A 126,019-nucleotide genomic window follows, 5' to 3' on the forward strand; every position below is an offset into this window, starting at 1 on the left:
TCCCTGCTGCTGTACCCTGTCACACACATCTCTGTCTCTGTTCATGCCCCAGGAGTCCCTCTCCTCTCAGTGACAGACCACCAGCCTTGTCTGCACGTGTGTGTACCAACAGAAACACTCACGTGGTGTCAGTCATGCCTCAATCCTCTGAGATCTCTCCCTGCCTTTCTCAAACATGACAAACGTGGAAGTGGCAAAACCACCTCCAGCTTCCCATGCCGCTTCCCTGCAGAAAATCCCCGCTCGGGCAAGAAGGAAAACCTGTGTGGTAAAACTCTTTCCAGCTCATTGGTGATCTTCTGCAGGACAGGAAAAACTTCTCCACCAGCTGAAGGAGTAAAAGCTATCGAGCAAAGTGGATGCAGAAACGATCTCTTATCTGGGGAGGTGCGGACCATGGTTGCAGGCAGGTGTAGCAGCTGTATTGTGTTGGGTAAAAAGCACACAGAGCTGTAAAAAAGTACACCTTGATTTACCTCCAACCATAGCCAGCAGCAGATGCCCGGGGAAAAGTAGCAGGACAAAACTTGGATATAGTGATAACTCAACTCTTCCACTGCTCTGCAATGCGCAGAGTTCACAGGTCAAAGTTGGTATCTTTGACTTTAACAGACCTTGAGGGGCTTTTCTCCTACGAATATGGCTCAAACATTGCTTAAGTAAAGGAAACTTCCAGCCATCGCTGTGCCCTGGGGTGAGGAGCACCACGGTTAAACCCATGATGTGTGATGAAGCAACATTTTTTTTTTCGTGGCTATTTGTTGCTGCTGTTTCTCTCTGCCACCAATAATTTCACAGGCTGCCCCTCAGCTTTTGCAATATGTGGGGTAGTGAGTAAAACCTACTCATTCACCTCCCTTGGGTCATTCATGAGCTTCAGTTCCTCCCTTTTCTTCTTTTAGGGGGTTAACAGGGCTGTGTCTTTGTCTCCTGGTACTGAGCAGCTTCTGTACTCCCAAACCTGTTGGTCACCCTCTTCTGTGCCATATCTGGTTCACTGTCATCTTGCCGAGATGGTGAAAGACACACAAATATATATTCAAGGTGGAGGCCTGTCATAGTCTTATGTAGCTGTCTAGCAAGGATTTCTGGCTTATTCTCTATTCCTGATCAAACATTTCTCAGTTCTCCTTGCCAGGGGTTTTCTGACAGCTACCAGCCTTGGCACCGATGTTTCTATCGCGCTGTCTGCTGCAGTTGCCTGTTTCCTTTTGTTGTGTCTCTTACACATTAGTTTAACGCTTTATCTTTGCAGCAGAGCTTTTCTGCCACAGTCAGTTCCCTGAAATCAGCTGCTGAGTGGTAGCTCCTAGCTGGAGTAGGCAACTGGATCAGTTTAGGTGATGTGCCCATCTCCAAACATCATTGGCAAAGAATCTAGGAGATGCATGGCCAAAGTCTCAGTAGTGTCAACGTGAAGTCCCTAGAGCAATGGGTTAACTGCCTGAAAAGCCAACTGCATGGACAATCCAAAGGCTTTGCAGAAAATTAGTTGAAGATGTAGACAAATGGACAATACCGTAACTAATAGGAGGTTATGTTGGCTCCTGTAGAACTAACTGAAAATGTTGCCAGCTGGATACAAGAAAGGAAAAGTAATACTGAATAATTTATTTTTAAATAAAACACACATATGTTGCAAAGTGACTGGATTAAAGCTTTTGGGACTTGGGGAATTTTGTGGAATGCGTGTGAAATTCAAAATGTGTAGTGTGCTGAGTTGAAGATTAGGCTGTTTCCAACTTTGATATTTCCTAGCTCCCCCTCACCTGCCTTCCAATGGCCCTGGGCAGTTTAAGCTGTTTTATCAGATGTGCGCTGGACATGTCTGATGAATGCCAAGATCTCACAGTTTGAGCAGACAGCTACTGCTCTGATCTGAATCGCTGCAGACTTTGAACAGGCTGTGTTTAAGCTGAAAGTGGGTGGTCCGAGTTGTCTGCAGACAGTCTAACTTGAGAGGGATCTTATTCCTGGAGCATATCTAACGCCATATATCAAAAGTTACTTTGATTCTTATCAATATTCTGGAGGCAAAACTTCAAAATATGCCATTAAAACAAAGAGGCATGACTGATCTTTGTAAGAACTCTTGGGAATTTATTGTTCTCCTAAAGTCAAACAACCTAGGAACAGAAAATATATTTTCTGAGTAGATACCTAGGTTAAAGCAACTTCCTCTGTAAAAAAACTCCTTCGGAAAGTCTATTTCTTCAGACCTTCCTGACGTTGCTCTAGTTGCACTAAGCAGCCACCTTAAAGCAGATCTCACAGTGCAGTTGAAAATGACCTCCAGCAAGAGACAACTTCTTCAGTAAAGAGCCAGCAAACACCCTATTAAAGAAAGTATCCTCATTCCTTAAATGACACGCAAGCTAAAATAATGGGCTTGTGCCGTCTCTGTTTCTTGATGATGTACATTCTATGCCCAAGGGGATTTTCCAGAAAGAAGGGAGGGCATGGATGGTCAGAGGGCAGATATGCAGCTATGTAAATCCACAAAGATTGCTGTTATTTTATGCTCATTTATATTAGCTGAAGATAATATAACTTCCTGCCCCACCTACCTCAGAGATTCATGTTGTGTTTGTTGCTTGAAAATCTCTGTGAAAAAGAATAGTTTTATCGTACAAGAAAGGGCAAGGAAAGGGAAAACTTTGCTGGGAGTTCTGTGCTCTCCGTAACTCTTACTTCTTTTGTTCAGGTGAAATTAATACATTATTTAAAGTTGGAAATCTCTTGGTGAAAATTCAACAGCCAGTAGGTTAAAGGCACTAATATCTAAACTTTTTGTTTGTTTGTTTCATTGGAAGGAGAGGTATAACCGATGGTGGTAGAGAAAATCACTAAAAGCTCTTCCAAAACTCACCACTTGTGTTTCAAAAACCCAGGGCACAGACTGGGCATTCCCATCCCTTTCTGAGTCAGTCTTAAAATATTGGTGGGCCAAAGTCTCCACAACTGCTTTGGAAAGCAACCAAAAACTCCCTGATTTCAGCTGTATCATTTGGTATTTACATGTGCATGGCAGAGGGCAAAATGTGATTTAGTTCGCTTTTCAACCCTTTGTATGCTTTTAAGATATAATGCTTAAATGATTTTAAGCAGTCTTGTGCTGGAGAAAGGCTTCTTAAAAAAATGACTTTCCTCATGTAATTACTCATAACAAAGCATAATGTAATTTTGCAAACAGCAAGCACTTTGGTTTTTTCCAATTTCACATTAATTCTATTGGCCCAAAATCCAGGGCTGTGTTTTTGTATTTGGGCTTTTACCAGAAGTAGAATATCTCCTCTAAAAATGTTCTTAACTTGCTGGCATTATAAGCGTTTCTTCCTCCATAGTTTTGCTGTGGAAGAGCTGGTAGATTTATATGAGCCGAACACACTTTCCTAGCAATATGGTTTTTCTGGTGATAGCATTTCGTAGAGGGAAGCTTGTCTCTTTGGTTTACACTGTTTTCTGCCAGTGGGGAAAAGCATATACATCTGTGTCGGTCAACTTATACAAAGAACAGCTGTTTTAGCCCCTGTAGAGATATTTTCCCCTTAAAGAGGAATGTTTGGTCTTGTCTTTACTGCTAAATTTTTAAAATCTTTTTTTCAACCCCAAGGGAACAGTGCTCATCCAATATCCTGAGGTAAAAACACAAACGAGGCAGTAAAACTAAAGCACCCTGTGAGATAAATTTGCAGAGGTCAACTTCAAGCGGGAACACAGCATTGACCTCGGTGAGTTCACCCACAGTAAAACTCAAGTCCTCTGTCTCAGCTGTGTTGTTTACCTCAAGAGAGCTGCTGGCCATTAGTTACCTTCCAGTAAAAAGAAATATAACTGTTTTTCAGTAGTGAAGACAAGTCTTTGGAGATCTGACAAAACCTCAACGTTTGGATATATTGTCAGAATTTAAAATAAAGTGGAGATTCTGCTGCCTTTGACTCCTCAGAGCAGCTTCAGCAGAAATGTATTTGGGAAAGCATGTGCTGGCTGAGCAAGCCCTCCCTGGCCAAATCTGCTGCTTCCCTGCCCTGCTTTGCCACTCTGCCTTGGGCAAGGGTGGACCTGAACCAGGAGCTGGAGGTCTTTAAGTCCACTGCCAGACTATTGAATCCTCATGCATTCAGAAGGACATATCTGCTAAAATGAGTCAGTCTGGAAGGTGTTATTTTGGTAGTAGGATGGGGGTTATAGAGGAGCTAGATACTGCATTTAGGGATGCAACGGTGACGGTCTTTTGGGCTTGGGAAAAGAGCTGCAAGACTTAGCCAGGTTTCACTCGGGTCAAACTTAGACCAGTTCTTCTGCAAACAAAGCGGAGAATAGCTGCATTCATTTTTTTTTTCTGGCCCTGGAGTTGGTAAAAGTGGCACTGCCGATGGTTTTGCATTATTCGAAGCAGCTTCATTTTAAAGCACGTGTGCATGGCGTTTTGCTGCTTTCCTTTGAATTCAGTGGGGCGGGACAGGGTCGGTGGGACCGGCACCGAGGCGCTGACGGGGCCGTTAGCACGTCTGCGGGTGCTGGCTGCGGTGCTCGGAGGGAGGATGGAAAGCAAGTGCCGATGGAGATTACTTTAAACAAAAAGCAGAATGGAAACAGGCCAGAAACCACACTGCAAATGTCCTTGGGGAGCAGTAATAATTCCTCTTACTGGCCAAAGGCTACTTCCTGCTGGTCTGTGCAAACAACCCCCTCTGCATTAACGGGGTCCTCCGGCATCTGAGGAGAAGTGGGATTTGGCACTGGTCATGCTGGGCTCGCGAGCGGGTCTAGAAAGGAGACCTGTCCTCTGCAAACGGGGGTTTACACAAGCCCTGGCTGCTTTTTTTTTGCAAATCCCCAGTGGGGCTGCAGCTCTCGGCACCACACCCAGGACTTAGAAACTGGGCTGAACCCCAAGGTATTTGTCTCTGACATTAAGCATGATAGGAAGACAGGCTCTTAGCCACGGAAGAGCTCTCTCCTTCCCAGCTGGTTGCCCCGCCAGTGTAAAAATCAAGAAGTGCTCAGCTGTTGTGGTTTGCAATGCTAATATTTCAAGCCTGAGGAAAAGTTTGTTCCTGAAAAAAATGAACTTTTCAAAAATGAGCTTTTGAAAGAATGAACTTTTTCAAATTATATCAGTTGCTTCCTATAAATCTAGCCTGGAAAGAGTAACTGTTCCCCAAGGGAGCTGAGTATTTGAGACAGTCCTGACCTCTCCCCATGTGTAACGTGCGTGTGAGAAGGGCTTTCACCAGGTGTTGTTTGTTTAAATAGATTTCTGGTGACGGCACGGTTACATATGACCTTTGGGGACAGGGTTGATAAGGAAGGAGCAATTAAAACAAAACCCTGAAAGCAGATATGGAGACCCATCAGGAAGCCAGGGATGCAGATGAAAGATCATTGGCCCCACAGCTCTGAAAAAACCTGGGGGAGAGAGTCCTGTGGGCTGCAAGATGGCTGGAAGAGGCTGGTACTTCTGGGCAAAGAGATGTGTGACTCAGTCCTGGGATTACAACTACATGTTTTTGGTAAAAGTATGATTGTATCAATATCCCTACCTGCATTTGCCAGTTTTGTTCTCAACTGAAACAACCCAAAGACCTCGAACATGATCAGATCAGAAAGGGCTGTAGTGATTTACCGATGATTTTGAGGTGGGGAGATTCCACAGATGGGAAGTTGGCAGAAGGCAGGCAACGTGCACAAAGCCACCTAGGAAATATGTGGCAGAGAGTCTGCTCACGGATGTCTTAAACTCCAAGCGAATGTCCTAATTGCTGGAATATCCTTTTGCTCTGACAAGAGGCCTCGAGTCCCCATTCCTTCTGTACTAGGGCTGCTGCAGGAGCCAAACAGTTCAGCTTCATCCATTCCTTATTACATTTTACTTATTTATTTTAGATGGTTTGCTATCTCATTATGGGGTGAACCATCATTCTCTCTAAGTGCTGTCCCCTGGGATTTCGATTCAGACCTTTCCCCTCCCAGGCACCATTCCTCACCTAGTCACAAGCCCAGGGTACTAACCCCCTTGTGTTACCCCTGCTGTGAACTTGGTGGGTTTTGAGCTTGTGAAAGGGTTTTGCATTGAAGCCTAGGGCATCAACTGATGAAAAGTGACTCAGAAACCACTATGGCTCATAATTCTTCTACCCTGCGTGTCCTGGCTAGGTGGGAGATAAGGGCGAGCTAATCTGCCAGCCAGCCAGGGGCTAATGGGAACAGATAGAGAAGTTCCTCCTCTCTTTCCCTCTTCAGAGGTGCTTGGTTAGGTTTCCCTCCTTTTTGTGCGGGTGATGAATTTTTCTTTGTCTGTTCAGCGAGAAACAAATCAGTAGGAGCGTTATCTTGGAGGCATCTACCCCTGTTTTGAATGTGGTTAAAATTGGCAAGCTGATTCAAAAGTTTGAGGGTAGAGAGGAACCAACAGGCTGTATCCTCACATAAACCTTGCTTCCTGAGGTAAAAATGGGTCCTACACCTTCTACACAAACTTAACCTTCTCTTGCTGTGTATCAGGCAGCTAATTGCTTTCAGCGAGTAACGAACTCATCTGTTCACGGCCTGCCTTAACTATGTCGCAGGGAATCCTCCTTCGCTCTCCATCTCTTTTCGCCACCACTCTCACCACCGCCCACCCAAACCTGCCCTGCCTTTCCACCATCTTGGAGGTTTGAGGTCTCCTTTGATCCAAGGCTTAGCTCTGGGAAGAATAACTCGCTCCACCTGGGATGTGTCCAGCCATTGTTATCTTCATGCCTTTGAAGCTGCCTATCTGCAGTGCACTGCTCTGTACCGTTTTTTTCGCTCCTCCAAGTCCTTTTAACAGCCCCTTCACAGCTGCCTTTGCCTTCACCCCAGGCATTTGGCAGCGCAAAACCAAACAGGGAAGCGGAGTCACCCATAATGTTAATCAAATATTCCCCCTCCATCCCATGGGCTGGAGATGCTGGCTCCGGGAGGAGGACTTGCTGGCTGTGACGAGGGCTGCTTTCGTTTGCCCAGCGTCCCACCGGCTCTTTCCCACGAGGCGAATTGCAGCAGTCTGCCATGACCCCAGGGCTAAGAGAAGCACGGTGGTACAAAACCAGTACAGCTATCATGCTGATTGGAAATGAGCCCAAGTGAAAATCCCTGCTTCAAATAGCTCTGAGCTTTGGAGAGAAATTTGAACTCCAGACCAAGAAGTGATTAGTAAGAGGGTTTTTTTTCCTGAACGCATTTATCCTCTGCTCATTGCTAGAGTACCTGGGCCTCTAGCAGTGATAAAAAAAGCAATACCTGCCAAACATTGAGGTATTCAAAAGCTGATCAGGATGATGTGAACGTTGAACCTGACTATTTCATTATCCACGCAACAACAGTACCAGACGGTCTTTGCGGAAGGACAATCATTATAGAGGATTACAGTTCATTTTAAGGGCTAGGTGAAATCTCAAAGTGAGTGGTGTTTAGCTGGGAATAAGTACATGAATTCTTCATTCAATTTGGCCTTTGCTCAGGACAAGTGGTTGAATCTCCCCTCCCTGACCTCACTTATTGAAAACGTATCTTTGTTTAAAGCCATAGGGAGTTCATTAGAGTTGTCCGTCTCTGGGTGACTAAAGATTAAGGTGTGCATACATTAGCCAAAGAAAAATACATCAAGCCAAGGAGAGAAAATAAAACGGGCTGTATTCACTACAGCTGAGTACAATTGTGTGCTGCCACACACCAGTGAATATGGCCCTGGATCTCTCGCATCTGATTCTGCACAGAAATAATTCAGGAATGAATATGGGATCTATTTGTATGTCAGCCTGTGGGACTCTAAGCGTGACTCCCGGCGGAGGTTACTTGGAACGGAGCCCACGAAGCCCCACTGAGATTCCCATTGAGATACATATAGACCATTGTGTATTGCACATTAATGCAGAGTAATTATGTCGTACTGGAAACGTTTCAAGTCAGCATTCATCATTCAGAAATCGTCTTAAACCAGTTTGTGCTGCTCTTGTGCTTGAAAGTGAATTGTGCGAAATTGGCAGCCATAACCACCACTGCAACAGAGCGTATAAAAGCCCTTTCATTGTGGATTTAGTGGTTTTACTGTAACTTCCCTGTCTCATCAATAAGCACCATAATTCACTGCAAAAATCTATAAATCCTGGAACATCCTGAGCCTTTGGCTTGCTGAGCGTGAGTGACTCCAGCCTGAGCTGTGGTGGGATCATTGCTCCACGTCCCAAGCGTACCATCAGCAGGCAGACAGCAAGCCTGGACGGAGAGTTCCATGCAAGTTGGTCCAGATTGCTCTTTCCAGGTGGTATGGCTGCGCTTGCTGGATGGGAGTGGGGCGGTAGGAGGAACGTCATCCTCAGCAGCAGTTCTCTAGTTGAGCTAATATAGAGGCAAGCAGGCATTTGCAAATATCATGCTGGGCAAATTCTCCAGGGCCTCTGTCACAGCTGCAACATGAGAGAGATGATAATGAATATCTCGTCTGTTCTGTGGCCTTTCGGGCTGTTCCTGAGTTTGTGGCAGGATTACAATATGCAAAGAGCAAGCCTCCAGCCTCGTGCACCAAATTAGGTGGTAAAAATAATTGTGAAGCAATTTGTGGCTCGGTTTCATTATGTTGTTTTTTCTTTCTTTAGGAGCTGCAGTGTGCTGCAGACACATGAGAATAGCATCAAGACTCCTTTGGAAAAAGGGTAGAAATAAAGAACTTTGAAGATTTTGGTTGGTGAAGATCTTCCAGCTCAATCAGGTTTGAAATCCAATTCTGTATTATTTCCATGTCCAGCACACCAATGAAGAAATATCCATCCAGGTTGCTAGTGGTGGGAAGGAGTGAAACGAAGGTAAAACCCTTTGAAAATTACAGAGAAAACACCATCCCCACTAAATTCAGTGCTAAAACCTTTACAGATCTCATTACAGCCAGATTTTCACCAGGCTCCGATTTTAGTGGAGCTGCTCACATGCTTACAGCATCATAATAAGCTTTTGCAAACTTAGAGCCTTAACTCATGGTCCCAGCTGCTGGAGGTGGGAAAGATATATTAGTCCATCTTTTTGCCATGTGGAAGACTGCTCTCTACATGGCATTAATTGCTCTCTGCCTAGCTTAATAAGAGTCTGCTTTCAGCAGCCGAATATAACCATGTAATTGGAAGAATTTCTGTTTATTGTTAAAATGTTTTCATGCCTAGAAAATGAGGACTTCTGGAATGTGTCTGATGGCAACACGACATGAGCGTTAGGGGCGAGCGCAAACGTCTGGAGTGCTGAGCTGTGATTTGCTCCGCAGCTACCCCATGCCCTGCTCTGCGATCAGCTGTAGCCGATGTAGAATTTAATTTCAGATTAAGGAGCCTAAGGCAGCAAGGGCTTTCATTATAAGCGAGGAGATAGCGTGCCAGTTATGCTGCTTGCTTGCATGTGCTTTGTGTGTGTGAGCACACAAGCATAACCAGCGATCCACCACGATCGGAAATGATGAGCAGCTGGGACGTGTCCTGAGCACATGCACGACTCCCGGAGTGAGGGTGAGCTGTCAGATGTGTTACTGCTTTCTCACAGCAAGGATGGCATGGAAACAGCATCGGTAAAGCCATTCTTCCCAGGATAATCCCATGCCAGCTGTCCACACCACCCCCGCAGCTACTGCCACGGCATGCTGTGCAAGGAAGGAGGTGCCTTTGGGGTGCCAGCTTGCACTTTAGGATGCTGTCACTTTTGGCCATGTCTCTGACAATCAGCATCCCCTCTGGTCCTCTCCACCCCAGGAGGCTGTCCCATGTGTTTTGCATGGGGAGAGGGCTTCAGGGCAGGGGGATGTCATGCTTCTAGAGAGGGATTTTCTCCAGGAACCATCTCTCAGGTGCCCTCACCTCTTGTAGGAACTGTGCTGGAGAAAGCTGGGCTCAACAAAAGACACCCTCCCTCAAAAAAAAAAAAATCAAACTACTGCTGATGGTTTTTAATTGGGCAGCACCTTCTCAGCTAAATTAACTGGTGCTCAGCTGGTTCATCCTGCCCGAACACTCCCCCACCCCAAACCCCAGACTAGGGTCCACCGGGTCTCACCTGGATCTAATTAGTGCTGGAAGAAAATGAAGAAAATACATTTCAGAAGCTGTGTCAGAAACAGGCTTTTTTCAAAGGCTTTTTTGCTTATGGGCGTTCAATGAAGAAAGCCGCCACGCTGGAAGAGCAGGCTGTGTGTCAGGGGGCACATCTGCAGCGTGTCCCCGCTCTAAGCATCGCAGCAAGTGGTTCCTATAGCACTCAGCGGTTTAGCTGCGGCGGTGGCAGGGACATGCGTGCTGCGGGCATCCCATATGCCGACCAGCCTTGGCTTTACCTATTTATTTTTCACTAAGTGCATCTGAGCCAGGAAAGTTACTGTTTTGGCTGCTTCTCCCTTCACCCGTGAGTGGTTTTTTCATCTCCAGGTAGTCACCTGTGTGCAGGGCACAAGGGACTCAGTAAGGAGTGAAAAGCACTGATTTCTTTTTCCATTGCATCCTGCACGTTTCCAAGGGGAGACCTCTCCCCTCTGCCAAGGTTCAATGCAGCTCTTATGCACTGGATCCACAAAAAAGCAGTAAATACAGCACAGAAGCATGCTTTGTGTGCTCTCCTGCCCAAGAAAAGTGTTGTAGAGCAACTAGAGTTTCAAAGCTTCCTCCGATAGGACGTTTCATTCCCCGCGGGATTTTGGGCACCGTGAAGCCTAGCTAACTCAGCAAATGTATTTACTTTTGTGAACCGGAGAGCCACAAGGCAGGAATTCACAGCAACCCCAACTTCTTAGCACAGAACCAATAACATTATGAGCACCTCAGGGCAGCTGTGAACAAGGGTTTCTTTTATAGGTGGGAAAGTGTAATACAAAGTGATTCTCGGCCACAGGAAAAGGGAAAATCGCCCAGGTAAATGTGCAGTGGGAACTGCAAACTGGATTCTTTCTGAAAAGTTTAATAATTCTGTGTTATTCCATGAAAGCTTTCCGGTATTATGAGTAATAACCCCCTCCCCCGTCCCTACATGTTAAAGTAATTAGATTGCAAAATGCAATGGCTGTAGAATGTATCTATGGCTTTTGTTATGTAGTGGGGTTTTTTGGGTTTGTTTCTCTACCCCCGTGATGAGTCTAATTGAAATCCGAATGAAATCAGAGGATAAAATAAATGGTGACAAGCTGGGTGCTCCCTCAGGGTCTGCAGCTCCACTGACACACACATTTGGTTCAAAAACTTCTAGGAAATGTAAAGCCAAATTAGAAAAGTCTTAATATGCCAAGATGCTGCAGGAGATGTTTGGCTGTTCCTCAGGAACTGGTTCTCCAGATCGGTTCTTTAAGTGTGAGGATTTTCCCTTCCAGCCAGGCTAGCACAGTGGGGTTGCTAAATGAAATTACACAGGGATCACCAGCACAGGGAAAAGAAAAAGAAAATCTCCCATTCCCCAAATAAAGGGCTGTAGCGTGTCGCCTTGTCAGACTGGAAGGAAATTCCAGCTTATCAGGGAAATAGCACCGTTAGGCTATTTTCTGAAGACTAAGCCACACCAGTGCTACCTTGAATTTAATTAAAGATACGTGTAATTGCTTTATATTTTTTCTAGCTGTTTGACCAGAGAGGAGTTTGGATGTAAAGTCAGGTGCTTCCTAGAGAGCTGAAAGACACCGGCAAAAGTCCTGGCACTGCTTCCATCCCCGCAGAGAGGGTAAAAGCGGAGGTCACGTCCCGCAGGGCCGGTGCTGAGCTGTCAGGAGGGGGAGCTCTGACCACGCAACCCGGCTGCAAGCCTTCTCCGCATGCTCCCAGATTTCTGCCCACATCTTCAGTTCCCCCCGGTCTGAATTGGCTTGTGCATTAGCATCCATCCCCATCTCACTCTGCTCTATATATACCTGCAGTAAAGATCTCTGCCTCACTACCGTCCGGTCAGGGAAATGAGATCCCCCCCCACGGCACTTTCGGTGTTCCCCATGAGACAGCGCAGAGGGTGGGTTTGGTGCCTGGTAGGGAGTCCCTTTCCCTGTCACAGCACAAACCGTCAGTCCCTGTGGCCCCTTCTGTGTTTATGGGGTACCGGGGAAGCATTTCATAAGCAGTTTTTCTTGATGGAAGTTTTTAGCACTTGTATTGTAACGCTGAACAAGATGTGTCTTGCAGAATGCTTTTGACTAAATAAATTAAATCCAGTTGTTTAAATTAATGTAAGAAGACTGCAATGCATATAAGAGTATTTTAAAAATGCATGTCATAAAGGGATACTACAGAAAAAGCAGATACTGAGGACTAGCTATCAGCTGCTGGGATCCAGCTGATCAATATATATCAGTCTTCATGACAGACCAGAACAGGGCAGAAAACGATGAATAGGGATTTTTACCATCAAACTAATTCTGTAGTACCTGACAGCTTCCCAGTCTCCCAATTAATTTAGCCTCATGACCTCCTGAGGTGCCAGGTGCTCTGAAGGGGACCAAAGGCACAGCCCGACATGCCACTTTGGTCTTAAGCGTGAAGCTTCTTCCTTGGCTTAGATCCATTTAAATCTGACCCCCAGTGTTTGGAGGAGGACACTGTAGCTCTGAGACATTGTTTGTCTCTGTCTGCATCTGTGTTAGAGGAAAATGAGGCACTTTGGAGATTTTGTTGACATTCATTTGCAGCAGGAGATTTGAGAAACCTCAACAGCCCAACATGTGTAGGTGACTGTGCTTCATTTCTTCAGCCAGCGCTTCTTGTGTTCAGGGCCACGCTGGTTTGGCACTTTCTTGATGGAAAAACCGTACCAAAATTTGCCCCAACCTGAAACAGTGACACTTTCCCAAAGCAGGCTCCTCTAGGATCTGTCTGTGCTGCTGTACAAATACCTGCCTGAGAAAATGAATATATAAGGGAATTGTGCCAGGATTAGTTTGAGCCCGTCCTCCTTAATAATATACACATATATCTCAGAGTGTATATATTATAAAGAGAAAATGTCACAAGGTTCAAACCTTCGAGGGCCGGGTTGCAGGGAGGATGCCAAGGGAGGATGGATCCAGCCCTGTCCCGGACCGTCCTGGTCCCGTCCAAGACCACCGTGCCCAGATGTGCTTCATCCCTTCTGCAAGCTGACGTGTGAATTAAATGGAGAGGGATGAGATGGATTCATCTCATAAAACTGCTGGGCTCTGAAATGAAGCCCAGCAGGTGAGGTGATTGTGAAAAGGAGTTCAAAATATGTTGCCTGTCCCTGCTCTAAAATATACTTTCAGTTGCGAAGTGTTTAGTTTCCTCAACCCCTTTCTAGGCCACAACCTGGCTCACGTTTCCCTGCGCTGGGTTTTTCCTTTCCAAGTGATTCGGTCATTGTTTCCACTCCAGAAGTTTCTCTGATGGGGAGAACTTTCCCTTTCTGAAGCATTTTTGCTCTCTGCCGATTAAGCGCAGTCCCAGCCCCTTGTAAATTAGAGGTCTGCCTGTTGAACAATGAACACCCCTAACCAAGATTTAATAAAAACTAAAAGAGTTCACAGTGGAAGCAAAAGCAGCTGGAACCAGAAGGCTTTCTTGCATCTCTTAAGGCTCTCTTAATGCTGAGAAGTGTTGCAAAAGATCATGCTTTTTTGGAAACAAACACCGGCATTTCTCTACTTCCGGTTGCTGTCAAGAACATCCCCGTAAGCACAGGAGCGAGGCCAGTCCCAGCCCTTAGTTGCTGCTGGAAGTGCTGGGCTCGGTGCAAGCACCTACAGCCGGTGCTGGGGCTTACCTGGCCATCCAGCAGCAATGACGGCTGTTCTCAGAATTCCAACTTGCCCCTGGAAGCTTTTAAAAATCCAGTGTAAAATATTGTCAAAATACAAAGCAAAGCAGCTTATTTAGCATGGAGCATCGATTTCTCTCCCCGCAGCTGGCTTTGTGTGGTAGTCTGAAATATTACTTGTAATATTATGAGATCCAAAGTGATCTTCAAATTGATGATGCCCCTTTAAAATGACTTTCAAAAATCCTTTTAAAGTAGATGGCAGAATTTTAATACCGCCCGCAGAGTTCAGCATGTATCAGTGTCACTCTTCCCACACAGCTGTAAAAAACCCTCTCCATCTGGACTTTAAAAGATTTGACTTTAAAAAGGCAAACCCCCGATCATTAACCAGCAACCATTTGCAATAGAGATCTATGAAATTAAAAAGCGCTCATGTTAAATTACTGCCATCCAATATGTACGACACATTAGATTTGTTACACTTTGGGAAATCGTGATATTACTTCTGCCATTACTAGGCAGAAATATAAAAATTCCTAATAAAAGAACACACAGACGAGAAAGATCAGCTTCTTGTGGCATTTCTCTTTGAAGTTGCTCTGGCTCCGTGCCAGTGAGCGGTCGCAGACCGATCTGCAGCCGCTGTACACGCTCGCCGCGATGCTGGACCCCGTTTGCTAAGAGGGACGGCTGGACTTGATGCCAAAATTTAAAGCAGTGTCCTCCTCTGTCGTGCTACTATGATCGGTATGGCATTTTGCAGGCCCAAAAGGATTCTCTTTCTTTTTTTTTTTTTAATTCTATTTCTTGCTTTTCGGAAAATGCAAATTGTTGCTGTCTTAAGTTCAACAGGTGACTGCATTGAGAGAGCTGCAGTTCAGCACCAAGGGATATTGTGTGTCTGTGAGGGGAAAGTCACCTTCTAGCATCTTCTCCAGCAGCAGTCCTACATCTCATCCTCAGAGCCTGCTCTCTCTAGCAAATAGTTTGTCCTGGTTTTGATAGCCATCCGCCTCTTGTTTTGTGCAGGTTATCCAAGGATACGAAGCAGAAGGACTTATCCTAAGTGCTGGTAGCATCAAAGACGCAAGGGTTATCTGAGGCATGAGTTGTGAGCATGAGAAGCGGTTGATTTAAATCAGACGTGCAAAACTGTTGAGAAACATGGTAAGCCCCTGTGAAGCCTTGCCTCCTCCTTGTCCTCCCACATCCCAGTGCGTGCGGGCCTTGCCTCTGTGGGAAAACTGTACAAATAGCCAGGAACCCAGCTGGTGTGAGGGAGGGGAGAGGGTGAGTCTGCAAGAACATGAAGAAGAAAATGTGGAGGAGTTGATTTTTCTTCACGTCTTCTTGACCTTCATCTTCATCTTCTACGGAGAGATGATCTTATTTATCAGCCCCTTGCAAATTCCTTGTGAGATGTATGCAGAGAGCATGCCCGAGACTCCGATGGATGGATGGAGGGAGGGATGGATGGATGGATGGATGGACAGACGGACACAAGTAGACACACAACATATCCTCTCCTCTCTATTCTCCCGCTTCTCCGATTTTTCTATACAAATATGCATGCCCCATCATTTATCACTTCCTTCAATCCTGACAGCTGATGAGAAAGCGTTGTTTAGGACTCAAGGTCTTTATTGAGTTTTCTAATCAAATAATTTTAATGTATGAGTTGACACAATAGACGAAGAGCCATAAGTCCCACTGCATTCTATTATGTGTGATTCTCTTTTGAGCAAATATATAATCACAGCCCTAAGTTATAATAATTATGTAATATTTCTTCATAGGAGCAATTGGAATCTATTGTGTAGGGAAGTAATTACAGCCTACTTTAGTTCCTTTGTTTCTGAGTGGGTGGCATTTATGGGCAAAAAATTATGCATGCTCAAAAATCTTTATAAAATGTTGGGTTCTCAGAAAGTCTTGGACCTCCTCAGATGTATGGAATTTTTAAGGGATAATAACTTCTCTTTATTTTCTCCAATGCAAAAATGTTTATTCAATTAACCAAGAAACATTTAGTTCTAAGGATGATAGAACATCAAGGCAAATGTTTTTCTTACAAAAAAAGGAGGGTTTATAAATTTACACGTTCAAATAGGCTTGATGGGTGTGTGCACGTTTCCCCTCACACACACAGAAGATAGAAGCTGCTTTTAAGCTGACACCTTAAATATTGATTTTTATCCTGTAGCAATTTCATGTTGGAGGGTTCATTTTTGTAATTAAATTGTTCAGAAAACCTTCACAGTAGTGACAGTGCAAAAATTGGCTTAAAGGAATAAATTAACAGTAATAGCACAAAAGAAGGAATGTTAAACAGACTGCTACAACACCGTCTAATTTGCTTTTCCGATCGCATCAGTGAAGGTCTGGAAATAACCAGACACATTAACATTTATCTAGAAATGATAAAAGTTATCATCTTGTCAGATATTCAATTGATTTATTAATTACCAGCAGAAACTTGAGATGGGATGTGTGTTGGTTCAACTACTTAACTGCTCACCGGAGAATGTTTTTAAAGGGATTTCCTGCAGAGGAATAAGAGATGTTTGGGAAATATTTTTGAAGCTTGAAAACAAAAACGTTAAGTTTCAGTTCCTGCCATGATCTTTATAAGTCTTTCATCAAGTGTTTAGGGGACTGGTGAAGGATGCAGGAAGTGGGCTGAAGAGGAGAAAAGATCATAAAAGCACAAATATTTATGTTGGAGGCATGCGGTGGCATTTTATACGTAGCAAGCTAAGGGGCTCCTCTTGTAGCATGGTGTACTCAATCAATCCTGCACCCGTTACAGTCATCCTGGGTGCCAAAATCAGTGTTGAGGAAGCTGGAACTGGTGTTTTCCATGTCAGAGGGGGCACTTGCGTCATCTTCAGCCCTGGCAGTGTCTTTTCTCACTAAAACCTAATGTTGACTCTGGAGATTAAATGAAACATCTCCCAGCCCAGGGCATATTTGGTGACAGAGATTTCTTCGGTTCTGTGCTTTCTGCTTGGATTTCATTTGCTGAAATAAAACAGCCCATCTTCAGCGTTTTCCTAAATGTTACCTTGCTTCTTTTTCTGTGATATTACCCTTCTAAAGGATGCTTTTCCCCAGATCTACCCCAGTATACCCTTCTGAAGCAAATTGCCTTTCTTGGGGTTCGGGGCATGCAAGAAGATGTATTTGGGGTACCACCGTGGCAGCTCCTCCATCTCTGAGCCCATTGTTGGGGTCAGAGCGAGAAGGGGCTGGTGGGACACCAGCGGCCAGCGCCTCGTGTCCCTCTCTCTGCCATCCTGTGGTCTGAACCAAGGGCAGTCTTGCCGAAAACATTTTCCAGAGGCTTGTGGGGGCATCGCCTCAGAAAAGGGATTATCTTCAATTCCTACCCTCAATTGCACTGACAGCAAAGCACAAGAACCTAGCTGGGAGTCTCTGTTGTCACCAATATTTAATCACCAGCACCAGCTGAGAAACTGGCCCACAGCTTCATTTCCTCCTGGCTGACACAGAGGGTTAAAAACATCAGCTGCAGAGACACCTTCAGAGCCATCACTGGGCTGATAGCGCTAAGTATTTCTTCCGCTTAGATCTGCATATTTCATCTGTCTGCTTCCCATGGGAAGCTTTGCAAGTGGCTTCCTAAGATAAAAAAAAGTGTTATTTTCCTCCCATTGCATGTAGATCCAGATACTTTTGTTCCTTTTGACCTGATTCCCTGCCTCCTGATCAATAGACCAACATTTTAGCCAGTGACTCTTTTCAAAATGTTCTCCCAGCCACTAGAGATTCTCTAATTTACTCTAACAATTGCCCTGGTAAGAGCAGAAATAGGCAGCGTGGTCCCAGCCCTATGCAGTGCAGATGCACGGGCTATAACTTTATGCTTACATCTGGGTAAAGCTTTGCTGGGTATAGACCTATGTGCAGTTCCCCAAAGTGGAAGCCTTTCCTCTGTGGCTGAGTTGCACTTTAGATTTTTTCACGTCTAAATTTTATTCTGGATGCCTGCTGCTTAAAAAAGCGATGGCACGATAGCAAAGCCCACCCTCTTCCACATATTTTGACTAATTGCCTCAAAACATCCTGTGTTAGATTCAGGCTGTGCTTTACACCCACGCCATCACCATTTTCTTGTACATTTTATTTCACTGGATTTCTGAAGCAAGGCTGTGAGCTGCCAAACTCCTTGGAGATGAATTAGAGGTCAGAGTCTGCGTTGCTGCTCCAGGGTGGCATGGACAAGGAGAAAGCCTCAACTGTTCCCCATCCTACGGGACAGCTCATGCGTAGCTGTGAAAAACTTCATTTGCCAAGAGGGTAAAGAAACTTCAAACTGAATTTGATGGGAAACGTAATTAATTGGTGTGGGAGGTGGTTGAAAATCCCCCTTAAACCTTTTCGTACGGGGTTTGGAGAGGCGGATCGCTGTTGGGGGCTGTTTTGCACATCCCTGGCCATGAAGCCTGTTTTTATCCCAGGCCTGAGTCTCACCTGAAGGGAGACTTTCAGGAACAGACACTTCAGGGATGTGCCAACTACATAGCTGCTGCTTACCTTATTGATGCTTCGTATTGAGATTCAAATTCTTTTTGAAAGATTGCAATTTAAGCATCAGTTTTATTGTAGCTGCGGAGATTTCTTAATAACTTCCTGTCAAGTACAAAATGCAAGTTAATTTCTGATCCTAAAGAAGTTCTGTGACAAAGGCAGTTTTAATGACAATGTTTGGTACAGCCAAGCCCCAAACCGGTCAGTGTGTACAGCTCATGCTCCCGTAACTGCTGCCCTGATGTCCCTCACCCCCTAAAAGTAGCACTGTAATTCCCACTCGATTGGAAAAAGTCAAGGCAAGTTAAGAAAGAATTTGTTTTCACTTGAATCTTAGAGTGATAGGTTTGGCCTATTGGTTTCAGAAAGTGAAAATGTGATCCCGCCCCAGGTGACAGCTTTTAGGAATACGCCTGAGAGCTCCACGGCGTGACTTGCTTCAGCAACCCGCGTTTCTCCACGTGCACGCTTGTCTCTGCCTGCTGCGGTATTAATAAATAACACCTTCGTTTTCACGGCGCGTACGCCAAGATGGCAAGACGTTGTCCCAGAAGCCAAACATCTCTTATGATTCATAAAAGAGTTAACAGGCAATCCTGCGCCTCGCAGGGAGACCTTTGCTACACATTTTTAATGGCCTGGGCTCTTGGTAGGTGAAAGGAAAGTTCCAAGCAATAATTCAGCTTTAAAATACTGTCTCGGTGCCAAGTAATCAAACTGGTTTTAAGTGAAGCAATTAGCAAGCATTAGAAAGGCAGTTATTTCCTGCTTGAAGGTGGTAAACTCTGTGTCTCTTAGTATGATTTCTCTGGGGATGTGAGTAATGGGCTATGGGGTTTTTTGGGGGGAGGTGGGGTTTTTTTTTGCATATGTGGAAATACTGGCAACGTCCTAACTCCTTGCCAATTTACTAGATATGAATGACGATGAGGGTGGAACAATGTCCTTACTCTTTTCTGGTGGCTTAAGCGCTATGTGTGCCAAAGTCAAAGAGGTGGTTTTCTCGTTAGTTGCTCAAATACAGGTTTTTCATTGTCGGTTCAGGCTCACTGTCTCACCACATCACCATCGTTGGGACCAGGCTAGCGCTGGTGGCTGGAATGAGCAGATTGGACAAAACCTGGTCATTCTGCTGCATTTGTTAGATTTTATTGGGAGGTTGATGAAATGCAGAGGGGAACCACATCTCCATGAAGGAGAAGATTATCTTTGAAACCAGCTTGATTTTCTGTACAGAGGAGCTCTCAGAGCCTGCATTTCCAAGGTCTGCAAGAGTGGGGTGGCTCCCGGTGGGTGCAGCTACATCAGCAGTTTGTTTTAACCTAAGTTGGTGCTTTTGGAGCCAATCTGCCACTTGTCCTAATTTCCTGAACTTTAGTTTGTACCAGAGAGCTGCCCCAGAGATCCGGACCATGTCTCTCCCCCATCTCCCTTAGTGCCTCTCTCCTCCACCACAGCTTTATAAACTGGCATCCACACCTAAGGCTCCTCGGGTTAATGAGAAATGCCTCTGTTGGCTCTCCTGGGCTTTGAAAAAGGCCTTGGGGGCTCCAACTGCTTCTCACCTTTATTTGGCTGCACGTGCAGCCAAATAAAGGTGAGAAGCGAGGCTGACACCTTGCAAAAATGCCTGAAGTGCAGGAACATGTCCCCAAAGGCTCAGCATCGCGTGGGGGCAAACCACTGCCCCGAAGGGAAACCTCTGCGGGAAACGTGAGGTCCGGAAACAGACACTCTGTGATTGTTTCATTGCAATTTATTCTTCTTGTTTTGGTTTTGGGGAAAACCCCCACTTTTTCTAAGTGAAAAGTGTCAGTCTTAGGAAATATAAAAAGTAGTTTGCTTTCTACGGTTTATGATCCTTCCCCACCAAATTCGGGCAGGATGGCAACAGGCTAGAAGGCCTGAAAACCAAATTCTTCAACAGCATTTCAGATTTATGCAAGCACGTGCCCTTATCTAGTACTGAGCCTGATGAGACTAGTTTTATTTTAACAAACCTGGATCATAAATTTGATCAGATGGCAGTTCGTCCTAGCACCAGCTGAAACCTGTACTGGTAGAAATATTGCTACGTATAAGCAAAAAAAGAAAAGCGCACACAAAAAAAGCTGGAATCTTACCTCAGCTTGAAGAAACAATGGGAATTTTGGCAGAAAATGTGGAATTATGTCCTTTTTTAAAAGTCTTGGATTTTAGGGACCACAGGAAGCAGAAGGGGAAGGTCCCCCCTCCCATCCCCTGGATTTTCAATCAATTTGTTCTTTATTCTTTCTCTGAACATACAGGACAACTCAGGCTTTTCTGACAGGCTGTCTAGATACTGAAGATAACCACAACTGTGCTTAAACTAACAGATTTTCTGGCTGAGTGCTGGGATAAAGAGCAGAGAAGAGGAAGAAACAGTGTCTCCAACACGTAGGACCTCAACCCAGATAGGTATTGGCAAAAGAAACTCCTGTTTTGGAAAGGAGGGAAGCTAACTATCTCCTTTCCAGCTGAAAAGTCATCTGATGAGGTTATTGGCTCATTGAAAAGCCTCTTGCCTGCTCTTTATTTATTATTATCATGGCATCTGTGTAAAATTTGGTGGCTTTCACCTTTGATTTTCACACTTATGTTTTTCTGGTGGAGGCATGAAGGCCTTTACAGCAATCTAAGCACCTTCCTAGTAGGCTTGAATTCATAGAGAAACACGCCACAGGCTGAAAACTATTAGACTGCAGCTGGTAGCTAGATGTGATATTTTCCATCAGAAGACCCAGCATTCATTTTTTTAGAGCTTTTCCAGCCCAGTCTGCTTCAGATGGGAATTTTGCTGTGTGTCTCTGGTCAGGTCAGACTGCTCAGAGATGGGCAATAATTATGTGCTGCTGGTCGCATTGGTCCCCAGCTTGTGACCCCCTTCTGCCAGACACAAGGGTGAAGCTCTCATGATTGCAGATGCAGCCAAAGGGGACCTGTACTGTGACCAAGTAAAGTGCTATGGAAATAAGTACTCTGAAAAATCAAGCCTTGTGCTTTCTCAAATTAGCAGATGCTTTTAACAGTGTTGACCTTCCTATCTCTGCAATTCCGTTCCCCGTCTCCAAAAATGGGGATAATAGTATCATTTTGTGGCACAGGGCTCTGCTGAAGATACACCCATTAGTGCTGGTGAGGTTTTCAGTCTCAAAGAGAGAGCACTTCATAGGAAAGCTCATTTGAAAGATATGCAAGTGAATGAGGACAAGAGGCTGTGTAATGAACAGGGAGAGAAATTCGCAACAGCCGCCTCGTTTGGGGATGTGGATCATTATGTACAGAGCAAAGCAGGGTCTGATGGAGGGCAGAGGAATAGGTCTATGATCATGTCTTTCTAGACCAGATTATAACATACGCAGAGGAGACTAAATCAAAGCGGATGGCACTGTGTGCCTGTGTGCGTGCGCTTGCACACATATACACGTACAGGATCTAATCTTAAATTAACAGCTAGGGTGAGGCAGTCATTTTTAACGGTAAGATTCACAGGAACGAGTGTGAAGTTGAGGGTGACTGTGAAATGTATATTTATCAAAAAAGAAATTTTAAAAAAAAAAAAAAAAAAAGGGAATTTTCTAATCCTGCTATGGAAAGATCCTCTGCTGCCATGAAAGCCATCAGAACAGCAAAAAAAACCCCCATGGTAGCAATGAAATCTTAGGGCATCACATTGTGGCGCAGGGCAGACTCCCAGGCATTTCAGGATGACAATAACCAGAGCTGCTAAGGCAGACCTCAAAGGCTCAGGACTTCACCAGGCACCAAGATCCTTCCAGGGTGTCCACCTCCTTGTCTGGACGAGGAGACCCTCCTCTGCTGGCTGTGTACCGCTGTCTGCCTCTGCCTGGGGTCTCCACCGCTTCCTGCTGGCATCTGCCCCCGCCTGATCAACAGCCGCCCGGCCGCCCTTTAGCTGGGACCAGCTCAATGTTAAGGTGGTATTTGTTGTTTCTGCAGCTAGATCTCTTCAGGGCTGGGATTTGAAAGGCAAAGAAATGGCTGTGCTGCGCAGCTGGTGGGGTGGTAACCTCTGGCCGGCTGGGGGGGGCAGCTGGGGCTGATAGAGGGTTATAAAGCTTTGATCCGGAGGAATGGTCAGGGCAGGAGTTGGGATGTGTAATGTGGCTGCTCTTGCAATATCTAATTGCTTCTGCATCAGACTTTGGAGGCAGAACAGCAAGATTTGCTTCTCACAGCTTACGTCTTGCTAGCAACACTCTCCTCGCTACCCCCTCCCCCCCCAAATACAAATGTCTCTTTATACGTATTTTGTTTCCAATCGGAACATCTAAACTTCTTTGAATATCCTGCTCAAGTTTCCTCGTTTGAAGATTGAATCCGCTATATCCTCTCTTTACTCCATTTTCTTTCAGGCAGGCCTGATCGCTGCTTGAAATATTCCCATTACATCCAAGTGATCAAGGTTTCTCGCAGCGGAGCACAGCACGTTCGCCCGGAGTGTATCCACCTGACTTCAGCAGTGCTGCATTGGTAGCTTGGGAAGCTATGACCTTGAAGGCTTTATATTTAATTTATTTCAACATTCCAGCCATAGAGATGTTTGCTCTGATTAGACCCAGTAAATTACCCTCCACAGATGAATTATCAGGGGATTTTCTTCTATTTTTTTCTGCCCATTCTCAAACTACTCAGAATGAGCCCGGGTACATAGCTCTGTGTATCTGGCTAGCTTAAATGACTCCTTTTCCATAGCACAGATCTCTAAACAGTTTACCGTGAGTTTTCCTGAATGACTGCTCATCATGTATGTGCCATTTATGGTGTCACCCAGCGGCTAATTGGATTATCAAAACTTTTCAATAATTAAATAAATCACAAATTATTTGCAGTTTTGGCCAGTGATTAGCAAATAGGTAGCAGATCCATGGGGATATCCATATCTGCACCCCCAATAAGGCATAAGCAGCCATTCTCTTGGCATTCTGGGAAGGAGAGGATCTTTCTTAACGATTTAGGAAAGGAGACATACAAATAATGAAAGAACAACGGAAGGTCTGAATGAAAGTCCACAAATGCTGGCTTTCTAGAATTAAATATCTTGATTCATACAGTCTGCTGTTGCAGTGATGGTGCCTTCTCCAGATGAGTAACATTGTTTGCAAAAAAGTTCTGTATTTTGGTAATAGAAAAATGGGAATTTGGTCTTGGTGTGTGAACTTCAGACACACTGACCAGCCAGGAGGAGAGCTGAACCGAATCTTTAACATTTTCTGGTTCCACATCAGCAAGAGGTGTGCTTTTTCTGCAATATTTTTCCACCAGAGATATAGCAAGTACTTGCAAGCAATTGAGTTACAGGAGCTTAATTCTTTATCACTTTTGCCCCAGCAAGAAGCCTTGTGCAACTCTGAGCCAAATGCAAATGTAAAGTAAAGCATATTAGCTCCAGTCACCCTGCAGGGACCTTTTGTTTTGCATTTGCAGGAAGCTAAAAGTCTGCAAATGGGTAGTCACCATAGCTTACTTTGTTAGCAGTAACTTTCGCTGAGCTTTCCTAATTTGGTCACCTGCAGCTACATGAATATATCCCCAGGGAAGAGATGGTTATATCACCATTTAGAAAAGGGCTTTTTCCAGAATGACTCATCTTAAAGACTAAATATAAGGGTAGATGCATGCTTCTGAAGGTGTTTTTTTCTCCTTGGGGGACATCTTTTCGTTGAGCAGGAGCTGTAGCATGTGCAGAGGCCAGGTTTATGCCAGTGTGCTCATGATTCCCAGCAGAGCAGTCAAAAAACCTGTTAGGACAAGCGTTCACCCTGCAAGATCCAGGGCCATGCTACCTTACCTATCACCCGCCGAGCTACCGGCAGGCTCCTCAGCTTCACCTCGCATCTGGAACAGTGATGAACATTGCCTGCTCCCCTGCACCTCTGTCCTGGCGTGCTTCCAGCACTGGGCTTGGGGGCTCCACCAGGAGCTTAGTGCATTCGCAAAACAAGCCATCACGATAAAAAGCACTATTTGTTAATATCTCTGCAGTTCCATGAGAAGGTTTTCCCCCACAAACTCATTTTCTCAGTTTGGATGAGGCTGGAAATGGTGGGAGCTGACATTTGTTTCCTTGCAGTGATTCGGATAATGCTTCCCAACTCTGGGGGAAGGAGGGCTGGATTTTTTTGGTTTTATACTGAGGACTGGAAATTGTGATTTAATCCTTGAACTGTGTAAATAAAATCCTAAATGCGGAATTACTGGAAAAGCACAGGGGCTACTTCAGCCAGGAAATAGCTTCATCAAATGTTTTTTGGATCAAAACTGCTCAAAGTGTATTTTACACTTTTCATATAAAAAAAAAAAAAGTGTTGCAATAAATGAGGATACATGGTTATTTGAACTCTAGCATAAAATGCTAACATAACATTCTCTTGCACCATTAGCTCTGTTTCTTTGGGGTATGTATAGCTACAGGCAATTCAGAGCTTTGGCAGGTCAGGGTAACATTTGCTTAAAACATGTTTAAGCCTGGGCTCCAGTGACCTCATTAACCAAATAGATGAAGCTAAAAATAAATGTGAGATGTTGTAGACACACAGGAGCCCCTCTTCCCCCAACTGTTTGCAAAAGGAAGAGACTGATTCTCCGGGTTTCAGTTTGTCATTGGAGATAAGAGCTCACATCAGACAGTTTGGGTGGGGGGTCCTTTGGTCTCATTTTTTCAGACAGCAAATACTGCATAGAGATCCTCCAGAAATCCCTCCTGCTCTCTGCATCTCCACTCCCCAAATACTTCAGGCCCTTACATTTTTATGGCTAGATAACGAGGCCAGACCAAATCTGTCATCTGATCTCTCTGCTAATGTAAGACACAGTTTTCCAATCCCAGCTGAAGCAGATTTTACTTAACTGTGACCTCTGCAGCTGATGAGAGGTGAAAGAAAACTTCTTCAGTTCAGGTTCTAGGTTTTGGACAATGTGTGACTGCTACTTTCTACAAGTCCATTTGAAAATCCATATAACTAGCAAGTCAAGATGCTGAGTTCAGGGTAAGAATAAATTATCTTAACCAAATAATTGGCCTCGAACGCAGAAGTGGAATTTCACATTCACAAACGGTTTGAGAAGCAAGTGGAGCTGGTACAGAAGATTACAATAGACAACAGACATTGTCAGTTTTCCCATGTAATGTGGACACAAAATGGTTTCAACAAAGGTTTGGATGTGTTGTGCTGTGGGATATGAAGATGGTCCTCCATGAGTCTGGATAAATCTGATTCTTCTGAAGCTACAGGAAGCAGAAGCGGGTGATGGTGGCTGGTGGCGAAGGTGAGAAACCTTCCTGTTGCCATGGCTGTGATTGCCAGAGTTGACTCCTTTTGAGTTCACCCCAAGGTGAGACTGTGAGGCACGTTTCTGTAGGCAAGTGGAGACTTTACACCAGCTGGTGCAGGCAGACCCAGGCCACCCACAGCACCAAAGGTGCAACTGGGACACCTAAACAGACTGAATTTCCCCTAAGAAAGCCTCATATGCAACCGGCCACATCGCAACAGTTAACATTGGCATGGGTGTCCACGGACGTGGTGATCTCTGCAATGTGCCGTGTTGCGGGAATAGGACGTACCCGTTGTTCCTTCCCCTCTTAATTAGACATGGCCTTCTAATAACGAGGCCGTCAGAGGCAAAGGGATCTGGATCCCATGGGCTGGGCAGGGAGATTGGCCATCCCCACCGCAGCGCCCTTCCCCAGGCTGAGGTGATTTCCTCCTTTTTGTATTTGGAAGGGGGGGTAGGGAGGGGGCAGAGTTCTTTAGGGATATTTTAAATGATTTTTCCTGCTGGCAGAAGGGGAGGAAAGGCTGCCAGAATGAGACCTGACCTTTTGTGTGCTGCGGCACTGGCTCCCAGCGAGGCCTGTCGAATTCCTCCCTAATGAGGAAGAACTTTGTTTTTACGCCGCAGCTGAGTTCACCGAGAATAGTCCCGTTTTCCTGCCGATCAGCTGAAAAACTTCCTCTCTCGGGGCTCACGTGGGCTCCTCTGGCCGACGGCTCATCCCATCCCCCTGAGCGCGGGGAGCCCACCGCACGCCAGCCTATGGGACTTTCTGCCCAGGGGCGGTTTCATCTATTCAGAAATTTCTTCCCCGGGTGACCCCAAGGTCCTCTGCAGCTGGCAGTCAATTCGGGGAGGTCCAGGAGCTCTGACTAAACCCCAGAGCCCCTGGGTAAATCTGATCTGCCTCTAATATTTCTTAAAAGAATCTCACAGCCCCAGCTAGTCCCCGTGGAGGAGAGTTTGGGATGTGCAGACAGCTTTTTTCCTCCAGGAAAGACAGAGCTGTCTCCTCCACTGCTTGTTCCCTGCCCTGTGCCCCAACCCCCCCTTTATACAGTCAATTCCCTTTGCTCTCCACTGTACCCAACCTCCCCTCATCCCTCCGTCCCTCTTTCCTTGCCCTGGTAGCTGTTGAGGAAGATGAAGGAAAATTGCACGTTGCAGCAGAAGGGATAAACACGGTTTTCCTTCCTTGCTCCACGCTGAAATGCAACTTTGCTCATTTTCACCCTCTGCTCTCCTATGATCATCTCCAATGAACTTTACAGGCTAACCCCAGCGGCAGCTCAGCTCTGTGCAAATTTGTAATACAGATATGTAAAGAAAACCCTTTTTGTAAAAAAAAAGAAAAAAGACTAGTAGGAATGTGTCAACTGCAACAAGGGGAAGGGGAAGCAGTCGGAGCTGGGGTGTGAAAGATGAAAAGAGTTTCCAGCAGCGATACTCTGGGATGCAGGGAAGGTGGAAAGGGAGAGGAAAGGGCTGCAGACACTTGACAAAAGGGAGACGGGAGAGGGGGTTCAGTCTGCCATTTGCTCCTTGCTGGTGGGGCTGGGCAAGGAGCCGCTGGATTTTGAGATTTGCACTTAAAACTTTGCTTCCTTGGCCTCGAGTCCCATTTCTGCTTTTGGCCAAATCACTGAGCCTGGCTGCATCTCATCTGCAGGAAAGTATTCACTGCATGGATTGTACACAAATAAATGCGTTCACAGCCCTGAAGGGCTTGAGCACAGCAGCACCAGGGACTGTGTGCACAGCTGAGATCCACCATGCGCCCTTTTCTTTGCCCCGCTCGTGAATAACAAGGGTGAACCGTGTTTGCTATATCGCAGCACCTCCGAGGGGGCTGACACGTTTCACCAAGCAGGTACAAATAATTGCTTTACACTGCACAAAGGCAGCCGAAGGCCAGAGACTGGCTGTTAAAATGTTTGCGGTGACACTGTGCCAGGCTCTGTGACGGGAATTCACCTTCGTGTAATTAATTCTGAGGCTCTGTCACTGAATCTAGTTCTCCTCAGATAAAGCTGGTGTTAAATAGGCTCAAAAACTTGCCGTGTCAGTCCGCTTTGTACTTGAGAGAAGACATGTACCTCGGGGTAGGGGGAAGGGAGGGAAGGCAAATACGCTGATGACTGAGAGACACTAAGATATGCTGGTAATGGGGCCAGCCAAGAGCCAGAGAGAGAATAAATAAACATAATTTGGTAATGACAGTCTGTCTGGCATCGTACTGCGGTCTGCTAAGATTTCTTTTTCTAAAGGATGTAGTAATTTAGTGAAAGCAATATGGTGAAAGGGCTGTGGTATTATCGATTAGCTTTGATCCATAAATTGCCGCTGAGCTCCTTGAAAATGCATGAGATGAGATAAGAACAGCCATGCAGGATAGACTGGGGCCAGATCCAGATGGATGCACAAGTCTTGATGGTGCTAGCACCGCAAAATATGACCTTAAAGCCAATTTGAGTGGGAATGAAGGGGCTTTTACTAGTCTGTGGTGGGTCTTGGCTGGGTATGAAGCTGATGAAACTGGCCCTGCTCAAGACCTGCAGGTCATCCTACAGTTTAGGGAGACTGCATTGGGCCGCAGTGACGGGGAAGCCTGTTTGAAGATGTCTCAGGATGTGTGTGAAGTAAGCCCTGTGGAGATGGCTTGCCGAGCTGGGAGATGGAGAGGAGGCAGAGACAAGCCAGACTGGTGGCTAGCAGAGCACGATGCAACATGTCCCATCACGAACCATCATGAATGCTGGGCTCCTCCAGTCTCCTAATGCACCCTTTCTATCACACTTTTCTCTTGGTTTTAGGTGAGTTACCACACCCACAAGTGTGTTGCAACCCCTTGGGCTATGGGAAATATGCGAGTTAAAACCTTATCCCTTGTGATGTTCCCTCTATGGGAGGTTTCTTTGCAAGCTTAAGTGGGCCAGTGTTATCAGAAATGTTTATTCCCACAGGCAAATTTGAGCATCTGAGCCCTGTTTGGAGGAAATTTGACCAGATCGCTTTTTGAGCAGTGAAACAGCTACGTTTCATAGGGCCCTAGACTCTAAGCAAAGTAAAATATTCATCATCTCTATGCAATGCTTGCCGGCCTGATTTCCCAATACATTGTTAGGTCTCAGCATTGTAAGGATTATTGCATGTCTCTGAATGCACAGCTTAGATCCCTCAGACACGGATTTCCTGTAGCTGTTATGTCACTGGCACCATGAGCAGGGCTGGTAGCAAAGAGTGGACTCATGCAAGGATCTTTTTGTGTAGGGTCAGGCTTCCACAGAGCCTGGAATGGGAAAATGCATTGCAAGTCACCAGAAAGTCTTCGCTGCCTTTGCCTGATGATCCTCCAGACAAGCACATTCTCAGTCTCTGGTGATTCAAGGCCGACATTTTATTGCATTAGGGATCAGATTTGGCAAAGCCAATGAGGTCTTGCTAGCCGTCAGATGCATAGTCCAAGGCTGGAGCTTCTTCAGAGAAGCTGTGTAAGGACCAGAGTATCCCCTTCTCCTGCTTTGACTGTAGAAGGCAAGCAGCTTATTTTAAGCATCTGGTCTTGCAATGAACTCCAGAGTGCTCCAAGGCTGACCAGGGAAGTCACGGACTCTTCTTTGGAGCATAACTGCTTCCTCATGAGTCTTTATGGATAGCACACTTGCTAAGCTCTTTCTCATAGCGCCAGGTCCCTTTGCAGATGGTGCTGGAGCTCTCTTGACTCATCCTCCCATCGAAGTCTTACCACCTGGCTCCAAGTCAGTGACATGTTGCCCATCTAAACTGCCACTGTTTCTTCAGTATCAGGCCATGCGTGCTGGTCTTCAATGGCTTGGATCCAAATCCTAGAAGTGTCCATGGAGAAATTCCTGCTTGTTTCAGCTTTGGACCTGATTCCAAGTTCTCAGCACTGTTTTGAGTATGAGCCAGGATCCTGCTGGAGGCAATATCTGATGCAGCACCATGTCACCACTTTGGATTCCCTGTCTTCAGCTTTTAAAACCCAAAATAAGTATTTCACTCATCTCCCTATGGTTATTCAAGAACACAAGATAGGAAGACACTTTGAATCATCAAGGCTAATCCCCTGCTCCCTCTGGCAACCATGCCACCCAAATCCTTGCATAAACCTCAGTTTTGGTGGTAATTAAACTGTTTGGCCCTTTAAACCATGGCTAGTCTCTCATGCATGTTGCATCCTTTTCCTGCCCAATATGCAAGTGTGTTGTAGAGTCTTTTCTAGCAGAGCTTGGCTGCTGTCATTATCAGCTCACACCTTCTACTCCCACCCCATCTGTGCCTGGCGCTATTTTCATGCATAATACATCGATCATCTGCAGCCTGGTGGGGGGGAAATCATCACTTCAAGTCACTTGTCTGAATTCAAGCCACATCTGAGCTGTATCCTTTGCTGAATCCCATATCTATAGTCTGATATGGGGGGGGGAGGGAAACCAGCCAGAAGATCTCAGGCTCCTCCTGTCTGCAAGGACTCCAAAGCAAATATTGCTTGCCTTTATAAGCCTTTGAGAGCCCTATGGGCCACAGTCAAAGCTGGTGGAAATCCATGCAAGTCTGATGCACCCTGGCAGCAATGCCAGCTGACACTAGGCAAAGGATAAGGGCTGCGTGTATTTGCATATCTTGACTTTCTGCAATGCAAAGGATCAGGCTTTTCTCTTCTGCAGATTGTCTGTGACCCCATGAATGTTTACTGATTTTCAAGCATGCTACTCTTGATTTACACCAGCATTGCTAGGAAGAGCACTGGTGTTTCATTCTGGAAGATAGATCTTCAAAGAGTAATGTGCACTTAACAATCTTGATTTTGAATTCTCTCAGGAAGGCTTTGAAAACAAAGGCTCAGGTTCCAAAATAAGTAGAAAGTCCTTGATTCCTAGTGGTGAAAGTTTCCTACCAGAATTATTCCCAGAGGCAGTATAGACTTTGCATTTTGCCTCATCTAAATGCATTAGGAGGAGTATTAAATTTCACATGTGCTGCATGTTGATGTAATTCTCCTGACGTGTCTGTTCGCACCGTTATGAAATAAGGGATTTCCTTTCCCTTTCTTTCCACATTTGCCTTGCTCTCTAGGGATCGCAAGGATATGATCCATTGGCATACAAGGATTATGCCTTTTACACAGAGGACTTAAAAAGAGCTTCGTCATTGTGCTAACAGAGGTCTCGGGACAACATCCCGCATTAGCAGTGCTTGACTTCACTGACAACCTATGGCTGCAAGAGATCCATTAATCTTCTGTGTCACGATCCCTCCAGACATCCCCAGCCCTGCTCAAACTTTGCTACGTGCAGCTCTGCTCTTAGGATGAACACTTAGGCGCAGGAGGATCTTGAGGGTCTTTTCATGTAAAAACAACACCTCTGTGCCCTACAAGAGTGGGGGAACCTGGCATCTCCTTCATTACTTTTGTTTTTTGATCTGGCGTTAAGGGGGAGTATGTGTTTCAATAAACAGCCCCTGAGTCTCCCCCCAGTTATCTGCAGGTGCAAGGAAGGGCTGGAGGATGCTCTCTGCCACCCTGCGCACCCCTCTGCAGCCCGTGGAAGGGTGATCAGCATCTCCGTTGGGTCTCACACCTCTGCCCCCTCAGTGCTTGGCTTCAGGGGCCATGCTGCTGTACTTGTGACTTCATTCTGCATCACAGCTCCACACTGTGACAGGGACAGTGTAAATGCCTGCTTAGAGCAGAATTTGGGGCCTTTTCCTTCCCAATAAATTTTGGATGCATTTAAATCTTGTGGGCTCTAAGGAGAGGGCAGAGTTAAGGGGAAGAAGAGGCAGAGATGGGTTTTTTAAGCCTTTTTTTCCCCTAATAGGCAAATTTACATTGCTAAAGGAGTGGCATAAAATGAACCTAACAGGCCAAGGGGAATAGAGGAGACAGCCAATTTCTTGATCAGTTAACATCGACCTTGCTACATAGACTTGAAGGCATGCTGCCTTACACCGCTGGGGGATCCGACCCATGCTTATGTTCTCAGGTCCTTTACCAGGGCTGACTGCTGTGTTTCTCAGCTCATCAGCTGCATGGCACACAGGAATGTGTACTGGAAGAGATGAGTATGCATATGGTTAGAAAAGGTTCTGGAGGACATGCCTTGCTTTTGCCTTCATGTAAAGCTGCTGGCAAAGAGCCTTTTATTTTTAACACCAAAAGTTATATCTATCTATCTATCTATATCTCACATATATATAGGTGATGAGCACCTACATACACAGAAACACGTGGTCCACATTAGTATAATGTGCATGTAAAATGCTCGCATGCACAGCTACAAACTACATCCCTTGGTTTTGTCTGTGAACTGAGCCCTTTTTCCACATGAATTGGAAACCCTCCTGTCTGTCTGTCTGTCTGTCCCAGGCAGGAGAGCAGGGACTGCAGGAGAGTGTTTCTGGAAGGCATAGCCTGCAAGTGGGGTTCTGCACCGTTTGCGCCGTGCCTTTCTCTTGCTTGGGTTGATGCTGACATCTGGAGGCTATGCCGTGGCAGTGCGTGCGCACAGTTATTTCTACACGGCTTTTTGCTCATCTTCACCGTTTTGTAAGAAGCACCTTTTGGCTATCCTGCTATGCCAGGGTGATTGGACCCTGGGGGCATGCCTAATTGGCTGGATATATTTGCTGAAATCCTGTTGTTGATTCGGGTAGCGTTTAGCATGTTTGCTCTGGTTCCTTCTGTTAGTGACATCTGCTCGTGACGTGGTCAGTAAACAGGAGCCCATACTTGTATAAGGCAGGTCTGGACACAAGACAAGCCATGATCTGACCAAGTTTAAAAGTCAGGGAAAACTGAAATAGGCTTTCAGATGATGGAAGATGGACTTACTGTCTCAGCTGATGGACATCTGGAGCATCGCTGATGTTCATAAGGGGGGTTCACCTACAGTGCAAGCTGCCTTAGACTGCTGACCCCAAAAATGAGCTACTATCCATAATCGCATAGGGAAGAGTGCTCTGCCTGTCCTTCTCTGTGCCACCTCTCCTCACCATGCTGTCACCACGTATGACGGATGGCCCTGGTGGTGGAGTGACAACGTTTCTGTAACTCACGTCTCTGCTTTTTGGCATCTGTGAGGTAAGTAAGGGCTTTGGGGTTTTTCGCATGACGTTGCCATTCTCTGCTTTTGCCCACGAACCATATTAACTGAGAAAACTGTGTGCCAAAGCAAGGCTCTTTATATGGAAATTTCCAGTCATGCTTTTAACTTCCCAGAAGTGTAGCTGAAAGGCACCCTGGCCGCTACACTAAAGCCCTACCCACTTTGGTATGGTTTATTACTGTTTATTACTACAAATACCAGTATGCAAATTGTCATGCACCAGAAATTGTGTTTCTCCCTTAACATTTGCATCCTAAGAGGGTGTTTTCCACCTTCACTGGTCGGTTTGCCAAGGCAGGCTGAGACCCTACAGAGGGCTGCGGGATGATGACTGGGAAGTGTCAAACCCCAGCCCTACAAATGAGCCACGTTTGAGCAAAAAGCCTGGGCAGCTTGTATTCAGGCTTTTGCTCAGAGACCTACTGCAAGCAAGGAATAGACTTTTACAACCACTGCTGGGAATTCCTCTTTTTGGTTTCCTCCTGGCAATTTTTGGCTATTTGGCATCACCAAATTGTGCTACTACTACTGCTATTACACTCAACTTTTAAGTACTTTGTAGACCTTGCTGCTGTGCCATGTTTCTCTATGAGCTGCCCAAGCATTTCTGGGATTGTAGTGGACTCTGCTGCATCCATTCTTCATCTCATCACCAACTTGAGGGCTGTAAGGAAGAAAGAAATAAGGAAGGAAAGGAAGAAAGGAAAAAATATCTATTAAAAAAACATTTACATATTGGAATTTTATACTGGCAAATGGGAAACTGGCCAAAGTTCTGCAGAGATGGGCATTTAATCTCTAATTGATTTATATCTACTTTTGGGCAATAGACATGCCAGGACCCCATCATTTCTGTTGCAACAGAATTGCACAACAGAGATGCTGAATAACTCCTGCATGTTTTGTGAAGAGGCAGGCTGCTTGAATAGGGAGAATTGGTGTCTAGCAATTGGAAGGTGCCTATACTGGACTTCTTGCATCTTTCTCATTCTGAGCTAGCATGTATTATATTTTGAGATGAATGCCTGGACTTTTCAAGTTGAGAATAGACAGATGCCTGCTCAGGTTTCATCCTTGGTTTCTAGTAAATGTCTAAAGCCATTTTAAATTTAAGACCTTAACCTTGTTTCTGAAGCACTCAATGAGTCATTTAAATGAACGGAACTGTGAATTCTGGGAGACTTCCAGCAAAAATTCTGACTTACGTTCTTTTCTGGTCTTGATGCATGGTTTTCTCCATGCCTTGCTATGATGAGCAAATGTCTTTTACTTTGAGAAGCTGGATTCACCTCAAGCCACATTTGTTTTTTGAGAATATCAGCATCTTTCTGGCTAATCCCTCTCAAGAAAGCCATTAACTTAAATTATAAGTTGTACCTCCCTTCATTTTTCAATGATGCATGCTTGTTATTATTATCGTTCTGCTTATCAGTGTATCTCTCTTTCTGGGGATGTATTATTTCATGCTTCGGCATCTCACCACAAAAGTACAGCTATGCTTTCCAACCACATATGTGAGAATAATTGAAAGAGAATTTTGGAAAGTCTTTATTCAGGAGACTTGTCTCCTAAATCATGTTGAACCAGTAATTAAATGGATTCAATAATTGCCCTAACTTTAACTCGGCAAAAAAAGCCTTTCTAAACCTCTGGTAGAGAATTACCCTAATCAAGTCCAGAACCCCTCCTCATAGAAAATGCTGAATTTTCTAAGCAGATTTGGAGCTGTTTGAGTTCATGTCCTGAGGTGGAGGTGAGGCTGGCTGCGGGGATGCAAGAGCATGGACAAGGTTCTCTGGTGGGCAGCATTTTTGCTTCCCCCCAGCTTTTTAGCCCCAAAATAGCTAAATATTGACTTTGCTAGTGTGGAGCCAGCAATGTTGCCCCAGGCCGGTCCTCAGCAGCACATCCCAGGGATCCCCTTTCCTTACAGTGTAAGAGCTGGTATAAAACCTTGCACGAAATCTTCAAGACCACTTTGAATCCTGCTGGAATGGTTCAAGGGGACTTGGCTGACACCAAAATCTGATTTTTTTGTTTCTTAGGGTGCGATCGTGAGGGTTGGAGAACAGGCCTTTGGAGAGTGATTAGTTATGTTTGTTAAACTAGTTCTGAGCTGGATCCAGTGCCTTTTGGTCACGACTCAGGCGAGAAAGCACATGTCCAAGTGTGACAGAGTGGAAAATAGCATGTGTGTGGCCCACATTTAGTAATTTCTGTAAAAAAATTATCCCACTGGCTATATGATGTTACATTAGCCAAGCTGTTCCACTGCTTTGAGTAGTCTCTCTCCTTCCAGAAAAAACCTAATCTCTCCAAATGAACTGGCTATTAATTGAAGGAGACCTCAAAAGATCCCTAAACATATCCCATCCCATATATTAATTAAAGACAGATCAAAGTGCAGTTTCTCCTATTCTCTCTGGAGGCAATTGAATTTCTGAGGGGTTTCTTTCTGAGTGAAAGATAATTCCTCATGGCATTTCCTTGGTTTCAAGTACAGAAATGCACACTGTTTGCTAGCTGGCAGCAAAGATGTGGGTGATGTATGAGGAGCAGCCCAGACTGAATGCAAGAACATGCTGCTGCCATTTAATCCAAGATAATATATTACATGATCATAATCCTGGAGTTTTTCAGCAACTGGTTTAATGTATGGGAAAGTATGTAGCTTGCCTTGGAAATGTTTCCCATTTGAAAACAAGCTGCAGTGGGAGAGCTGGCAGTTGCACAGGAGGCTGCTCCGTGAAAATCGGATTTCCCTGAGCGGCGCGGGTCACAGTGAGGGCTTTTGAACAGCTCCCAGGAAAGGCTCCAGGCTGCGCAGATCTATTGATGGAGAACCCCTCCGCCTGCCCTCGGGAGGATTGCTGCCGCCTTGCCGCTTGGCAGAACAGGGATTTCGGAATGGATTTTATTCCTGTTTCTGTCCCTTGGGCAAGGGGAATGTGCAGAAAAAGAGCTAGAGCCTGGCTTACACTCATGAGTTAAAAGTCTTGGGACCGTATTAAATCTCCAGCTGTGGAGGAGAAGCTCTGTTCTAACTTTGCTCTCAATTCAAGATTATTTTTCTTAACCTCAGCAACTACAGAACCACTACCTGGGTCTAATTTATTAGCAAGCAATACCAGGACACCTGGTCCTGGTTGAGAGAACACCAGACCAGGTGTTTGCCAAAGGTCTCATGCATGAGCTCAGGTGATAAACTTAATTTTCTCTGGGGCCCCTACTCTCTGCACAGAAAGCAACATCTCCCCCTTTCAGGGGTGATGCGAGGACAAGATCTGCTGCGATTGTGTGGTGCTCAGAGGATGATAATGCTGAAAGAAGCTGCTTGCTCCAGCCCTGGAGAGATTTGTTGCTGTGCCTAAGCCCTTCTGGAGACAGCTTTGTTGTTCAGCGTAAGCATGAGGAACAATATTGCATCCAAAAAAGTTCCTCTCCCACCCTGGCTTGCAGCTTTCCCGGGCTTTTCCCTTGCCTTTCCCAGCAGAGAGGACCACACACCCTTTGGTGCTGGTTCTTTCTTCCACGTATCTGCAGCTTCTATCTCCACCCCTTCTGCCGCATGAGGCATTGCCTGCCCTCGAGGCTGCCGCAGAGCGGGTCACCTCATCCTGGCCCCAAAACCTACACCCAAACCTGCCATTTTGCAGATTTTTTCCTGACCAATCCCTTTCCCCGTGGGACAGAGGGTGTGAATGTGTGCCTCAGTCCTGCAGCAGACAATATGCAGGGGGAGCTGGTGCATGGGCCACGTGGTAGGAGGGTACCCCGTCGTCAGCACCGTGTGTGCTGCCAGTGAGGGTCCTTCGCATGACGGTTTGCTGACAGAAAGCCGTCGCAATCCCAGCTGATCTCCACAAAGCTGTTTCAGTGTGGGTACAAGGCAGGATCCCTGGCTGGACCAGTTCGGGGTGCCCATCCCCATTTCTTTCTTGAGAATGAGGCACGTTTTGGTCCTTAGCGAGCATGTATGAACTGCATAAAAATAAAGGATGGCTTCCTCTGGTTCACACTGACAAAACTGCTGCTCTGGCCAGGACTTGCACTGGCCAGGGCTGTACCAGCTACATCAGCTGAACTGCACAGTAGAGGTAAAGTAAAACTGCCCAAACTTGGCAGAAATGCAAAGGATGGGGGTCTGCTGCACACAGCCACGAGAGGGCACGAGAAGCAAAGCTGAGACCCATCTTCAAAAGGCCTCCCTGCGGCTATGAGGATTTATGAATGGCTAGTCTTCTTTCTTAGGGCAGTTATCTGATTTTCTCCTGAGAGCTTTTATGTTTTTTATGCTTGTGAATGTGTTTTCTCTGTTCTGAGGCTGACATCTACAGCTGAAGGGACACCTCAATTCTTGGTGCATGAAGGAGGACAGCCCTATGACAACCATTCCCGGCTCACGTTTCCCGCATCCCCTGGCCCTGGATGAGTTGTTCAGTCCCTCTGTGCCTTGACTGGAGGGGCACATCCTTACCCGGGGAGTGTGGCAAGAAGGGATGAGTCAAAAGGTGAATTGCCTGCGCCCTATGACAATAGCTGCACAGGGCAGACTGACTTTTGGAAACAGGAAATGTTCGGTATTCATGGCTCGTTGTTAAACACCCACCAGCATGCAGGACAGAGAATTTGTCCTATTCTGCTCAAAGAGCCACTGCCTGGCTCTGTGCTTGCTGTTTACAGTCAGAATCCATGGGCCATCTCTCTTGCCCTTCCTGAAATGTCTAAACAAGCATCCTCGATTGCGCTGTGTTGCAATGGGACATTACCAGCTTGTTTCAGGGACAGGTTGTGTTATTTGTCATGACAAGGAGCAAGCGGGACAGTGGAAACAAGTTGAAGAAAACCCTTCAGATGTGTGTGGACTTCAAGATGTTCCTCGGGAGCTCTTCTTTCTCCCCAGCAATAGAGACAGCAAATAGACATGCGTTGTCCTAGCCCAGAGGCCCTGCCTGCCACCTTGGGGCTGGAGGGCATCAAATATCAGGAACTGACCTGGAAGGAACTCTAAGAGGCTGAGCAAAATGGCCATCGCACCCCACGGCAGGACCACCTCTCCCTAAAACAGCCCTGACAGTACCTCTATTAGGTTGGGGGTGGGTTTAATGGTCCTTTTAGGAAGGGCTGGGAAAAGACAGAAGAGAAGAAATGATGCTTGGAAAATAATAATGTGAATCAATGCTTGGTGAGAGGGGAACACAGAGAGGTGAAGAGATCCCTGCCCGGGAGCATCCAGCTGCTTTGTCTGCCTGGCTATGGTGTCGCCTTGTAATAGCCACAGGGTCATGCCTTGCACAAGGACCACTGTGTCCCATGATACCCCTGCCACCTTGCCCTGATTTCGGTCAGTTTTTGTTCCTGCTGCCTCGGAAAGGTTTACTGAGAGTGAGACATGTTAGGCGAGAAGTCAGCCTTGAGGGCAACACTGGAAAATAATTTGGGGAGGGAAAGAAAGTACATATTTGGTCAGGTCTACATGCCAGGTCTTGAACCAGCAGAGCTGTTTTGGCAAGAAGTGTGGTTTTGTTTGACTGAAACAGTTATGAATTCAACTTCAAGGCTGATTACATCTTTATGGCCTAAAATTGCTTTATAGCTGTAATTTATTCTCCCTTTCATACAGGAATAGCTCTGGCAAGGGCTGGTCTTGCTGTAACTAACACCCGAAGGGTGAGCCGAGAACAATTATTCACTTTCTGAAAAAATAGGAATTTGAGGATATCACGAAAACCTGTCAAGCAACATGTTCAGCACCATCAAAGGGAGGCACTTCATGGACTGAACCTATGGACTGCCTTGGGTGGGTCCTGTGGGTGCTGATGTGAGTTCAGCGTTTGGGCAAGTTCATGGACTTTGAAGTACAGAGACCCTACCTCTTGTTTGGGCAGCCTTTGAGCCACCAACTACTGGAAGAGGGATTGCACCCCAGCGCAGAAGCACGGCAGAACTGCCTCATTCTTACGCTATTTGGAGGCATATGCTAGTAGGCATGGTCAGAGACAGGGTATGGGACTAGACTGACTTTTAGTGTAACCATATACACCCATGCGACTTTTCACCTCTATGACTGTGTTTACCACAGCTGCTTTGCCAGCACTTCAGGGTAGGGTTTTTGTGCACTCTTGACACACCCAAGGCACCTGATGAGTAGATTGAGCCTTTAAAGGCCATGGTCTTCTCCCAGGGATGGCCTGCATGCCAAGTGGTACATCTGAAACACCGTGCCCAGATTTGACATCCTTTTTTTACCTGGTTGAAGGTAAGGCTGCACTGTTTAGACAACATTCGCACTTGGAAAGCTACCTTAGCACGATACAATAGAATTGTTTTTAATTTACTTTATAGTTCCTGTGGAATACAAACATAGCAGCAAGGCTCCAATGCAGTGAGGCCTCCTCCATTCAAACCAGTCTTTGTTCTTATAAAATCCTTATAGAATAAAATTATTACAAAATTTGAATTAAAGGCATGGGTTTATATGTTCTTTATAAACACCATCAGAAAGGGTTTTCAAAGCCACAGGGATAAAAGGTGAAATTGCCTTTATTCATCTTAGTATAAAACAGGAGGATGTAGAATTAATTATTTCTACCACGCTAACCTTTTTCTAACCCTGCCCATTAGATGCTTCTAGTGTCTCTGAACTGAGCCCGTGTCTTGTCCTTTAAACTTGCCTTTCAGATAATAGCTTATCCAATATGATGGCTTAAATCAGGAATCTACTAAGCTATATACCCTTATTTCTTCTTCCAAAGGTGCTATGCAATGCCTCAGAAAAGCTTGTGCATGTCAGTTCCTGGAAGAGACATGACTTCTTGCAAGCAGCAAAATCCAATTAGAACCAGCAAGCTCTACCATGCCCCTCCTCTGCATTTTTGTGGAAGCACCTTAAAAACACCTTCCAAAACAAGTGCACTTCTCAGGTTGTTAGCGCAACAACCTAGCTGCAAACTGAGGAGTAAATTTCTTACCATTAGTATTCGGGCTTTGTGTAACTGTAAGTCTTGAGTTCTGAAAGGTCATATCTCAGCAAAAGGCAGGAGAAATTTTATTTCCATGGGAATTTCTTTAGAATAATTCACTAGCAACTCTCCAATGAAGAATTCAATTCTCATATGTTATGCAATAGTTTTGCTATAAGAGAAAATTTTTTTTTCATTTTTTGTGTGTTCAGAATCTGCTGCTAACGGCTCCATTTTCTGTGCATCCCCTCCAGCACGTGGTGGTAGTAGTTCTTCTTCTGGAATAAATTGAGCAGGCCAGCATCTTCTTTGTTGGCTTGCTTCATTGTCCTTACTCACCTTTCCAATTTGATGGAGATCCTTGACAATTATTTTTTCAGTATCTTCTAGTACCGTTGTCAATAAATTAAATAGGAGAGCAATCCAGGCAAGGCCAAAAAGAATCCAAATGGCCACCAGCGTTCGGTAGTAGGAAAAGTAACTCCTGCCAGGCTGTTTACCTGCAGATAAGAGGAGAGAAAGAAGAAGAAAATTAACAAGTTATAATTGCTTTGCCTGTGTAAAGTGGGCCAGCCTAATGGATTCATCAATGTATTTTATGTTGAGTACTTCAAGGTGACTTTTTCATTGTAGTGGAGTCTCTCACCTCCCCAGCATTAGGTTAAGGCTGGGCAAGTCTCTTGTTGTTGCAAGATATATGCTGATATATGCTAGCACAAGCATGCTGGCCTGTCAAAAAGATATACTGGGATTGAGGCGAATTAGCAGCAGAGCAGGATATTTTTTTTTCCCCTTATAGCATACCAATCCCAATTCAACCTCTGCATCTACAGGTAAATGCAATGATGTGGGAAGTAGTGTAAAATTGTATTGTATTATCTTGAAAATATTCCCGAACTCCCAAAGCACAAAAAGCAGAGCACAGTAGGCCACTACAACCACACGACTGTTACTACCTAGGTTATTGTAATTCTGTGTATTTCTATAAAGTGTGATTATAACCTAATAAATATTTGCTTTAAATTATAGGTGCCCTTGATCATACAAAGAGAGTAGTTGCAATTCCTACTTTACTTTTGAACGGCTTCAGGAGCTTCCTCCATTAAAAAACTAGGTGACTAATGAGAACTCACTGACACATGCCAAGAACACAACTTTCTGTGTTGGAAACCAGTGGACCGAAGCTTATGTCATGCAGTCCAAACCTCTTAGCACCAGCCAGTATCGCACACCCACTTTTCTGCATGGGTCATTTTGTTTGTTTCTTCAGACATCCGCAATCCGCCACCAACATTTAGAGATCATTTGCTCCTACTGCACTTAGTCCCACACAATCTTATCATCATCATACAGCTGATATGGCCTTGGCATCTGCAGGAAAACTTGGTAATATTGCTTATTAAGTGCTATAAGTCACTGTCAAGGGTGACTCCACATGGTAGATAACACAGCAATGTGCGTGGACAGGGAGATCACCACAAACCTGGTGGATCATTTCCCGTTGTGAAGTTGCCCAGAAGGAGCCGGGATGCTGGCAACTCTTTTCAAGTCCTGCAGTGCTCTGTACTGCATAGGTCAATGTGCAGGATTTTTCTACTTCATCATGCAAGAGCTCTGGAAATGGGGCAGGAGTGGGCTGGTTTGTCCTCATGGGTAGATATCCAACAGCTGTTTCTTTTTCTTCTGCTGAGGTTGAGTTGGCAGAGGGAATGCCAGCCTTGCTACAAAGAATCGCCTTTTGTGCTCTTATCTGAAGTTCATGATGTGGGGTGAGCAAAGCAACTAATAATAATCTTTGTAATGTTAACTCAAAACTGGACTTCAGCAGGGCATGAATTCGGTTTACAGCCCAACGGGAGTTTCACCCTAGAAGCATCACTTATGTGTACATGTATTACAAACTGTTAAATTAACTCTGCCACCTTCCTGAGATGTCTCCCTACCCAAAACAGGCTTTATCTCATGCTTGAAGTACAACAGCTATGAACCAGTTTTGAATTACTAAAATGCAAATAACCCCAAACCTATTCTGTTCCACTTGACCAGTGCAAATCCATTTGTCATCTGTAATCAATTCTAAATGCATAATACTCAGAGCAGTCATTGGTTCTGCTTGTTTCTTTGTGAAGGTGTGAAGGTGTGAGGCATTAAACCTATCATAATTTTATCACCGTTGTTTAAGGCCAATTGAGATAAATACTGCAGGGAAAAATATTTCAGCTCCAGTTAAGTCACCCTAATGAAGATGAAATCACAGAGCCAGGAGGCCTATCTAATTGTTATTTTTAAACTGTATTTGTAAAATAATATGGCTGCAGAGGAGGAAAGTGCTATGGAGGCAGTGGTTTTCAGGCTGTGACTTGCTGTCGTTATTGTAAAACACACTTGTAATTTGGACAAAGGAAGAGAATGCACCAGTCTGATGTCTACTTTTTCTCCTGCATGGCACCAGCCACTCTCCGCCTTCCTGTATTCCACATCACTGAAGTTTGAGGTGCTCAGTATCACACAGACCAGGGTTACCAGTCCTACAGATGGTTAGGAAAGAAATGCCTGTGCCCTATTGTGCTCCACTGCAGCGACAAAGATTGGCTCCAGCTGGAGAAAACGGTGAGCAAAGAGGCCACGGTTGTGTGATACAGATTCCTTGCTGATGCCCGAGTTCTGTATCTTGTTCATGGCAATACTGCTTAACCACTGTTAGAGACAAAGAATCTTTCTCTGGATTATGTGAAAAGGGGAATTTCAGGGGACACAGGTTTCCTGTGCTTTGTAGCAAGAGAGAGCAGTTAGCTGGCTGGGTTCACTTGGGGAAATGTGGCCTAATCAACTTATTGCCATTGCATGAATTAACCATCAGCTAGGCTACAAGATCATTACAATCACTAAACTCATGCAAACAAGCAAGATTTTAGTTGGATCGCCAAAGTACTACCCAGCCTCTTTAGCAGACTCAGAGAAATTAAGATCAGCAGGGAACACCAGCCAGTGTCTGCAAAATCTTGTGGGCTCCCTCTGCCAAAGCCCTCAACCTGATGTAAAAAATCTTTCAAAGACACAGCAAGGCTGCCAGTCTCCAAGGCCCCTCTTGCATCTCTGCAAGGCTTGAGAGCCTAGAGTCTGTTGTGTGGTGGATGTCTGTCCGTCGGAAAGAGATGTGAGGCTTCCAGATTCTCTGTAGGGATAGCACTGGTGCTCAAGTATTAGCTTCAGAACTTCCTTCTCATATCCCCACTGAAGAGAAGTTCAGGCTGTCAAGATGCTGGCAGGACAGGTTGTTGTAGAGGAATCTTTGATTCTCCATGGAGTCCAGGTGTTTGATTGCTTCTTCTGTGGACACTGATTTGGTTCCTGGTGATCATTTTGGAGTTCCTCTGGAAGCTTACTCCATGGAGAGTGTATTTTGGTCAGCAGATCCACAAAAGTGTTTCGAGAAGCACTCCAGCATGCTGGAGTGTAGCTTAAACAGTTCGTCTTCAGGGGAAATCCTAAGCTCTGGCTTGTGAAGACAGAGAGCCTCCAGTGATGCTTAGGAGACTAAAGAAGGCCACTTTCACAGTAATATATATGTTTAAGCCCCACTTCTCACAGAGTGAGTAGGTTTCCCCATCTTCCCATGACTGGAATTTTCCACCTCTCAGTCTGTTATGTAAAATCATGTCTTCTGAAACATGACCGCTTATTTCTTTACTCTACACTTTGAAACATAAGTCTTAGATGGCTAAAGCAGGGATACATGCCTTATTCTGTATGACTATCGCAAACTGTTCGCTTTTGGTATATGCAAATTCCTAGGCTCCTTGAATTCTCCCCCTATACTTCCCCTTTCCTCTGCAAAATACTCGGCTTCTTTGCACTCCAAAGCACCATATTTCATTATATTTATACAATTTGTGCTTTTGTCAGCACATGCAATCCCAGAGAAATGAGTATTTCCCCCAGAACTGCACAAGGCAAAGACTAGTCAAAGACTCAGACAGATTTGTCTCTACAGTACATTGGTGGCCTGTGCAGTCAAGCCATGGTGATTACAGTCACAACACTGGCGCTTTGCTGTATCTCCTCTCTGAAATCAACCTTACCTACTACATAATCTCCAAAGCCAATGGTGCTGAGGGTGATAAATGCAAAGTAAATTCCTTCGCTGTAGGACCAGCCCTCTGTTATCTGGAAGAAGAGTGATGGCAAGCACAGAAAAACTAGGATCCCGGTTGCCAGGAAGAACAAAAGGGTCAGAAATTTGATCTTCTTCTGAAAAAGGAAGAAACCAATTCAATTATAATCATGATTTGACACATTAGCAGGCCATATATAATGGTGGCTATTCAAAATGGGTGGCTACCTAGGAATACATACTAGGAGCACAGGAACTGAAGGATTTGTATTGAGTGCTCTTCCTCTAAAAGTACCCTAGCCTTGCTCTGAAGCAGGGGGAAGCCATGTATTACAGGTGTTGTATGTCCGCAGTAGCCCTGGGAGATGTAGTCTTCTGTCTGATTGTATCAACCTCCAAAGACCATGAGTATAGGAGGAATTCCTATCCAGTGACTTTTACTGGAGTCAGACTATTTCTACTTTTCACCAGACAACTTCACTTTTAGTTTTTAGGTATTCAGGTATGGCATCTAAAGAACATTCAAATTTACCTGGGAAAATAGACTTTTAAAAAAAAAATTTACATCATTTCTGACAGTAGTATCTCCAAGAGTTCTGATTGTTGACTTTATTTCTCATTGCATGAATGCCACAACTTGGCTCCTACCCAGTGAATATGTTACTACAAGAAGATCTTTAAAAAATGAGCTCCTGATGAAGAAGCGCCCAGACTGTGACTTTTGAACCATCCTACTTCCCAAAAGTCATGAAGAAGCCTTCACTGGAGAAAAAGACTTGTTATATATAAAGATTCACCAGCCAGACACACATATAGTTTATGTATAGAATTTTATAAGTCCAGATTGTCTAAAAATTAATGGCAACTGTTGAATAATTTTTCATGCCTTCATGCATTGTGCATATGCTTGAGTCTATATCTGATCAAGCCTTATGTTCTATTTAAGTTTGCCAGACATGGGGAGAAATTTAGCAATTTGAACAGGGTTGTCTGTAGCATTCATACCTTGTCCTGAAAGACAATTAAAGTAGGAGACACAGAAAAGCTATTCTCACTTCCTCAGTAGTGGTGAGAGAAGGGGAGGAGCTGCAAATAACTTGGGGCATAACCAGGCAAGACACATTCTGTCTCTAGCCCTTTACAGGTGCCTCCTCACTTTTCAGCAACTGGGCTCAAATGGACAACTTCAGCCCGAGGGTTCCTTTCTGTCAAAGTCAAGGGAGAAGATGGATTAAAGGACTGCATAATGAATAAGGAGGGGTGACACACTAGGCATTGAGTCAATATCCATTGAAACCTCTACAGCTCACCTACTTTTTACAGCTTTTTACAGTTCACCTGCTTTTTACAGCTTTTTCCAGCTCACCTGCTTTTTGCTGCCTCAAGATGAGATGCTTAATCATCTCTCCCTTTACTGGTTATAAAGGGAGACAGGTACTTCCCTATAGTGTTAGCTCCTGAGGTAAGTGTCTAGAGAAATGGGATGAGGTGCCCACTCTCTCCATTGATTGCTGAAAGGGGCTGGAAGTCTGCCAATTAGATGGGTAGACAGAATGCATCCCTTTCTCTGAATATCTCCTCTATGGTTGCCTTGACTGTTTAGCTCTGCAAGTTTAGAATGTCTCTTTCCCTCTCCTAGCACAATGTCTAACACAGCATAAGAACAAATACGATAGAGGATAATGCCAGCATATATCTTGAGAAAAAAGCTAGAAATGAGCATATAACTGTGTCTGAGTAAGTAAAACCAATTACCTTTCTCATTCCTTTCTCATACAGGAATTTCCCCAGCTTTTTACACAGCAGTGAGAGCATCTTACCGACACGGTGCAGAAAGACAATATTCAGAGGGATTCCAAACAGAGCAAAAAAGACACAGAAGATCTGGCCCCCAGCAGTTTTAGGACGTAGCGTGCCATAGCCTATGAAAAAAGATAGGTCAGAGGAGATATTCCAGAGAATTGGAGCAGTCCACAGTCACATTCATGCCTACCCCAATCTGGCCTGTCTTTGACCCCAAAAGATGTGGCTAGCACTTCTCAGTCCACATGCGCTCTTTTTTTCTCTGAAAAAGGCAGTAAGCAGATGAAGTGATTCACCCTGCATGTTTTGGGGCATGCTGTGTGCTCCCAACCCAGCCTCAGTGGGAATGAAAACACAATCTAAAAGCAGTTATGGAAAAATGCTCTGTCCTGTGACAAATACATGGAAAGACAGAAACCAGAGGTCTGGGGACCTGGAAGACATCAAGGCTGGAGTCCCAGGCTGATTGCCGTGTCAGAATCACATATAGCCATCTCTAGCTTCTTGTCGATCTGCCTCTGTGTTAGTGACCTCCCTGGTTAAATGCCAGTAAGTTGGTATGTCCAGATACTGGCTCCAGTCCTGGAGGCAGGACAGTGTGCATTAGAATAGATGATGCTAATTAGTCCAGACCTTACTGGTGGCTGATTTATTCATGCCAGAGAGATATTTGTCTTAAAGTCCTACTAAAAAAGGATTTATCTAAGTAGTGGAACAACAGCTGCAGAACTCCAAACATGTCCTTTAATGGACTGGAGAGTTTGTTCCTCTTAGGCCCCATGAGGTACATCCCTGAGTGCAAGAGTCCTGTACTTTGTCTATATACTTCCTCTATCAGTGACCCTGAGAAAAGGCACTTTCCCAAGCACGGTTCATCTCAAGGCATCCATTACTTGGAAAATGCAATGTTTTCTTTGGGGGAAAAGAAAAATAAAACAACTGAGTGATTTATTGGCTACTAGGCCCCCAAATGCTTGAGCTGTCTTGTGTTCCCTCTTGCAGAAATATTCCATTTTCATGACAACACCTGGTGAAGATGAGTGGAAGTACCTGATGTACCTTCAGAACAGACCTCTGCGGCGAAGGTGCAGAGAAACAAGCAAAGTTGCACTTTTCCTGGGACAGCCTGTCTGCCTCACTAGGGAAACAAATTTAACAGGAAGCGACTGATTTGTTTGGCAGAGAAATGCTGTAATGACAAAATACAATAATACAGGTGGTGGCAAGGAATGGATTGGCTAGCAGCAGGGTGCTGACAAACTAGGGAAGCTTTATCGATATGTGAATGTTGTTGTAACCATGGAACATTTCTCATTGATGTGATGGTTCAGAAGCCTTTCTTTCTTCTACAGCAGGAGGTTGCCACATGGGCTCATGCAACACCTACACACCTGCCATGGTGTTGGGACACCACTGGGGTCCTCCTGACTCGTCACACTCACAGATCAGTGGAGCAACTATGCCTAGGGTGTAGTGGGAGTGAGGCCTCAGCTCCACTCTGCAAAAACATACATTTGACTTTCACTGCATGAGAGTGTGAAGCAGGAGCCAACAGTGTGGATTTTATGCTTAAATTTGGCAGGTCTGCACTTTTGGTGAAATGCAGGTCAAATGCATATTTGAGAGAAAGGGAGAGGCAGGCAGGGGTAGGCAGCCCCTGAAAAGGTCAGAACAGCTTGAAGCAGCAGTGTAAAAGTCTCAGCATTTGCCTTGCCCCCTTCTCATTTTTTTCCTCCTAGCATATTACTAATTCAATATGTGCACTAACAGCTCAGCCCAGGTTATTGAGACAGTGAACATGCCCAGCAGAGTTCACTTCTTTCCTACCGTTCTTTTATGCTTTACAGCACTCTCGGATTTAAAGTCTATTCAACCCTAGAATAAAGACCAGGAAGGTGAAGTTTACCTCCCACCCAAAACTGGCAGCAGAGCAAACATTTTAACAGATGGCTCAAAAAGAAGAAACAAGTGGGAAATAATATGAAAGGCCACTGGTGTTTCACAAGTCAAAATAATGCACAAAGAGCTGTGCAGTAGTGAGGTCTCAGGACCAAGCCCGTTGCTGCTTACCATCCATGACAATGAAGGGCTGGAGTTTTTATCCGTGAAAGTATTATCCATTCAGGTCCTAATAACCAGACATAATAAGCATCACACACACACAAACACACATACATGGAAAGCATTAGACCTACCTATTGTGGAGACAACTGTGCCTGCAAAGAAGAAGGAGTTACTGAAATCCCAGTTGCTGTCTTCAATCTGTGATTCATTTCCAACAGGGTATACTCCATTCTGAATGGCTTCAGTCAGGTTCTGGGAGGGAAAGCAAAGTTTGGTATCAACACAGCTGCTTTTCTCAAGTGCTTGCTGCAAGAATACTGCAGATTTAGCCAACTACTGCTCCTTTCCTGTGAATACCGCTCACCTGTCCTCAGCAATACTCTGACACCATTCACACCTTTACCTCCAAGGTTGGGTAGCAGCCAGACGGCGTTTCTGAGTGTTAGTCTTTTGCCCTGTTTATGCTGACTGTTCTAGTGGGTGTTAGGAGAACTTGTTTCTTTTAGCATGATCAAGGACCTCAATTCTTTTAGGCTAAGTACTTCGGAAAAAATGATCCTATAGATGACTAGGACATGGCAGAGCAAGACAGCCCACTGGCTTAAGTGACGGAGTGGCTGGTTGCTTGTTTTGAGTTTGCCCTTGAGACAGCAGTGGTGGATCCAGGATCTAATCACCCACCTGTATGCAGATGCACTGAGCAGTGACTCTGATCCCTCCCAGGAGGGCATCAGTGAGTTATAGCAGGGCACACATGACATACACAGAGATTTCATTTTAAGGCTGTATTCTGGTTAATGTCACAGATTTAAATTCAGAGAAAGTCCATTGATTTGCAAAGCATTACTCTTGGTGCGACCAAAATCAGAATTCAGCCTGACATATACACTCTTCTCCAAACTGCATACATGAACACACATGCACATATTCACAATGTGGCCTTTGAGTCGAGGTTAGATGAACATCTGTCAGAGATGGTTTGGGTTGAGTCGAGACTGTCCTGCTGCAGGGGGTTTGACTAGATGTTTCTCCCAAGCCCCTCCAACCCTATCATTTAGGGCTGTTATGCATTTTCAGACTCTTCCCTTCTTCCTTGGTTTTAATTCTAAGTGCTGTTAATTTTTTTTAAGGTTAAAAGAATAATAATAATTAAAAAAACCAAACAGTCTCCAGCTGTCCCTGCCTTTAGCAAACAGAGAAATTGGACCGGACATCTGGAAGGCAGGCTGGTTTGTACAGAAACAGCCTAGATAAAATCCAGGGCTGAGCCCTGCCAGAGGCAAGACACAAGCTGGAATAAACTGCACCAGAAAAGTCTTCCCCCCCTGCCCACCTCTTCCTCCCTCACTATCTTTTCTGCTGGTGTCCCAGGAAATCAAGGCTGACAAATCATTCCACAGCTCTTGCACAAAGATTTCATTGTCTTGAGAAGTTCCTCTTTTTTTTTCTCCTCCCCTACCCGCAGAAAAAAATCCAAGGTGAAGAGGGTGCATAGTATGTGAAGTGGGGGCTGGATCACTGGTTGTGTTATTAGAAATACCAGTTCTTCCCCTCCTTTCCTTATCCTGCGAACTGGCCCATTACAAGCTCCATTAGTTTCCCATGGGAAATGCTTACAGCAAGGCTATTTGCATTCCCCATTTTCTTCTGCATTGTAGCAGGTAGAGCTAGGAAATACCAAAGATGAAGAGACAACCATATTCATTCTCAGCTTCCTGTGTTGTGACCAGAAACACCTTTCCCTTGGCCAGGCTACCTGTTTCACTTCTGCAGCATCTTCAAAAAGTAAACCCTGACTATGCCACCTTCCTTGTAGTGATTTGGGCTTCTTTTTTTCACTTTAACAGATTATTTCAGACCTTGTGGTATTGTTCCTTTGTGTTATCTGTGACACTGTTGTAAGTGGCAACCATGCCCATTCATTTCAGACAACCTCATTTTTCCTGCCTTGCCACCCATTGTAGATGAGCACAGCCCCACCCAAAGCCAAATCAACAGGAGGCAAGACCCCAAAGAATCGGGACATTGTGGGATGGGGAGTGCTAATAGATAACACACAAGGTTTTGTCAAGCTACACAAGCTATATTTACCATTAGTGTGACCTGCCTGCTCAGACCGGAGAGTGGGCTTGGGGTTTGCTAAAATCATCCAAATGACCCCATCAGTAGGAATGTAGTGACAGTTATCTGTGTAGCAAGGCTGAGTAGGAAACAACATCTGATGGGGAAACAGGAGGGAGAAAGGGCTTCCGCAGGGCTGGCACTTACCTTCATAAACTGCTCCATCTCTGCCACCGTGAGGTGGGTGAAGTTCTGCAGAAAAGCCTCCTTCATCTGGGCAGCTGCTATTTTCTCCTGCTTCTCAGCAGTCCTCTCCAGCGCCTGGAACACGGCTGCACCCACCAGCAAGTAGACAAAGTAACCAGCCACCAGCAAACCCGTCTGCAGCTTGCCACTGCACATGGCCTTCGGTGGGACACGGCAAGGGATGGGGAGCGAAAGGTGGCGACTGGTAAATCCCTCGCGCTGCTGGGAAGCCTCCCCCAGACAGGAAGAGTCCTCCCAGCTCTGGTTTCCGCTGGGATCCTGCTCTGACAGGGACAGCGAGCTGTCAAATACATTCATGGGGAAGTTGGGAAAAAAAAACCACACCAAACCCAACCCCCCCAAAAAAACTTTCCACTCTCTGGGCTGCGTGCTGTTTAGGGATTTCCTCTTGTCTGTGAAACTCTGCCTTGATGAGTTCTCAGGAAAAGTGGGTCAGGATGTGAGGAGCTGGCGGGTGGCCATCTCCTGCTCAAGAGGCTCTGGGGACAGGTGAGGGTAGCCTACAAAGGGCCCACAGGGGACCTTGCTTTGAAAAACATTATTTTCCCTTCTCCCTCTCTGCCTCCTGCTAACTCTGAGAACTGGATGGCAGGGCAAGCCCCGATGACTCCAGAAGCCCCTTCTTGCCCTGTGTTCAAGGGCAGCTTCAGGAAAGTGCAGCTGAGCGGGTCTCCTGGGTTTCACTTGTCTGCTTGCAGTGCAGGGCAGGGTCATGCAGCCCCGCATGGCCACAGCAACTCGCAGCGAAACCTTGGACCTAGAGGCAACAGCTGCAGGTTGCATATGTGCCAGGTTTGGACAGGTTCTTCTGCCAACATTTCCTATGCAGTGTATCCAAGAAAGGACAAGTCTTATAAGGAACGGCTGAGGGATCTGGGGTTGTTTAGTCTGGAGAACAGGAGGCTGAGGGGAGACCTTATCACTCTCTACAACTGCCTGAAAGGAGGTTGTAGCGAGGTGGGTGTCGGTCTCTTCTCCCAAGTAACAAGCAATAGGACGAGAGGAAATGGCCTCAAGTTGTGCCAGGGGAGGTTTAGATTGGATATTAGGAGAAATTCCATCCTTGAAAGGGTTGTCAAGCCTTGGAACAGGCTGCCCAGGGGATTGGTTGAGTCACCATCTCTGGGGGTATTTAAAAGATGTGTAGATGTGGTGCTTAGGAACATGGTTTAGTGGTGGGCTTGGCAGTGTTAGTTTAACGTTGGACTCAATGATCTTAAAGGTCTTTTCCAACCTAAATGATTCTATGATTCTTGATTCTGTGATTCTATGTTACCTACAGTAAGGTAGCCTCTACTGATTTCAGAAGGATGGTTCCCATGCATTGGGAACTCGCTTATGTAAGCGTCAGAGCTTGTTCCCATCAGCTTCAATGAGAATTTGGCTGCCATTGAAAAGAATTTGTAGGGTGGCAGAGCAAAGTCTTTGTATGAAGATATTGACTTTGGAACAGATACCAGACAGATCTGAGCTTGGCTGTACCATCGACATTCTTAACACTCAGATTAACTTGCTTGACCTTAGATTTTTCAGCATTTTCATTTGCTTTGTGCACAATTTCTTTGTTATTTCACCAAATGCCCTACTTTAATCATGAGAAAACACTGAAGAAAATCAGCCTTTGAAGAAACATTTAAAATGTGCCACCTATTCTGCTCTTCAAACCTTTGTGTTTTTATTGAGTTTGAAAATACAAGGAAAGGCAGAGACCCTGGGATTAGTTAGCAGAACTGGTGTAAACAAGAAGTGGCAGATGGCTTCACTCTGTCAAGTGCAGGTTGTCCTTTCACACATAAATCTGTTTGACCTCAGAGGAAAACAGGAAAACTGTGAATGAAGGTAAGTAGCTTTGCAAACCCTTGAAAGTTTAAAGATTTTCTTTAGAGTTACTGGAAAAGGGTTTGTAGAAACAGGATGTGTCATGTTTCCTTTCACTTCTTTTGAAGCTACAGGGTGTCAAAGGTATGTTTCTCCCTCAGATTTAAACTATTTCTATACAAATAATGACATCTATGGCGGCACCTTTTTGTTTCTCTCAGACTCCCAACCCTGTAAGACAAGAGAAATCCCTTCACATGTACAAATGCAGCATTTCCTCATCTGCCCAGCAGACATGAAGATAATATAGGTGGATTCTTCCCTCAATATATCTGAGGGGAAAATGGATGGAAAAAACATGAAACGCATGGAAGATGTTGAGAATTTTGATATTGACTTCAGTTGCAGTGGTTTGATCAGGGTAGGTTAAGTGCCAGGAAACCTCATCTTTCTCATGCTGTCTCCTCTCAAGTGTATATATACTAAGCTGGGTTTCCCTCTAGCAGGGATATCCAAGATAGCAGGTTTGCTATTTGTGCATGCATCTCCAGAAGCCCTTGACTGCAAGGAAGCATTCAGAAGATTGGTGACCTTTCTTTTCCTCTAGCTCTGGAACAGGGAATACACGTTATCTTTTCTCAGTCTGTTTCTTCGTACCTGCCTGTGAATCTTTAATAACCACTACAGATTGTTCTGACATGAGAGGAGTGTCCCATCACACAGCATCTTGTTCATACTTGGCTTGACACTTGCAGAGTGGGGATCTTCTTGCTGGGATCTTCACAAATAAGTTGCTTTGGGGAAGAAAGGAAGCAGGAACCCTTATTCACTCAGTGGAGTGCTCCACTTGAAGCCATTCCTCATGAAGGTAAGAATAAATTCCAGGATGAGTTCAAGCGAGGAAGTCAATCTGCAGCGCAGTCATGTCCAGGGATGGCCAGGCAGGGCTGTGGGGACGGGGCCAGGCTGAGGACGTGCTGGGATGTTGGCCCATGGGTGGGCCTGGCTCGTCGGGGCACATGGCCAGGCTGGGCAAGGCTGGGAGAAGCTGGAAAATGACAACCTGCAGTGTCACTGGGACAGGGGCTGACAGCCCTGGTTTGGGCTGGAGAGGGATTCTGGGCCATGGACAGGGTAGAGGGAAGCCCTGGGGTCAGGGCCCTGGCAATCATGGAGACAGCATGTCTGGTAAGGCGGTTAATTAATCTTTTTGTTCCTAAGCTAGGAGAAACCCATGACGCAGTTATGGGACCAGGGAAAGAGAAGCGATGCAGACTTCTCGCACCTGCATTATTTACCCAGTCCATTGCAGGGAAACCCACGTAGTGAGATCCGGTGGTAATGGAGGGCAGGGAGCATTTCCTGGCCATGACATGACACGCTGGGACAGGGTTTTCTTATGCTGAGTCCTGCTCTCGCTCCTTCCCACTCCCATCATTCCCACAGTTCAGCCATTTCCTTTTTCTACGTGTGGCGTTAGTTATCTTGTTGCATCCTTATACGTTCTGTGTCCTTAGGCAGATTATAGCCTGAAATTAATTCCAGCTTAATGGAAAATGTTATCTGTTGTCATGGAAATGCCTTACCATGTGATTGTGGTTGTACTTCCTGTTCTGCTTAGGGCTAAAACCATTAGATGCCCTCATTTTTACACTTTCTTACAGTTCTCCTATAAATATCTGTTACTCATAACTGTGGTCAGAACATTCAGTCTTCTAACATGGATCATTTTGGTTTTTATGCTGTGATCTTATGCCAGGCTATTAAACACTTAGGCTAAAGCTTTCTTCAACAAAGATCCTCAGACTTCCTGGCTTGTTATTTAAGATCTGCAAAGCCAAATTCCTGCAGATAATTATCAACTGTCAAGGAAATAGGCTGATTTCCATGAGTGAAGAAAATGCTGAAGGTGGTCACTTGCCTTTGCTAGCTGGCTGATACTAAGATAAAAGAGCTCTAGTATGCAGGAGGTAAGGGCTGCTGTGCCAGGCAGCCCAGCATGGAAAACTGCCCAAGTGCTGGGTGACTGCTGGCCACAGCGTTGGCAACTGTAAACAGCACCTCCTTTTGCTCAGCTATATATCTGCCATCACTAATAGGTCATCTGGGGATCTGTGCTGGCTCTTTCTTCATCATATACATTAGGGATTCAAGTACTGCAGTTTTGTACAAGCTCATCTACGTTGTCATCATCAAAGAAAAGACTCCTCCCACCATCAGCAGTGCCCTCTCCAACAATCTCTGGACAGTGCTTTTGTTACTGGTAGCTCCACCTAAAGGCCTCCAGAACAGTGGAAACATCTGCACTATAAGGTCTTTCACCTGCACAACAAGGTCACCAAGGCCATTTGATCCTCACTGTCACAATCAGAGTAACATAGAGAATTTGGGTTGGGAGAGACCTCTGGAGGTCTTTACTCTAGCAGGGCTAACACCAAAGCTAGGACATGTCGCTAAGGGTCTTGTCCAGCTAAACTTTTAGCGTTGCCAAAGAAGGACGTTCCCCACCCTCTCTGGCTACGTCTTCCAGGGTTTATCTGCTCTCATGGCATACTTCCCTTGGTGCAATGTGTGACCATTGCCTTACATTCTTTCACTGTACACCTCTGAGAAAAGACAGGCTCTGGGTAGTGGAAGACAGCACTTAGATCTCCCTCAGCCTTCCTTTTCGGAGAGATGTGGTGCTGGACAGCTGTGGTGTGGTGCAGTGTATGGGTGTCATCCTGCTACCTGTCGAAAAAGCTGTGGCATCAGCCTGTTACCAAGCCAGGGCACACACTTCTTGAAACCAATTGCCCCCAGACCAGCTTCTGCACACAGACAGGGACAACATAACCTAGGTATCCTCTCTAGACGTCGTGCTGTCCTTAACCACCCCTGCACCTAGGCAAACCTCTTGGCATGCTTACTCAGGACCACAGCATGGCCTGCAGGCTTACATGCAACTTGCATCCTGGCTATTACTCAGTGAATAGTGCCAGGCATGGATGAATCTATTTACTGTCTGAAGCACTTCTTTCATTGCGAGCTTTTCTTACAACTGTAAGCTTGCAACATGAGCATCCCTCGTGCCTACAGACTCTTGGCATTTAAAGGTCCTCACAGTTGCACAAAAAACCAAACAACAACCTTCCTTCTTATGCAGCCTGCTCCTTACAGCCCTCCTTCCTTGCATCTTGGGATTCCCAGGAACTAGCCAAGAGACTGCACTAATTGCTTTCTTGAGAGGAATCTATATGTTTCTATAGCATGACAGCCAAGGGACTCAGGAAAAGGTGACAACTGGCAGCAAGCTGCTAGTGCTGCCAGGCAGGTCCTGCAGCATGCTCTTGGGCAAAAGACAGCTGCTGGCTGGGACACTGCTGGGACCCAGGGGTTGTACAGTGGGTGTTTAGTTGTGCCTGGACACAACTGGGACAGAGATAGCAGCATATGGCTATCCTCTAGGGGTCAGAAAAATGGTCAAGAAAAGTTTTCAATAATGCTGCTGTGACCAGAGTTGTCAGTAGCTCAGGATTTTTACAGAATACGAAAAAGAAAAAATTCAATCCAGGATACTCCCCTCTGAAAAGAGACTGCAGAAGGGTAAGCAGCTCTGAGGAAGTGACAGGAAATTGCCAAAGAGCCTGGAAAACCTGGAGTCTCTTGGAATGAGAACCAGTTAATGTGATGAAAGTGCTTTGGCCTGGGTCACTGGCAAGCCTAACTTTGTGGTAACAATCTGTTGGGATGCAGAGTGCTAAGCAGATTGCATTGTCTTCATGGTCTTAATTGGTGCTTATCATTCTTCTTTGTCCCCCAGATTCTCAGCCTTGTCTTTGATCAAAAGAACTTGCCGAGATGAACCTGCTAGGTAAGCATTTTCATTGGTTCAAAACCTCAAAGGTACACAAGAGGGAAACAAAGCCCCAAGAAATAAGCAACATGTTCAAGAGGAGAGACCAGCAAACTGTCATTAGCTGTAGCTCAGAACTTGCTTTTTGAAGCTGGAGGGATGCAAAGCACTAAACAAGAATATCATGGATGTATTCAAATGAAAAAATTCACATGGGAGATCTTACTCAAAAAACATGTTTCTCTTCTTGCCTTCTGTCGTGGTTTAACCTGGCAGGCAGCCAAACCCCACACAGCCACCAGTGGGACGGGGAGAGAATCGGAAGCGTAAGAGTGAGTAAAACTCGTGGGCTGAGATAAAGACAGTTTAATAGAAGAGAAAAGGGAAAATAATAATAATAATGATAGAATATACAAAATGAATGATGCACAATGCAATTGCTCACCACCCGCGCTGACCGATAACCAAGTAGTGATCTCTACTTCCAGAATCACGCCTACCATTCATATACTGAGCGTGATGTCACATGGTATGGAATACCCCGTTGGCCAGCTGGGCTGGCTGTCCTGGCTGTGCTCCCTCCCAGCCTCTGCTTGGTAGCATGGAAACTGTCCTTGACATGGTACTTAACAACAACTGAAAACATCAGTGTGTTATCAACATTCTTCTCATACGGAATCCAAAAAATTTAACTCTATCCCAGCCGAAACCAGGACACCTTCAAATACCAAAACCATAATGTGCTTTACCTCTTTGAACCAGCAAAGATGCATGGTAAACACAGTGTTATTATGACCATTTTGCAACTTTTGGCAGCTGAGCAGTCAGCACCCTATGCCCGCGTCCCCCGACAAAGTGATGCACAGACACTGACGGACGAGCGTTTGTTTGTAAAACAAGTGATTTATTGACATCTTCACACAGGGTAAATTTCCACAGGGAATGGACTCTCTCCAAGTAGGGGGTGCGGTCGCTGCCCAGGTGGTAGCGGCAGTCTCTGTCACAAGCCTCCTTGCAACGGCCCCTTCAGCTGCATCGGGTCCCACTCCCCAGAGTGTGCTTTTGCTGTGGAGGAAAGGTGCGGCAGCAATTCCCACTGCCGACGGAGCAGCGTCTTCTCCATATCCTGGTGGTACCGGCTCCCCGGGGAGTGCCTGGGGTGGGCAGATTCTCCACACGGACCCCAGGGAACACACAGAGGCACATGGGTGGTGCCTCTCGCTTGGTCCCTGCACAGCCGGAGCTGCCAGCAAGAATTTCTGGGCCCGTGTGAAATCACCGTCCTGGCCGCCCCAGCACGAGGGGAAGGCAGGGTGAAACTCATCTTTGTCGCCACTGTGGTCATCACCGGCTGCTGTGCTGGGGAGACTGTGGAGAGGAGAAGAGTGCTGCTCTTGGCAGAGGGCTGCTGCAGAGGGTTTGCCCTTCCCTTGCCTCGTCCCGCATTCTCCCCTCTTTTTCCCTGCAGTAGGAGCTGGTCATCTGCTGTCAGCTGTGAGCCCCGCAAACACAGCTCTGCGCATGAAGACCTCTTTCAGCGGCCGAAGATCAGCAGTCTTGTGAGCCGATCTTGCAGCTCCATGAACTCACGCAGTGCCTCGGCGTGAGCAGCTGGGTCCTGCACCAGGTGCTGGAAGAGGTTGAGCGGTTCGGCTCTTTGGAAGGCTGGGGGCAAGATTATCTCCTCGGGCATGTTCTCATTGCCAAAGAAGAAGTGGTTGAGGTGGTTCTCCTCCAGGCAGTAGCGCAGGAACTGCATGATGTCCAGCATCCGCTGCAGGAAATCCCTCCTGCCCCAGTGTGACAGGGGTATGGTGGTCAGGAGGTGCATCACAGCTGTCTTCAAGATATAGGTGGAAAAGCCTGTGCCCAGCATGATGCGGGCGCAGAGTTGCAGGCATCTGAGGTGGAAGCTGTTGCGCAGGGCATCTCTGGCCTGTCCTGGTTCCAGCTGGGACAGGGTTAACTTTCTTCCCAGTAGCTTGGAGGGGGTGTGCTGTGTTTTGGGTTCGGTGTGAAAGGAGCGTTGATGGCCCATTGATGCTTTGGCTGTTGCTGGGTGATGCTTGCACCAGGAGGGGGGAGCACAGCCGGGGTGGTGGACCCAGCTGGCCAATGGGGTATTCTATACCATGTGACATCATGCTCAGTATAAAAACCAGGTGTGTGGGGGGGCTCGCCCCACGTTCGTGACATGCAGCCGGCGGTCGGTGAGCGGTTGTGTTGTGCATTGCCTGCTTTGTGTATTCTGTTATTGTTGTTATTCTCATTGTTATTATTACTGTTCTACTTAGTTTTATTTCAATTATTAAACTGTTTTTATCTCAACCCGGGAGCTTTGTGCCCTCCCGATTCTCTCCCCCATCCCACCGGGGGGGGGGTGATCGAGCAGCTGCGTGGAGTTTATTTTTGCTGGCTGGGGTTAAACCACGACAGTCCTTTTTTTGGCGCCTGACGTGGGGCACGAAGGGTTGAGATAACGACAGATTATTTAGAGCATATTAAGGAATTTATATCTGGTAACATATTCATTTGTTCTGCACCATGCTCTTGTTTTTACTGTACCTGTTAAAAATTGGAGTTGGGTTTTGTAGTCTGTTGTGCTCTGCCGTGATTAATGATGTTTTGCCTGGGAGATTTGTTACTAAAACGCTGGCATTGGGGGTTATTTGGTATTTGGGATTCGTAATGAAGCCGTTTCTGCATTTCGGGTACCACCTCATGGAGACCATTAGCAATTATACCTTTTCCTCCGAGAGATTTTTTATGGAGGAAATAGAGAATGGCACCCTCGCTACCTTCATCTCCTTTGTTAAAATAACTTGTCAGTACCTTGAACATCCCTGGGTAGTTAAGATATATCTATTGGTACTCCTTGGGAATATTGTTGCGGTTTTATCCAAGGTTAGTAAGCAATTTAAGAATGTCATCCAGAGATCTGCCCCAAGGCTGGATAGTTATGAGTGGCAGGGCGAGTGGGATAGCATGGGCAAATGCCTAGGGCGATGGGCACCCCCAGTGTTCTGGAACTTTACCCCTGAACAAGTGCAGAACCCTGAAAAATTAGTAGAATATTTGGAAGAAGTATGCTGTCACCCTGGCCATTCTAGGGAGACGCAAATCACTACAATGTGCTGGGGCCTGGCCCACGCCTACCGAGCCCTGTTTAACACCACTCAGAACCCCCAAGGGGAAGGAAACGTCTCTGCAACTGATGACAAACAGGCCCTGTGGCTACCCCACCCCCCACGGCAAGCACAGCGGCTCCCTCACCCCCCAGGGCAGGCACGGCAGCTACTCCGCCCCCTGCGACAGAGAACCAACCCCTGCCGGTATCAGTCGCCCCTATACAAAAAAGAAAATGCACAAGAAAATCAGCTCGTCTAGTAAGGGATGAAGATGAACCAGGGCCATCACGAGAACAGGAGGAGGAGGAGGCAGAACCCGTAAATGAGATGGTGACCACCCGATCCCTATCTCTGGGTGAGCTGCGAGATATGCGAAAAGACTTCAGCCGTCGTCCAGACGAGCACATTGTCACCTGGCTGCTCTGATGCTGGGATAACGGGGCCAGTAGCCTGGAATTAGAGGGTAGGGAAGCCAAGCAGCTGGGATCCCTTTCTAGGGAAGGGGGCATTGACAAAGCGATTGGACAAGGGGCACAAGTCCTCAGCCTCTGGAGGCGACTCCTGTCAGGCATGAAGGAAAGGTATCCCTTCAAGGAAGATGTTATATGCCACCCAGGCAAGTGGACCACCATGGAGAGAGGTATCCAGTACCTGAGAGAATTAGCTGGCTGGAAGTGATTTATGATGACCTGAACAACGAGCAGTTATCCAAAGACCCAGATGAAGCCAAATGTACCCGACCCATGTGGCACAAGTTTGTACGGAGCGCACCAGCGTCACATGCAAACTCATTGGCAATAATGACCTGGAGAGACGGAGAGGAACAAACGGTGGATGAACTGGCTGGCCAACTCCGGCAATATGAAGAAAGTCTCTCCTCCTCCCTATGGGCCTGCGCCTCTGCTGTGGAGAAACTGTCTCAGGAAGTCCAGCAACTCAAAGAGGATATGTCCTGCTCCCCACCTGCACGGGCCAGTGTCTCAGCCATTAGGAGCAAGCGTCCCTCTGCTCAAGAGAGGAGACATCGTGGGTACACACCCCGGGGCACCCTGTGGTTTTACCTGCGTGACCATGGAGAGGACATGAGGAAGTGGGATGGAAAACCTACCTCAGTCCTAGAGGCACGGGTACATGAGTTGCAAGGGAAAACAATCACAAAAGGGGGTTCTTTCAGGAAAACTGCTGCTCCAGTCTCCAGTGAGTTCCCCAGACAGAGTAGAAGGGCTGATTCCACTTCCGACCTTAATAAAGGGGCTTCTGACTCATACTTACAAGAAGTGGGTAGCGAATATGATGACCAGGACTAGAGGGGCCCTGCCTCCAGCCAGGTGGAGGAAAGGGACAACCAGGTTTACTGGACTGTGTGGATTCGATGGCCTGGCACATCAGACCCACAGGAGTATAAGGCTCTCGTAGACACCGGTGCACAGTGTACCCTGATGCCATCAGGCTATAAAGGAGCAGAATCCAATTGTATTTCTGGAGTGACAGGGGGATCCCAAGAGTTAACTGTGTTGGAGGCCGAAGTGAGCCTGACCGGGAATGAGTGGCAGAAGCACCCCATTGTGACTGGCCCAGAGGCTCCATGCATCCTTGGCATAGACTACCTCAGGAGAGGGTATTTCAAGGACCCAAAAGGGTATTGGTGGGCTTTTGGTATAGCTGCCCTGGAGACGGAGAAAATTAAACAGCTGTCCACCTTGCCCGGTCTCTCAGAGGATCCTTCTGTTGTGGGGTTGTTGAGGGTTGAAGAACAACAGGTACCAATTGCTACCACAACAGTGCACCGGCAGCAATACCTCACCAACCGAGACTCCCTGATCCCCATCCATGAGCTGATTCGTCGACTGGAGAGCCAAGGAGTGATCAGCAAGACTCGCTCACCCTTCAACAGTCCCATATGGCCAGTGCGAAAGTCCAATGGAGAGTGGAGGCTAACAGTAGACTACCGTGGCCTGAACGAAGTGACGCCACCACTGAGTGCTGCCGTGCAGGACATGCTGGAACTTCAATACGAACTGGAGTCAAAGGCAGCCAAGTGGTACGCCACCATTGATATCGCTAATGCATTCTTCTCCATCCCTTTGGCGGCAGAGTGCAGGCCACAGTTTGCTTTCACTTGGAGGGGCGTCCAGTACACCTGGAACTGACTGCCCCAGGGGTGGAAACACAGCCCTACCATTTGCCATGGACTGATCCACACCGCACTGGAACAGGGTGAGGCTCCAGAACACCTGCAATACATTGATGACATCATCATATGGGGCAACACAGCAGAGGAAGTTTTCAAGAAAGGGGAGAGAATAGTCCAAATCCTTCTGAAGGCCGGCTTTGCAATAAAACGAAGTAAGGTCAAGGGACCTGCACAGGAGATCCAGTTTTTAGGAATAAAATGGCAAGATGGACGTCGTCAGATCCCAACGGATGTGATCAATAAAATAACAGCCATGTCTCCACCAACTAACAAAAAGGAAACGCAAGCTTTCTTAGGCGTTGTGGGTTTTTGGAGAATGCATATTCCAAATTACAGTCAGATCGTAAGCCCTCTCTATCACGTGACCAGGAAGAAGAACGACTTCAAATGGGGCCCTGAGCAACGACAAGCATTTGAACAAATTAAACAGGAGATAGTTCATGCAGTAGCCCTTGGGCCAGTCCGGGCAGGACAAGATGTAAAGAATGTGCTCTACATTGCAGCCGGGGAGAATGGCCCTACCTGGAGCCTCTGGCAGAAAGCACCAGGGGAGACTCGAGGTCGACCCTTAGGGTTCTGGAGTCGGGGATACAGAGGATCCGAGGCCCGCTACACTCCAACTGAGAAGGAGATATTGGCAGCATATGAAGGGGTTCGAGCTGCTTCGGAAGTGGTTGGTACTGAAGCACAGCTCCTCCTGGCACCCCGACTGCCGGTGCTGGGCTGGATGTTCAAAGGGAGCGTCCCCTCTACACATCATGCAACCGATGCTACGTGGAGTAAGTGGGTCACACTGATCACACAACGGGCCCGAATAGGAAACCCCAGTCGCCCAGGAATCTTGGAGGTGATCACGAACTGGCCAGAAGGCAAAGATTTTGGAATATCCCCAGAGGAGGAGGTGACGCGTGCTGAAGAGGCCCCACCATATAACAAGCTACCAGAAAGCGAGAAGCAATATGCCCTGTTCACGGATGGGTCCTGTCGCCTTGTGGGAAAACATCGGAGATGGAAGGCTGCGGTATGGAGTCCTATAAGCCAAGTTGCAGAAACTGCTGAAGGAGAAGGTGAATCGAGTCAGTTCGCAGAGGTGAAAGCCATCCAGCTGGCCTTGGACATTGCTGAACGAGGAAAATGGCCAGTACTTTATCTCTATACTGACTCATGGATGGTGGCAAATGCCCTGTGGGGGTGGTTGCAGCAGTGGAAGCAGAACAACTGGCAGCGCAGAGGTAAACCCATCTGGGCTGCCGCGTTGTGGCAAGATATTGCTGCCCGGGTAGAGAACCTGACTGTAAAAGTACGTCATGTAGATGCTCACGTACCCAAGAGTCGGGCCAGTGAAGAGCACCAAAACAACCAGCAGGTGGATCAGGCTGCCAAGATCGAAGTAGCTCAGGTAGATCTGGACTGGCAGCATAAAGGTGAATTATTTATAGCTCGGTGGGCCCGTGACACTTCAGGCCACCAAGGGAGAGATGCAACATATAGATGGGCTCGTGATCGAGGGGTGGACTTGACCATGGACACTATTGCACAAGTTATCCACGAATGTGAAATATGCACTGCAATCAAGCAAGCCAAGCGAGTAAAGCCTCTTTGGTATGGAGGACGATGGTTGAAGTATAAATATGGGGAGGCCTGGCAGATTGATTATATCACGCTCCCGCGAACCCGACAGGGCAAGCACTATGTGCTCACCATGGTAGAAGTAACCACAGGATGGCTGGAAACATATCCTGTGCCCCATGCCACCGCCCGGAACACCATCCTGGGCCTTGAAAAGCAAGTCCTATGGCGACATGGCACCCCAGAAAGAATTGAGTCAGACAACGGGACTCACTTCCGAAACACCCTCATAGACACCTGGGCCAAAGAGCACGGCATTGAGTGGGTCTATCACATCCCCTACCATGCACCAGCCTCCGGGAAAATCGAACGATACAACGGGCTGCTAAAGACAACACTGAGGGCAATGGGTGGTGGGACATTCAAGCGTTGGGACACACATTTAGCAAAGGCCACCTGGTTAGTCAACACTAGGGGATCTGTCACTCGAGCTGGCCCTGCCCAATCCAAACCCTTACGTGCTGTAGAGGGGGATAAAGTCCCTGTCGTGCATATGAGGAATATGCTGGGGAAGACAGTCTGGGTTATTCCTGCCTCTGGCAAGGGAAAACCCATCCGTGGGATTGCTTTTGCTCAGGGACCTGGGTGCACTTGGTGGGTGATGAGAAAGGATGGGGAAGTCCGGTGTGTACCTCAGGGGGATTTAATTTTGGGTGAAAATAGCCAATGAACTGAATTGTATGATGTTAGTTATTACATAGTACTGTATGTCATCACTTTTTTTTTGGTTACCATATGCCATATTAACAGTATTACAGTAAGAATCACCCAGATTAATGTAGGATGAACGCCGATGAAACTGAGCAAGGTGCAACAATGATAGAACTGGACGAGCACCCAGAACTGGCCTCCGCATGCAAGAGCCCGACACCACACACCATCTCTCCTGCCCTGCAAGACTGTTCTGACAGGTGGAACCCGAAGTCATGGACTAAATGAACTCAACGGACATTTTAGAGGGATGGCCCATGGACTAAGGGAATGATATCTCTGTGTGTGTATATATCAAAAGGCAGGAAAAAGGAGCGGTGACTAAGTGGAATGTATGGGAAAATGTGAGACCTGGGCATGATGTAGATGGTATAGAATAAGGGGTGGATATTGTCCTGGTTCCAGCTGGGACAGGGTTAACTTTCTTCCCAGTAGCTTGGGGGGGGTGTGCTGTGTTTTGGGTTCGGTGTGAAAGGAGCGTTGATGGGCCATTGATGCTTTGGCTGTTGCTAGGTGATGCTTGCACCGAGAGGGGGGAGCACAGCCGGGGTGGTGGACCCAGCTGGCCAATGGGGTATTCTATACCATGTGACATCATGCTCAGTATAAAAACCAGGTGTGTGGGGGGGCTCGCCCCACGTTCGTGACACACATTGTTATTATTACTGTTCTACTTAGTTTTATTTCAATTATTAAACTGTTTTTATCTCAACCCGGGGGCTTTCCTACTTGTGCCCTCCCGATTCTCTCCCCCATCCCACCGGGGGGGCGTGATCGAGCGGCTGCGTGGAGTTTATTTTTGCTGGCTGGGGTTAAACCACGACAGGCCACATGCCTGAAGAACTACACCTCTGCCACAGCGTAGCTCTCCGGCCACATTGTGCTTGGAGTGAAGTCGGCCTCTGTACTCTGGCTGCTCACGAAGATGTCTGAGTGGCCTTGCCGCACCCCAAACATCATCTCAACGAAGAGGGTTCTCCTGGAGGCATCCGTCAGCTGCAGCTTGCAGGAGCGGCTGGAGGGCAGTACCTTCATATCAAAGTGATGCCACTGAGGCACCTCCACCCAGGCTGACCCAACCAAGTTTTGGAACCAGCGGGCAGTTTTCTGCACATCTAGGTAGGAGCCGGTGCAGAGGGTGCCTAGGAGGCTGGGGCCCTGATTTCTCCTCAGCTCCTCCTCAGGGTGGTGGAGGAAGCACAGCATGTTCTCCCCCAGCTGCTCCCTTCTGCAGGTGCACTCCAGCTCCACGCGGACGTAGGAGTCCTTCGCCGGCCTCTCCCCCACGGTGCCCAGCTCCAGGTGGAAGACGTGCCCACGGGGGGGCTCCAGGGGCACGAGCAGGTGGTAGATGACGTCTTCCTCACAGGGACTCCAACCTTCAAAGGCGCTGCGCACCCCGACGGCTGGCTGCAGCACTGGGAAGAAACTATTTGACAAGAGCTCTTGGAAGACACGGAGGAGGTCGCCCACCAGCTCCTCCACCACCAGGCTCCTGTAGGCCAGGTTCTGCACTGGCCACTGGATGCGCTTTGCAAAAATCCTGCCCGGATCCCTCTCATCCTCAGGATCTTCCCCTTCGCTTTCTTCCTCCTCCTGCTCTGTGTTGCTGCTGGAGCTCTCTTCATGGCTGCTGGAGCTCTCCTCTTCGTCGCTGCTGTCGACCTCATGGCTTCTTTTCCTGAGCCACCAGCAGAGCCCAAAGAGCAGGACCAGGGCTCCAGCAATCGCCCAGAACTGCCACTGCTGCAAGGCAGCAAAGAGCAGGGCTCCCCAGGCAAAGCCGCTCTGCTCCTGGGTGCTCTGCTCCTGGGTGCTCTGCTCCAGCTCCTGCAGCAGCCGAGTCATCTCCCGGCTCAGCATCTCCTCACGCTGCTGCATGCGCTCGCGCGTGGCCTCATCCAGCTCAACACCGACCATCTGCAGGAGCTGGATGATGCTTTGCACAACCAAGGCGAAGAATGTTGTGGCGGCCATGGCCTGCAGGAGGAGGGAGAGAAGGGGTTCAGTGGGGCTGGGAGGGAGGGAGGTGGTGGCGGGGGGAGCGGGGACGGGAGCCGCAGGGAGCTGGGGGCGGGTAGGAGAGGGGGCGAGGCAGGTGGGAGGCAGCAAGGCCTGCGCCCAGCTGCGCCGGCGGCGGCCCCGTGCCCTGCCCAAGGCGCTCCCACAGCGGCTGGGCCCTCGATGCAGGGTGAGAACCCCCCGCCCCGGGGGCCGCGTTTCTGCCCCGGCCCTCGCCCAGCCCGGCCTCCCCCCGCGTGCGCACTCACCGCTGGCCCAGGCCGTACTGGGGCAGCGCTGCTGCTGGCGCCCCTGATAACCGCCCCCGTTGTGAGCCGTGCCCTGTGCTGTCACAGGCGCCCGAGCGCATCACAGGCACGCCCGCCGGCCAGCCCCGCCCTTCGGCCCCACCCCGGCTCAGCCGCTCCAGCTGCCCCGGTGTACTGGTGAAGGCTGGGCTAGAGCTAATTTTCTTCACCGGAGCTTGCGTGGTGCTGTATTTGGGGTTCATTATCACCTGCCTGCCAATGGCAGTCTCATCATCATAGAATATCCTGAGTTGGAAGGGACCCACGAGGATCATGGAGTGCAACCCCTGACTCCACCCTGGGCAGCCTTAAAGTTCCATCACGTCTCTAAGAGCATTGTCCAATTGCTTCCTGAGTACCAAGAGGCTCGGGCCATGACCGTTTCCTGGGGGGAGCTCGTTCCACTGCTTGACCACCCTCTCCCTGAAGAACTTTTTCCTAATGTCCAGTCCGAACTCCCCTTGACGCAGCTTTAAGCCATTCCTTCGCGTCCTCTCACCAGACCCCAGAGAGAAGCATCAGCACCTCCCTCTCCGCTCCCCGTCCTGCGGGCGTTGTGGACAGCAACGCGGTCACCCCTCAGTCTCCTCTCCTCTAAGCTGAACAAACCCCGTGGCCTCAGCCGCGCCTCATAAGGACGTGCCCGCTAGTCCTTCCACCATCTTTGTTGCCCTCCTTTGGACACATTCTGATCTTTCTACATCCTTCCTACGTTGTGGTGCCCAAAACTGCACACAGTACTGGAGGTGAGGCCGCACCAGTGCTGAGTATAGTGGGTCAATCCCTTCTTTGCACGGGCTGGCTATACCGTGCCTAGCGCACCCCAGGAGATGGCTGGCCCTTTTGGCCGCCAGGGCACGTTGTTGACTCCCATTGAGCTTACATCAACCAACACCCCCAGATCCCTTTCCAAAGCCTGTACACTTTCGTTTGCCGCCTAAGTTCTCAAAGGAGATTCCTGGTCAGCCAAGCCAGCCTCCTGCCCTTCTTGCTTGACTTGCGACACAGGGGAATTGCCCGCTCCTGTGCTCTTAAGAAATGGCTCTTAAAAAGTGACCAGCGTTTATGGACACCAATACCCTCGAAAGCAGACTCCCAGGGGACCTTACTAGCTAGTTCCTTGAGCAGCCTGAGGTCTGCTCTCCCAGAATCCAGGGTAGTAGCTCCGCTGGCAGTTTTTCCCATATCACCAAAGATTTTAAACTCAACCATTTCTTGATCGCTATGGCCAAGACAGCCACCAATCCTCACTTCACCCACGAGAGCATCTCTATGGACAGACAACAGGTCTAGGAGGGCACCTTTCCTAGTCGGCTCCCTTAGTACCCGTATCAAAAAGTTACCTTCAACGTGGGCTCCAGGAGTTTCCTGGGCCTGTTCGTCTCTGCTCTATGACAGTCCCAGTTAGCAGCCGGGAAGTTGAAGTCGCCCGTAAGGCCGACATAGGGCGACTGATGTAGAGATTTCCCTCGATTCCTTTCAGAATCGTACATCGGTGTCATCACCCTGGCTGGGGGATCCATAGTAGACTCCTGCAGGAACATCCGCCCTGTGAGCTTTTCCCCTGATCTTTAGGCAGAGGCTCTCAAGCGTGTCGTCCCCAGCTGCAAGCGCTGTACAGCCCAAGCCCTCCTTTACATACAGCACTACCCCCCGCCTCGCCCGCCCTGCCGCTCTCTCCTGAAGAGCCGTAACCGTCCAGCACAGCACTCCACTCACAGGACTCTTCCCAACAAGTCTCACTCACGCCAGTGGTGTCGTAGCTCTGGGACTGAGCCAAGGCCTCCAGTTCCTCCTGTCTGTTCCTCACACCGCGTGCATTCGTGTACAAACATTTCAACTCTGCTCCAGCCTACTCAGTACTTCGTGGAGCAGAGTGAAAGCTCTCACTAGCACACCCCTCCTCAAGCATCGTCATGCCGTCCCTTAGCTTATCGCTCGTTAAGCCCCATTTTATGCCTTCCCCCCTTCAAACCTAGTTTAAAGCGCTTTCAATCAGCCCCGCTAGCTCGTGAGCAAAAATACTTTTCCCCCACTGAGAACGGTGCACCTCATCAGGCCCCAGCGGGCCTGGTGTCACAGAGACCATCCGATGACTGAAAATCCCCAGATTCGGCCAGTGACGCTGGCCTGGGAGCCAGTATTGAGAAGTTGCGTCCGCCTGTTTGTTTCAAGGTCATTCCCCACAAGTGGAAGCACAGAGGAGAATACTGCCTGCGCTCCTGATCCCTTTGCCGATCTCCCCGAGGCCCTGAAGTCTCTTCTGACTGCCCTTGGGCTTCTCATCACGACATCGTTGGCACCCACATGAAAAAGCAAGAGCGGCTAATAATCTGAGGGCCGAACGAGGCTCGGAAGTTTCCTGGTAATGCCTCCAACCCGAGCCCCAGGGAGGCAGAACGCTTCCCGAAAAGGCAGGTCTGCTCAGCAGACCAGGGGAGCGGTGAATGAATTCCTTGTTTTGCTTTGCCTGGGCGCGTAGCTCTTGCTTTACCTTCTAACCTGTCCCCTCTCAGCCCACAAGTTTTCCCACTTTCACCCTTCAGATTCTCTCCACCGTCCCACTGGGGGCAAGTGATAGAGCTGCTGTGTGATGCCAGGCTGCCTCCTGGCATTAACCCACAACCCCTGGGAAGCCACAGCCCAGTGAATCATGAAACCAGAGCCCACCGCATCAGCTCTTCTGCAAAAGGCTCCCCAACTCTGTGGCAGCTGAGCTGTCAGCACCCTGTGCCTGCGTTCCCCCACAAAGTGATGCACAGACACTCACGGACGAGCGTTTCTTTGTTAAACAAGTGATTTATTGACATCTTCACACAGGGTAAATTTCTACAGGGAATGGACTCTCTCCAAGTAGGGGGTGCGGTCGCTGCCCAGGTGGTAGCGGCAGTCTCTGTCACAAGCCTCCTTGCAACGGCCCCTTCAGCTGCATCGGGTCCCACTCCCCAGAGTGTGCTTTTGCTGTGGAGGAAAGGTGCGGCAGCAATTCCCACTGCCGACGGAGCAGCGTCTTCTCCATATCCTGGTGGTACCGGCTCCCCGGGGAGTGCCTGGGGTGGGCAGATTCTCCACACGGACTCCAGGGAACACACAGAGGCACATGGGTGGTGCCTCTCGCTTGGTCCCTGCACAGCCGGAGCTGCCAGCAAGAATTTCTGGGCCCGTGTGAAATCACCGTCCTGGCCGCCCCAGCATGAGGGGAAAGCAGGGCGAAACTCATCTTTGTTGCCACTGTGGTCATCACCGGCTGCTGTGCTGGGGAGACTGTGGAGAGGAGAAGAGTGCTGCTCTTGGCAGAGGGCTGCTGCAGAGGGTTTGCCCTTCCCGTGCCTCGTCCCGCATTCTCCCCTCTTTTTCCCTGCAGTAGGAGCTGGTCATCTGCCGTCAGGTATGAGCCCCGCAAACGCATCTCTGGGCACTCCCAGCAGTCTTGAGAGCCGATCTTGCAGCTCCATGAACTGACGCAGTGCCTCGGCGTGGGCAGCTGGGTCCTGCGCCAGGTGCTGGAAGAGGTTGAGCGGTTCGGCTCTTTGGAAGGCTGGGGGCAAGATTATCTCCTCGGGCACGTTCTCATTGCCAAAGAAGAAGTGGTTGAGGCGTTTCTCCTCCAGACAGTGGCGCAGGTGTCGCATGATGTACAGCAGCCCCATCACAAAAGAGACCCTGCCCCAGAGTGACAGCGGTATGGTGGTCAGGAGGTGCATCATAGCTGTCTTCAAGGCATAGGTGGAAGAGCCTCTGTGCATCAGGAAGCGGGCGCAGAGTTGCAGGCATTTGAGGTGGAAGCTGTTGCGCGGTGCACGCCTGGCCACATGCCTGAAGAACTTCACCTCTGCCACAGCGTAGCTCTCCGGCCACATCGTGCTTGGGGTGAAGATGGTCTCTCTAGTCTGGCTGCTCACGAAGATGTCGGAGTCGCCTTGCTGCACCCCAAACATCATCTCAATGCAGAGGCTTTTGTTGTCGTTGTTGATCACCTTGAATTTGCAGGAGCGGCTGGAGGGCAGCACTCTTAGACGGTAACTGTACGACTCATGGAAACGTACCCAGGCACGTTCCACCAAGTTTTGGAACCAGCGGGCAGTTTTTTGCACATCTAGGTAGGAGCCAGTGCAGAGGGTGCCTAGGAGGCCGGGGTTCTGATTTCGCCTCAGCTCGTCCTCGGGGCAGTGGAGGAAGCACAGCATCTCTCCTGCCAGCTGCTCGTTCAGGCAGGTGCACACCAGTTCCACGCGGATGTGGAAGGTCCTTGCCAGCATCTCCCTCGCGTTGTCCAGCTCCAGGTGGAAGACGTGCCCACGGGGGGGCTTCAGGGGCACGAGCAGGCAGTAGACTATGTCTTCCTCCTTCAACCTTCGACTCCAACCTTCGAAGGCGCTGCCCACCCCGATGGCTGATTGCGGCACTGGGAAGAAACTGTTTGACAAGTCCTCTTGGAAGGCAAGGATGAAGCGATGCACCCAGTACTTCACCTCCCGGCACTCTAGGGCCAAGTACTGAACTCGCAACCGTATGTGCTCTTCATAAAACCTTTGCAGGTAATATGCATCATCATTGCCTTCTTCTTCCTCCTCCTCCTCCACCACCTGCACCCTGTCACTGCTGCTAGCTGGCTCATGGCTCCTTTTCCTAAGCCACCAGCAGAGCCCAAAGAGCAGGACCAGGACTCCAGCAATCGCCCAGAACTGCCACTGCTGCAAGGCAGCAAAGAGCAGGGCTCCCCAGGCAAAGCCGCTCTGCTCCAGCTCCTGCAGCCGCCGAGTCATCTCCCGGCTCAGCATCTCCGCGCGCTGCTGCATGCGCTCGCGCGTGGCCTCATCCAGCTCAACACCGACCATCTGCAGGAGCTGGATGATGCTTTGCACAACCAAGGCGAGGAATATTGCGGCAATCATGGCCTGCAGGAGGAGGGAGAGAAGGGGTTCAGTGGGGCTGGGAGGGAGGGAGGTGGTGGCGGGGGGAGCGGGGACGGGAGCCGCAGGGAGCTGGGGGCGGGTAGGAGAGGGGGCGAGGCAGCTGGGAGGCAGCAAGGCCTGCGCCCAGCCGTGCCGGCGGCGGCCCCGTGCCCTGCCCAAGGCGCTCCCGCGAGCGGCTGGGCCCTCGATGCAGGGTGAGAACCCCCCGCCCCGGGGGCCGCGTTTCTGCCCCGGCCCTGGCCCAGCCCGGCCTCCCCCCGCGTGCGCACTCACCGCTGGCCCAGGCCGTACTGGGGCAGCGCTGCTGCTGGCGCCCCTGATAACCGCCCCCGTTGTGAGCCGTGCCCTGTGCTGTCACAGGCGCCCGAGCGCATCACAGGCACGCCCGCCGGCCAGCCCCGCCCTTCGGCCCCACCCCGGCTCAGCCCCTCCCAGCTGCCCTGGTGTACTGGTGAAGGCTGGGCTAGAGCTAATTTTCTTCACAGGAAGAAAAACTGGATCTCCTGTGGAGGTCCCTTGACCTTACTTTGTTTTATGGCAAAACTGGCCTGCAGAAGGATTTGGAGTATTTTGTCCCCTTTCTCAAAAACTTCTTCTGCTGTGTTGCCCCATACGATGATGTCATCAATGTACTGCAGGTGTTCTGAAGCCTCACCCTGTTCCAGTGCAGTGTAGATCAGTCCGTGGCAAATGGTAGGGCTGTGTTTCCACCCCTGGGTTAGTCAATTCCAGGTGTATTGGACACCCCTCCAAGTGAAAGCAAACTGTGGCCTGCACTCTGCCGCCAAAGGGATGGAGAAAAACGCATTAGCAATATCAGTTGTGCCATACCATTTGGCTGCCTTTGACTCCAGTTCGTATTGAAGTTCTAGCGTGTCCGGCACGGCAGCACTCAACGGCGGCGTAAGTTCATTCAGGCCACGATGAGTCTCCTGTTAGTCTCCACTCTCCATTAGACTTTCGCACTGGCCATATGGGACTGTTAAAGGGTGAGCAGGTCTTGCTGGTCACTCCTTGGCTCTCCAGTCGACGAATCAGCTCATGGATGGGAATCAGGGAGTCTCGGTTGGTGCGATATTGCCGCTGGTGGACTGTTGCGGTAGCAATCGGCACCTGTTGTTCTTCAACCCTCAGCAACCCCACAACAGAAGGGTCCTCCGAGAGACCGGGCAAGGTGTTTAATTTCCTCCGTCTCCAGGGCAGCTATACCAAAAGCCCACCGATACCCTTTTGGGTCCTTGAAATACCCTCTCCTAAGGGAGTCTATGCCAAGGATGCATGGAGCCTCTGGGCCAGTCACAATGGGGTGCTTCTGCCACTCATTCCCGGTCAGGCTCACTTCGGCCTCCAATACAGTTAACTCTTGGGATCCCCTGTCACTCCAGAAATACAAATGGGTTCTGCCCCTTTATAGCCTGATGGCATCAGGGTACACTGTGCACCAGTGTCTACGAGAGCCTTATACTCCTGTGGGTCTGATGTGCCAGGCCATCGAATCCACACAGTCCAGTAAAACCGGTTGTCCCTTTCCTCCACCTGGCTGGAGGCAGGGCCCCTCTAGTCCCGGTCATCATATTCGCTACCCACTTCTTCTAAGTACGTATCAGAAGTCCCTTTATTAAGATCGGAAGTGCAATCAGCCCTTCTACTCTGTCTGGGGAGCTGCTCACTGGAGACTGGAGCAGCAGTTTTCCTGGAAGAACTCCCTTTTGTGATTGTTTTTCCTTGCAACTCACATACCCGTGACTCTAGGGTTGAGGCAGATTTTCTATCCCACTTCCTGTAAAACCACAGGGTGCCCCGGGGGTGTGTACCCACGATATCTCCTGTCTTGAGGGATGCTTACTTCTAATGGCTGAGACGCTGGCCCGTGCAGGTGGGGAGCAGGACATATCCTCTTTGAGTTGCTGGACTTCCTGAGACAGTTTCTCCACAGCAGAGGCGCAGGCCCGTAGGGAGGAAGAGAGACTTTCTTCTTATTGCCGGAATTGGCCAGCCAGTTCATCCACCGTTTGTTCCTCTCCGTCTTTCCAGGTCATTATTGCCAATGAGTTTGCATGTGACGCTGGTGCGCTCCGTACAAACTTGTGCCACATGGGTCGGGTGCATTTGACCTCATCTGGGTCTTTGGATAACTGCTCGTTGTTCAGGTCATGATAAATCTCTTCCAGCACGGCTAATTCTCTCAAGTACTGGATACCTCTCTCCATGGTGGTCCACTCACCTGGGTGACATATAACATCTTCCTCGAAGGGATACCTTTCCTTCACGCTGACAGGAGTCGCCTCCAGAGGCTGAGGACCTGTGCCCCTTGTCCAATCGCTTTGTCAATGCCCCCTTCCCTAGAAAGAGATCCCAGCTGCTTGGCTTCCCTACCCTCTAATTCCAGGCTACTGGCCCCGTTATCCCAGCATCGGAGCAGCCAGGTGACAATATGCTCACCTGGACAACAGCTGAAATCTTTTTGCGTATCTCGCAACTCACTCAGGGATAGGGATCGGGTGGTTTCCATTTCCTTTAGGAGTTCTTTCTCTTCCTCCTCCCCTCCTCGTGATGGCCCTGCTTTTTCATCATCCCTTTCTAAATGAGCTGACTTTGGCTTCCAAGATTTCTTCTTATGTAGAGGGGCGACTGATACCAGCTCGTGTTGGTCCTCTGGTTCAGCTGTAGTACCTGTTGCAGGGGTTGAAATAGCTGCAGTGCCTGTCACAGGGGTTGGAGCAGCCGCAGTGCCTGTCGCTGGGGTTAGAGTAGCCGCAGTGTCTGTTGGTTTGTCTTCCTTCTCTTCTCCCTGAGGATGCTGTATAATACCGAGCAGTGTTTGGTAGATACTAGCCAGGGGCCAGCACAGTGCAGTAAGTTATGCCTCTTTGGAATAACCATGGAATTTTTTTTTCAAGCATTCTAGCACTTCATCAGGATCCTGTAGTTGTTTGGGAGTAAAGTTCCAGACCATCGGGGGTGAGAATTTCTCTAAGGACCTGCCCGTATTCTCCCACATGCCATGCCACCCGTGACCATCCAGCCTCGGCGCAGATCTCTGAGTGGTTTTTTTTAAACAGTTGTTTAACCCTAAACAAAACCTGAAACACACTCAGGAGACATAGGAATAGGAGCATGCTGGCTTGAACATCCCAAGGATATTCAAAATTCTCGAGAGCTGTTTTAATCAGCCTGGAGGAGAAGGAGAAGGTGAAGGAAGGTGTCTCCCCTGTAAATTGGCTCTCCGAGGAGAAGAGGTAAAAAGTGTAATTATTCACAGCTTCCAAGGGATAGCTCCTGAAGCACAGGGGTGACGGCAAGGCTGAGTACGATCTCATGACCAGTAAGTTTATCATACCATAAGCCAGTGTTACACAGCACAGCAAAGAGATAACCTTAATCCATCTCCCAGAGGCGATAAACAGCACATAAATACTGATAAACAGTATATATAGACAGTAAGGTGTTACATAACAAAACTCCAAAAACAAATCCAACAACTGTGAGAGCAAATAAACTGACATTGTGACCAGCGACTACTAAACTGATACAATGAATACTTATAACAAATTTGTTTTAACCCGCTCGGGTAGATGTGTCGGTATCTCAACCCTTCGTGCGCCACGTTGGGCGCCAAAAAGGACTGTTGAGGTTTAACCCGGCAGGCAGCCAAACACCACACAGCCACTCACTCACTCCCCCATCCAGTGGGGTGGGTGGAGAATCGAAAAAAAAAGTAAAATTCATGGATTGAGATAAAGACAGTTTAATAGAACAGAAAAGGAAGGGAAAATAATAATGATATGATAATGATAATGATAATGACAATGATAATGACAATGATAATGATAATGACAATGATAATGATAATGATAATGATGATAGAACATACAAAATAAGTGATGCACAATGCAATTGCTCACCACCCGCCGACCGGTGCCCAGCCAGACCCTATGCAGCGACCGCTCCCCCCCAGCCACCCCCCCAGCTTATATACTGAGCATGACATCATATGGTATGGAAACCCCGTTGGTCAGTTGGGTCAGCTGTCCTGGCTATGCTCCCTCCCGGGTTCTTGTGCACCTGGGAGAGCATGGGAAGCTGAGAAGTCCTTGAATAGGGTAAGCATTATTTAGCAACAACTAAAACATCAGTGTGCTATCAACATTCCTCTCATACTAAATCCAAAACACAGCACCATGCCAGCTACCAGGAAGAAAATTAACTCTATCCCAGCAAAAACCAGGACAAGTGGCTTGGTGGGCACCTGGCATCCAGCCAAGGTCAACCCACCACAAGCAGCCAGCACCCTATGCCTGTCTTCCCCATCAAGGTGAGGCACAGACACTCACAGACGCAGCATTTGTTCAAACAAGACATTTATTGGCATCTTTGCAGAGGGAAAAGCTCCCGGAGAGCACAGACTTGCTCAAAGAGGGAGGGCAGTCACCGTCCAGGTCATAACGGGAGTCTCTGTCACAAGCCGCCCTGCAACGGCCTCTTCAGCTGCATCGTGTCAGACACCCCAGAGTGTGCTTTTGCTGAGGAGAAACGTGTGGGAGCAATCCCAGTGAACACGCGGAATCTTTGTATCCACCATAGTCGTCACCAGCTCCTTTGCATGGGGAGACCGTCAGGATGACGATGCTGATGCTCTTGGCAAAGTGCTGCTGGGCAGGGTTTTCCCTTTCTTCCTCCTCCTTATCCTCTGTGCTTCTGGAGCTGCTCTCCTTGCTGCTGCTGTCTGGCTGACACCTCCTTGTCCTGAGCCACCAGCAGAGCCCAAACAGCAGGACAGAGGAGAATACTGCCTGTGCTCCTGATCCCTTTACCGATCTCCCGAGGCCCTGAAGTCTCTTCTGATCGCCCTTGGGCTTCTCATCACGACATCGTTGGTACCCACATGAAAAAGCAAGAGCGCCTCATAAGGACGTGCCCGCTAGTCCTTTCACCATCTTTGTTGCCCTCCTTTGGACACATTCTGATCTTTCTACATCCTTCCTACGTTGTGGTGCCCAAAACTGCACACAGTACTGGAGGTGAGGCCGCACCAGTACTGAGTATAGTGGGTCAATCCCTTCTTTGCACGGGCTGGCTATACCATGCCTAGCGCACCCCAGGAGATGGCTGGCCCTTTTGGCCGCCAGGGCACGTTGTTGACTCCCATTGAGCTTACATCAACCAACACCCCCAGATCTCTTTCCAAAGCCCGTACACTTTCGTTTGCCGCCCAAGTTCCCAAAGGAGATTCCTGGTCAGCCAAGCCAGCCTCCTGCCCTTCTTGCTTGACTTGCGACACAGGGGAATTGCCCGCTCCTGCGCTCTTAAGAAATGGCTCTTAAAAAGTGACCAGCGTTTATGGACACCAATACCCTCGAAAGCAGACTCCCAGGGGACCTTACTAGCTAGTTCCTTGAGCAGCCTGAGGTCTGCTCTCCCAGAATCCAGGGTAGTAGCTCCGCTGGCAGTTTTTCCCATATCACCAAAGATTTTAAACTCAACCATTTCTTGATCGCTATGGCCAAGACAGCCACCAATCCTCACTTCACCCACGAGAGCATCTCTATGGACAGACAACAGGTCTAGGAGGGCACCTTTCCTAGTCGGCTCCCTTAGTACCCGTATCAAAAAGTTACCTTCAACGTGGGCTCCAGGAGTTTCCTGGGCCTGTTCGTCTCTGCTCTATGACAGTCCCAGTTAGCAGCCAGGAAGTTGAAGTCGCCCGTAAGGCCGACATAGAGCAACTGATGTAGAGATTTCCCTCGATTCCTTTCAGAATCGTACATCGGTGTCATCACCCTGGCTGGGGGATCCATAGTAGACTCCTGCAGGAACATCCGCCCTGTGAGCTTTTCCCCTGATCTTTAGGCAGAGGCTCTCAAGCGTGTCGTCCCCAGCTGCAAGCGCTGTACAGCCCAAGCCTCCTTTACATACAGCACTACCCCCCGCCTCGCCCGCCCTGCCGCTCTCTCCTGAAGAGCCGTAACCGTCCAGCACAGCACCCCAGTCACAGGACTCTTCCCAACAAGTCTCACTCACGCCAGTGGTGTCGTAGCTCTGGGACTGAGCCAAGGCCTCCAGTTCCTCCTGTCTGTTCCTCACACCGCGTGCATTCGTGTACAAACATTTCAACTCTGCTCCAGCCTACTCAGTACTTCGTGGAGCAGAGTGAAAGCTCTCACTAGCACACCCCTCCTCAAGCATCGTCATGCCGTCCCTTAGCTTATCGCTAGTTAAGCCCCATTTTATGCCTTCCCCCCTTCAAACCTAGTTTAAAGCGCTTTCAATCAGCCCCGCTAGCTCGTGAGCAAAAATACTTTTCCCCCACTGAGAACGGTGCACCTCGTCAGGCCCCAGCGGGCCTGGTGTCACAGAGACCATCCGATGACTGAAAATCCCCAGATTCGGCCAGTGACGCTGGCCTGGGAGCCAGTATTGAGAAGTTGCGTCCGCCTGTTTGTTTCAAGGTCATTCCCCACAAGTGGAAGCACAGAGGAGAATACTGCCTGCGCTCCTGATCCCTTTGCCGATCTCCCCGAGGCCCTGAAGTCTCTTCTGACCGCCCTTGGGCTTCTCATCACGACATCGTTGGCACCCACATGAAAAAGCAAGAGCGGCTAATAATCTGAGGGCCGAACGAGGCTCGGAAGTTTCCTGGTAACGCCTCCAACCCGAGCCCCAGGGAGGCAGAACGCTTCCCGAAAAGGCAGGTCTGCTCAGCAGACCAGGGGAGCGGTGAATGAATTCCTTGTTTTGCTTTGCCTGGGTGCGTAGCTCTTGCTTTACCTTCTAACCTGTCCCCTCTCAGCCCACAAGTTTTCCCACTTTCACCCTTCAGATTCTCTCCACCGTCCCACTGGGGGCAAGTGATAGAGCTGCTGTGTGATGCCAGGCTGCCTCCTGGCATTAACCCACAACCCCTGGGAAGCCACAGCCCAGTGAATCATGAAACCAGAGCCCACCGCATCAGCTCTTCTGCAAAAGGCTCCCCAACTCTGTGGCAGCTGAGCTGTCAGCACCCTGTGCCCGTGTTCCCCCACAAAGTGATGCCCAGACACTGACGGACGAGCGTTTGTTTCTCAAACAAGTGATTTATTGACATCTTTACATCTTTACATCTCAATCCACGAATGGACTCTCTCCAAGTAGGGGGTGCGGTCGCGCCCAGGTGGTAGCGGCAGTCTCTGTCGCAAGCCTCCTTGCAACGGCCCCTTCAGCTGCATCGGGTCCCACTCCCCAGAGTGTGCTTTTACTGTGGAGGAAAGGTGCGGCAGCAATTCCCACTGCCGACGGAGCAGCGTCTTCTCCATATCCTGGTGGTACCGGCTCCCCGGGGAGTGCCTGGGGTGGGCAGATTCTCCACACGGACTCCAGGGAACACACAGAGGCACATGGGTGGTGCCTCTCGCTTGGTCCCTGCACAGCCGGAGCTGCCAGCAAGAATTTCTGGGCCCGTGTGAAATCACCGTCCTGGCCGCCCCAGCACGAGGGGAAAGCAGGGCGAAACTCATCTTTGTCACCACTGTGGTCATCACCGGCTGCTGTGCTGGGGAGACTGTGGAGAGGAGAAGAGTGCTGCTCTTGGCAGAGGGCTGCTGCAGAGGGTTTGCCCTTCCCCTGCCTCGTCCCGCATTCTCCCCTCTTTTTCCCTGCAGTAGGAGCTGGTCATCTGCTGTCAGCTGTGGGCCCCGCAAACACAGCTCTGCGCATGAAGACCTCTTTCAGCGGCCGAAGATCAGCAGTCTTGTGAGACGATCTTGCAGCTCCATGAACTCATACAGTGCCTCGGCGTGAGCAGCTGGGTCCTGTACCAGGTGCTGGAAGAGGTTGAGCGGTTCGGCTCTTTGGAAGGCTGGGGGCAAGATTATCTCCTCGGGCACGTTCTCATTGCCAAAGAAGAAGTGGTTGAGGCGTTTCTCCTCCACACAGTGGCGCAGGTACCGCATGATGTCCAGCATCCGCAGCGGGAAACCCCTCCTGCGCCACCCTGACAGGGGTGTGGTGGTCAGGAGATGCATCACAGCTGTCTTCAAGATATAGGTGGAAAAGCCTGTGCCCACCACGATGCGGGCGCAGAGCTGCAGGCATCTGAGGTGGAAGCTGTCGTGCGGTGCACGCCTGGCCACATGCCTGAAGAACTTCACCTCTGCCACAGCGTAGCTCTCCGGCCACATCGTGCTTGGGGTGAAGATGGCCTCTGTACTCTGGCTGCTCACGAAGATGTCGGAGTCGCCTTGCGGCACCCCAAACATCACCTCAATGCAGAGGCTTTTGTTGTTGTTGTCGATCACCTTGAATTTGCAGGAGCGGCTGGAGGGCAGCACCGTTAGACGTTGTTGGGATGACTGAGGCAAAACCACCCAGGCAGTTTTCACCAATTGACAGAACCAGCGGGCAGTTTTCTGCACGTCTAGGTAGGAGTCAGTGCAGAGGATGTCTAAGAAGCTGGGCCCCTGATTTCTCCTCAGCTCCTCCTCGGGGCGGTGGAGAAAGCACAGTGTCTCTCCTGCCAGCTGGTCATTCAGGCAGGTGCACACCAGTTCCACGCGGATGCGGAAGGTCCTTGCCGGCATCTCCCTCGCATTGTCCAGCTCCAGGTGGAAGACGTGCCCACGGGGGGGCTTCAGGGGCACGAGCAGGCGGTAGACGATGTCTTCCTCACGGGGACTCCAACCTTCGAAGGCGCTGCCCACCCTGATTGCTGATTGCGGCACTGGGAAGAAACTGTTTGACAAGATATCGTGGAAGACAAGGATGAAGTTGTGCACCAAATCCTTCACCTCCTGGCCATCTGTGGCCAAGTTCTGAACTGGCCACTGTATGTGCTCCTCAAAAAACCTTCCCGGGTCATTTCCATCATCATTGCCTTCTTCCTCCTCCTCCTCCTCCTCCACCTGCTCCCTGTCGCTGCTGGAGCTCTCCTCATCACTGCTGCTGTCTGGCTCACGGCTCCTTTTCCTGAGCCACCAGCAGAGCCCAAAGAGCAGGACCAGGGCTCCAGCAATCGCCCAGAACTGCCACTGCTGCAAGGCAGCAAAGAGCAGGGCTCCCCAGGCAAAGCCGCTCTGCTCCTGGGTGCTCTGCTCCCGGGTGCTCTGCTCCCGGGTGCTCTGCTCCAGCTCCTGCAGCAGCCGAGTCATCTCCCGGCTCAGCATCTCCTCACGCTGCTGCATGCGCTCGCGCGTGGCCTCATCCAGCTCATCACCGACCATCTGCGGGAGCTGGATGATGCTTTGCACAACCAAGGCGAAGAATATTGCGGCGATCATGGCCTGCAGGAGGAGGGAGAGAAGGGGTTCAGTGGGGCTGGGAGGGAGGGAGGTGGCGGCGGGGGGAGCGGGGACGGGAGCCGCAGGGAGCTGGGGGCGGGTAGGAGAGGGGGCGAGGCAGCTGGGAGGCAGCAAGGCCTGCGCCCAGCCGCGCCGGCGGCGGCCCCGTGCCCTGCCCAAGGCGCTCCCGCGAGCGGCTGGGCCCTCGATGCAGGGTGAGAACCCCCCGCCCCGGGGGCCGCGTTTCTGCCCCGGCCCTGGCCCAGCCCGGCCTCCCCCCGCGTGCGCACTCACCGCTGGCCCAGGCCGTACTGGGGCAGCGCTGCTGCTGGCGCCCCTGATAACCGCCCCCGTTGTGAGCCGTGCCCTGTGCTGTCACAGGCGCCCGAGCGCATCACAGGCACGCCCGCCGGCCAGCCCCGCCCTTCGGCCCCACCCCGGCTCAGCCGCTCCAGCTGCCCCGGTGTACTGGTGAAGGCTGGGCTAGAGCTAATTTTCTTCACCGGAGCTTGCGTGGTGCTGTATTTGGGGTTCATTATCACCTGCCTGCCAATGGCAGTCTCATCACCATAGAATATCCTGAGTTGGAAAGGACCCACGAGGATCATGGAGTGCAACCCCTGACTCCACCCTGGGCAGCCTTAAAGTTCCACCACGTCTCTAAGAGCATTGTCCAATTGCTTCCTGAGTGCCAAGAGGCTTGGGCCATGACCGTTTCCTGGGGGGAGCTCGTTCCACTGCTTGACCACCCTCTCCCTGAAGAACTTTTTCCTAATGTCCAGTCCGAACTCCCCTTGATGCAGCTTTAAGCCATTCCTTCGCGTCCTCTCACCAGACCCCAGAGAGAAGCATCAGCACCTCCCTCTCCGCTCCCCGTCCTGCGGGCGTTGTGGACAGCAACGCGGTCACCCCTCAGTCTCCTCTCCTCTAAGCTGAACAAACCCCGTGGCCTCAGCCGCGCCTCATAAGGATGTGCCCGCTAGTCCTTCCACCATCTTTGTTGCCCTCCTTTGGACACATTCTGATCTTTCTACATCCTTCCTACGTTGTGGTGCCCAAAACTGCACACAGTACTGGAGGTGAGGCCGCACCAGTGCTGAGTATAGTGGGTCAATCCCTTCTTTGCACGGGCTGGCTATACCGTGCCTAGCGCACCCCAGGAGATGGCTGGCCCTTTTGGCCGCCAGGGCACGTTGTTGACTCCCATTGAGCTTACATCAACCAACACCCCCAGATCCCTTTCCAAAGCCCGTACACTTTCGTTTGCCGCCTAAGTTCCCAAAGGAGATTCCTGGTCAGCCAAGCCAGCCTCCTGCCCTTCTTGCTTGACTTGCGACACAGGGGAATTGCCCGCTCCTGTGCTCTTAAGAAATGGCTCTTAAAAAGTGACCAGCGTTTATGGACACCAATACCCTCGAAAGCAGACTCCCAGGGGACCTTACTAGCTAGTTCCTTGAGCAGCCTGAGGTCTGCTCTCCCAGAATCCAGGGTAGTAGCTCCGCTGGCAGTTTTTCCCATATCACCAAAGATTTTAAACTCAACCATTTCTTGATCGCTATGGCCAAGACAGCCACCAATCCTCACTTCACCCACGAGAGCATCTCTATGGACAGACAACAGGTCTAGGAGGGCACCTTTCCTAGTCGGCTCCCTTAGTACCCGTATCAAAAAGTTACCTTCAACGTGGGCTCCAGGAGTTTCCTGGGCCTGTTCGTCTCTGCTCTATGACAGTCCCAGTTAGCAGCCGGGAAGTTGAAGTCGCCCGTAAGGCCGACATAGGGCGACTGATGTAGAGATTTCCCTCGATTCCTTTCAGAATCGTACATCGGTGTCATCACCCTGGCTGGGGGGATCCATAGTAGACTCCTGCAGGAACATCCGCCCTGTGAGCTTTTCCCCTGATCTTTAGGCAGAGGCTCTCAAGCGTGTCGTCCCCAGCTGCAAGCGCTGTACAGCCCAAGCCTCCTTTACATACAGCACTACCCCCGCCTCGCCCGCCCTGCCGCTCTCTCCTGAAGAGCCGTAACCGTCCAGCACAGCACTCCACTCACAGGACTCTTCCCAACAAGTCTCACTCACGCCAGTGGTGTCGTAGCTCTGGGACTGAGCCAAGGCCTCCAGTTCCTCCTGTCTGTTCCTCACACCGCGTGCATTCGTGTACAAACATTTCAACTCTGCTCCAGCCTACTCAGTACTTCGTGGAGCAGAGTGAAAGCTCTCACTAGCACACCCCTCCTCAAGCATCGTCATGCCGTCCCTTAGCTTATCGCTCGTTAAGCCCCATTTTATGCCTTCCCCCCTTCAAACCTAGTTTAAAGCGCTTTCAATCAGCCCCGCTAGCTCGTGAGCAAAAATACTTTTCCCCCACTGAGAACGGTGCACCTCGTCAGGCCCCAGCGGGCCTGGTGTCACAGAGACCATCCGATGATTGAAAATCCCCAGATTCGGCCAGTGACGCTGGCCTGGGAGCCAGTATTGAGAAGTTGCGTCCGCCTGTTTGTTTCAAGGTCATTCCCCACAAGTGGAAGCACAGAGGAGAATACTGCCTGCGCTCCTGATCCCTTTGCCGATCTCCCCGAGGCCCTGAAGTCTCTTCTGACCGCCCTTGGGCTTCTCATCACGACATCGTTGGTACCCACATGAAAAAGCAAGAGCGGCTAATAATCTGAGGGCCGAACGAGGCTCGGAAGTTTCCTGGTAACGCCTCCAACCCGAGCCCCAGGGAGGCAGAACGCTTCCCGAAAAGGCAGGTCTGCTCAGCAGACCAGGGGAGCGGTGAATGAATTCCTTATTTTGCTTTGCCTGGGTGCGTAGCTCTTGCTTTACCTTCTAACCTGTCCCCTCTCAGCCCACAAGTTTTCCCACTTTCACCCTTCAGATTCTCTCCACCGTCCCACTGGGGGCAAGTGATAGAGCTGCTGTGTGATGCCAGGCTGCCTCCTGGCATTAACCCACAACCCCTGGGAAGCCACAGCCCAGTGAATCATGAAACCAGAGCCCACCGCATCAGCTCTTCTGCAAAAGGCTCCCCGACTCCGTGGCAGCTGAGCTGTCAGCACCCTGTGCCCGCGTTCCCCCACAAAGTGATGCCCAGACACTCACGGACGAGCGTTTGTTTCTCAAACAAGTGATTTATTGACATCTTTACATCTTTACATCTCAATCCACGAATGGACTCTCTCCAAGTAGGGGGTGCGGTCGCTGCCCAGGTGGTAGCGGCAGTCTCTGTCGCAAGCCTCCTTGCAACGGGTCCTTAAGCTGCATCGGGTCCCACTCCCCAGAGTGTGCTTTTGCGGTGGAGGAAAGGTGCGGCAGCAATTCCCACTGCCGACGGAGCAGCGTCTTCTCCATATCCTGGTGGTACCGGCTCCCCGGGGAGTGCCTGGGGTGGGCAGATTCTCCACACGGACCCCAGGGAACACACAGAGGCACATGGGTGGTGCCTCTCGCTTGGTCCCTGCACAGCCGGAGCTGCCAGCAAGAATTTCTGGGCCCGTGTGAAATCATCGTCCTGGCCGCCCCAGCACGAGGGGAAAGCAGGGCGAAACTCATCTTTGTCACCACTGTGGTCATCACCGGCTGCTGTGCTGGGGAGACTGTGGAGAGGAGAAGAGTGCTGCTCTTGGCAGAGGGCTGCTGCAGAGGGTTTGCCCTTCCCGTGCCTCGTCCCGCATTCTCCCCTCTTTTTCCCTGCAGTAGGAGCTGGTCATCTGCTGTCAGCTGTGAGCCCCGCAAACACAGCTCTGCGCATGAAGACCTCTTTCAGCGGCCGAAGATCAGCAGTCTTGAGAGCCGATCTTGCAGCTCCATGAACTGACGCAGTGCCTCGGCGTGAGCAGCTGGGTCCTGCGCCAGGTGCTGGAAGAGGTTGAGCGGTTCGGCTCTTTGGAAGGCTGGGGGCAAGATTATCTCCTCAGGCACGTTCTCATTGCCAAAGAAGAAGTGGTTGAGGCGTTTCTCCTCCAGACAGTGGCGCAGGTACCCCATGATGTCCAGGATCCGCTGCAGGAAATCCCTCCTGCCCCAGTGTGACAGGGGTACGGTGGTCAGGAGGTGCATCACAGCTGTCTTCAAGATACAGGTTGAAAAGCCTGTGCCCAGCATGATGCGGGCGCAGAGCTGCAGGCATCTGAGGTGGAAGCTGTTGCGCAGGGCATCTCTGGCCACATGCCTGAAGAACTTCACCTCTGCCACAGCGTAGCTCTCCGACCACATTGTGCTTGGAGTGAAGTCGGCCTCTGTACTCTGGCTGCTCACGAAGATGTCTGAGTGGCCTTGCCGCACCCCAAACATCATCTCAACGAAGAGCGTTCTCCTGGAGGCATCCGTCAGCTGCAGCTTGCAGGAGCGGCTGGAGGGCAGTACCTTCATATCAAAGTGATGCCACTGAGGCACTTCCACCCAGGCTGACCCAACCAAGTTTTGGAGCCAGCGGGCAGTTTTCTGCACATCTAGGCAGGAGCCGGTGCAGAGGGTGCCTAGGAGGCTGGGACCCTGATTTCTCCTCAGCTCCTCCTCAGGGTGGTGGAGGAAGCACAGCATGTTCTCCCCCAGCTGCTCCCTTCTGCAGGTGCACTCCAGCTCCACGCGGACGTAGGAGTCCTTCGCCGGCCTCTCCCCCACGGTGCCCAGCTCCAGGTGGAAGGCGTGCCCACGGGGGGGCTCCAGGGGCACGAGCAGGTGGTAGATGACGTCTTCCTTACGGGGACTCCAACCTTCAAAGGCGCTGCGCACCCCGATGGCTGGCTGCAGCACTGGGAAGAAACTATTTGACAAGAGCTCTTGGAAGACACGGAGGAGGTCGCCCACCAGCTCCTCCACCACCAGGCTCCTGTAGGCCAGGTTCTGCACTGGCCACTGGATGCGCTTTGCAAAAATCCTGCCCGGATCCCTCTCATCCTCAGGATCTTCCCCTTCGCTTTCTTCCTCCTCCTGCTCGGTGTCGCTGCTGGAGCTCTCTTCATCGCTGCTGGAGCTCTCCTCTTCGTCGCTGCTGTCCACCTCATGGCTTCTTTTCCTGAGCCACCAGCAGAGCCCAAAGAGCAGGACCAGGGCTCCAGCAATCGCCCAGAACTGCCACTGCTGCAAGGCAGCAAAGAGCAGGGCTCCCCAGGCAAAGCCGCTCTGCTCCTGGGTGCTCTGCTCCTGGGTGCTCTGCTCCAGCTCCTGCAGCAGCCGAGTCATCTCCCGGCTCAGCATCTCCTCACGCTGCTGCATGCGCTCGCGCGTGGCCTCATCCAGCTCATCACCGACCATCTGCGGGAGCTGGATGATGCTTTGCACAACCAAGGCGAAGAATATTGCGGCGATCATGGCCTGCAGGAGGAGGGAGAGAAGGGGTTCAGTGGGGCTGGGAGGGAGGGAGGTGGCGGCGGGGGGAGCGGGGACGGGAGCCGCAGGGAGCTGGGGGCGGGTAGGAGAGGGGGCGAGGCAGCTGGGAGGCAGCAAGGCCTGCGCCCAGCCGCGCCGGCGGCGGCCCCGTGCCCTGCCCAAGGCGCTCCCGCGAGCGGCTGGGCCCTCGATGCAGGGTGAGAACCCCCCGCCCCGGGGGCCGCGTTTCTGCCCCGGCCCTCGCCCAGCCCGGCCTCCCCCCGCGTGCGCACTCACCGCTGGCCCAGGCCGTACTGGGGCAGCGCTGCTGCTGGCGCCCCTGATAACCGCCCCCGTTGTGAGCCGTGCCCTGTGCTGTCACAGGCGCCCGAGCGCATCACAGGCACGCCCGCCGGCCAGCCCCGCCCTTCGGCCCCACCCCGGCTCAGCCGCTCCAGCTGCCCTGGTGTACTGGTTAAAGCTGGGCTAGAGCTAATTTTCTTCACCGGAGCTTGCGTGGTGCTGTATTTGGGGTTCATTATCACCTGCCTGCCAATGGCAGTCTCATCATCATAGAATATCCTGAGTTGGAAGGGACCCACGAGGATCATGGAGTGCAACCCCTGACTCCACCCTGGGCAGCCTTAAAGTTCCATCACGTCTCTAAGAGCATTGTCCAATTGCTTCCTGAGTACCAAGAGGCTTGGGCCATGACCGTTTCCTGGGGGGAGCTCGTTCCACTGCTTGACCACCCTCTCCCTGAAGAACTTTTTCCTAATGTCCAGTCCGAACTCCCCTTGACGCAGCTTTAAGCCATTCCTTCGCGTCCTCTCACCAGACCCCAGAGAGAAGCATCAGCACCTCCCTCTCCGCTCCCCGTCCTGCGGGCATTGTGGACAGCAACGCGGTCACCCCTCAGTCTCCTCTCCTCTAAGCTGAACAAACCCCGTGGCCTCAGCCGCGCCTCATAAGGATGTGCCCGCTAGTCCTTCCACCATCTTTGTTGCCCTCCTTTGGACACATTCTGATCTTTCTACATCCTTCCTACGTTGTGGTGCCCAAAACTGCACACAGTACTGGAGGTGAGGCCGCACCAGTGCTGAGTATAGTGGGTCAATCCCTTCTTTGCACGGGCTGGCTATACCGTGCCTAGCGCACCCCAGGAGATGGCTGGCCCTTTTGGCCGCCAGGGCACGTTGTTGACTCCCATTGAGCTTACATCAACCAACACCCCCAGATCCCTTTCCAAAGCCCGTACACTTTCGTTTGCCGCCTAAGTTCCCAAAGGAGATTCCTGGTCAGCCAAGCCAGCCTCCTGCCCTTCTTGCTTGACTTGCGACACAGGGGAATTGCCCGCTCCTGTGCTCTTAAGAAATGGCTCTTAAAAAGTGACCAGCGTTTATGGACACCAATACCCTCGAAAGCAGACTCCCAGGGGACCTTACTAGCTAGTTCCTTGAGCAGCCTGAGGTCTGCTCTCCCAGAATCCAGGGTAGTAGCTCCGCTGGCAGTTTTTCCCATATCACCAAAGATTTTCAACTCAACCATTTCTTGATCGCTATGGCCAAGACAGCCACCAATCCTCACTTCACCCACGAGAGCATCTCTATGGACAGACAACAGGTCTAGGAGGGCACCTTTCCTAGTCGGCTCCCTTAGTACCCGTATCAAAAAGTTACCTTCAACGTGGGCTCCAGGAGTTTCCTGGGCCTGTTCGTCTCTGCTCTATGACAGTCCCAGTTAGCAGCCGGGAAGTTGAAGTCGCCCGTAAGGCCGACATAGGGCGACTGATGTAGAGATTTCCCTCGATTCCTTTCAGAATCGTACATCGGTGTCATCACCCTGGCTGGGGGATCCATAGTAGACTCCTGCAGGAACATCCGCCCTGTGAGCTTTTCCCCTGATCTTTAGGCAGAGGCTCTCAAGCGTGTCGTCCCCAGCTGCAAGCGCTGTACAGCCCAAGCCCTCCTTTACATACAGCACTACCCCCCGCCTCGCCCGCCCTGCCGCGCTCTCCTGAAGAGCCGTAACCGTCCAGCACAGCACTCCACTCACAGGACTCTTCCCAACAAGTCTCACTCACGCCAGTGGTGTCGTAGCTCTGGGACTGAGCCAAGGCCTCCAGTTCCTCCTGTCTGTTCCTCACACCGCGTGCATTCGTGTACAAACATTTCAACTCTGCTCCAGCCTACTCAGTACTTCGTGGAGCAGAGTGAAAGCTCTCACTAGCACACCCCTCCTCAAGCATCGTCATGCCGTCCCTTAGCTTATCGCTCGTTAAGCCCCATTTTATGCCTTCCCCCCTTCAAACCTAGTTTAAAGCGCTTTCAATCAGCCCCGCTAGCTCGTGAGCAAAAATACATTTCCCCCACTGAGAACGGTGCACCTCGTCAGGCCCCAGCAGGCCTGGTGTCACAGAGACCATCCGATGACTGAAAATCCCCAGATTCGGCCAGTGACGCTGGCCTGGGAGCCAGTATTGAGAAGTTGCGTCCGCCTGTTTGTTTCAAGGTCATTCCCCACAAGTGGAAGCACAGAGGAGAATACTGCCTGCGCTCCTGATCCCTTTGCCGATCTCCCCGAGGCCCTGAAGTCTCTTCTAACCGCCCTTGGGCTTCTCATCACGACATCGTTGGTACCCACATGAAAAAGCAAGAGCGGCTAATAATCTGAGGGCCGAGCGAGGCTCGGAAGTTTCCTGGTAACGCCTCCAACCCGAGCCCCAGGGAGGCAGAACGCTTCCCGAAAAGGCAGGTCTGCTCAGCAGACCAGGGGAGCGGTGAATGAATTCCTTGTTTTGCTTTGCCTGGGCGCGTAGCTCTTGCTTTACCTTCTAACCTGTCCCCTCTCAGCCCACAAGTTTTCCCACTTTCACCCTTCAGATTCTCTCCACCGTCCCACTGGGGGCAAGTGATAGAGCTGCTGTGTGATGCCAGGCTGCCTCCTGGCATTAACCCACAACCCCTGGGAAGCCACAGCCCAGTGAATCATGAAACCAGAGCCCACCGCATCAGCTCTTCTGCAAAAGGCTCCCCGACTCCGTGGCAGCTGAGCTGTCAGCACCCTGTGCCCGCGTTCCCCCACAAAGTGATGCCCAGACACTCACGGACGAGCGTTTGTTTCTCAAACAAGTGATTTATTGACATCTTTACATCTTTACATCTCAATCCACGAATGGACTCTCTCCAAGTAGGGGGTGCGGTCGCTGCCCAGGTGGTAGCGGCAGTCTCTGTCGCAAGCCTCCTTGCAACGGGTCCTTCAGCTGCATCGGGTCCCACTCCCCAGAGTGTGCTTTTGCTGTGGAGGAAAGGTGCGGCAGCAATTCCCACTGCCGACGGAGCAGCGTCTTCTCCATATCCTGGTGGTACCGGCTCCCCGGGGAGTGCCTGGGGTGGGCAGATTCTCCGCACGGACCCCAGGGAACACACAGAGGCACATGGGTGGTGCCTCTCGCTTGGTCCCTGCACAGCCGGAGCTGCCAGCAAGAATTTCTGGGCCCGTGTGAAATCACCGTCCTGGCCTCCCCAGCACGAGGGGAAAGCAGGGCGAAACTCATCTTTGTCACCACTGTGGTCATCACCGGCTGCTGTGCTGGGGAGACTGTGGAGAGGAGAAGAGTGCTGCTCTTGGCAGAGGGCTGCTGCAGAGGGTTTGCCCTTCCCCTGCCTCGTCCCGCATTCTCCCCTCTTTTTCCCTGCAGTAGGAGCTGGTCATCTGCTGTCAGCTGTGGGCCCCGCAAACACAGCTCTGCGCATGAAGACCTCTTTCAGCGGCCGAAGATCAGCAGTCTTGTGAGACGATCTTGCAGCTCCATGAACTCATACAGTGCCTCGGCGTGAGCAGCTGGGTCCTGTACCAGGTGCTGGAAGAGGTTGAGCGGTTCGGCTCTTTGGAAGGCTGGGGGCAAGATTATCTCCTCGGGCACGTTCTCATTGCCAAAGAAGAAGTGGTTGAGGCGTTTCTCCTCCACACAGTGGCGCAGGTACCGCATGATGTCCAGCATCCGCAGCGGGAAACCCCTCCTGCGCCACCCTGACAGGGGTGTGGTGGTCAGGAGGTGCATCACAGCTGTCTTCAAGATATAGGTGGAAAAGCCTGTGCCCACCACGATGCGGGCGCAGAGCTGCAGGCATCTGAGGTGGAAGCTGTCGTGCGGTGCACGCCTGGCCACATGCCTGAAGAACTTCACCTCTGCCACAGCGTAGCTCTCCGGCCACATCGTGCTTGGGGTGAAGATGGCCTCTGTACTCTGGCTGCTCACGAAGATGTCGGAGTCGCCTTGCGGCACCCCAAACATCACCTCAATGCAGAGGCTTTTGTTGTTGTTGTCGATCACCTTGAATTTGCAGGAGCGGCTGGAGGGCAGCACCGTTAGACGTTGTTGGGATGACTGAGGCAAAACCACCCAGGCAGTTTTCACCAATTGACAGAACCAGCGGGCAGTTTTCTGCACGTCTAGGTAGGAGTCAGTGCAGAGGATGTCTAAGAAGCTGGGCCCCTGATTTCTCCTCAGCTCCTCCTCGGGGCGGTGGAGAAAGCACAGTGTCTCTCCTGCCAGCTGGTCATTCAGGCAGGTGCACACCAGTTCCACGCGGATGCGGAAGGTCCTTGCCGGCATCTCCCTCGCATTGTCCAGCTCCAGGTGGAAGACGTGCCCACGGGGGGGCTTCAGGGGCACGAGCAGGCGGTAGACGATGTCTTCCTCACGGGGACTCCAACCTTCGAAGGCGCTGCCCACCCTGATTGCTGATTGCGGCACTGGGAAGAAACTGTTTGACAAGATATCGTGGAAGACAAGGATGAAGTTGTGCACCAAATCCTTCACCTCCTGGCCATCTGTGGCCAAGTTCTGAACTGGCCACTGTATGTGCTCCTCAAAAAACCTTCCCGGGTCATTTCCATCATCATTGCCTTCTTCCTCCTCCTCCTCCTCCTCCACCTGCTCCCTGTCGCTGCTGGAGCTCTCCTCATCACTGCTGCTGTCTGGCTCACGGCTCCTTTTCCTGAGCCACCAGCAGAGCCCAAAGAGCAGGACCAGGGCTCCAGCAATCGCCCAGAACTGCCACTGCTGCAAGGCAGCAAAGAGCAGGGCTCCCCAGGCAAAGCCGCTCTGCTCCTGGGTGCTCTGCTCCTGGGTGCTCTGCTCCAGCTCCTGCAGCAGCCGAGTCATCTCCCGGCTCAGCATCTCCTCACGCTGCTGCATGCGCTCACGCGTGGCCTCATCCAGCTCATCGCCGACCATCTGCGGGAGCTGGATGATGCTTTGCACAACCAAGGCGAAGAATATTGCGGCGATCATGGCCTGCAGGAGGAGGGAGAGAAGGGGTTCAGTGGGGCTGGGAGGGAGGGAGGTGGCGGCGGGGGGAGCGGGGACGGGAGCCGCAGGGAGCTGGGGGCGGGTAGGAGAGGGGGCGAGGCAGCTGGGAGGCAGCAAGGCCTGCGCCCAGCCGCGCCGGCGGCGGCCCCGTGCCCTGCCCAAGGCGCTCCCGCGAGCGGCTGGGCCCTCGATGCAGGGTGAGAACCCCCCGCCCCGGGGGCCGCGTTTCTGCCCCGGCCCTGGCCCAGCCCGGCCTCCCCCCGCGTGCGCACTCACCGCTGGCCCAGGCCGTACTGGGGCAGCGCTGCTGCTGGCGCCCCTGATAACCGCCCCCGTTGTGAGCCGTGCCCTGTGCTGTCACAGGCGCCCGAGCGCATCACAGGCACGCCCGCCGGCCAGCCCCGCCCTTCGGCCCCACCCCGGCTCAGCCGCTCCAGCTGCCCTGGTGTACTGGTGAAGGCTGGGCTAGAGCTAATTTTCTTCACAGGAGCTTGCGTGGTGCTGTATTTGGGGTTCATTATCACCTGCCTGCCAATGGCAGTCTCATCACCATAGAATATCCTGAGTTGGAAGGGACCCACGAGGATCATGGAGTGCGACCCCTGACTCCACCCTGGGCAGCCTTAAAGTTCCATCACGTCTCTAAGAGCATTGTCCAATTGCTTCCTGAGTGCCAAGAGGCTTGGGCCATGACCGTTTCCTGGGGGGAGCTCGTTCCACTGCTTGACCACCCTCTCCCTGAAGAACTTTTTCCTAATGTCCAGTCCGAACTCCCCTTGATGCAGCTTTAAGCCATTCCTTCGCGTCCTCTCACCAGACCCCAGAGAGAAGCATCAGCACCTCCCTCTCCGCTCCCCGTCCTGCGGGCGTTGTGGACAGCAACGCGGTCACCCCTCAGTCTCCTCTCCTCTAAGCTGAACAAACCCCGTGGCCTCAGCCGCGCCTCATAAGGATGTGCCCGCTAGTCCTTTCACCATCTTTGTTGCCCTCCTTTGGACACATTCTGATCTTTCTACATCCTTCCTACGTTGTGGTGCCCAAAACTGCACACAGTACTGGAGGTGAGGCCGCACCAGTGCTGAGTATAGTGGGTCAATCCCTTCTTTGCACGGGCTGGCTATACCGTGCCTAGCGCACCCCAGGAGATGGCTGGCCCTTTTGGCCGCCAGGGCACGTTGTTGACTCCCATTGAGCTTACATCAACCAACACCCCCAGATCCCTTTCCAAAGCCCGTACACTTTCGTTTGCCGCCTAAGTTCCCAAAGGAGATTCCTGGTCAGCCAAGCCAGCCTCCTGCCCTTCTTGCTTGACTTGCGACACAGGGGAATTGCCCGCTCCTGTGCTCTTAAGAAATGGCTCTTAAAAAGTGACCAGCATTTGTGGACACCAATACCCTCGAAAGCAGACTCCCAGGGGACCTTACTAGCTAGTTCCTTGAGCAGCCTGAGGTCTGCTCTCCCAGAATCCAGGGTAGTAGCTCCGCTGGCAGTTTTTCCCATATCACCAAAGATTTTAAACTCAACCATTTCTTGATCGCTATGGCCAAGACAGCCACCAATCCTCACTTCACCCACGAGAGCATCTCTATGGACAGACAACAGGTCTAGGAGGGCACCTTTCCTAGTCGGCTCCCTTAGTACCCGGATCAAAAAGTTACCTTCAACGTGGCCTCCAGGAGTTTCCTGGGCCTGTTCGTCTCTGCTCTATGACAGTCCCAGTTAGCAGCCGGGAAGTTGAAGTCGCCCGTAAGGCCGACATAGGGCGACTGATGTAGAGATTTCCCTCGATTCCTTTCAGAATCGTACATCGGTGTCATCACCCTGGCTGGGGGATCCATAGTAGACTCCTGCAGGAACATCCGCCCTGTGAGCTTTTCCCCTGATCTTTAGGCAGAGGCTCTCAAGCGTGTCGTCCCCAGCTGCAAGCGCTGTACAGCCCAAGCCCTCCTTTACATACAGCACTACCCCCCGCCTCGCCCGCCCTGCCGCTCTCTCCTGAAGAGCCGTAACCGTCCAGCACAGCACTCCACTCACAGGACTCTTCCCAACAAGTCTCACTCACGCCAGTGGTGTCGTAGCTCTGGGACTGAGCCAAGGCCTCCAGTTCCTCCTGTCTGTTCCTCACACCGCGTGCATTCGTGTACAAACATTTCAACTCTGCTCCAGCCTACTCAGTACTTCGTGGAGCAGAGTGAAAGCTCTCACTAGCACACCCCTCCTCAAGCATCGTCATGCCGTCCCTTAGCTTATCGCTCGTTAAGCCCCATTTTATGCCTTCCCCCCTTCAAACCTAGTTTAAAGCGCTTTCAATCAGCCCCGCTAGCTCGTGAGCAAAAATACTTTTCCCCCACTGAGAACGGTGCACCTCGTCAGGCCCCAGCGGGCCTGGTGTCACAGAGACCATCCGATGATTGAAAATCCCCAGATTCGGCCAGTGACGCTGGCCTGGGAGCCAGTATTGAGAAGTTGCGTCCGCCTGTTTGTTTCAAGGTCATTCCCCACAAGTGGAAGCACAGAGGAGAATACTGCCTGCGCTCCTGATCCCTTTTCCGATCTCCCCGAGGCCCTGAAGTCTCTTCTGACCGCCCTTGGGCTTCTCATCACGACATCGTTGGTACCCACATGAAAAAGCAAGAGCGGCTAATAATCTGAGGGCCGAACGAGGCTCGGAAGTTTCCTGGTAACGCCTCCAACCCGAGCCCCAGGGAGGCAGAACGCTTCCCGAAAAGGCAGGTCTGCTCAGCAGACCAGGGGAGCGGTGAATGAATTCCTTATTTTGCTTTGCCTGGGTGCGTAGCTCTTGCTTTACCTTCTAACCTGTCCCCTCTCAGCCCACAAGTTTTCCCACTTTCACCCTTCAGATTCTCTCCACCGTCCCACTGGGGGCAAGTGATAGAGCTGCTGTGTGATGCCAGGCTGCCTCCTGGCATTAACCCACAACCCCTGGGAAGCCACAGCCCAGTGAATCATGAAACCAGAGCCCACCGCATCAGCTCTTCTGCAAAAGGCTCCCCGACTCCGTGGCAGCTGAGCTGTCAGCACCCTGTGCCCGCGTTCCCCCACAAAGTGATGCCCAGACACTGACGGACGAGCGTTTGTTTCTCAAACAAGTGATTTATTGACATCTTTACATCTTTACATCTCAATCCACGAATGGACTCTCTCCAAGTAGGGGGTGCGGTCGCTGCCCAGGTGGTAGCGGCAGTCTCTGTCGCAAGCCTCCTTGCAACGGGTCCTTAAGCTGCATCGGGTCCCACTCCCCAGAGTGTGCTTTTGCTGTGGAGGAAAGGTGCGGCAGCAATTCCCACTGCCGACGGAGCAGCGTCTTCTCCATATCCTGGTGGTACCGGCTCCCCGGGGAGTGCCTGGGGTGGGCAGATTCTCCACACGGACCCCAGGGAACACACAGAGGCACATGGGTGGTGCCTCTCGCTTGGTCCCTGCACAGCCGGAGCTGCCAGCAAGAATTTCTGGGCCCGTGTGAAATCACCGTCCTGGCCGCCCCAGCACGAGGGGAAAGCAGGGCGAAACTCATCTTTGTCACCACTGTGGTCATCACCGGCTGCTGTGCTGGGGAGACTGTGGAGAGGAGAAGAGTGCTGCTCTTGGCAGAGGGCTGCTGCAGAGGGTTTGCCCTTCCCGTGCCTCGTCCCGCATTCTCCCCTCTTTTTCCCTGCAGTAGGAGCTGGTCATCTGCTGTCAGCTGTGAGCCCCGCAAACACAGCTCTGCGCATGAAGACCTCTTTCAGCGGCTGAAGATCAGCAGTCTTGAGAGCCGATCTTGCAGCTCCATGAACTGACGCAGTGCCTCGGCGTGAGCAGCTGGGTCCTGCGCCAGGTGCTGGAAGAGGTTGAGCGGTTCGGCTCTTTGGAAGGCTGGGGGCAAGATTATCTCCTCAGGCACGTTCTCATTGCCAAAGAAGAAGTGGTTGAGGCGTTTCTCCTCCAGACAGTGGCGCAGGTACCCCATGATGTCCAGGATCCGCTGCAGGAAATCCCTCCTGCCCCAGTGTGACAGGGGTACGGTGGTCAGGAGGTGCATCACAGCTGTCTTCAAGATATAGGTTGAAAAGCCTGTGCCCAGCATGATGCGGGCGCAGAGCTGCAGGCATCTGAGGTGGAAGCTGTTGCGCAGGGCATCTCTGGCCACATGCCTGAAGAACTTCACCTCTGCCACAGCGTAGCTCTCCGACCACATTGTGCTTGGAGTGAAGTCGGCCTCTGTACTCTGGCTGCTCACGAAGATGTCTGAGTGGCCTTGCCACACCCCAAACATCATCTCAACGAAGAGCGTTCTCCTGGAGGCATCCGTCAGCTGCAGCTTGCAGGAGCGGCTGGAGGGCAGTACCTTCATATCAAAGTGATGCCACTGAGGCACTTCCACCCAGGCTGACCCAACCAAGTTTTGGAGCCAGCGGGCAGTTTTCTGCACATCTAGGCAGGAGCCGGTGCAGAGGGTGCCTAGGAGGCTGGGACCCTGATTTCTCCTCAGCTCCTCCTCAGGGTGGTGGAGGAAGCACAGCATGTTCTCCCCCAGCTGCTCCCTTCTGCAGGTGCACTCCAGCTCCACGCGGACGTAGGAGTCCATTGCCGGCCTCTCCCCCACGGTGCCCAGCTCCAGGTGGAAGACGTGCCCACGGGGGGGCTCCAGGGGCACGAGCAGGTGGTAGATGACGTCTTCCTTACGGGGACTCCAACCTTCAAAGGCGCTGCCCACCCCGATGGCTGGCTGCAGCACTGGGAAGAAACTATTTGACAAGAGCTCTTGGAAGACACGGAGGAGGTCGCCCACCAGCTCCTCCACCACCAGGCTCCTGTAGGCCAGGTTCTGCACTGGCCACTGGATGCGCTTTGCAAAAATCCTGCCCGGATCCCTCTCATCCTCAGGATCTTCCCCTTCGCTTTCTTCCTCCTCCTGCTCGGTGTCGCTGCTGGAGCTCTCTTCATCGCTGCTGGAGCTCTCCTCTTCGTCGCTGCTGTCCACCTCATGGCTTCTTTTCCTGAGCCACCAGCAGAGCCCAAAGAGCAGGACCAGGGCTCCAGCAATCGCCCAGAACTGCCACTGCTGCAAGGCAGCAAAGAGCAGGGCTCCCCAGGCAAAGCCGCTCTGCTCCTGGGTGCTCTGCTCCTGGGTGCTCTGCTCCCGGGTGCTCTGCTCCAGCTCCTGCAGCAGCCGAGTCATCTCCCGGCTCAGCATCTCCTCACGCTGCTGCATGCGCTCGCGCGTGGCCTCATCCAGCTCATCGCCGACCATCTGCGGGAGCTGGATGATGCTTTGCACAACCAAGGCGAAGAATATTGCGGCGATCATGGCCTGCAGGAGGAGGGAGAGAAGGGGTCAGTGGGGCTGGGAGGGAGGGAGGTGGCGGCGGGGGGAGCGGGGACGGGAGCCGCAGGGAGCTGGGGGCGGGTAGGAGAGGGGGCGAGGCAGCTGGGAGGCAGCAAGGCCTGCGCCCAGCCGCGCCGGCGGCGGCCCCGTGCCCTGCCCAAGGCGCTCCCGCGAGCGGCTGGGCCCTCGATGCAGGGTGAGAACCCCCCGCCCCGGGGGCCGCGTTTCTGCCCCGGCCCTCGCCCAGCCCGGCCTCCCCCCGCGTGCGCACTCACCGCTGGCCCAGGCCGTACTGGGGCAGCGCTGCTGCTGGCGCCCCTGATAACCGCCCCCGTTGTGAGCCGTGCCCTGTGCTGTCACAGGCGCCCGAGCGCATCACAGGCACGCCCGCCGGCCAGCCCCGCCCTTCGGCCCCACCCCGGCTCAGCCGCTCCAGCTGCCCTGGTGTACTGGTTAAAGCTGGGCTAGAGCTAATTTTCTTCACAGGAGCTTGCGTGGTGCTGTATTTGGGGTTCATTATCACCTGCCTGCCAATGGCAGTCTCATCACCATAGAATATCCTGAGTTGGAAGGGACCCACGAGGATCATGGAGTGCAACCCCTGACTCCACCCTGGGCAGCCTTAAAGTTCCATCACGTCTCTAAGAGCATTGTCCAATTGCTTCCTGAGTACCAAGAGGCTTGGGCCATGACCGTTTCCTGGGGGGAGCTCGTTCCACTGCTTGACCACCCTCTCCCTGAAGAACTTTTTCCTAATGTCCAGTCCGAACTCCCCTTGACGCAGCTTTAAGCCATTCCTTCGCGTCCTCTCACCAGACCCCAGAGAGAAGCATCAGCACCTCCCTCTCCGCTCCCCGTCCTGCGGGCGTTGTGGACAGCAACGCGGTCACCCCTCAGTCTCCTCTCCTCTAAGCTGAACAAACCCCGTGGCCTCAGCCGCGCCTCATAAGGACGTGCCCGCTAGTCCTTCCACCATCTTTGTTGCCCTCCTTTGGACACATTCTGATCTTTCTACATCCTTCCTACGTTGTGGTGCCCAAAACTGCACACAGTACTGGAGGTGAGGCCGCACCAGTGCTGAGTATAGTGGGTCAATCCCTTCTTTGCACGGGCTGGCTATACCGTGCCTAGCGCACCCCAGGAGATGGCTGGCCCTTTTGGCCGCCAGGGCACGTTGTTGACTCCCATTGAGCTTACATCAACCAACACCCCCAGATCCCTTTCCAAAGCCCGTACACTTTCGTTTGCCGCCTAAGTTCCCAAAGGAGATTCCTGGTCAGCCAAGCCAGCCTCCTGCCCTTCTTGCTTGACTTGCGACACAGGGGAATTGCCCGCTCCTGTGCTCTTAAGAAATGGCTCTTAAAAAGTGACCAGCGTTTATGGACACCAATACCCTCGAAAGCAGACTCCCAGGGGACCTTACTAGCTAGTTCCTTGAGCAGCCTGAGATCTGCTCTCCCAGAATCCAGGGTAGTAGCTCCGCTGGCAGTTTTTCCCATATCACCAAAGATTTTCAACTCAACCATTTCTTGATCGCTATGGCCAAGACAGCCACCAATCCTCACTTCACCCACGAGAGCATCTCTATGGACAGACAACAGGTCTAGGAGGGCACCTTTCCTAGTCGGCTCCCTTAGTACCCGTATCAAAAAGTTACCTTCAACGTGGGCTCCAGGAGTTTCCTGGGCCTGTTCGTCTCTGCTCTATGACAGTCCCAGTTAGCAGCCGGGAAGTTGAAGTCGCCCGTAAGGCCGACATAGGGCGACTGATGTAGAGATTTCCCTCGATTCCTTTCAGAATCGTACATCGGTGTCATCACCCTGGCTGGGGGATCCATAGTAGACTCCTGCAGGAACATCCGCCCTGTGAGCTTTTCCCCTGATCTTTAGGCAGAGGCTCTCAAGCGTGTCGTCCCCAGCTGCAAGCGCTGTACAGCCCAAGCCCTCCTTTACATACAGCACTACCCCCCGCCTCGCCCGCCCTGCCGCTCTCTCCTGAAGAGCCGTAACCGTCCAGCACAGCACTCCAGTCACAGGACTCTTCCCAACAAGTCTCACTCACGCCAGTGGTGTCGTAGCTCTGGGACTGAGCCAAGGCCTCCAGTTCCTCCTGTCTGTTCCTCACACCGCGTGCATTCGTGTACAAACATTTCAACTCTGCTCCAGCCTACTCAGTACTTCGTGGAGCAGAGTGAAAGCTCTCACTAGCACACCCCTCCTCAAGCATCGTCATGCCGTCCCTTAGCTTATCGCTAGTTAAGCCCCATTTTATGCCTTCCCCTCTTCAAACCTAGTTTAAAGCACTTTCAATCAGCCCCGCTAGCTCGTGAGCAAAAATACATTTCCCCCACTGAGAACGGTGCACCTCGTCAGGCCCCAGCAGGCCTGGTGTCACAGAGACCATCCGATGACTGAAAATCCCCAGATTCGGCCAGTGACGCTGGCCTGGGAGCCAGTATTGAGAAGTTGCGTCCGCCTGTTTGTTTCAAGGTCATTCCCCACAAGTGGAAGCACAGAGGAGAATACTGCCTGCGCTCCTGATCCCTTTGCCGATCTCCCCGAGGCCCTGAAGTCTCTTCTAACCGCCCTTGGGCTTCTCATCACGACATCGTTGGTACCCACATGAAAAAGCAAGAGCGGCTAATAATCTGAGGGCCGAACGAGGCTCGGAAGTTTCCTGGTAACGCCTCCAACCCGAGCCCCAGGGAGGCAGAACGCTTCCCGAAAAGGCAGGTCTGCTCAGCAGACCAGGGGAGCGGTGAATGAATTCCTTGTTTTGCTTTGCCTGGGTGCGTAGCTCTTGCTTTACCTTCTAACCTGTCCCCTCTCAGCCCACAAGTTTTCCCACTTTCACCCTTCAGATTCTCTCCACCGTCCCACTGGGGGCAAGTGATAGAGCTGCTGTGTGATGCCAGGCTGCCTCCTGGCATTAACCCACAACCCCTGGGAAGCCACAGCCCAGTGAATCATGAAACCAGAGCCCACCGCATCAGCTCTTCTGCAAAAGGCTCCCCGACTCCGTGGCAGCTGAGCTGTCAGCACCCTGTGCCCGCGTTCCCCCACAAAGTGATGCCCAGACACTCACGGACGAGCGTTTGTTTCTCAAACAAGTGATTTATTGACATCTTTACATCTTTACATCTCAATCCACGAATGGACTCTCTCCAAGTAGGGGGTGCGGTCGCTGCCCAGGTGGTAGCGGCAGTCTCTGTCGCAAGCCTCCTTGCAACGGGTCCTTCAGCTGCATCGGGTCCCACTCCCCAGAGTGTGCTTTTGCTGTGGAGGAAAGGTGCGGCAGCAATTCCCACTGCCGACGGAGCAGCGTCTTCTCCATATCCTGGTGGTACCGGCTCCCCGGGGAGTGCCTGGGGTGGGCAGATTCTCCGCACGGACCCCAGGGAACACACAGAGGCACATGGGTGGTGCCTCTCGCTTGGTCCCTGCACAGCCGGAGCTGCCAGCAAGAATTTCTGGGCCCGTGTGAAATCACCGTCCTGGCCTCCCCAGCACGAGGGGAAAGCAGGGCGAAACTCATCTTTGTCGCCACTGTGGTCATCACCGGCTGCTGTGCTGGGGAGACTGTGGAGAGGAGAAGAGTGCTGCTCTTGGCAGAGGGCTGCTGCAGAGGGTTTGCCCTTCCCCTGCCTCGTCCCGCATTCTCCCCTCTTTTTCCCTGCAGTAGGAGGTGGTCATCTGCTGTCAGCTGTGGGCCCCGCAAACACAGCTCTGCGCATGAAGACCTCTTTCAGCGGCCGAAGATCAGCAGTCTTGTGAGACGATCTTGCAGCTCCATGAACTCATACAGTGCCTCGGCGTGAGCAGCTGGGTCCTGTACCAGGTGCTGGAAGAGGTTGAGCGGTTCGGCTCTTTGGAAGGCTGGGGGCAAGATTATCTCCTCGGGCACGTTCTCATTGCCAAAGAAGAAGTGGTTGAGGCGTTTCTCCTCCACACAGTGGCGCAGGTACCGCATGATGTCCAGCATCCGCAGCGGGAAACCCCTCCTGCGCCACCCTGACAGGGGTGTGGTGGTCAGGAGATGCATCACAGCTGTCTTCAAGATATAGGTGGAAAAGCCTGTGCCCACCACGATGCGGGCGCAGAGCTGCAGGCATCTGAGGTGGAAGCTGTCGTGCGGTGCACGCCTGGCCACATGCCTGAAGAACTTCACCTCTGCCACAGCGTAGCTCTCCGGCCACATCGTGCTTGGGGTGAAGATGGCCTCTGTACTCTGGCTGCTCACGAAGATGTCGGAGTCGCCTTGCGGCACCCCAAACATCACCTCAATGCAGAGGCTTTTGTTGTTGTTGTCGATCACCTTGAATTTGCAGGAGCGGCTGGAGGGCAGCACCGTTAGACGTTGTTGGGATGACTGAGGCAAAACCACCCAGGCAGTTTTCACCAATTGACAGAACCAGCGGGCAGTTTTCTGCACGTCTAGGTAGGAGTCAGTGCAGAGGATGTCTAAGAAGCTGGGCCCCTGATTTCTCCTCAGCTCCTCCTCGGGGCGGTGGAGAAAGCACAGTGTCTCTCCTGCCAGCTGGTCATTCAGGCAGGTGCACACCAGTTCCACGCGGATGCGGAAGGTCCTTGCCGGCATCTCCCTCGCATTGTCCAGCTCCAGGTGGAAGACGTGCCCACGGGGGGGCTTCAGGGGCACGAGCAGGCGGTAGACGATGTCTTCCTCACGGGGACTCCAACCTTCGAAGGCGCTGCCCACCCTGATTGCTGATTGCGGCACTGGGAAGAAACTGTTTGACAAGATATCGTGGAAGACAAGGATGAAGTTGTGCACCAAATCCTTCACCTCCTGGCCATCTGTGGCCAAGTTCTGAACTGGCCACTGTATGTGCTCCTCAAAAAACCTTCCCGGGTCATTTCCATCATCATTGCCTTCTTCCTCCTCCTCCTCCTCCTCCACCTGCTCCCTGTCGCTGCTGGAGCTCTCCTCATCACTGCTGCTGTCTGGCTCACGGCTCCTTTTCCTGAGCCACCAGCAGAGCCCGAAGAGCAGGACCAGGGCTCCAGCAATCGCCCAGAACTGCCACTGCTGCAAGGCAGCAAAGAGCAGGGCTCCCCAGGCAAAGCCGCTCTGCTCCTGGGTGCTCTGCTCCTGGGTGCTCTGCTCCAGCTCCTGCAGCCGCCGAGTCATCTCCCGGCTCAGCATCTCCGCGCGCTGCTGCATGCGCTCGCGCGTGGCCTCATCCAGCTCATCACCAACCATCTGCAGGAGCTGGATGATGCTTTGCACAACCAAGGCGAGGAATATTGCGGCAATCATGGCCTGCAGGAGGAGGGAGAGAAGGGGTTCAGTGGGGCTGGGAGGGAGGGAGGTGGCGACGGGGGGAGCGGGGACGGGAGCCGCAGGGAGCTGGGGGCGGGTAGGAGAGGGGGCGAGGCAGCTGGGAGGCAGCAAGGCCTGCGCCCAGCCGCGCCGGCGGCGGCCCCGTGCCCTGCCCAAGGCGCTCCCGCGAGCGGCTGGGCCCTCGATGCAGGGTGAGAACCCCCCGCCCCGGGGGCCGCGTTTCTGCCCCGGCCCTCGCCCAGCCCGGCCTCCCCCCGCGTGCGCACTCACCGCTGGCCCAGGCCGTACTGGGGCAGCGCTGCTGCTGGCGCCCCTGATAACCGCCCCCGTTGTGAGCCGTGCCCTGTGCTGTCACAGGCGCCCGAGCGCATCACAGGCACGCCCGCCGGCCAGCCCCGCCCTTCGGCCCCACCCCGGCTCAGCCCCTCCCAGCTGCCCCGGGCAGCCAAAGCTCCGACACCCACAAAGTACAGACCCACCCGGCAGGACGGGGCTGCCGGGGGCTCCTTTTACAAAGCAGACAGAAGCCCCCCAACCCCTACCAAACACAAAATTGGGTGACGTGACCCGTGGATGCTTTGCTCCTTGAGATCCCATCCCATGGGGTGGGATCGGCTCCCTTGGTGCTGACCTCTGTGCTTGTGAGCACGGGTGTGCTCTTGGTGCATTCGTGACGCCGACAGAGTCGGACCCGATGCAGCTGAAGGGGCCGTTGCAAGGAGGCTTGTGACAGAGACTGCCGCTACCACCTGGGCAGCGACTGCCCTCCCTCTTCGAGAGAGTCCATTCCTTCTGGAAGATTTACCAATAAATCACTTGTTTAACAAACAAAGGCTCGTCCGGGAGTGTCTGTGCATGACCTTGTCGGGGAACGTGGGCACAGGGTGCTGACAGCTCAGCTGCCACAGAGCTGGGGAGCCTTTTGCAGAAGAGCTGATGCGGTGGGCTCTGGTTTCGCTGCTTCTGTAACTAAGGCTCCCCCACCTCTCCGTGCTCCTGCGTTGGGGCGATCGGAATAATCTGTCACCCTCCACCGCTGTGCACGTTGCCTGTGTGCTGTAGGGAGCCCGAAGTGGCTTCCTTGGGAGCCCTACGCAAACCAGGCCCTGGGAGCCCGACAGCATTGCCCTTGGGCGACCCCAGCGGGGTGGGTATCACGCTGTCGGAGTGGGGAGCCCTTGCCACAGGGGACAAGTGCCACGACTGCAGGGCAGGGCTCTGGCTGCTCTGGCTCCTGCACGAGCACGAGACTCCTTCGCCATACCCTCTCGTGACCTGCAAGCTCAGGTTCCCACCACCTTAACGAGGGAGACTTAACACGTGCAGCAAGGTTCAAGGAAGCTTTTGAGACGTCTCCGATTCAAAGCATGCACTTGTGCAGTCCATGCCACGTTTAGGAGAAGCAGTGGCCTGACGGCAGCTGTGTGGCAGAAGAGGTGCCTCATACCTGTATGTGGGACACCTCCGGTGGAAATCCAATGTCGGTATATGGGCGAAGCTTTGCAAGATCCTCGGTAATTGTCACATCGAAAGAGGTGCCTGTGTCTGAGTGCTAAAGAAGCCCAACGGGTGCCCGGTGCCCGTCAGCCCAAGGGCCGTGGCTTTTGCAGGCTCTGCGAGGGCCGTGCTCTTACAGCACTTTCTCTTGCCTTTTCTTGCAGCAGGCCTAGTCGGGGCCTGTGTCCGAGAGGGGCTAGGGTGCAGGCATGATCGTCGGGGAGCGGAGAATTCAGAGCACGGGAGCAACGGACAGGATCCAGGAAAAGCCAGGCAGGTAAAGCTGAGCCACCCACCCAGCCGCGTTAGAACCAGTGCCACAGGAAAGCACGCAAGGTATTAGCAATGGAGATTCCTTACTGAGAGGCACCCAAGCACCTGTTTGCCGCGCAGACAATTTCTCTAGAGCAGTTTGCTGCTCACCAGGAGCTCACGTTTGGGACGTCGCTGAGCCAAGCCTGCTGAACCGTACAGGATATCATCCGCCCCTCCTATGCGAAGTAGGGTCTGACAATACTGGGACGAGGCAACTTAGAACCATCGAAAGAGACTGTATGTCCCTCGGAACAATGCTAAAAGGATCAGGAGCACAGGCGGTGGTCTCCTCTCTCCTGCCAGCCAGAGGAAGGGCTTCAGAAAGGAGGAGACCAATTGAACCGGTGAACGCCTGGCTGCATAGCTGCTACTCAAGGTTTTGGCTTCTGTGATTGTGGATCCTCCTTTGAGAAGCCGGGTCTGTGGGGAGGTGATGGCATCACCTGACCTCATAGCGCAGGGAAAAAGAGGGGAGAATGCGTGACTCAGAAAGGAAAGGGAAATCCCTGCGCAGCAGCCCTCTGCCAAGAGCGGCAGCGTCCTCCTCCCAGTGGTCTCCCCAGCACAGCACCCGGTGAAGACCACGGTGCCTACAAAGATGAGTTTCGCCCTGCTTTCCCTTCGCACCGTCACGGACATTTGGCCATTTCGCACGGGCTGAGAAACTCCCTGGCAGCTCCGGCTGGGCAGGGACCAAGCGAGAGGCACCGCTGATGTGCCTCCGTGTGTTCACTGGGGTCCGGGTGGAGAATCTGCCCGTCCCAGACACTCCCCAGGGAGTTGGTACCGCAGAACTGAACACGCTGGCCATGGAGAAGACGGTGCTCTATGGTCAGTGGGAGCTGCCCGCTGGGAAATCGCCACCCGCACCCCCTCATCACCCTGGGGAAATCTCTCTCTGGCAGCAACGTCCTCTGGCAGTGGCACAGCAGGAACAGAGATCCTGCCACAGGCAGGCCCCATCCCACCACCAGCACATACACCACCACCCAGCCATCGGCGTCACGAAGGCACCAAGAGCACACCCGTGCCCACAAGCACAGAGGTCAGCACCAAGGGAGCCGATCCCACCCCATGGGATGGGATCTCAAGGAGCAAAGCATCCACGGGTCACGTCACCCAATTTTGTGTTTGGTAGGGGTTGGGGGGCTTCTGTCTGCTTTGTAAAGGGAGCCCCCGGCAGCCCCGTCCTGCCGGGTGGGTCTGTACTTTGTGGGTGTCGGAGCTTTGGCTGCCCGGGGCAGCTGGGAGGGGCTGAGCCGGGGTGGGGCCGAAGGGCGGGGCTGGCCGGCGGGCGTGCCTGTGATGCGCTCGGGCGCCTGTGACAGCACAGGGCACGGCTCACAACGGGGGCGGTTATCAGGGGCGCCAGCAGCAGCGCTGCCCCAGTACGGCCTGGGCCAGCGGTGAGTGCGCACGCGGGGGGAGGCCGGGCTGGGCGAGGGCCGGGGCAGAAACGCGGCCCCCGGGGCGGGGGGTTCTCACCCTGCATCGAGGGCCCAGCCGCTCGCGGGAGCGCCTTGGGCAGGGCACGGGGCCGCCGCCGGCGCGGCTGGGCGCAGGCCTTGCTGCCTCCCAGCTGCCTCGCCCCCTCTCCTACCCGCCCCCAGCTCCCTGCGGCTCCCGTCCCCGCTCCCCCCGCCGCCACCTCCCTCCCTCCCAGCCCCACTGAACCCCTTCTCTCCCTCCTCCTGCAGGCCATGGCCGCCATAAAATTCTTCGCCTTGGTTGTGCAAAGCATCATCCAGCTCCCGCAGATGGTCGGTGTTGAGCTGGATGAGGCCACGCGCGAGCGCATGCAGCAGCGTGAGGAGATGCTGAGCCGGGAGATGACTCGGCTGCTGCAGGAGCTGGAGCAGAGCGGCTTTGCCTGGGGAGCCCTGCTCTTTGCTGCCTTGCAGCAGTGGCAGTTCTGGGCGATTGCTGGAGCCCTGGTCCTGCTCTTCGGGCTCTGCTGGTGGCTCAGGAAAAGGAGCCGTGAGCCAGGCAGCAGCAGGAAGGAGGGCAGTTCCAGAAGCAGGATGGATAAGGAGGACCAAGAAGAAAAACCCAGTTTTGCACTGGATGTGGGCAGAATTTCGGTCAAGCACCTCCTGGACTTGCCAATATCATTCACGATGGTGGAGGAGCTGGTGGATGAACTTCTCCGTATCTGCCGAAACCTTTCCAGGAATAGTTTCTTCCCGCGACTGAAGCCAGCCATCAGGGTGGGCATCGCCTGCGAAGGTTGGGATCCCCGTGTGGAAGACATCGTCTACCGCCTGCTCGTGCCCCTGGAGCCCCCCCGTGGGCACGCCTTCCACCTGGAGCTGGGCACCGCGGGGGAGAGGCCAGCGAAGGACTCCTACATCCGCGTGGAGCTGGAGTGCACCTGCCGAAGGGAGCAGCTGGGGGAGAACATGCTGTGCTTCCTCCACCACCCTGAGGAGGAGTTGAGGAGAAATCAGGGTCCCAGCCTCCTAGGCACTCTCTGCACTGGCCCCTACCTCGACATGGAGAAAACCACCCTCTGGTTCCAGACATTGGTAAAAGCAGCCTGGGTGTTTTTGCCTCTGTCGAGAGACTACCGTTTAAGAGTGCTGCCCTCCAGGCGCTCCTGCAAGCTCCGGTTGACAAGCGCTTCCAATAGTCCCCTCCTGATTGAGATGACGTTAGCGGTGCAGCAAGAAGACTCGGACACCTTCCTGAGCATTGAGTAGGCAGAGGCCAGTGTTACCAGCAGCAAAGAGCTGGCCAGAGAGCTGTGCTATGGCAGAGGTGCAGTTCCTCAGGCACAGGGCCAGGCCTGAAGACACTCCCCGGGGAGCTGGTGCCACACCACTGAGAACGCTGGACACAGAGAACACGCTGCTCAATTTGCAGTGGGAATTGCTGCCGCACCTTTCCTCCACCGCAAAAGCACACTCTGGGGAGTGGGACCCGATGCAGCTGAAGGGGCCGTTGCAAGGAGGCTTGTGACAGAGACTGCCGCTACCACCTGGGCAGCGACCGCCCTCCCTCTTCGAGAGAGTCCATTCCTTCTGGAAGATTTACCAATAAATCACTTGTTTAACAAACAAAGGCTCGTCCGGGAGTGTCTGTGCATGACCTTGTCGGGGAACGCGGGCACAGGGTGCTGACAGCTCAGCTGCCACAGAGCTGGGGAGCCGTTTGCAGAAGAGCTGATGCGGTGGGCTCTGGTTTCGCTGCTTCTGTAACTAAGGCTCCCCCACCTCTCCGTGCTCCTGCGTTGGGGCGATCGGAATAATCTGTCACCCTCCACAGCTGTGCACGTTGCCTGTGTGCCGTAGGGAGCCCAAAGTGGCTTCCTTGGGAGCCCTACGCAAACCAGGCCCTGGGAGCCCGACAGCATTGCCCTTGGGCGACCCCAGCGGGGTGGGTATCACGCTGTCGGAGTGGGGAGCCCTTGCCACAGGGGACAAGTGCCACGACTGCAGGGCAGGGCTCTGGCTGCTCTGGCTCCTGCACGAGCACGAGACTCCTTCGCCATACCCTCTCGTGACCTGCAAGCTCAGGTTCCCACCACCTTAACGAGGGAGACTTAACACGTGCAGCAAGGTTCAAGGAAGCTTTTGAGACGTCTCCGATTCAAAGCATGCACTTGTGCAGTCCATGCCACGTTTAGGAGAAGCAGTGGCCTGACGGCAGCTGTGTGGCAGAAGAGGTGCCTCGTACCTGTATGTGGGACACCTCCGGTGGAAATCCAATGTCGGTATATGGGCGAAGCTTTGCAAGATCCTCGGTAATTGTCACATCGAAAGAGGTGCCTGTGTCTGAGTGCTAAAGAAGCCCAACGGGTGCCCGGTGCCCGTCAGCCCAAGGGCCGTGGCTTTTGCAGGCTCTGCGAGGGCCGTGCTCTTACAGCACTTTCTCTTGCCTTTTCTTGCAGCAGGCCTAGTCGGGGCCTGTGTCCAAGAGGGGCTAGGGTGCAGGCATGATCGTCGGGGAGCGGAGAATTCAGAGCACGGGAGCAACGGACAGGATCCAGGAAAAGCCAGGCAGGTAAAGCTGAGCCACCCACCCAGCCGCGTTAGAACCAGTGCCACAGGAAAGCACGCAAGGTATTAGCAATGGAGATTCCTTACTGAGAGGCACCCAAGCACCTGTTTGCCGCGCAGACAATTTCTCTAGAGCAGTTTGCTGCTCACCAGGAGCTCACGTTTGGGACGTCGCTGAGCCAAGCCTGCTGAACCGTACAGGATATCATCCGCCCCTCCTATGCGAAGTAGGGTCTGACAATACTGGGACGAGGCAACTTAGAACCATCGAAAGAGACTGTATGTCCCTCGGAACAATGCTAAAAGGATCAGGAGCACAGGCAGTGGTCTCCTCTCTCCTGCCAGCCAGAGGAAGGGCTTCAGAAAGGAGGAGACCAATTGAACCGGTGAACGCCTGGCTGCGTAGCTGCTACTCAAGGTTTTGATTTCTGTGATTGTGGATCCTCCTTTGAGAAGCCGGGTCTGTGGGGAGGTGATGGCATCACCTGACCTCATAGCGCAGGGAAAAAGAGGGGAGAATGCGCGACACAGAAAGGAAAGGGAAATCCCCGCGCAGCAGCCCTCTGCCAAGAGCGGCAGCGTCCTCCTCCCAGTGGTCTCCCCAGCACAGCAGCCGGTGAAGACCACGGTGCCTACAAAGATGAGTTTCGCCCTGCTTTCCCTTCGCACCGTCACGGACATTTGGCCATTTCGCACAGGCTGAGAAACTCCCTGGCAGCTCCGGCTGGGCAGGGACCAAGCGAGAGGCACTGCTGATGTGCCTCCGTGTGTTCACTGGGGTCCGGGTGGAGAATCTGCCCGTCCCAGACACTCCCCAGGAGTTGGTACCGCAGAACTGAACACGCTGGACATGGAGAAGACGGTGCTCTATGGTCAGTGGGAGCTGCCCGCTGGGAAATCGCCACCCGCACCCCCTCATCACCCTGGGGAAATCTCTCTCTGGCAGCAACGTCCTCTGGCAGTGGCACAGCAGGAACAGAGATCCTGCCACAGGCAGGCCCCATCCCACCACCAGCACATACACCACCACCCAGCCATCGGCGTCACGAAGGCACCAAGAGCACACCCATGCCCACAAGCACAGAGGTCAGCACCAAGGGAGCCGATCCCACCCCATGGGATGGGATCTCAAGGAGCAAAGCATCCACGGGCTGTACAGCGCTTGCAGCTGGGGACGACACGCTTGAGAGCCTCTGCCTAAAGATCAGGGGAAAAGCTCACAGGGCGGATGTTCCTGCAGGAGTCTACTATGGATCCCCCAGCCAGGGTGATGACACCGATGTACGATTCTGAAAGGAATCGAGGGAAATCTCTACATCAGTCGCCCTATGTCGGCCTTACGGGCGACTTCAACTTCCCGGCTGCTAACTGGGACTGTCATAGAGCAGAGACGAACAGGCCCAGGAAACTCCTGGAGCCCACGTTGAAGGTAACTTTTTGATACGGGTACTAAGGGAGCCGACTAGGAAAGGTGCCCTCCTAGACCTGTTGTCTGTCCATAGAGATGCTCTCGTGGGTGAAGTGAGGATTGGTGGCTGTCTTGGCCATAGCGATCAAGAAATGGTTGAGTTTAAAATCTTTGGTGATCTATACAGCACGAAGCCAATGATCCGTACAGTAGGAAGAGTTTAAGTTGAGAAGATCTTTCTAGTACTCTTTCCTCTGTGTTTAGACCTTCAGTGCTGCTCTGCATCTTCTTCTAGACCCTCTATAGCATTAAATTTTTGGTGATTAATATATGGGATACACACGTTGGGTATCTTCCTGTACAATGCAGAGAGAAGACTATAGCCTGTGAGTGGATATTTGGCTTCAGCAAGGCCAAAAGCTCACTTCTGAACAGCTCAGTGTTTTAACAATTCTTATCAAGGTGTTCACGTAAAGTATAAAGCTTGATGAATGTAGAGCAGAGATAATCGTATCTCTTCAAGGAGATAAGGAATCTCCAGTTTTTATTAAATCTGTGCTGGTTTTGTACTTCAGTCATTCCAGCAGTTTCTGTCGTTGCAGTGGTGATGCTGCATAAAAAGCTGTTCCTTTCTCAGCTGCTAACGCCACTCCTGTCTGACCACTGCTGTTGCTGAAGTACGGGTACAGCTGCGGCCACACCGCACGAGATGTGAGCTGTTGGCACCACTGATAAACGGATGAAACAGGCACGAAGAACTCCCACAGGCAGAAGCTACGGTGACTATGCTGAAAGGTGCAGAGAAGGCTTCACCCATAAGTAGTTAACTGATGCTTCGCAGGTTTACCCACAGCAAGCAGTTTGCTGACAAAAGGTGTAGGCTACCAGGAAAATTAAATCTTTAATTTGATCTTAGATGGAAAATCATAGTCAAGGTATAAGAAAATTAATTTAGTGGAAGGCTGCTACTGTTTAATCATCTCCAGGAAGAGGTCTCCACACATGAAGTATACAGAGCATAAACTATACTTTACAGAGAACTTTAAAACACATTTCCTCTCTTTCTTCCTAACAGTCAGACTAAAGGATCATGAGGAATAAATGAGGAGGTGCTTGATACGTTTTATGTTTTGATGGAAGGAAGATGAAAGTCCATTTCCACTGGTGGAGGATAGAGCCAGAGTATGTGATGAGAAAACCAAGCTCTATGTTATATTCAAGCTCTATTTGTTTTATTAAAAGTCTACTGAAAACCGGGTTCTATTGTTTTATTCAAACAACACCCAAAATACTGTATTAGAAAATAAACATATACAAGCAAACCACTGTGTTAGGATGTGTCACACGCTTTTTATACAGATTCACAGGGATAAATAGATACAAAGACATTCCCTTCGATCTATACCAAATACTTATGAAGAATACAAAGTGCAGCTTTTTAACATTACACAGTCTCACTCAGAGGTGTTTCACCTAGAAGGCTTGTACATAAATAACTTATTTTAAAACAGAAGTTTCCAAAGCGTAACAAGCACTAAAATTGCTTAATCCAGGTCATTAGGACAGTGTTGTTGGCACAGGCTCCTTTTAATGTCCATTTCCACCTTCTGAGAGTATGCGTGATGGCTCGGTGTACTTGGCTGTCAGTAAGTAGAAGAGGGCAGGTGCAGGTACCAAGGCAAGCAACGGGAGGTCCTGCTCAAGCTTATCCAGTTTGGAAATGGAGATGATTCCATAGGCATGAAGTAACCAGTGGCTGAAGAGGACAACAAGCCTTTTCTTCCTGACAAGAAGATCCTTGAAAGACTTGGAAAACAAACACAGTACCCTGTTAGCGTTCAGCCCGCTACCTAGTACCTGACGTTTAAGAGATGTTACAGGTCGTGCACAGAGACTGTATGAAGCCTCCTGGGTTTGAGCCCTTCCAGCACATAACACAGCTTCTCAGCGTGCCACAGGAGGGAAGTCTCGCAGGAGCTTCCTCCAGCTGAGTCATAAAGGAAGAGGCTTAAGCGCAGAATGCACTGCCAAGACAAGGCAAGAGACAAAGTGGTCTCTGCTCATTAAAGTGTTTTGTATTATGAGTTTTAACATAGGAAACGTTTACCTACCTCCACTTCAGATGCAGACATGTACACAGCCAGTGTAACCAAAGACACCACCAGTATGATGTAAGGAAAGGCATAATCTAAAGGCAAACATTGAACACATTAGCAGGAAAAAGACTGCATTATATACATTTTAGCGGAGATAGTTTTTCCATGTATAACCATGGGTGTGAAGTAAACCCAGCTCTTATCACCACATCAAACACACACAGCAGTGAGGGTCAGCAAAGCACAACTAGTCAATACTTCTGTCTTAGTTTTTCAAATTTAACTTCTGTCAAATGCAATCAATGCAAGTATTTCTAGGTGGAGTTACTGTACACTTAAATCACTAATCAAAAAAGCCAGATAATGAGAAAGTAGGCTGAGGGGGGATTTTGTGGCACCTGTCCCCTTCGTGTGACAAGTATGCTGGAAGCTAAACCAAAAACACCTAATCTCCCCAAACTGATACTTTAATCCACCTCTGAAATCAGACAAACTCTACCTCAGCAGAAAGTGGAATTAAATCCCTCTGAAGTAGTTTCCTCTCATACCCCCTCTATTCCCTTGTTGGGAAAGGGACAGTCTCTAGCAGCACCGGCAGAGGCAAAGCAGCGTTGGGCAGGAGCCTGGTTAGCACAGGGCTACTAATGAGCAACCTTTTCAGGTAGGACTCCTCACAATAACCTTAAACAATGCCCTTATTCTCAAAGCAAAGAGTGTCACATCCCCTCCCTCCCTCCCTCCCTCCCATAAGTCATTTGTTTATAGGTACGTTTATTAGTGTTATTAGGAGAGAACTCACAGAGCAGGCCTCCTCCAACGGCCTGAAGCACGGTGAGGATAGGGAAGAAGTACAGTGCTGCATAAATGCTTTTAAATCGATCAGACTTTCCTAAACCACAGGCAATTTTCTTAACCAGAAGAGGCCGAAGTAGCATCATTAACACAAGACAGAAGGCGTAATATATAAACACAATGGTGTACCTGGGGGGGGGGGGGCGGAAAAAAAAAAGAGAAATTCCTTAAAATGTGCAGTTCTTTTTCACCAGCAAACTCAACTCAGAACCAGGGAATTTGGGGTTAGAGTCAGTCAAGTCTGAAGAATTTACAATCAAAGGATGTAAACACAGAACGATAGGCTCACTTTTCCAAGATGCAGCAAAGGGGAACAAAAATGAAATTTTACGCTTCATAGCTAAACAGCCTGGACTATGCCACCTTCTTTGGTGACTCAGAGAGTTGTTAGGTGTTGCTAAGTGTTTCACGCATAAAACAGCTCAACGCATGAAAAGACTTCAGGAGATCAATACTCATTGGTCCGCATTGTATCTGAACACTTTTTGCAGCTTTGAGAAGCAGCACTGACAGAAACACGCTTGTATAAAAGGAAGGGACAGACAGGAGTACAAAACCTTTACACTCACAGGGGATAGACTGCTTCGTGAGTGCAGTGCACGGTGGTGATGTAATCGGGACTTGGATTGTAAAGCATCGTGTACCAGTCTGAAAGCTTCTTCACCTTGCAGGAGCGGATATGCAGAGAGCCGACAGGGTCGCTGACGAGCAGCGTAACAATTGCTGCAATGCTGGACTCGAAGAGGGCAGTGACATGCTGTAACAACGCGCTGGAACTGTGGAAGGAGAAAGAGAGATTTACTGTTATTTTGCTAACACTAAAGGAAATCTAAATGCCAACTGAGAAGTGGATGCCCATGCAGCACAGAACCTTCCACACAGTGAATATTCACGGTGACCAAGGATAGGACAACGCCGCTTGAATAAAAAGTTAAGTATCTGAAGCTGAATGTGAAAACTCATTTACAATCTCAGATGATTTAGTGTGTAAAATGTGACTGAACAACATTCCAGCTTCTTAAATGAAAGCTTGCTGTAGCATAAGCATCCTGTCAGCTGAGGGACAGCACCGCTCACGCTGTGGCAGTTTCAAAGAAAGCAGCAGTGACAGTAAGACACCACATGTCTCAGAAGGGATGACATTGTTACATACAATATAAGCAAAATTTTCTAAGCTGCAAGTCCTTGTTAAAGATGGTATATATTCATACATTAAACTCTCTCAGTCCCCTATGTTTTCAGTGTTTAGTACACTCCAGAGTCATTACTTCTTAAATGTTCCAGTCTAGCACCTAATGGCCACATGCAGCCGTGGTTTTAAACCCCTGTTTTACAGAAATTCCTCGATGCACCATGCTGACATAAAGGTTACACCAGTTATGCTATGAGGACCAAAACCCAACATACATATTCCTAGAGAGAAAACTCAAACCCATTCTCTCGTTGCAGGTGCACAGCACCGCTGATCGGGGCCTCGGCAGGTGGTAGGACTGGCCCAAGAGAGGGGATGACACAATGCGCTGCTCCTGCCCGCTACCGGGAAACCCAACCCAGCCCAAATTGCCAGGTGGACTGGGCACCACCACATTAAAGAGATACAGACCATGTCCTGAGGGCAGCAACTGGCAAGAAGGACCTGCAGGACTCTCATATCTGTAAATCAATCCCCTCTGCAGCTGCCCAAAGTGTACGTGCTACCGTATCAGCTCAACCAACAGCATGAACTGCTGGACAGTTCAATTCAGCATCTCAGATTGGTCGCTCGTGAGATTTCCGTTTTTAAATAACTTTTTTAAAGGAGGGGTATACGAACCTCTTTTTTCCTGAATACCACTCAATAAAGAACCAGTGTAAAACCAGGGGCAGCATGACCATGAAGCCAAGATACAGCCAGTCATAGCGGTCTGGAGATCCCATACATTCCCGGCAGATTTTATTGTCATCAGTTCTTTGACCTCTAGGGCATACCTACAAAAAGCAGAGACTGTATTTACAAAGCATTCAACTACCGACAACAAATCACTGAAGTTCCTGGAAAAACAGCTTGAAGTAGTACTGGGGCAAGAAACGTATCAGATTTTTAAAGAGATGAAACATTAACCTCAGCAATTTCTCAGTTTACACGGGCTTTGCTCTCTCTGGCCCTTATTTCTTAATATAAACAAAGGTGAAGCATGCTTAAAAGGCTTCATCCAAAACCCCTTTTTCCTCTCCCGCTGTCACGCCACCTCCCTTTCATCGTTAAGTTCACTCACCAGGCCGCTCGCAACCACTGCCCCCCAGAGCTTCTTGCTCCCTGGATCTTGCTCTCCCTTAGTACTCCTCTAAAATAAGTGGGCACTGTGATTTCAGCACAGCTCTCCGTACCCTCCCGTTCTGTACCAGCTTTCGCAGCCCCCCCGCCCGGCTCCGGTTTAGCACCGAGTCTTCAGCACCTCCTTCGGGGAACGTTTCCTTGAGCAGCTCCTGCTTTCGGTAAGGGAGCTCTGCCCGCCCGTTGCAGCCCTCATCTCCACTTGCTCCCCAAAACACCTCGGGGCTGGGCTGCGGTGCCGCTTACAGCGGGATCTGCGTCGGCCTCCGGAGCGGTCCGGCCCGCGCTGCCAATGCCGGGCCCAGCCCGGGAGGGAGCGGGGCCACCCCCCTCCCCAGGCCGAGCCTCGCCCGCGCCGCACTTACCCCGCAGTCCCCGTAGGTCTCCACGGAGCCGTTGACCGACAGGACGGTCCTGCCGCAGTACAGCCCAAGGCAGGCGGGCTGGATGTCCACAGCTGCGGGGAGAGCGCAGCCCGCGTTACCGCGGCGCTCCGGACTGCCCGGCCCGGCCTCGCACCGCACACCGCGGCTTCCCCGCAGCCGAGAGGCACCGAGCGCCATCCCCGGCCCGGTCCAGCAGCCGACAACCCCGACAACCCCCCCACTCCCACTCCCACTCCCACTCCCACTCCCACTCCCACTCCCAGCCCGGTACCGCCGGGCCCGGTGTCCCCGGCCCGGCCCGGCCCGTCCTACCGGAATGGAACATCCCGCTAACCCAACAACAGGCCCACCGGCTCCGCCGAGCCACTTCCGCACGCGTCACTTCCGCTTCCAACGCGGGACAAGCTCCACCCCCCGAAGGATGGGGGCCAGGTCACGCGCAAGGGGCGGGAATGCTCCGTCTCGGGGGCGTGGCGGAGGGCGGGGGCGTGGCCCGCGTGATTCCCGCCCCGGCGGGGCGCGGGCGATGGCGGCGGAGGCCGGCGGCGGTGCGGGGCGGCGGCTGCCGCCGCACTCGCCCTCGGGCCTGGTGCTGCAGACGGTGGAGATGCACACGGGCGGCGAGCCGCTGCGCATCATCCCGCGGCTGGAGGCGGCGGAGGCGGCGGCGGCGGCGGGGCTGTCGCTGCTGTCGCTGCGGCGGGAGGTGGCGGCCACGCAGGACCACGTGCGGCGGGCGCTGGTGCATGAGCCGCGGGGCCACACCGGCATGTACGGGGCGGTGGTGGTGCGCAGCGGGGCGGCCGCCGCCGGCGCCCACCTGGCGGCCCTCTTCCTGCACGGCGCCGGCTACAGCACCATGTGCGGCCATGCCGTCCTGGCCCTCGGCCGCTTCGCCCTCGACTACGGGCTGGTGGCGGCGCCCAGCCGCCCCGAGACTGCCGTCCACCTGCGCTGCCCCTGCGGGCCCGTCACCGCCTTCGTGCCCTGGGATGGCCGCTGCAGCGGCAACCCCGTCCGCTTCCACAGCGTGCCTGCCTTCGCCGCCGCCACCGGTAGGGACCGAGACTGCCACACCGGTTTTAGGAGGGGGTTGGTGGTGGCTGTGACAGGGTGGGGGCTGGCGGCCTGGCTGAGGGGCATCTGGCAGATCCCTCCCCAGTTCCAATGTCCTCCAGAGGCTGGGTGAGGCCGTCAGGGACAGGAGAAGGTGTCACGTGCCACTCGGGCATGGGAGCACTCAAGTTATCTCCATCTCTTCCTTGCATGCAGCCCAGTTCCCTTGCTCCGCGTGCAAGCCCACCGCTCAGCGTGGCTTCCCCTCCTCACTACCCTCCCTTTCTCTGCCCAGACTTGGTCATCGATGTCCCTGGTCACGGGAAGGTGGTGGTCGACATCGGCTATGGTGGCACTTTCTATGCCTTTCTCAGCGCCAAGCAGCTGGGCCTTGATGTGTGCTCTTCGAAGACCAGAGACCTCGTCAATGCGGCGAGCACAGTGACGGAAGCGGTGAAGAAACAGGTATGGCAGCGTGCTGTGGTACCCCAGTGTGTTCTCTTCGGGGTGACTGCACCAGACCAAGGCCCTTTATTCCCCTGAGACGCTCAGGATGGGAGGGAGTCCCATCTTTCCAGCCCCATGTTGAATTTCAGAGTCTTCCTCCAGCCTCACAAGGAAATGAGAAGGAGTTTACTTTCCTGCTGCTGCATCCGTCTCTGTTACTGGAGAAGCAGAGGTGGAAACGCAGCAGTGTGGCCTTGTCTCCTTCCTCTGGTCTCATGAGGAGTCTGTGCTGCACGTAGTGCTGACTGCCCAACTGCTGCACGCGTTGGTGAACCTGTCTGTGCTGTTCCCAGTTCAAGCTTCATCACCCTGAAAGTGAAGACCTGGCTTTCCTCTACGGCACCATACTGACAGACGGGAAAGATGCCTTTAGTGAGGAGCCCACCACCAACATCTGTGTGTTTGCAGATGAACAGGTACAGAAACGGGCTCTTCTCAGACACACAAGGCACCACCTTTTTCCCTTCTTACAGCCTCTGCAGAGACAAGGGACTGTTCTGCTTCTTCTTGTTTTGGGCAGTGATCATTGCTTCTGCTACAGTGATGTCTCTGAAGAGCTGAGTGTCACTTAACACATGCAGTTTTAGCTCCTAATGACAGAAATACTTCTGCACATCTTAGATGGTGGCATTTTAAAAAGGTTCATACCCATGCCCCATAGCTAGGAATTTCCCAGGAGTTCAGGGGCTGAGGTGGGATCCCAACAAACATAGTGCACCTTCTTGAAGTCCAAATCTAGGGAACAGCTGCTGGGGATCAACAGAGCAGGAGAGGAAAGAGGGGGTGTAGACTTTTATCCTTGTCTGCCGTGGATAAGGTGTCACATAACTAGCAGGGGAAGTTTTGGACTTCCCAGCAGTGAGGAGTGTGGAGCATTGGAACAGATCACCTTGGAAGCTGGCCAGCACTGTATTTTTGAAAGTTTTAAAAACCAGGCTGGCCAGCACATCTCTCAGCGTAAGGAGAACTGATCCTACCTTGACACGTGAGAATGTGGCCTCTGCCCCTCTCAGTCCTTTTGCTATGATGCTGGGAAGCTTTCAAGCACTCCCTAAATAGCCTCAATATTTATCAGATCCCCCATCCCTACTAGTTTGCCAAAGCTGATCGCAATCCAGAAGTACCTCAAACCTGCTTATTTTGTCTTCTCATTTGTGATGTATCCAGATTCTGTACAAACCCCTGGGCTAGGCGGATTTCCCCCAAGCACGGTATAAAGGTGGCAAAGAGAACTGAGGGGAGCAATATTGTTTTCTATTAAACCCCAAAATACTAGAGCTGGTTCATCTTCTCTTCTGAATGTAGGTTGACCGAAGTCCAACAGGTTCGGGTGTGACAGCTCGCATCGCCTTGCAGTACCATAAGGGACTCATCCAGCTGAATCAGACCAGAACCTTTCAGAGCAGTACCACAGGGTCCTTGTTCACCGGGAAGGCAGTGCAGGCAAGTGGCTTGTGCTGGACTTTCCCTCTGCCTTGAGGACTGCTGGAGAAGTGCTGTTGCCTTGACTGGGTGGAGAAGCAGAAAAGCCTTTCTGTGCCTGGGGAAGGGCATGTGGAAGGAGGGAAGTGCCTGGGGGTCTTGTCTTCCCACAAGCCTCTTGCTTCAAGAGTTTTTATTAGGGAAGCAAGTAACAGTAAGACCTTGTTCTGCTGCGTGGCTTCCCTTCAAATCCTCCCTCAGCCGTCAGGAAAGGACTGGGCACCTCGGCAGCTTGTTGGCCTCCTTAGAGGCAAACCCAGGCTGTGGCGGTGCGGGAGCTCGTGAGCTCAGAGCAGGGGCAGCAGCAGTCATGCAGGTGTGGAGCTCGTGCAGGCACGGTGCGGCGGTGAAAGGGCTGCTGCACACTTTGGGGTGTACCTGGGCAGGGCAGAGTGCTCGGTGAGGGGTGTCTCTGCCTAAGTGCCAGGTAGCGCCGGCATTTGGTGGGCTTGGGAGAGCGGAGAACCTCCTGTCGCCTCTGTCCTGATCCTATTCCCTCTGCAGGAAGCCAAGTTTGGGGATTACAACGCTGTCATCGTGGAAGTCTCGGGAGAAGCCTTTTACACCGGTACAGCCACCTTCACTGTCGAAGAGGAGGATCCGCTGAAATACGGCTTCTTCTTCAAGTGACCTGAGCCACTAGGCAGTGGCAAAGTCTCACTGATAGTGCTGCGCTTCCTCTGCCCACGCATTCCCGTTCTGCTTCTCCACATGGCTCGTTGCAATATGCCAGAGCAACAGGAACAGCCTTTGGTGGTGTGACAGCATCTGCCATGTTTCAAGATAACAGGCCGTGTTCCCTTGTTGTGATTAGCATATTGGGTGCAATGTGATTAGCATATATGGGCTGCTCTGAGAAGCCATAATCTTTTTCTTCTTTTTTTTCCAATAATTGTTCACAGAAAATGGAGCTGATCCTGGAGAGCTGTCTTCAAATATATGTGCCTTCTCTACGTCTGCAAATTACTAATTTCAAAGCCAGCTTCCTATTAAACGCCAGCTGAAGACACTGCCTTTCTCATTTTCACTCCCAGAGCTCATCTCCAGGACTCTGCTGAGTGTACCATGGGCTGTTGGTTTGGATTGCCTGCTCTTCCTTGATGCATCCCGCTCAGCCGGCCCTGCTGCTCTGTCTCAGGCCCCAGCTTGCCCGGCCTGCCCTGCTCAGGGCTGTCCAGACGCCCCTTTCCTCACTGCACTCCCTTCACCCCTGCCAGAGCCCTCCTGCGTCCTGGGGCTGGATGCAGAACTCCCTGCTGTCCCTGCTGCATCTCCAGGTTATGCTGCTTTCCTAAACCTTCTCTTGCTTACCTTGGACCATTGGCTGCAAATACCCCGTGGTTAACTTTCAACAGAAGTAGCTGTATTCGAAGGTCTGACCCACTATGACCTTTGATTGCAAAATTATTTACTGATGATTTTGTCCCAGCCCGGGGGCAGCTTGTGCAACAGAGTGCAGTCAATACTTGTGGCGTATTGTTCAAAAATAATCAGCGCAACGCTCTGTGGAAGTAGTAAAAAGATCTTTATTCTTGCCAATCCGCACAGCCTATGTATCACCATCTACTTGTCTACGTGCTACAATACTGTCTATGTGTTAGCCTTTGTTACAATTTTTTGCATCTTGTGACAAGCAGCCGATCTTTTGAATTACTTTGTTTCCAAGGCATCGGGCACGGGGGTTTCGGCCACCTGCCTCGCTGTTCCCATCTCGGTTTCAGGATCAGCAATATTCACTCCCTTCTTGCTGTTCTCATGGTTTCGGTGCCAGCAAGGCTTCAGCGCTTGCCCAGGGTTTGTTCAATGATACAAAGTCAAAACCATCCACTGTTGCTCTTACCCCCACAGTCAATGTGTGCTTTGCCAGAGTCCATCGAGGGGGGGTTGCCGGTGGAAAAACCAAACCAAGCCCGGGGCTGTAGGCAGGCCTTTGCAGTGGCAGAAGCAGAGCTTCAGACCACTTGGGGCCTGTAATTTTCACTGTGTCTCTGGACAAAATGGTGTTTGTTTATTGAAGACACTCGTAGGAGTGTGCCTTGTTAAAATGAGACATGAAAATGAGAATGATCATCTCCCAGTAGCTCATGCAGCAGAAGGGAGCAAGTCACACTGGAGAGCTTGGAAAAGGTTGGCATGGAAGAGCCTGAGAGGAATTTCTTCTGTCAAATTGGAAATTGTAACTTTGGAACAGGAAGAAACAAAAATCCCCACGTTCGGAGAGTGGCTGTGCTGCCAATGGAGGTTTTCTAGGCTGGTGTCTGGGGCTCTTGCTCCCACCTTTCCTGTAGCCCCCGGATAAATCCTGTACAGCCTCTGGTCTGGGGGAGCAAGAAGTGACAGACACATCCTCCGCGCTTGCAGGAGCAAACTCATCTGCGTGTTTCTAGCTTCTGGGCATCTCCCTTGCCATCAGCCCCCCAGCCTGGCTCCCGGGGAAGAGCTGGGGCAGCAAGTCGTGAAGCCCAGCCCAGAAAGGTCGGAAGCTCTTCAGCTATTAATGGAGTTGCAGCCTTCATTATCTAATCACTGTCCCCATCCCTAAGGAATTTTTCATGCAGGGGCAGGCAGCATGGCTGAGAGTGGAGGGACAGGGTCCTGCTGCCCATGTGGGGGTCCCGGGCCGTGAGAGGGGTCGTGAGGGGAGAGGGCTGTGAGGGAAGAGGGGCTGTGAGGGGAGAAGGGCCCTGTGGGGAGAGCGGTTGTGAGGGGAGAGGGCTGTAAGGGGAGAGTGGTGAGGTGGGGAGAGGGCTCTGAGGGGAGGGGGCTGTGAGGGGAGAGGAGCTGTGAAGGAAGAGGGGCTGTGTGGGGAGAGGGGCCCTGTGGGGAGAGGGGCTGTGGGGACCCGTCCCCGGCTGTGGAATGGGGATGGTGCCGGTGTGGGCTGAAGGGGGGGTCCCTGTCCCCAGCCTGGCCGTGATGGCCAGGGTCTCCCGGCCCCGCTGTTCGGCTGTGGGCGCGCCGCTCCTCCGCCCCCGGGCCGCGGGGCGGGCGGGCCGGGCCGGTTCCCCGGGCAACGGCGGCCGGGCGACGTCAGCGGCTGGCGGGGCCGGCGGCCCGGCGCGGGCGGGGAGCGCGGCGGGCGGGCGGGCAGCGCCTCTGCAGCCGCGGCGCGGGCCGGGGCATGAGGCTGCGCATGGAGCCGGCGGCGGTGGTGACGGGCAACCTCTCCCGCGGCGGCGGCAACGAGAGCGGCGGGGCGGTGGCGGTGGCGGCGGCGGCGGAGTGGTCTGCGGCGGCGCTGGCCTCGCAGGCGCTGGCGCTGCTGCTCATCTTCGCCATCTCGGCGCTGGGCAACGGAGCGGTGGTGCTGGTGATCGCCCGGCACCGGCAGCTCCGCACGGTCACCAACGCCTTCGTGCTGTCGCTGTCGTTGTCGGAGCTGCTGGGCGCCCTGCTCTGCCTGCCCCTGGCCTTCCTCAGCCTGCTCAGCCGCCCGCCTGGCGCCTGGCTCTTTGGGCAGCGCCTCTGCCTGGCCAGCGCCGCCCTCCACGCCGGGCTGGGCATCGCCGCCACCCTCACCATGGCCCTCCTCTCCTTCGACCGCTACTGTGCTATCGTCCGCCAGCCCCGACACAAGATGGGCCGCCGCCGCGCCGCCCAGCTCCTGGCCGCCGTCTGGCTGGCCGCCCTGGCCCTGGCCGGACCCTGGTACGGGCTGGCGGGCGAGGGGCAGCGAGAGGCCCGGCCCGGGGCTTACCGCTGTGTCTACGTGCTGCCCTGGGGCTCCTCCCGGCTGGGGCCGCCCTACGGCGCAGCCCTCATCGTGCTCTGCTACCTCCTGCCCTTCGCCCTCATGTGCTTCTGCCACTACAACATCTGCCGGGCGGTGCGGCTGGCTGAGAGCCGCGTGCGGCCCCTCACCACCTATGGGCACCTGCTGCGGGCCTATGGGGAGATGCGCACGGCCACCACCGTTCTCATCATGATCGTCTCCATCATCTGCTGCTGGGGGCCCTACTGCATCCTGGGGCTGGCTGCTGCCGCCGGCCACCTGCCCTTCTCGCCCACCATGGACGCTGTGGCCAGCGGGATGGCCTGGGCCAACGGCGCGATCAACCCCCTCATCTACGCCGCCCGCAACCCCAACATCTCTGTGCTGCTGCGGCGCAGCCGTGAGGGCGGCTACAGGACTAGGAACAACGTGGCAGCCTACCTCTCAGCCCCAGGCCACCGGCCGGAGCCCCGGAGCCAAGCTGACCGCGTCCGGGAGCGCTATGTCAACCGGCACAGCGGCCCCCTGGGCAGTGCCCCATCCTCTTCCAGCCCGGCAAGTGGGGGAGAGGGGGCCATGTGGGCCTGCAAGAACCCTGCCATCCTCTTCTGTCGGGATGGGCAGCCGGACACCATCTCTGAGGCCACCTTGCAGGCCAAAGCAGACACCGTCGACACCAGCCTCTGAAGGGATTGGGGTCCGGGATGGAGGCTTTGGGCCCTGGGGCCATCTCCCTGGGGAAATGCGGGGAGCCCTGGCGCTTGGAGCCCTTTGCAGCCAGACTACCAGGAAATGGGAGAGACTGGACTGCGTGAGCCACAATGTGATTTCTTCTCCATCGTGTGAGCTCTGGTTTGGCAACCCAGTTTGCGAGTAGCAAGAGATCCATGGGGAAAGGGAGTGTTCCTTCCCTTTCAGCAGGCCTGACGCGCTGGTGATGGCCGCCGAACCCAGCCAGCACAGGAGTTTGATTGCAAGAACAAAACAGCATTTGCTCCAGTCCTGCAGAAAGTGCCACAATGAAGCTAAGAGACAGACACACAAGTACAGCCGAAACCAACTGACTGTGTGAGCTGTTTGTTAAGTGCCAAAAAAGCAACTGAAAGCTGAGCACTGGCAGCTGAAGACACTCTGAAAACACCATAATGTGAAAACTGCATCATGGCAGGAAAATGCTGCTTTAACCTATTATATGTGGAAGTGCTGATAGTCAGAAGTCACAGACTGTAGGACAGGCTAAAAAAGCGACCTATTAAGATGATTTTTTTTTTTCCAAACTCCCAAGCATAACAAAACAGTAATTGTTGTGGCAGGGAAGATGATACTGGGAGGGAGGGGGGAAGGGAAGGAAAGGAAGATGAAACCTTGGTTGTCAGAATTTCAGCAGCCTTTTCTTTTTTTTTGCAGGTACAGTCAGCTTAAAATATTATGAATGTGAGAAATGAGAGTTCTTCAAAGAGACTGAGGAAAAGGGTGTGGGTGTAGACTATGGTATCAGTGAGTTTGTGCACAAGGTGTGCGTTTTCCTTTTCAGCTCATCCGAAGTGTCTCACATCTCTAAGAGTTTAACCATGTTTGGAGGAGCCATGCGAGAGGTGAGTATCTGAAAGGAGAGGTAAAGCAATATCGTGCTCTTCGTATGCTCTTAAGCATGTGAAAATTTGTATATGCAGAGAACAGATATTATTGTATTGATGGCAGCAATCCATCTGGAGTATAATATTTAGAAACCAGCTCTGTTTGCCATTGAAAAAAAGGAAAATAACACAATGGAAGTGCGATTGCACAGCATAAATTCATATGAACTTATCAGTATAATTTTTTTGTCCAAAGGCCTAAAGCCTTAAATTAGTATTTTGAATCAGAAGCTAAGATTGGGCCTTCCTTTATCTTTGCCAGAGTTAAATGTGAAAGACAGGCAGTGTTTTTCCTTGTACAGGCTTTAAAAATACAGTGTTACTGTTTACTGGCTTTTTCAACTGTTTGTGACCCAAGTGAACATACTATCATTATTTTGTAAGTGAGACAAGAAATAAATTGTCTTTTATGCAGGAGATTTAAGTGTCTCAGCCTGGCATCATTCTAAGCCCAGCCTTGAGAAAGGAACTTCTGTAAAAAAAATGCGAGGTGAATGATAGTAGCGAGAGACCTAATTGTTCATAAAATTTTAATGCAGCCATTTTTCATGCTGTAAGCATTAATGTAATTTCCTTCTGTGATGCTCCTGAAGTCCATGAGTAAAAGATTTGACCCTTGACTACTTCGCACCACTGATACTTTGCCCTGCAGATCCTGGATTTTGCAAGTTGAACAGTGTCTTCATACAGTTTCAGAGAGAAGCTGTACAGAAAACCCACAGCTTTTCACGGAAGCTGTTTGACAGCAAGTGAACACCAGTGACTTGTTAGAAGGGTAGGACAGGAATTTCTTGCATACCTGCCCTTCCGCAGCAAGGTATGGCTAGTGTAAAGTGAAAGAGGTGGTTGTGAATGATGGGATTAGGTTTAACTCTTGCCTAGGTAGCTGGCAGGTGGTAACAAGGAGATTGGTGCGGGCTAATTTGCCATACAGAGTGCTCTGGTGAGAGACAGCTTCAAGAGCTTTTGCCTGAGTCCCAACAACCATTGACTCTTATATTATCTATAGAAAAATTCAACTGCGATCCAGGAGATAAAAAGCAAAGAAAACCCGCAGGGTTCTGCCTTCCCAGAAGGGTCGTTTCCCCGTGAGTTGTAGCCACGGTCCTTAGAGTAAGTTCCTGTGCTCTTTAATGCTGTGGGGAGGACAGAACCAAGGAAAACTGTCCAAGCTCAGTGCTCATCAGCCTTATGCCTGTGTAGGATAGACAGCAGGCAATGGCAGACCGCTTGTAGTTCATGTGTCGCCTGCAGAGCGACACCCTAACGCTGATCCTCTGGCCATGGTACAAGCAGCGTGTTTGGCATGTAGCCTTTATTGTGGTAAGGAGTCTGTGTTGTAGGAGAAAGGGATGTCACTGTAGCTTGGCTCCTCTGCAGCTCTGAAGCAGAGCCTGCGCTTTGACCAGAAGTGATCATTTACAGCCTTCCTATCTCTAGCACCATGCAGATTTTTTTTTTTTGCATGCAAGAAGAGCTCTCTTTTTGGAACAAACTTGGTCAGAGCAGATGAATTAAGGGATAGTTCTTGGGTTAAGAAAACGAAGAAGATGAAGGTCCAGCACTGCTCTGCCTGACTCGTGGCATGCCGTTCAGTGCTATGGCTGTGTTGATCGTATGGCTAAAAGTCCCTGAAAAGGGTGGTCGTGCTCCCCCCAGTGCTCGACTCTGGCCACCTTCCCAGTCTTTTCTGTCCCCACCACCCCAGCTAACCAGCTCAGGCACTGAACAACAGAAAATCATTGATTCCCTCTTTTGCATGCTGGTTTAGTTTTCTACTGATTTAATGCCCTGACCAGCGTACCACAGGCCAGGTAAGCATCCTTGAGGCAGTTGCTACTGGCAAGGGCAGGACTGGCATTTCAACTTATTTTTAACAAGCACTGGCCAGTGCCTGTACATTAGATTTGTATGTGCAGAGCTGAATGAGGGCAACTGGCTGTGGTCTTTGAGCCGTCACAAATTAGCACTTTTCTGTTAAACACTAACTTGGGCTGTAGAAAGGGGAGATTCTTGACCAGATCCTTTTTGACGTGGACCTGCTGCAGCTCCAGTAGAGAGCCAGCCTGTGTTTTAAAGCTGTGCCTGTCCTGCACTCCTCATAATCACAGCACTGTTGAGCACGTCAGATACAGGAGTGCCTACAGCCGCATTTTTAAAAGTGTGCTTGAAAAAATACAACCAAAGGGTGAAGTCTCTTTAATAAACCACGAACAGCAGAGAGACACACACACAAATGCACACAAGACGCACACAAGACGCACACAAAACACACCAAAGGTTGCAGGCTGCCTGCTGAAACAGTACTTGAAATGCTACTGTGTCCCAGCTGTGCTGAAGGTTGCTGCCTCTCACCAACAGTGCGCAGTGGGCGAGAAGGTCTTGGCCATGCTAACACACAAGCCAGCGTGTCAGTCTGTCCTTGTACCTGACAATAGCTCCATGGCTTCATCCAGGAGAAGGGGACCTGAAGGTTACCTCACTTTTTTACCCTAGCTCTGAAAGCTCTTCCCATGGTGGCAGCTGCTTGTTCCTGGGTAAGAAAACATTGTAGGAGGTGGCTCCTGGCCAAGCCTCTATGGGGACATCACCTCCGTACCTCTTACATGCCCACTTAGAGATCCCCTTTCTTTGGGCTTAAGAGGAACTCAGAAGGCAGCAAGACACAGAGGGTTTAGACACCGCAAAACTAGCTTTGAGGCTCCAACCCTCCAGCCATGGCTCTGCAATACTTCTTTCCTTCTTCTTCTCTTGAGAAGAGCCTGGACGCAAGGCAAACCGCAATCTCATTTGCGCAAGGGCTCTCTGAAGGAAGTTGGGATGCTTTTTAGCACCCCAATTCAAAAATCACGAGTGATTCAGTGCAGGATATTTGGCATAAGAGAGAGCAAGCGGTTCACATGATCTGAAGACCAGTTCAGTCCTGGATACCAGTGACGTTAGTCAAAGCCAAATCTAAACCTTAGTCCTTGGGCTCTTCAGTCCCTTGTCTACTTCCCACCATACTTGCCCTCAGTTTGAGTGCCATGCTATTTGGCAATGATACACATGGCACTGATATGTCTTAGAAGGGAAACATTAAATCTTGATGAATGAAAAGCACTTTAAAAGGTACTGTTCCAACTGGTGTCAGTGGTAGTTTTGCCATTGATTTAATCATTAGATTCCTTCAAGTCATTATTTTCTGCTCCCTTCCTAATCTCTAGATGAAGTCTCCGTTCAAAGCAAATGCTTTGTGCATAACTTATGAAGTATGAACAATTAGCAGTTTATAAGTGACAGCCTGATGGGCTGTGTTAGCTGACAATAATCACCAGAACCAGAACAGCTCACGTGAATGAGATCCCCCATCCCCGCTTCTCTTTCAGCACTGGTCTTGGTTTGCGTATCCAGTAGATGCCAGCAGAGATCTGAGCAGCCAGCACAGCTTTTCCGCTAACAATCCTAAGAAAAGCCTCCTTCTGTTAATGAGGTCAGCCACTCTGTCCTCAGGACTGCCACGTCCCAAATAAAAACATTTAGAGCAAGGGTTGCAACCAATGCAGTGCAAGCCCTAAGTGTACCTCTCTGAAACCTAGCTTTAAAGCTGGATTCAGTAGTCATCGTTAAACTCAACACATGCTGCTCTTTGGAAGGTTTGTCGTAGAGGCTGAAATGAGTAATTTGGAAAGCACATCAGAAAAGTGGCATTTTGTG

General features: G+C 51.1%; 12 protein-coding genes across 14 annotated transcripts; 3 read left to right on the plus strand and 9 right to left on the minus strand.

Moving 5' to 3' along the window:
* Positions 1-39,730: 39,730 nt before the first annotated feature.
* On the minus strand, positions 39,731-50,192 carry LOC142083225 (potassium channel, subfamily K, member 16-like). Its single transcript, XM_075152465.1, has 5 exons — positions 49,956-50,192; positions 47,819-47,939; positions 45,576-45,742; positions 43,789-43,957; positions 39,731-40,206 (listed from the first exon to the last, which is right to left on the minus strand). Exons 1-5 carry the CDS (start codon positions 50,148-50,150, stop codon positions 39,863-39,865), a joined length of 996 nt encoding a protein of 331 aa, XP_075008566.1. The 5' UTR covers positions 50,151-50,192; the 3' UTR covers positions 39,731-39,862.
* A 7,010-nt stretch (positions 50,193-57,202) lies between these two features.
* Positions 57,203-65,322, minus strand: LOC142083226 (inositol 1,4,5-trisphosphate receptor-interacting protein-like 1). The gene is given in 2 exon segments (XM_075152466.1): positions 57,203-57,604; positions 64,159-65,322. Coding segments are annotated over 2 exon segments (1,551 nt in total). The 5' UTR covers positions 65,308-65,322.
* Positions 65,323-69,013: 3,691 nt separating this feature from the next.
* On the minus strand, positions 69,014-70,738 carry LOC142083171 (inositol 1,4,5-trisphosphate receptor-interacting protein-like 1). The gene has a single exon (XM_075152409.1). It carries the CDS (start codon positions 70,532-70,534, stop codon positions 69,014-69,016), a length of 1,521 nt encoding a protein of 506 aa, XP_075008510.1. The 5' UTR covers positions 70,535-70,738.
* Positions 70,739-78,258: 7,520 nt separating this feature from the next.
* On the minus strand, positions 78,259-79,821 carry LOC142083227 (inositol 1,4,5-trisphosphate receptor-interacting protein-like 1). Its single transcript, XM_075152467.1, has one exon. It carries the CDS (start codon positions 79,804-79,806, stop codon positions 78,259-78,261), a length of 1,548 nt encoding a protein of 515 aa, XP_075008568.1. The 5' UTR covers positions 79,807-79,821.
* Positions 79,822-83,568: 3,747 nt separating this feature from the next.
* LOC142083228 (inositol 1,4,5-trisphosphate receptor-interacting protein-like 1) lies at positions 83,569-85,323 on the minus strand. Its single transcript, XM_075152469.1, has one exon. It carries the CDS (start codon positions 85,117-85,119, stop codon positions 83,569-83,571), a length of 1,551 nt encoding a protein of 516 aa, XP_075008570.1. The 5' UTR covers positions 85,120-85,323.
* A 3,559-nt stretch (positions 85,324-88,882) lies between these two features.
* Positions 88,883-90,430, minus strand: LOC142083229 (inositol 1,4,5-trisphosphate receptor-interacting protein-like 1). Its single transcript, XM_075152470.1, has one exon. It carries the CDS (start codon positions 90,413-90,415, stop codon positions 88,883-88,885), a length of 1,533 nt encoding a protein of 510 aa, XP_075008571.1. The 5' UTR covers positions 90,416-90,430.
* A 3,748-nt stretch (positions 90,431-94,178) lies between these two features.
* Positions 94,179-95,947, minus strand: LOC142083230 (inositol 1,4,5-trisphosphate receptor-interacting protein-like 1). Its single transcript, XM_075152471.1, has one exon. The coding sequence runs from the start codon at positions 95,742-95,744 to the stop codon at positions 94,179-94,181; it is 1,566 nt and encodes a 521-aa protein (XP_075008572.1). The 5' UTR covers positions 95,745-95,947.
* Positions 95,948-99,506: 3,559 nt separating this feature from the next.
* Positions 99,507-101,054, minus strand: LOC142083231 (inositol 1,4,5-trisphosphate receptor-interacting protein-like 1). The gene has a single exon (XM_075152472.1). The coding sequence runs from the start codon at positions 101,037-101,039 to the stop codon at positions 99,507-99,509; it is 1,533 nt and encodes a 510-aa protein (XP_075008573.1). The 5' UTR covers positions 101,040-101,054.
* A 1,715-nt stretch (positions 101,055-102,769) lies between these two features.
* On the plus strand, positions 102,770-105,574 carry LOC142083173 (uncharacterized). The gene is given in 5 exon segments (XM_075152410.1): positions 102,770-102,837; positions 103,552-103,706; positions 104,280-104,431; positions 104,433-104,526; positions 104,529-105,574. Coding segments are annotated over 5 exon segments (1,515 nt in total).
* Positions 105,575-109,491: 3,917 nt separating this feature from the next.
* On the minus strand, positions 109,492-114,331 carry JKAMP (JNK1/MAPK8 associated membrane protein). Of its 2 annotated transcripts, XM_075150845.1 has the most exons (7): positions 114,242-114,331; positions 113,909-114,000; positions 113,043-113,197; positions 111,799-112,005; positions 111,177-111,358; positions 110,393-110,469; positions 109,492-110,087 (listed from the first exon to the last, which is right to left on the minus strand). In XM_075150845.1, the coding sequence occupies exons 1-7, from the start codon at positions 114,252-114,254 to the stop codon at positions 109,869-109,871; spliced, it is 945 nt and encodes a 314-aa protein (XP_075006946.1). In that variant the 5' UTR covers positions 114,255-114,331; the 3' UTR covers positions 109,492-109,868. The 2 variants fall into 2 exon arrangements, with proteins under 2 accessions (XP_075006946.1, XP_075006947.1); XM_075150846.1 differs by lacking the exons at positions 113,909-114,000; positions 114,242-114,331 and adding an exon at positions 113,485-113,545.
* A 115-nt stretch (positions 114,332-114,446) lies between these two features.
* L3HYPDH (trans-L-3-hydroxyproline dehydratase) lies at positions 114,447-117,983 on the plus strand. 2 transcript variants are annotated; one of them, XM_075150849.1, is made up of 5 exons: positions 114,447-114,984; positions 115,281-115,450; positions 115,786-115,908; positions 116,798-116,935; positions 117,479-117,983. In XM_075150849.1, the coding sequence occupies exons 1-5, from the start codon at positions 114,456-114,458 to the stop codon at positions 117,602-117,604; spliced, it is 1,086 nt and encodes a 361-aa protein (XP_075006950.1). In that variant the 5' UTR covers positions 114,447-114,455; the 3' UTR covers positions 117,605-117,983. The 2 variants fall into 2 exon arrangements, with proteins under 2 accessions (XP_075006950.1, XP_075006949.1); XM_075150848.1 differs by having other exon boundaries at positions 114,453-114,984; positions 116,798-116,939; positions 117,483-117,757.
* Positions 117,984-120,095: 2,112 nt separating this feature from the next.
* GPR135 (G protein-coupled receptor 135) lies at positions 120,096-121,373 on the plus strand. Its single transcript, XM_075152473.1, has one exon. The coding sequence runs from the start codon at positions 120,096-120,098 to the stop codon at positions 121,371-121,373; it is 1,278 nt and encodes a 425-aa protein (XP_075008574.1).
* Positions 121,374-126,019: the final 4,646 nt, after the last annotated feature.

This window comes from Calonectris borealis, chromosome 5 (genome assembly GCF_964195595.1).
Source record: "Calonectris borealis chromosome 5, bCalBor7.hap1.2, whole genome shotgun sequence".
Lineage (NCBI taxonomy): Eukaryota > Metazoa > Chordata > Aves > Procellariiformes > Procellariidae > Calonectris > Calonectris borealis.

Bases quoted from the DNA above. Each gene is read 5' to 3' on its own strand.
- LOC142083225 (XM_075152465.1), bottom strand. From the start codon at position 50,150: ATGTGCAGTGGCAAGCTGCAGACGGGTTTGCTGGTGGCTGGTTACTTT. The intron at 45,743-47,818 runs GTAGGTCTAATG...CTTTTTTCATAG, and splicing joins CACAGTTGTCTCCACAATAG to GCTATGGCACGCTACGTCCT. The intron at 40,207-43,788 runs GTAAGGTTGATT...TCTTATCTGCAG, and splicing joins CTTTGGAGATTATGTAGTAG to GTAAACAGCCTGGCAGGAGT.
- L3HYPDH (XM_075150849.1), top strand. From the start codon at position 114,456: ATGGCGGCGGAGGCCGGCGGCGGTGCGGGGCGGCGGCTGCCGCCGCAC. The intron at 114,985-115,280 runs GTAGGGACCGAG...TTCTCTGCCCAG, and splicing joins TGCCTTCGCCGCCGCCACCG to ACTTGGTCATCGATGTCCCT. The intron at 116,936-117,478 runs GCAAGTGGCTTG...TTCCCTCTGCAG, and splicing joins TCACCGGGAAGGCAGTGCAG to GAAGCCAAGTTTGGGGATTA.
- JKAMP (XM_075150845.1), bottom strand. The intron at 113,198-113,908 runs GTAAGTGCGGCG...TGCTTTTTGTAG, and splicing joins AGACCTACGGGGACTGCGGG to GTATGCCCTAGAGGTCAAAG. The intron at 112,006-113,042 runs GTTCGTATACCC...CTCCTTCCACAG, and splicing joins TGGTATTCAGGAAAAAAGAG to TTCCAGCGCGTTGTTACAGC.
- LOC142083171 (XM_075152409.1), bottom strand. From the start codon at position 70,534: ATGATTGCCGCAATATTCCTCGCCTTGGTTGTGCAAAGCATCATCCAG.
- GPR135 (XM_075152473.1), top strand. From the start codon at position 120,096: ATGAGGCTGCGCATGGAGCCGGCGGCGGTGGTGACGGGCAACCTCTCC.
- LOC142083229 (XM_075152470.1), bottom strand. From the start codon at position 90,415: ATGATCGCCGCAATATTCTTCGCCTTGGTTGTGCAAAGCATCATCCAG.
- LOC142083228 (XM_075152469.1), bottom strand. From the start codon at position 85,119: ATGATCGCCGCAATATTCTTCGCCTTGGTTGTGCAAAGCATCATCCAG.
- LOC142083227 (XM_075152467.1), bottom strand. From the start codon at position 79,806: ATGATCGCCGCAATATTCTTCGCCTTGGTTGTGCAAAGCATCATCCAG.
- LOC142083230 (XM_075152471.1), bottom strand. From the start codon at position 95,744: ATGATCGCCGCAATATTCTTCGCCTTGGTTGTGCAAAGCATCATCCAG.
- LOC142083231 (XM_075152472.1), bottom strand. From the start codon at position 101,039: ATGATTGCCGCAATATTCCTCGCCTTGGTTGTGCAAAGCATCATCCAG.